Source organism: Artemia franciscana, chromosome 3 (genome assembly GCF_032884065.1).
Source record: "Artemia franciscana chromosome 3, ASM3288406v1, whole genome shotgun sequence".
Classification (NCBI taxonomy): domain Eukaryota; kingdom Metazoa; phylum Arthropoda; class Branchiopoda; order Anostraca; family Artemiidae; genus Artemia; species Artemia franciscana.
In genome coordinates, this window is record NC_088865.1 from 13,248,812 (window position 1) to 13,371,060 (window position 122,249).

The 122,249-nt window shown below is 34.5% G+C and overlaps 1 protein-coding gene and 1 long non-coding RNA gene across 21 annotated transcripts; one reads left to right on the forward strand and one right to left on the reverse strand.

The window, feature by feature from the left end:
- Positions 1-19,173: 19,173 nt before the first annotated feature.
- Positions 19,174-102,861, reverse strand: LOC136024897 (zinc finger protein 426-like). 20 transcript variants are annotated; one of them, XM_065700443.1, is made up of 11 exons: positions 102,550-102,861; positions 98,218-98,430; positions 90,488-90,643; positions 67,654-67,812; positions 60,974-61,150; positions 60,019-60,210; positions 52,343-52,528; positions 50,535-50,726; positions 48,121-48,309; positions 29,184-29,474; positions 19,174-25,164 (listed from the first exon to the last, which is right to left on the reverse strand). In XM_065700443.1, exons 4-11 carry the CDS (start codon positions 67,655-67,657, stop codon positions 23,624-23,626), a joined length of 2,772 nt encoding a protein of 923 aa, XP_065556515.1. In that variant the 5' UTR covers positions 67,658-67,812; positions 90,488-90,643; positions 98,218-98,430; positions 102,550-102,861; the 3' UTR covers positions 19,174-23,623. The 20 variants fall into 20 exon arrangements, with proteins under 20 accessions (XP_065556515.1, XP_065556522.1, XP_065556513.1 ...); XM_065700450.1 differs by lacking the exon at positions 98,218-98,430 and adding an exon at positions 65,298-65,415 and having other exon boundaries at positions 102,550-102,860; XM_065700441.1 differs by lacking the exon at positions 98,218-98,430.
- On the forward strand, positions 50,038-117,812 carry LOC136024900 (uncharacterized). The gene is made up of 2 exons (XR_010616954.1): positions 50,038-50,521; positions 116,839-117,812. It is a non-coding gene; the product is annotated as an uncharacterized LOC136024900 (long non-coding RNA).
- Positions 117,813-122,249: the final 4,437 nt, after the last annotated feature.

The following is a 122,249-nucleotide window of genomic DNA, read 5'->3' on the forward strand; positions in this document are numbered from 1 at the left end:
TTCCAGACATAAAAATTTAACTAGATAAAATAAGGATACTAAAAACAGCTGAAGTATAAAATAGGATAACTCTAAAATCAATTATTTTAGAGGCAAAACAAATATTACAGGGAATGAACCAAACCAGTAGTCTCGACAAATATACCTAAAAGGTCTGTGCTTAGTCGTCTAACCCAAAGAGGTGACGTGTGGTATCCCAAAGATGAACTCATTGTGAACGCTTTAAATACCTTCTCACAGCAATTCCTGGTCAATGTTGGTATTACCTGAGCAATTGTTATGGGTCATGAAACTACTGTTAAAAGATACATTTCCACTTTTTGAACATCTTTTCTCTCTTGCAAAACTACTAAAAACTCACCGCTATGGAGTAATCCCTGCCCAAATATTCTTCTATTTATACATATAGAATTGCAATCATTCCATTTTCGTTGATCGGATATATGAATTCGCAAATCTGTAGAAGTTTAGAAATAAAATTGGGCTATATATTTGCACATTAGGGGGATGGCTGTAAAGCAGTTTTTACCTACCATTCTCTATGAACTCTTTTCATACAAGGATGACAATGGAATCTCTGGAAAGAATGTATCTCAGTTGGTTTAAAGCGGATATCTAGGCTAATCATTGGCTAATCATTGTGTTGGCTAATCATTCCTTTGTAGATAATGTAGCTCTTGAGTCTTATCTTCTCTGCAAAATATCTTGCAAGGAGATATTTTCTTCTGGAATGAAGAGACTGAAACCCCAGTTCATAGTACGTAGCTGCAATAGGAGTAGATTTTAGGCTACCAAGGGCTCTTCATAAAATTACATAGAGGGTAGTGTCAAGTTTCTCAAGGAGTAATTTCTTTGCTTATCCATATATGAATTATCCATAGTCTATCTTAGATATTAGCACTGACTTGACAATAGTTGAAGCTGGGGGACTCTTCTTCTTCCAGGGCAGAGAACAAAAACGAAGTTTTTCGTTTGTTTGAGACGGCCAATCGGCTCATCAAAATGGGTTTCCATGTCATTTCAAGTCGAGACCATTCATCTCTTCTCTTTAAATGAATATTTCTTTTCTTTCTTTGCTGTTTTTTTAGTTTTGCCAACATCTCAAAAGAGTAAGCAGGAAGGCCAAGCTACTGCTACTACTGTTACTACTAATAACTCAACACAACACCAAGCCGCCTGAGGCCAACACAGCAATGCACGCTCCTCCCTCATCCCAATCTGTTCAAAGCCTCCCTCCTTACACTCTCCCAGGAAGCTCCCATTTCCTTTAAATCCTTTTTTATGACATCCTCCCACCCCAGACGAGGACTACCTGCGCAATATGTCTTCCTTCATCCGCAGAACGTGCCCGAGTCATCTCGAACTTTCTTTTCAAAGCCCTTGAAAATCATTTCAAAGTCCTAGAAAGTGGGATTAAACAACACTTTTAGTACAGGCCTACTCTTTGAAATACGGTCAATCAGCCAGGTACCCAGAACAATCCGTAGGCAATTTATCTAAAAAAAAACATCTAATAAATCTTCATCCGCTTTTCGAAGTGCTCATGCTTGAGAGCCATTTTTAATCACTGACATTACTGTACCTCCCAATATTCTAATCTTAGTTTACAGACATCACGGCCAACAACAAATGAGTTTTGGTAAGTAAAAGAGTGCAAGTCAAAAACTTTGAACAGCCCTTATCACTAAGATGATCAATTTTATGTCATTTGTAAATATAATTTATCCTGTTGTTATTAAATATATTACCCATTAATTTTCCAAGTGCATTTATAGTAAAGTCAGAAGGACTCCCTACTTAAAATGATCTCTAAATAAGGATTTAGATAATAATATTTATTCTTCTTATCGAAAAAAGGTAATACTCTACTAAAAACTTGCATGCGTTAATTTTGATCACATGAAACTTTAACTGAACTACAGTTGACTTCATAAAACATTTGGGTAAGGTTATGGCTCAAATTTGTCCAAATGTTTTAAAAGAAATATTTAAAGCCGAAATAACTAGATATGGACTAAAACTGACTTAACTATAGTGAATTTCAGTACATAGCAGGAAAAAAGCTGGTAAGCTCGTTCTTGTGAATTCATTTTTCTTGTGAATACTTCCCAATCAAACGGTGACAAACTATACCTGGTAACAAACTATGCATAAGGGCTCAATGGTAGCTGAATATCCAAAAATCGGAGTTTTGATATCAATGGATGCATAAGCAGAATCAGCCATTTGTTCAGCCTTCCGTTCTGATACAATAATCATTGAATATAGTGTAACCAATTAAAAGTTATGAGCCAAAGAGAACTTGCCTAATTTTTGAAAAAAGGGGGGGAGGAAAACCCAGCCACGTCACACGTTTCCTAATCCCTAAGTCGGCTGATGATAATTTTCGTACATCCATTTTGTTTAGTATAGTTGAAAGGTCCCAAAACCACCCCTTTTGGGATAACATGCCCCCCTCAACCCCTTAGGGAAAGGTTTGTCAGTTATGAAACTTACCCTATGTTTACGCATAGTATTTGTTATTGGAAAGAATACAGACATTGTTTTTAGGAAGGAGGACTGAATTTTCGGCCATTTTGTCCAAATATTTTGAAAAAAATATTTGAAGCCAAAGGAAGGTTTTTTAGCAGGAGAACTGTCCACGATAGGGGACGTTTCCGTAGGTGAACTTTTCAGGGGAAATCTTACGCTCGGAGGATTTTACAGAATATCTGTAAGAAAGTCTTTTTATTTGCCTTACCTTTTCCGCCGATTCTAATTTTTGTCGATAATAATGTTTAGGGTAATAGTCAGGGGGAAATTTTCTTCGCGTTTAAATTGTCTAGAAGAGTTTTTTGATTTTCAAGGGGAATAATTCTCCATGGACGGAAAAATTCACTCGTAAAAGGCTTTGGATTCCTGGTATCGTTTGTAAGCCATCATAAATGAAACTCTTTTCTAAATGAAGGTATCCTTAGAAGAATTTTTTAGGTAATACTGTCCACAATAAGTTTTTGGGGTAATTTTAAGCAAAAATAGAGCTGCCAGAAGGACATTTTCTTGACGTAGGGGTATTCTACATGAGAGGTGCTTTCTATGGGGTGAGGGGACTTTCCATGAAGGAGCAGAAGGATTTCTTGGTATTATTTAAAAAACTATTAGAAATTAGCAGGTTTTAAACCTTTACAGTTAGGGGAGGAGGCAGTATCGAAAATTTTGTTTGTAGTTATTTTTATTTGTTTTAAACTTGGTTTCCATTTCCAGTTTTAGTTTTATTCGTGGATTTTTCGATTCATTTAAACTAGTACTTGTTGCATATTTGCTCTCTATGATTTCTTATTTAATTTATACTTGTTTTGGGTTTCATTTATACTTAATAGCAAAATATTGTGTTTTTTTTAGCTTGATTTGCATATCAAATTTAAGCTTTGCTCGTCTGAACATTCATTTATTTATTTATACTAGTACATGTTATATATTTTTGGTGTGATTCCTTATTTAATTTCTCTTCATTTTGGTTTTCATTTATTCTTTAACAGTAATTTCTGGTCGTTTCGATTTTGAGTTATTGCAGGATTTTATGTCAACTGATCTCAAAGTTTATATAGCCTTTACTATTCTTTGACAAAATTCTTCTCGGGAAGTTCTTTTTCAATTATATTTTTTCGTTTTTGATTACCAAAATTTCAAGTTTTTCAAAATTCCTTATTCCAAAATAATTTTTTGGTTCAGAACAAATTCCAAATAAAACTATGTGGGTCTTTAACCGTCTTGGAAAATAAACAATAAAATGAAACTGAATATTTGACATATAATGATAATAATTGCTTAATGCTTATCAGCTCAAGAATTTGTTTCACTCATTACCGGAGTTAAAGTTTTGACACTTCTAGTCCCAAGTGTTTCTGCCGCTCCATTTTTGCAAAATTGTATCTACGTAAGAGTATCTCTACGAAGTGCACCACTCCACCCGGTCAACCTATTCTTGAGAGACATCGAATTCCATTTTAAATGGAAGTGAAATCAGTGCGCATTAATTTAATAGTTACATATGGATTGAATACTCATAAAACTTAAATTCTGTCTTCTGTTTCACCTTCAGCCATTTTTCTAGTGGGGCTCAAAGGCCTCGAGAAACAGCCATAAAAGGGCTGTTTCTCAAGTTATTGCAAACAGAATTAAAACATAAAAACATAAAATCTGTTTTTATCTAAACAGAATTTTGTAAGTGGAAAGACAATTTTGCTCTGCTGAAGCAATACAATGGTAGTAAAAGACATAAGAATTGTCTGTCAACATGGGCAGAATTTCAGATAGTTAGCACTGATACTTTGGTACAGCAAGTCAAAATAGTGCTCTTTAGGGGCTTTTCCAGGCCAGTCAGCGTGTCCCTAGGTGGTGATAGGAGAACGCTCCATAGGATACCTCCATAGGAGGCACGGACCAAGGGGAGCCTTGCCCCTTAGGGTCCATAATAGAAACTAGGGCACCCCCGCCGGGACTATAGAAACAGGTGGAGAAGGGCAAAAGCCCCTCAAATTTACACCAAACAGGTCCCAACGGTGTGTCCACACGTCCTATGACTTACAAAACTTATCCTGTTAACAAGATAAATTGCATGGTGAGGTAGAGCACCATTGTGGGAGGATCCTGCATAGGGGAACAACTGTGACAGGGCGAAAGATCCCGAGTTATGGATAACAGCCTCTGCGAAGGGCCACCTCGACCATTTTGGGGTACCTATGAGAATGAGGACCTTAAGGTCAAATCTATTCCCATTTGAAGAGTGGCACACATCAAAAAAGTATAGCCGAGTAAACGACAGAGCATACGCACGGGATTATGAGCAATGGATAGTCCTTCTAGGCAAGAGAGAGAGAGAGAGAGAGAGAGAGAGAGAGAGAGAGAGAGAGAGAGAGAGAGAGAGAGAGAGAGAGAGAGAGAGAGAGAGAGAGAGAGAGAGAGAGAGAGAGAGAGAGAGAGAGAGAGAGAGAGAGAGAGAGAGAGAGAGAGAGAGAGAGAGAGAGAGAGAGAGAGAGAGAGTCAAAAACACACACACAGAGAGACAGGCAAACAAATGGTCAGACACAGAGGCACAGGGAGAAAAACGGAAGCACAAACACATAAACACACAAAAACAGGCACAGAAACATGCCAACAGATGGTCAACCAGACAAACACACAGGCACTAGCACATGGGTACCTGCAAACAACCTACTACCACACCAATTTTCAAATATCTGCATTCAAAGCTAGGTTCGTTTGGGTTCAGAAACGTGCCCTGGCACCTACTGAACCCGAACAGTCCTAGCTTTGAATATAGTTGTTAGTGCTCGTTTTGGGTTAATTTTTTTCTCATTTTGACTTTGACTCAGCTATTTATTGAAATTTCTCTTCGTTTTGAGTTTCATTTATTTACTGACAGTGATAGTATGGGTTAATATTTGTATGCTGGAAAAACTTTTTCAACAGTTTCCAATCCTGACATAAACAGTATTTTTTAATTTAATTTATAGCTAGTGAAGTTTACCTGAGAAATTAAACTTAATGTCATTTTCAATTGATTTTATCTATGCTCTTTGACAACCTTGATACACTTACACTGTTTAAATTTATTTAAATTGTAAGAGCAGTAATTGTAATAGTAATATCCACTAAAGTCTCAACTTAATACCCCCCCTCCCTTCCCACCGTTCGTTCTCGACACATGCCTCAGGTGTCTTATTGGCAGCCACAAACACAATGGCTTTCGATTTACTTTAAAGCAACATTAAGTTTTAAAGCATAATGAGCCAATTGCATAATTGCAGGGGGTTGACATGGCTAATACCTCCAAGGACATAGTTGCTGGACCATTCCACTATGTTGAACACAATGGCTGTCTCAAAATTTTGACTGCCTGCATATGGAAAATAAATGGGCTTGAGAGACGTCTGCTTGCCCTTCAATCTCTTTTTACTCTCAAAAAGGGTAACAGAATATTTAATATTGAATCAAGTTAGTTCCATTAAAAGTTTCAATGATATTTCTAGCTATCATAGAGTGGTGCTGCATATGATATTGCTTATATGCCAATTTGAAAGACTGCATGCATAGTTTTTCCGTTTGATTGATAAAAGTCTCCCTAAATTTTTCATCTTAATGCCCTTTACATCATTAGTCACAGTAGTTATGGTGGTAATGTTAAAAATGTACATATAGTGCCTTCTGGCTAGTTAAAATTCCCCAACAACTTACCTTTAAAGATCTGAATCAACAATATAAGTGTTTCTTTAGATATTGCTTTGTCACCTTTTTGAAAGTCCACTGACTCGTACTTTTTTTTATTTATTTAGTTAAACATACGCCTAAATATTCCTTGAAAGCTTTACCTTAATACCTCTGCTTCCGCAGTAACAATAATAAAAGCATCATTAGTAGCAGTATTTTAATAGCACCTTCGTTTTCAGCTTAAGTTTCGTTAAAGTTTCAGCTTAATAAATACCTACAATCGTTCCTGAACCATTTCTGATATGTTCGTTTGACAACCTGTATGGGAATAGTTTGTTTCGAATTAGTTCCATACAATTTCTCTATATCATAAATTTTTACCTGAATATCCTTAGTTGTAGTAGTAATAGAAGTAGTAAAAATAGTAAGAGTAGCAGCAGTATGGGTAGACTCAGTAGCATTAAGATGCAAATATTTTCCTTTGGTTTGTTCAACATCCCTCGCAACAAACCATGTTAGTTTCAATTTCATACACCAAACTGTCCCTAAGATATTGCTGTTCCACCCTTTTGACAACCTGCACGCAGCAGGCATATTGTGATTCAGTTCATCTTCCCCCTTAAAATTTCACCTTCTCACCCTTAGGCATAATTGTAGTATTACAGTAGTAATATAGATATTGCTAGTAACAGTATTGAATAGCGGTAGTACTACTAACAGCAGTAGTATTAACCTATTGCCTTTTGGTTAGTAGAACATTCATCTCATAAAGTCCCAAAAGTTTCAACTTTATGCAATTAGACATTGCTAATATGTCCTTTTACTAGCCTCTATGTTCATATACTTCTTGACAGTTTCATGTCAACCCTCTTAGCCGTACCAATAGTTGCAGTATAAGTAGCAGTAGTAATAGAAGTAGTAGTAGTAGTAGTAGCAGTATATGCAGCAGTAACATTAGTATTAGAAGTAGTGTTCATATATTGCCTTTTGGGTATATGATCATCCCCTTTACATATTCTCTGACAGTTTAACTTAATAACCAACTCAATTCTTGAGATACGCTATTTTGGCAATGTGTAAGCACGTAGCATCTTTTAATTTAGTTGAAATTTCCCCTTAATACTGTAAATATAGTAGTGTGGTACTATTAGCAGTGGTAGTCGTAGTACTATTGGTGGCATGCCAATATTGCCTTTTTGATCATCTCCCTCATCATTTATTGAATAGTATTATACTCAGTTATTCCTATTCTGCACCCTTTTGACAATCCATATACACATAACGTATTGTGGTTTAGTTCAAAAAACTCAGGCTCACCTGAATACCCTTCATCTTCTTGGAAAGTAAAGTTCAAACATGCATACCTTTCTCAATAACAAATACTATACGTAATAAACGAACGATTTGGATACTTAAAACCCTTGTCCTGAGGACTGTGAGAAGGTTGACATACCCAAAGACATAATTACTTGACCTTTCAACAAGGCTGAACAAAATAGATGTCTCAAAGTTTCGATTAGAAATGTTGTGGGGAATGCTAGGCTTGGGGAGGGGGGCTGATTGCCCTCCACTCATGTTTGACCTAAAAGGGGACTAAAACTTCTTACCTCCAATCAAATGAGCTCCATCCGATCCAAAATCACTACCCCCGATCAATTTGATTTTTAAAAGTGAACTGGAACATCTGATTTCCAATCCAATAAGCCCCCTCCGGATTTTATACGACCATCCTTTCCATAAAAACCTTAGATGCCGTGGGGCCTAACTTATTACCCTTAGGCTGAGGGATGTAGGGGGGGGGGTGTCATCCTTAAAGAAATAATTTCCAGACGTTTCAACTACGCTGAACAAATGGCAATCTCAAAATTTAGATTTCATATGTTTTGAGAATTGATGGGCGTGAGGAGGGGCTCGGTGCCCTCCAACCAGTTTTGTTTACTAAAAAGGCCCTTTCAATTTCAAATCAAAAGAGCCTTTTTTGAAGTTTCAACGACAACAACCATCTCAAAATTTTTATCAGTTACATTTTTTTGAAATTACGAGGTGTGGGGGGAGGGTATCCACCCTCTGCTCACTTTGAATCTAAGCTACTAGAGCTTCTGATCACTAAACCAATGATCCCAAGCCGAAGATTATATGCCCACTCCTTCTATAAAAACCTTATATGCCTCCAGGACAAAACTTACATCCCTTAGGAGGGAGAGGGTTGTCATCCTCAAATACATAATTTCGGGAACTTTTAGCTACGTGGAACAAAATAGCTATATCAAATTTTGATGGGATGTGTTTGGGGAAGTGGTGGGCGCCAGAGGGGGTTTAGTTGCCATTCAGTCCCTTTCGACGTCTAGAAAAGGGCACTAGCGGCAAATTTTCAATCGAATGAGCCTTTTTTGAAGTTTCTACGACATCCATCTCAGAATTTCTAACAGATACATTTTTGGAAAATACGAGGTGTGTGTGGGGGGGGGCATCCTCTTATCACTCTGAATCTTAAAAAGGTCACACCCCATGCAAATTTCTTGCCCCCACACTTTTCGAAAGGCTTATTTTTATTGATTTCAAACAAATTTTTTCCATACTACGTTCCTATACCTATGTAATTTAGATTTGTTTACACCTCCACAGTAATTTTCCGCCCACTATACCTTTCAAAAGCCTTCCTTTTATTATTTTTAATTCACTTTTTTCGTATTACACTCCTAAGCCTAAATTATTCAAATTGGTGCCCCCATGCCAAAATCTTATCACCATACTTTTCGAAAGTCTTCCTTTTATTGAATTCATACCACTTTTATCCATACTGTGTTCCTACACCTACATAATTCAGATTTGTATACACCCCATACCAATTTTATATCGCCATACTATTATAGCACTATGTAATAAATTTAGCAATGATTTTATACATTTTATTCCCACATCTAGGTTTTTCAGATTTTCCTACAACCCCTATTAATTCACACTTTGTTTCCTGTTTGTTGAAATTTAGTTGCTTTTTCTGTGATTTCATGATTTATAATATTTTTTATTAATTAAACATTTATGTACAATAAAAGTGTGGATCTTTTAGATTTGTTGTTCCAGGATGAATCTTATATACGTAATCACTCACAGAATGAAAAATTTAAGGTCAATGCTGTGTCACACTTGCTATGTAACTTAACCTGTCTAGGTCACGTTAAACACTTAATAAAATTATAAGAAGCAGGTGTTCGTCAAATGTAACCATTTTCCAGTACTCGATCTTCTCTCTGTATCTGAATCATCACGGCGATACATAAACAAGCTCCTATTACGTAACATATAGGTATATGTATTTAACACCCCTCGTGTGTACTACCCCTAGTTACAACCAGGGGTTCCCCGCTTGACCGGTGGACCGTGACCTCTAACTTGTCATTTGAGAATGCGTCATCCTTAACATAAGCAAACATTACTCTATTACCTAAGAAACAAAGAAATCTTGAAGAAAAATATCTTGAAAAAAGGGCTTAAAAACATTATGTCTTGAAGAAGAATGTGTCAAAAATGTCTTTAAATGTCATGGAACATCTTGAACAAAAATGTAATAAAAAATATTTTGTGATATCTTGAAACGTCTTTAAAAATGTCTTGAAATATCCTGAAACACAAAAAAATTTCTTGAAGAAAAACGTCTGAAAAACGCCTTGAAATGTCTTGAATAAAAATGTCTTAAAAACGTCTTTAAGTGTCTTAAAAACGTCGCGAATAAAATTAATACACCTGCGTCTTGAAAGAATCGCCGTTAAGCTTCATCGTGATCTTAAATCATTAAGAAGAAAAGAGTAGCGGCTATGTGTGCTTTTAAAAGTAGAGAGGGTATACTACTGTTAAACATCAGTTTTTTGTAACTTATAATTTTATTATTGGTTCCATTTTTGTTAAGCTGTTTGTTTTAACTTTTAGTTGATTATTCATTACAATGTTAATTATCTTCTTTTTGCTCTGCTGAAGACATATTTTCTCTCTTTACTTTTGTTAAGAAAAACTTAATTTTTTTTGTTTAAATGTCTGTTCGTTCGTTTATAATTTTTTATAAGAATAAAAGGAAAAAAAATAGAAATAACAAGACAAAATTATATGAAATAAATTTAAACTTAAAGTATTTTAATTAGAGCTGATGTTTAATTTGGCCATGAATTTTTAATTAGTAAAACAAAACTAGTTTTTACAATCATAATGAAACTATCTATTTCTGAATTTTTATAATACGGCCACTTAGGCCATTTTTAATGCGGTCATATTTAAATTATCCATGAATTCTTATTTTGTAAAACAAAAGTAGTTTTTTACAATCATAATGAAGATATTAATTTCTGAAACAACAAAGCTGTGCACGCTGTTCCTTCACCCTTCTATCCAAGGCTTCACTCTTTCACCCTCCCATGGAATTCTAACTAACGCTAACTTTAACTGAATTTAACTAAAGTTAAATTTTAACTTCATTTGTATCTATTTATGTCTAACTTTTAAATAAATACCGAAAGAATTATCTTGAAATACCTAGCGAAATCTTTGTGTGATTTTCTTCTTTACTGAGTTTGGCGTGTTGCATTCATTTCCTTGATTTTTATCTAGGTCACAATTACATTAATAGAGAATGATTTGATATAGTGAAAAAATTTTAGTAATCGTTTAGTATTAGTATAGATTGTGAATTCGTAACATAAATATATGAGGGCCAGAACCAAGGTGTGACATGCTTGTTTTGGTGTTACTTGGTTGTTCTACATTTGTTTTTTCATAGGCATATATTTTGGGGATAATACCTAGCACGGGAATACCATAGGAAATTTATGGTAGGCACGCCACTTGCCTGGGTAGAGAATTTAAAGTGCCGAAACCCTATAGGCAAGGGTGTATTCTCCTGATGAGTCCTTGTGTTGGGTTGTTGCCTCTGAATTATTTGTCCTTTTTTTTACTGTATTTTTTATTTGGTAAATGACGACTTATACTTATTGACGAAACGACTACCTGTCAAACAGATTATTCTTTATGGTTGATTGTGTATGGTTATGCTGTTTGACCTATGTGATTGCATGGATGAGTAGGGTTAAGGCCTCATTCAAGTACTGATCTTTATTAATCACTAATGTAGGAAAACAGTCTTCCTTTTCTCCTTATGTCTTTTTTTTATGTGTTTGTGCTTGTGCATTGGTGATTTCTCTTTTCATTATAATACTTTATTTAACAATCTTTTTTATAAACCAATGCTTAACTAGTCTTTTCCAATGCTAATAAATTATTTTTTATTATTCGTTTAAATGATGCGAGGGAGTTCTTATCTAATATGGCCATTTAGGCCATATTTAATATGGCCGTATTTGAATTAGCCCTGAATTCATATTTAGTAAAACAAAAGTAGGTTTTACAATCATAATGAACAATTTTATTTCCAAATTTTTCTAATACGGTCATATCTAAGTTTTTTGGGGTAGAACGCATGATTCGTTTATGAGAGGGGGATCACTCCATCTAAATCTAAGCTTAAACAACAAAACTCAATCTTAAAACCAACAAAAATATTTTGCTATTGGTTTTATTAATTAAAATAGAATTATCAGCTAAATCCACATTAAACGCTTACTATAACTACTACTAACCAAACAATATGGCGTCAACAAAGCTATGCCCGCTCTTCTTCCAACCTTCTATCCAAGGCTTCACTCTTTCGCCCTCCCGTAAAATTCTAACTAACGTTAAATTTAAATAAATTTGACTAAAATTAACTTTTAAGTTCATTTTTATCTATTTACTAATTTAATACTTTATATAAAAATCTTTTTATTAACCATTATTTAACTAGTATTTTCAAATGCTAATAAATTATTTTTTACTATTCTTATAAACGACGCGACGGAGTGCCTACCTTTCAACTCTTCTGGAAACAGGTTCCATAAAGCAGAACAGGTTCAGTAAAATATAGTCAGTATGACACTACATTTAATCGTAGGAGATACGACCAAGATTTTTCACCAAGATGAATACGTTGTAGAGTTGAAGGGTCCTTTTAGTTTTTTTTATGGTAATCATCTACAGATAGAAGAAGAAGCCATGGCGACTTTAATGCCGTTATTTCCTGGCTGTCACTTAAACAAACACTTCTCTAGTCACTTCCACTTCGTTTATCTATGCTATCTAAATCTAAGCTTTTTTCATGAGTTCATAATTCTGGGTCAACCACAAAGCTTGATTTTGTCCTTTCTGATAATCCAGAGCTTTAATTAACCACTATTATCGTCTCAGATGACATCCTAAGAAGCGACCATCTACAACTCCAGTTCAGCATTGATAAAATATAGAAAAAAAAACTCAGTGGTTTACAAAGCATTATGGGAATACATAGATAAATCTTTCCGTATACACTTGAATCTTTGCCAGTTAAAATTAAAATCTCTTTCCACTTTCTGTCAACTTCACTGAAAGGAAACCCCCTAGAACTTGATTGCTTCCTAGTTGAGTTGACGCATAATCTAAAGGTTACTTCATCTGAATCTGTGCCTTCGACAAGGGTCAAAATAGGGACACAGAAACGTGATTGGAAAGAGGATGGTGAATTGCAAGACACAAAGCTCCGTCAGAAGTTTTCATTTTGTTTGTCTTTGCAATATTACCCGATCAATTTCGCTGCTTGAGAAAAACATTTTTCTAGTTTTTTTTCGATGATCTTCTCCAGTTGATGGTACCTATAAACATATTCTCCACCAACATATGTCGAAATTTGACCACCGTAAGAACTTAGTCTCTGCTACATATTCAGTTGTCAACACCCAAAGCCCACTGGGTCCCGGCACGCGCCAGGCTTACATATATGAATTCTCATTGTTGCTTGTCTTCTAAACGGAGACAATTTGAGCCTTTTCTTGATTAAATAAAGAAACTAGTTTTTTTGACTGAAAGTAAGGAGCGATATTAAAACTTCAAACGAACAGAAATTACTCCGTGTATGAAAGGGGCTGTTTCCATCTCAATGCCCCGCTCTTTACGCCTAAGTGTGACTCTTTCTCTCAATTCTACTTTATTAAACAGTAAAAAAATCGGGACACAGGGAATGTTCGAAGAGAAATTACAGACCGGGACACAAATGACGACCGGGACACGGAATATAAATGGCGACCGGGACACTCAAAGAGAAATTACAGACTGGGACACCGGGACACAAATGACGACCGGGACACACGGGATATAAATGACAATCGGGGCACAGGGACACAATTACAGCGGGTCCGCCGGGGGCCACAGGGGGATATATAAATGACAACGGGGACACAGGGAATGTTCGATTAGCAATCACCATCAACAAAGCTCAAGGGCAATCATTAGAATAATGAGGTATAGATCTGAATATGGATTGTTTTTCCCATGGACAATTATATGTTGCATGTTCAAGAGTCGGTAAACCTGACAATCTATTTATATGCACAGACAATGGGACAGCGAAGAATGTTGTATATTCACAAGTTTTACGTAGTTAGAACACACATATATATATATATATATATATATATATATATATATAATATATACTAGCTGTTGGGGTGGCGCTTCGCGCCACCCCAACACCTAGTTGGTGGGGGCGCTTCGCGCCCCCCCCAAGCCCCCCCGCGCGCGTAAGTCGTTACGCGCCATAATAGTTACGCGCCATTGTAGTTGTGTCCCTATGTCCCACCTGTGAATATAGATATATATATATATATATGGTTTTAACTACGTAAAACTTGCGAATATACAACATTCTTTGCTGTCCCATTGTCTTTGCATATAAATAGATTGTCAGGTTATCCCCCTGTTTCCCCCGGTGTCCCCGTTGTAGTTGTGTCCCTGTGTCCCGGTCGTCATTTATATTCCCTGTGTCCCGGGTCCCGGTCATCATTTGTATCCCGGTGTCCCGGTCTGTATATACATTCGTTTTTAGTTTTGTTTTTCTCCTTTATTTTTTTCCTTTTTTTTTCTTTTTTAGCTTATTTAGATTTTTAGATTTTTTAGTTTTTTTTATTAGTTTTTAGTTTTTATTTCTTTTTAGTTTTTTTGTCCCGGTCGTCATTTATATCCCCCTGTTTCCCCCGGTGTCCCCGTTGTAGTTGTGTCCCTGTGTCCCGGTCGTTATTTATATTCCCTGTGTCCCGGTCGTCATTTGTATCCCGGTGTACCGGTCTGTATATACATTCGTTTTTTAGTTTTGTTTTTCTCCTTTATTTTTTTCCTTTTTTTTTCTTTTTTAGTTTATTTAGATTTTTAGATTTTTTAGTTTTTTTATTAGTTTTTAGTTTTTTTTTCTTTTTAGTTTTTTTGTAGTTTTTACCTTCTTTTTAGTTTTGTTAATTTTTTTTTTTACTTGTGTCCTGGTCGTCATTTATACTCCCTGTGTCCCGGTGCTTTGTTGATTGCTAATCGAACATTCCTTTTGTCCTGGTCGCTTTCTCTTTGAGTGTCGTCATTTATTTTTTTCTTTTTTAGTTCTTTTAGTTTTTACCTTTTTTAGTTTTTTTTTAGTTTTTAGTTTTTTTAGTTTTTTACCTTTTTTTAGTTTTTTTAGTTTTTTAGCTTTTTTATTTTTTTTATTAGTTTTTAGTTTTTTTGTAGTTTTTGCCTTTTTTTTTAGTTTTTTGTCCTGGTCTCTTTCTCTTTGAGTGTCGTCATTTATTAGTTTTTTCCTTTTTTTTTTTAGTTTTTTATTGGTTTTTACCTTTATTTTAGCTTATTTTTCAGTTTTTTCCTTTTTTTTATTTTTTTTTTATTTTTTATTTTTTTTAGTTTTTTACCTTTTTTTAGTTTTTTTAGTTTTTTTAGTTTTTTAGCTTTTTTACTTTTTTTATTAGTTTTTAGTTTTTTTTTGTAGTTTTTGCCTTTTTTTAGTTTTTTCAGTTTTTTTTTTAGTTTTTTATTGGTTTTTACCTTTATAGTTTTTTTAGTTTTTTAGCTTTTTTATTTTTTTTATTAGTTTTTAGTTTTTTTTGTAGTTTTTGCCTTTTTTTAGTTTTTTCAGTTTTGACGTCACCTAATCCAGTTTTTTCAGGTGACGTCACCTGACACATCCATCCACACATCCACAGACAGACAACTTATTTTTATATATATAGATATTCAGAGGTGAGACACAGGGACACAACTACAATGGCGCGTAACTAATATGGCACGTAACGACTTACGCGCGCGGGGGGCTTGGGGGGTGGCATGAAGCACCCCCACCAACAAGGTGTTGGGTTGGCGCGAAGCGCCATCCCAACAGCTAGTGCTTTTATATTTTTATTATGTTTATGAGGGGGTTTTCCCCTCGTTAATACCTCGCTCTTTACACTAAAGTTTAAATTGTGTCCCAATTCTTTAAGAATGATCCGTGAATCAGAAAGGCCATAGAATAATAATTATTAAAAATGCTTTAGCGTAAAAGCGAGGTACTTAGGAAGAGAAGAACCCCCCATATACGTAATAATCTCTGTTCGTTTTAAGGTTTAATGCTGCTCTTTACTTTCAGTTGAAAAAAACTTTTCCATATTTATTTGAAATATTAAAGTTTTTTAATGTTTTAAAAAGTAGAGCTGAGAGAAATAGTCAAACTTTCGCGTAAAGAGCGAGGCGTTGAGGAGGAAACAGCCCCGTTCATATTCCGAGTAATTTCTGTTCGTTTTAAGTTGTAATATCGCTCCTTACTTTCAGTTGAAAAAACTTTTCCATATTTATTTGAAATATTAAAGTTTTTTAATGTTTTAAAAAGTAGAGCTGAGAGAAATAGTCAAACTTTTGCGTAAAAAGCGAGGCGTTGAGGAGGAAACAGCCCTGTTCATATTCCGAGTAATTTCTGTTCGTTTTAAGTTGTAATATCGCTGCTTACTTTCAGTTAAAAGACTATGTTTTGATTTTATCTCTCCGCACATGAATGCTTAGAAAGAAATTTGCATATTTTTTTTTTTTTTTTTTGGCTAATTGCCTTTTTCTTAGTTTTTGATCAGACGATGTTGAGAAAAAAGGAGTGGGGGATGAGACTTAGTTCAATCTTTTCGTTACTTAAAACGGCAACTAGAACTTTTAATTTCTTACGAACGTTTTTATTAATAAAAAATATTCGTAACTTCCGAATTAACTTTCGTAACGAACTTCTATATTCGTATATTTTTATTACGTATATGAGGGGGTTTGCCCTCTCTTTAATACCTTGCTCTTTACACTAAAGCTTAAATTTTGTCCCAATTCTTTAAGAATGACCCCTGAATTACAAAGGCCGTAGAAGAAATAGTTGAAATTACTAAATATACTTTAGCGTAAAGAGCAGGTATTTAGGAGGAGACGAACCCCTAATATGCGTAGTTTCCATTCGTTTTGTTTTAATGCTGCTCCTTACTTTCAGTTTAAAACACTTTTTCATATTTATCTTATATTGTTTCTGTTTTAAATAATATTGAAAAATCCTGGGCCCCCTTCATGGAAATTCTCTCCTATGGCAAATTCCTCCATGGAAAGATTCTCCCATGTAATCCTCTCTCCTCAATCCCCTGAAAACTTCTGTACACTTCCCAACAACCATTATTATATATAAACACTGATCAAAGTTTGTAACTTGTAGCCCCTCCTCCGGGGACTTTGAGGGAGTAAGTCGTCCCCAAAGACATAGTAATTAGATTTTTTGACTATGCTGAACAAAATGGCTATCTCAGAATTTTTACCCGTTGACTATGGGAAAAAATTAGCGCGGGAGGGGGGTCTAGGTACCCTCCAATGTTTCTGGTCACTTAAAAAGGGCACTAGAACTTTTAATTTCCGTTAGAAAGAGCCCTATCGCAGTATTCTAGGACCACTGGGCCGATACGATCACCCATAAGAAAAAAAAAAAAAAAAAAAAAAAAAAAAAAAAAAAAAAAAAAAAAAAAAAAAAAAACGCACCCGTGATCTGTCTTCTGGCAAAAAATACGAAATTCCAAATTTTTGTAGATAGGAGCTAGAAAATTCTATAGTAGGGTTCTCTGATACGCTGATGTGATTTTCGTTAAGATTCTATGACTTTTAGGGTGTGTTTCTTCCTATTTTCCAAAATAAGGCAAATTTTCTCAGGCTCGTAACTATTGATAAGTAAGACTAAATTTGATGAAACTTATATATTTTCAATCAACATAAAAATCAGATTCTTTTGATGTATCTATTAGTATTAAAATCCCATTTTTTAAGTTTCGTTTACTATTGAGCCGGATCGCTCCTTACTACAGTTCGTTACCACGAACTGTTTGATGTTATGACGTTCAAATGGACATTAAATTAGAAGTAGTGCCTTTGTAAAATTTGTTTTTTTTTCATTGTATATTTAACTTGTACCTTTAACCGAACAATTGTTTCTTTTAGTTGTTCAGGCTATGGGAAAAAAACTTCTTTTTCTTCCGAAGATTTATCTAGTCCAAGCTCTTGATTTTCAATGGTATGGTAGGCATTGATGACCGACCACCTTTTTTTCTTTTAATTATTCAGGTGGTGGTACAAAAACTTCTTAATGTTCCAACGATTTGTCTAGTCAATGTTTTTGATTTTCAGATGTATGGTAGGCATTAGTGACCTTATCAATATCAAAATCCAAAACCCAATCGTCATCGGTATGGTTTTCAATTTGTTTGATTTGTTTTACCTCGGCCTGTCTTTCGTATTGTGAAAGACATATCGCCAAATCTTTGTTTCTTTTAATTGTTGGTGGTGGGACAAACAATTCTTATTCTTCCAACGGTTTATCTAGTCCAAGAATTTGATATTCGAAGATATGGTAGGCATTAATGATCTTAACCGTGTCAAAATTCCAAATCCCATCATCATCCATATCATTTTTAATTCTGACAAATTTTGATTCTCTATGTCCAAGCCTATTTTCATTGACTCTCTCACGCGCTTGGTATGGCATGTCTTCTAACCGCGTTTGTCTTTGCTTTTCACCTTCATTTTTGATACACCAAAGCTTTTCTTCTAACCATGTGTATTTGCTCTTCATTTTCATTTTTGACTTGCTTACAAGCCCAGTGTCGCATGTCTTCTAACCGTGTGGGTCTACTCTTCATTTTCATTTTTGACACGCTCTAATTGTCATTTTTGTATATATTCTAGCCCCCCGTATCTTTGCTTTTCATTTTCATATTTGAAACGTTTTTGGATTTTGATTGCTTCAGACAATTTAGCAAACGTATTAGCTTTAGTTTTCCGTAAAGCTGTTGTTGCAATCGATGGTGCAAGTTTATGTTTTTTAGGCCTCCCAACAGACATTATATTATATAAATAACTAATGTGTTGGAAACTCGACAATCTTATTTATTCTATGCATGAAATCATATAAGAAAATACTTACATGATGTACAAACATAGTACATGATGTCATTAAAAAAAAAAAAAAATTAAGGCTCTTAACGGATTTTCTCAGACTTCTTACATATATAGATTGTTTTTAATGTGAGTATATCCCAAAATACCAATTTCCCCGAAAAAATGGAGCCTTTTTCGAGAAGAAATACATGAATATACAAATATTGCTCGTTTGTAAAGATAGTATATATATATATATATATATATATATATATATATATATATATATATATATATATATATATATATATATATATATATATATATATATATATATATATATATATATATATGTATGTATATAAATATACATATATACAAATCGAAAATATTTAAAATGCATATTGCTTTTAGAAAAGTGCAAATTTTATGCTGATCTTTAGAAAGCATAGGGGGTTTTAGCCCTACCCAGTTTACCTTCTATTCGTTTTGAGTTTGACTCGGTTATTTATTAGGCATTGAAGGAAAAAATAAACCTCAAAATAAAAGTTTATATTATATTTAGATTTACTGAATAATATTGCTCGGCCAATATGATCGAACAGAAAAAATGATTAACTTCTAGATATCTAAAAATAAGGGTGCGTACCCTGAATCAATCAAATAATTCTTATTAATAATACAGTAAAAATACGGTTGGATCTTGAACAAATTGTAATGCAAATTATTTTAACACGCTTCGATAGACAAAAATGAATTTAGTAAAATATACAAAATTGACGTCACTATCTCAATGGGAAACGGGCTAAACTTGCCCTTTAAGTACAGAGGAGAAAACTATAAGGTTTAGTTCATGATAATACACAGAAAGGGATGTCTTCTATGGAGTTATTGAGGTCGGAGAAAGCAAAATGAAGGTAAAAGGGGTCCCTCACCAGTGTCACAGAGATATTTTGCAAAGTTCCCCTTGAGTGTGAAGTGTTAGTCCTAAAATCAACAGAATATCAAATTTTAATTACCAGGGAGTCCTTTATATGGTCTTCTTCATTTTAGACAAACGAAAAAGGGATGAATAGACATAACTAAGGCGTAGAAAACAACAAAATAGGATACCCAGCTCTAGAGAAATCCAAGACATCAAGATATAAATTATAGCTCAATCAATAAATATAAAGACTAGGGAATGAAGTAGATAATTTTCCTGTCAATAATGTTCATATCATAAAACACAATAGAGGAAAACTCTCAAAAATCATCGGCATTAAAGGCAGTGTCATCGTCTTCAGGTTCATGGCATTCTGGAACCAGACCCCTCGCTATGATTTGCAAGCTTAAGAGAAATCCAGACTCAGCTTCTTGCATGAGCATCTTTTGATTCACAGCCATTTCGCTTACAAGAGTACTTCACAAATTTCAGAAGCGGCAATGGAGCCAAAAATAAGTCAATCAGAATAAATACTGTTTATTTGAACCTAAGTCCCCACTGAAGAGGGTCGAGACTGCTATTTTCACTCAGATTTTGGACCCGATGATAAACACACAGCGAGTGAAACTTCGCAGATGGACGTTTGGGTGGCAAGTCTCAAAAATGCACAAACTTTGAAAATGTTGAGACCTTCTTTTGGAAGATATGACAGTACGCTGAGTTTAGGTATTCTTCACTCTCGTGTCCGTAGATTGACAGTAAAGAACGTTCTCCAATACTAATTATATCCTCCTTTGTGCTCGACTTCATGAAAAGTTGAGAAATTCCAAAGAACGCCTCGTTTTCCTTAAATATGTCTTTAACCTTTCCTTTCCCAACACCATGTACATGGAAAGTGATATCGCATCCTAGTAATGCATGGCAGGAAAGTATGGAATTATAGGGTCCTATTCCCAAGCTAGTTTTCATTATGTCTATTATTGTACTAGATCGATATTGAAAAAAATATCTAAGTTTAAAAACCCTATATCCAGGAAAGCATTCCTACATCCCATTGATTTTATAACTGAAACAATCAAACTAACAAATGAACGAGTGAGTCAGTATCATTACCAAGTAGCACAGCAGAAAGAATAATAGACTTACCGACAACAGTTTTGGCAATCTTCACATCCAGGTTACCTTCTCCATGAATAGCTCTGATCCTCTTTCACATAAGCTTTCATCGAGCATGCGGATGAGCCTCGCCTTATTTTTTTTGTATATAGAAATTGGTCCTTGGGTATTTGAAAATCTGTAGTAAACAGCACCTGTCTTCCATTAAATTTAACACGCCTGTCCTTTTGTTCCAGGTCGTCCGTCATTTCCGTCAAAGCAAGTGGAGGGTGTGGGTATCGCACTTCGATAAATGCCAAGTACTGGTCAAATATCATTGGAAACCTGCTTCCAATGTTCGACTGAAGTATATGAAGAAGAGCTCCACCATCCAAAACATGAAGGTAGGGTCCTAGTAGTTCTTTCCTATTCAAGCATAACTTATCTTCGTATTTACAAGTTTCAGATAAATCTTCTGCAAGATCAGGCTTGTTTAGTCTCCTCATGAGTCCATTGTCGTCAAATAGTAACGAAGGAACAGCACATTTTTTGTGTTTGAAACCGCAAAATTTTAACACAATTTGTGTTTGAATCAAATAAATTTCACTTTTCAAACATTTTTATGACAAGCAATGTGTCTCCGTGTTACCTTTTTTGCATTGGGAGCCATATCTCCTTGCACTGTTCTCTAGTCCGATTTTTCTTGCCTGTAAGTTCCTGCATGAGATGGTTTACTTCAATGCGAGCAAAACACGACATAACCCAAAAACGTCGCTGGAATTCTATCATTCTGCCTTCGCCAGTAAGGCCTCCGAATGTCTTAAAACTCCTCAAAAATTGCTGCTCTATAAACAGGCCATTTGAAAACCCAACTCTCTGAACCCTTTGTCGGATGAAGATCATCGTCGCAAAAGGACCTTTAAATTTCCGGGTGTCAAACGAATAGCTGGTTATGGCCTGCTGCTGAAGGATAGGAAAGCATACTTTTTACTACGTGCAGGCTTTCTTCCCATACACAGAGTCACTTTGCCTTTAGGAACCACTGAATTATACCAACCATATCGGGGTAATGCGTCTAAAGCTGGGCGATTCTGTTTCCATCGAGTTTGACTTTTCTGTTTTCAGTAAATGGAAATCAGTAGTATTGGTTGGTGTAGTTTGACAGGTGAAGGACTAATAAACTGAGTACAATTGATAGTGATAGAAAATCAAAACACTGACACATGTTAAATTTATTCGTTATTATTTTCATGCTCTTCCCTTTTTTTACGACGCACATAGTTCCATAGAAGTCATTTCTTCCAACAAATTGTTATTATTTAGAATTTATCGCTCTCCCCCTCGCACTTTAAGGCACACCTAAATGTATGGAAAAAAATCTGTTACCTGTTATCAATTCCTGTACTCCCCGATGTTTCTATCCAATTATTACAATTTCTATTTTTTTTGCTTTACCACTAAATAGCATAGGTGCCAGTTTTTGTAAGTTCCAAGTCCTTTCTTTCCCTTTTTCGTTATCTACGACGAAGAAAACCCTAGAAAGGGCATCTTAATCGGAAAAATAGGATATGCGTTCAACCGTTTTTAAATTAATTTTCTTATTTTACAACCCTAATAGCCCCACAGAAGACATCTTTTTCTATATGTTTATTGTTTCAAAAAGTAAAACTGTGACAAAGAGTCAAACTTTAGCGTAAAGAGCAAGGCGTTGAGGAGAGGACAACACCTTTCATATACGGAATAATTTATGTTCATTTTAAGTTTTAATGTTGCTCCTTACTTGCAGTTAAAAAAAGATGTTTTTTTTATTTCCCTTCTGAAAGTTTTAAATTCACATTTAAAATCACGGATGCGTGTTTTAAATTAATTTTCTTATTTTACGACCCTTATAGCCCCATAGAAGACATCTTTTTCTATGTGTTTATTGTTTTAGAATATTTTTCGAAAGTTTCTAATTGTTTTAAAAAGTAGAACGGTGACAAAGGGTCAAACTTTTGCGTAGAGAGCGAGGCGTTGAGGAGTCTAAGTTAAATTAACTTTAAACTTAAGTTTCAAGTTTAAAATTCTAATAAAATTTCTATGATTTTAAAACAATAAACACATCGAAAATTCTAAGACGTGGTTAGAATTTAAATTCTAATCACGTTTTAAATTAACTTTCCCGTGACTAAATTAAATAATATTGGGAAAAACTGGTTCTATATTTAAACTTCCGAACGAAAATTCCACTACACATTCTTAAAGTGAAACAATAGTTTGTTATAAATCCAAATCCAAAAGAAAAACAGGAGAACAACAAAAGCTAAGCCAGCAAGGGCCTGCTTCGAAAACAATGGCGATAAGAAGCTCAAATGGAATTTATTTGAGACTATTTTATTTAACAATTTAAGAAATCAAAACAGGAGATGAAACCAAATACTAATCAAACAAAACGCACCAAGTTTATAAAAATCTTCACATTTACTGACCAGGAATAATATTACAAAGCAGATAAGAAATAAAACGAAAGTAATTGTACTAGATCGATATTGAAAAAAATATCTAAATTTAAAAACCCTATATCCAGGAAAGCATTCCTACATCCCATTGATTTTATAACTGAAACAATCAAACTAACAAATGAACATCATTGCATTCATGACTTGGAAAGACAGAGAGAAAAAAGACGAAAAAAAGCAAATGAAAAAAAAAGAAGAGCCTACTACATCCAGTTTGAAACAGTTGCTTAGTCTAGAAATAGCGATCTTAAGTGGTAATTATTCATAATTCTTTTGTTTATTAGATTCCACTTCTTGAGCACACACATAAAAAAAAAAAAAAAAAAAAAAAAAAAAAAAAAAAAAAAAAAAAAAAAAAAAAACTGACAGTTTTTTTTTTCTAACCAACACCACAAAGGCAGAAAAGCCTTGGTTAGACAAATAGGATAATTGATTTCGAAAAAAAATTAACAGTCGACGACAAGCTTGATTTTTTCGGGAGATGTTTTTCATTCTTTTTTATTAGCTTAGTCCCAGGTATTGAAGGTCAATTGATCTCTGCCAGATTAAATTCTGGCTGAATTGAGCAAAAAATATATATATATTTTTGTTCACTTTTTAAAGATAATAGGCCTACCGCAAATACTTTCTACTTAGAATGCTTATGAGAAGAGTTAAAATGGCCCAAAATGTCCTCAACTGACAGAAACTCGTCATCACAAATATTGCATACAAACATATTCACAATTTTCTCAACATTAATGTTCCCGTCCCCCTCGATAAACTTGCTTTGATTCTTAACCTTTTTAGGCGATTTTTCTTTTTTGTAACAAGCGCGAGAGCTAATGTGAACGCAAATTTTTCTAATGGAATCGTAAGTCTTACCGCATAGCTTACATTTAAATGGATTGCGATCAGGATGCAGACGCTGCACATGGGCCACCATGTTTTTCTTATAATTGAAGCTCTTACTACAGAACTCACAACTAAAAGGGTTGGGATTTGCATGTAAAGCAACATGTAGGTCACGATATGCAGACACTGCAAACACTTCACTGCATATGTTACAGCTGTACTTTTTTTCTCTGAAACTCTTTCCTTTGTGGATTTTCTTATGGGTTCTTAAACCCTTATCTGAGCCGAAACCCTTGTCGCATTGCTTGCACTTATAGGGTCTAGCACCAGTGTGAGTATTTAAATGATCACTCAAACTCTTTTTGGTTTTAAATTCTTTATCGCAAAACTTACATCGATGAGGCTTTTCGTTACTATGACTTTTCATGTGATTATATAAGCCAGCAAACTGTGCAAAGGTATTACCACAAGTCTGACACTCAAATGGTTTTTCTCCCGTATGGGTCCTCATATGCTCGGTCAATCTGATCCTCGTGAAAAAATTTCTTCGGCAGATTTCACATTCGTGTGTTCCCTTCTGAATGTGTTTTTTTACGTGAGTTGCATATCCACTTCTACTTTCAAGTTTTTTATTACAGATTTTACACTCAAACAATTTTTCTGGGATTTGCTTATTCTCTTTTCTAAGGTGCACTTTCATATGATAATTTAAACCATCTCTATGTCGAAACTGCATTCCACATCTATCACACAATAAACATTTTTCACCAGTATGGATTTGCATATGACGATTGAGAGTCTCTGTACTACACAAACTTAAGCCGCATATGTAGCATAAGTATTGATTAGCTTTATTGTGTCTTTGCTTATGTTTCGACAATGATCTGCGATGGGGGTACGTCTTTTTGCAGATATCACATTCAAAGCTATCTTTTGTCCCATTTTGAGTGTCAAAGCAACAATCAAGATGATACTTGTTTTTGAGTTGTGAACAATAAAACTGACATTGCTGAATTTCTATTCTGTCATGAGCTTTCATATGGTTTAGCAACAAAAGGCGAAGAGAAAAAGATTCATTGCAAATTCTACAAATGTAGCTGTTTTCTGGTGACTGCTTAGTAGGTATTTTTTTAAACAATGTGTTTACGGGTGACTGTTCCTTGGAATAATCAATAAATTTCCACTTTCGAAATTTTAGTCTTTTATCAATACTGTAATTTTTCCTACTGTCAGGACAAATCTGGTCCTTTGAAGGTCCTTTTCTTTGAAGGATTTCGGTGTCAAATTCCTCAGAGGACACAGCATCATAAGCTTCTGGTCTGTATGTATCTTGTTCTAGAAAAAAAAGCAACAAACTATTCATAAAACAAGAATACGATATTAAACTAAACAATAAAATAATTTTTCAAGCCTCTTCAGTAAAATATAACATTTTTATTTATTACTTCAATTCTTTTCCCTATTTTCTGAAGTAATAATAATTTCATGATCAGAATATTGTTTTACCTCCAACTGTAACACATAATCTTTAAGGCAATCTTTCACCGAAGATTTTGTGCTTCAAATCATTTTGCAACAGAGTAACAGAGTTCAACTTCTGATCATATGCCGCTCTTACTAGTCTATCTTCAATACTCTTAGTTAACTTCAACCAGAATCTAAGCATTAAAATATACCTGCATAACTTTAAAGAAAACAGGCCCATAATCACCTTCCAGAATCTGTGAATGAGTTGTCTGACGTAGACCAAACACTCTTTTATAGTCCTGGAGCTGAAGGGACTCCAGTTGCTGCACCATTTCTCCACCCCATATCTCTGCTCCATATTCTATCACGGGTAAAATTTTTGTGTTAATTATTCTTTTATGCATTTTTAGGTTTTTAATCCCCATTATCGTCGGGTTTCTAAAGATTGCTGACATGGCCACTCTACCTCTCTTAATTATTTCATCAACATGACTCTTTAGGCTTCCATTTTCTGATAGGATAAAGTCTAAATATTTTATTCTTTTACTTATAATTAGTTCCTTATTATTAAATTTAAATGTATATTTTTCATCGTTTCCAATACTCCTTTTTTTAAAAAAAATAACAACTTCGCTCTTTTCAGTATTCAGCCTTAATTTTTTTTTTTTATCTGCAAATATTCTTCTATGAGATTCAAAAGTTCTATGAGATTTAAAAAGTGAGATTCAATAGATCTTGCTGTTTATTAGCTACCAAAGCAATATCATCTGCAAATAATAAGAGAGATAGTTTTTTAGTCCCTAGGCTAACTTCTGGAGCCCATCTATTCTCTAGAAAGTTAACACCATCATCAATAGAAATATTGAACAACTTAGGTGAAAGGGTACTGCCCTGTTTCACTCCCCGCTTAATATCAAAAAGCTTCAAAAACCTATTACCAACTTATATGATTCCACTCACACAAGATAACAAGCTCACTATCAATCTAACAAATGAATGGGGAAGGCCAATATTTAGCATGGTATTATTCAATAGCTCTCTGTCGGCACTATCGAAAGCCTTATGGAGATCCAGAAATCCCACATAGACAAGTTTTTCCCTTTCCATATTTATCTATTAATGCCTTTAAAATAAACACACTATCTGTCCCACACCCTGTCCTGAAACCTCCTTGTTCCTCATGCATTAAATTATTTTTTTTAACCAATTGGAAAGCCTGGTATCTAATATTTTCTCCAAAACCTTACTTAAAGCAGGGACAAGCGCAATTAAACATGCCGGTATGCGTACGAATGAAATATTTCAATCTACACGAAAATACGAGTCGAAAGGGGGGGGGGGTCACTATTAACCACCAGTACCAGCGAGTACCCAAAATATCCACGGAAATAAAGGGAGAATAGACAGCCATCTCACCCCTGCAGCACCCTTATTCAGGCTTAGTCAAAATCAAGATGAGATATTACCTGGGAGGTTAAAAATCAAACTATAGCCCCCCCCCATACACACCCTTTTTATGTCTTTATGAAGGCTCATGAAGAGTTAGACGCTTTGGGCATTGAAATGCGCTCTTTTAGGCAGGTAAAATATCCCCCATACAAACATAATGATCCATGGTCTTTCCTTTATGATACATATTGCAAATTATACATAAATGAACATAACTTCATGAGAGATCAAATCAATTACCTTAGTTAAATGAAGCATTAAGAAAAATATCGATGTTTATCATTTTTCTTCTTTGAAAAGCGTGACTTTTTAGGAAAGAATGTGCCGCCATGCGGCATTACTTCATCTACAACTGGAAAGTTTAATATACATTTTTTATGTATTCAAAAATCGATTGGCGAACTCAGAATAGTCAATCGATGACAATTTGGCTCTTTTTAGGCAAAATTCGAGTTTGGTGTGAAAAAATACCGGTTTATCTCTGTTTGGTCACTGTAAAAGAACAATATAATTTTCGATTTCCATTCGATTTAACCCTCTCCTGATCTTCTAGGACCGTTAGCTTGACACGACCCCCAAGTGAAAAACAACAACAAGAAACACACATAATAGGAATCTACATCTTATGAAAAAAAAAATCGACATTCTACATTTTTGACAGAGGAGATTGAAACTTCTACAGTAAGTTTCTCTGATATGCTGAATCTCATGGTGTGATTTTCATTAAGACTTTATTCTCTTTTAGGGGGCATTACCAACTTTTCAAAAATCATTAAAAATTAGTAAGGCTCTTAGCTTTTGATGGGTTACATTAAAATTAATGAATTTTATTTATTTGGCATCAGTATGAAAAAACTTTTTTTCTATGTTACCAAAATGCCATTTTTCGGAGTTATGGTTAGAATTAGCCCAAGATGATCCTTCCTTACAGCTACGACCTAATTGATAATATATTAATAGGAACGGTCTTTTTTTCACCTGGAATACCTAAATAACGATCAAGAGGATGTTTGTTCTTGAGTTTTTTAAATAAAACGTAAAAAAAAGGATGAAGCAGTAGACCATTAAGGTCCGAACCGGCGGTGCAGATATCCATCTCAAGGCCCTTCAGCCAGGAAGTGCAATGGGGGGATGAGGGCCAGCCATCCTGTGCTTTCACACACCCTTCCCGTTTACCTTTCCCAGATTTCTCCCGGTACCCATTTAGAGCTGGGTCGACCCTGGTTGAGTTGTACAGAGTCACGCCCCTGTGATATTTCGAGTCACTTTTTGCAATAATTGAAAAAAGTTTTCGGCATGGTATTGTTCTACAGTTCTACTGTTTAATATCTCAATGTAAAACGATAATGTTACTAATATTCAGTAAACTAAGACCGGACTTTATCCATTTATCGAATTTTGTTTTTAAAATTGGTTTTGTACCTTCATAGGACAAAACATTGAAAACAATGGTAAAATATGCAAAAATGTGGACGTTTTCCATTTTTTGAGCAAATTTCGAACCCTGTCTAAGCAAAGATAAAAAACATTTCAATTCTGGCAAAAAAAAGATGGTCCAAATCTAAGAAATTCTAATCTAAGAAAACGGTGTAAATATCTTCTGCTTTAGAAGAATGTAACAGTTCTGTCACAAAGTCTTATCACAAAATGGTATGTTTCAGAGATTCCTAATACCTCAAAAAAGCCTTTTCTGTGCTTTCATTACCCACTAATTTATGTTAAAATAAAGCATTTGCTCGGCTTGGGCCGTTGTCTCGTCAAACAAATTTCGTCAAGTATGCCATGAACGTTCAATTTTTTGAAAGTTAGTAAGAATGAAGAGGTGAAGCATTTATATTTATCAAGATATTTGTCAACATAAAAAGTAATTCTGTCCAATAGCTGCCCTTAGCTGATAAGAAACACTAGTTTCCCAATAAGCGACCAATACGCTAAGTCATGATGTAGACGAGTTGCATAAGCATTATTTTGGAGATACACTGGTTCAAGATTTAATGCAACAAGTCTGTCAACTATTTCGTAGCATTGATTCTGAGTTTATAAACTTATTAATGAAGTTAAACTAGTCTTGTGATTGGTTATCACAGTCATACATGACTTTTAAATGCAGCAATCACATTTAGCTACTGAATTTCTCATTTTCCTAATCTCCTAGCGTCAGCAGCTTTTCTTTTTACTTAGCGTCACTTTTGAATACGTTTTTGATATGTAGGAAGTAAATTATGAAGATCTAAACAAAACAGGCATCCAAAGCCAAGTTTTATGAAGCAGGATCAAAAATCTTGGAGGGAAGACCAAGAAGAGAAGTGCCCCAAAGAAATTAAGCTTATTTTCAGCCCCCAGTTTCATACTATTTTGAGGGAAAGATTTCATGTAGCAAAAGAAAAGACATCCGCACCACTCCACTTTGCTCAAATATATAAAAATTAATTCCATACCTTCGTCACACATATCCTCTTCATCAGAATCAGAAGATTCATAGTAGACGGCATTATTCTTCCTTCGTCTGAGAACCAGTTTTTCCTGATCAGCGTGTGTTGAGTTGGTTATCAAAAGAGGTGTTTTTTCGTTCTGTAATTCAGACTGTTGAAAAATGTCTACTGGCTTTTGGTTGCTCAGGATTAGCTGATTGGAGTCAAGTGATTGTTCTGCAATGTCCATAGCTACAGATGCAGAGGGTACGTTGATATTCTGTATCTTTATAGATGTTAGTTTATCAGCTTCGATATCTGTAATCATAAAAGATATATAAGTAGTTTAAAATATTCAAATTTACTTATTTTTCAATGTTCCTTATTAGATTTCAATAAAATCATAAAACTTCATTAAAAATAACCCATTCACAAAACATATAGTCATACTTTCACTTCGTTAGAGTTTCTATAAAAGTAACACATGGTAAACTGATCGTTTTTTATTTACTACACCTAAATGACACTCTTAGATTACATAGATGTATTTTTTTTTAAACACAACAGATACTTACCGCGGGATATAGAAGTCAACACTGTGCTATCAGGCATAGAAGGATCTGAAGCCATTACTTTACTTTCAAAAGAAGAAGATGTACTGCCCACAAAATTGGTTTGTTTTTTTCCCCAGGGGTCATCGTATCGACCATGTGGTCCTAGAGTGTTGCAAGAGGGCTCATTCTAACGGAAATGAAAAGTTCTAGTGCCCTTTTTAAGTGACCAAAAAAATTGGAGGGCACCTAGATATACATTTTGTTCCGCATAGTCGAAAACCATAATAATTATATCTTTGGGGATGACTTACTCCCCACAGTCCCTGGGGGAGGGGCTACAAGTTACAAACTTTGACCAATGTTTACATACAATAATGGCTATTGGGAAGTGTACCGACGTTTTCAGGGGGATTTTTTTGGTTTTGGTGTAGGGTTGAGGGGAGGGAGCTAAGTGGGAGGATCTTTCCTCGGAGGAATATTTCATGGGGAAAGGGAAATTCAATGAAAAGGGTGCAGGATTTTCTAGCATTACTATTAAAAAAAACAATGAAAATATAAACATGAAAAAGTTTTTCCAATTGAAAGTAAGGAGTAGCATTAAAACTTAAAACGAACAGAGATTATTACGCATATGAGGGGTTCTAAAAATACTTTAGCATAAAGAGCGAAGTATTTAGGAGGAGATAAATACTTCGCTCTTTATGCTAAAGTATTTTTAGTAATTTCAACTATTTATTCTACGGCCTTTCTGATTCAGGGGTCATTCTTAAAGAATTGGGACAAAACTTAAGATTTAGTGCGAAGAGCGAGGTATTAACGAGGGGACAAACCCCTTCATATATATAATCAAAAATATAAGAATATAAAAGTTTTGTTACGTAAGTTAATTCTTAAGTTACGTATATTTTTTACTAATATAATCGTTCGTTAAAAATTAGAAGTTCTAGTTGCCTTTTTAAGTAACCGAAAAATTGGAGGGCAACTAGACCCCCTTCCCCACCCCTTATTTCTCAAAACCGTCTGATTAAAACTAAGAGAAAGCCATTTAGCCAAAAAAAGAATTAATATGCAAATTTCATTTTAATAATTTATGTACGGACAGCCAAAATCAAACATGCATTAATTCAAAAACGTTCAGAAATTAAATAAAAAAAACTAGTTTTTTTTAACTGAAAGTAAGGAGCGACATTAAAACTTAAAACGAACAGAAATTACTCCGTATATGAAATGGGTTGTCCCCTCCGCAATCCCTCGCTCTTTACGCTAAAGTTTGACTCTTTGCCACAATTCTACTTTTTAAAACAATTAAAAACTTTAGCGTAAAGAGCGAGGGATTGCGGAGGGGACAACCCATTTCATATACGGAGTAATTTCTGTTCGTTTCAAGTTTTAATATCGCTCCTTACTTTCAGTTTAAAAAAACTAGTTTTTTTTTTATTTAATATTTTCAAGGAATGGTGATGAAGATATGGGAAAAATGAAAATTTCGAATTCAATCTTGTTATACTTGCTTCCAACTGCACTCTCGACTTTATTTTAATAAAAATAAAATTTATGTACCCAGGACAAGTGCTCTGTCTCCCCCTAAAACCAACCCTGGTCATGACTACAATTATAGATATTCACGCAAAATTCTTCAGTCAATATTGATGGTAGTTATGCAAAATTTAAAGCCTAATAGGCATAATTTTAATAATAACTAACTAATTAGGGATATAATGAAAATATGTCAAAGTCAAATTTAATATTCTCTAAAAGTGTTATACTGATTTCCTTTTTTCTGCCAAGTACTGTACTTTTTTACATTAAAACGAGCAAAATATACTAGGAACTATAGAGGTCACCGTCATTCTTAGACCCTGTTTAGAGTACTATGATAAACTTCACCATTTACTTAAAAATACAAAAATTAAACATGGGAGGGATTCCAGTTCATCCTTATAAATGAGCACATCTATTGGGTTATATTTCCCAAAATTCAATAAATTTTTCACAGTGTACTTAATAAAGGAATACCCACTTCCTATTTAGCCCAAGTTAATGTCGGAGTCTATCGCCAGATTTGAGCCCTAAAATAATAGAATACTGACAGCCAATGAATACAAACCCACCTAAACCAAGGGGAGGCTCACATCAATAGGCGGGAAGTTATTTTGCGGAGACAGAAAGCTGGCCAATAAAACAGGAGGCTTAATGAAAACATGGGGACAACTGCAAAATTTAGACTTTAAAGAGAATCTCGAAGGACATCCTTCCCCCGTCCGTGCCTGACATAATACAGATATTTCCCACACATAACTTTCGGCCTGGTCACCGATATTTGACTAAATTCGATGTTAATTCTAAGGTATAAAAAACATATACATTCATATGAAAAAAAAGTTATGGTTGTTCACTTGCAAATACAAGACAGAGCAGCTTTAATGACCAAATTACTTTTTTTATCTCAGTGAAAATTATGGTTAAAGCTGGAGCAGCACCTACTCAGCGCTAAATTGAAGTTAAAAAAAAACCTTAAAAAATTAAAGTAATGAAAATCACAAAAAAAGTAATGAAAATTTACTTGATCCCAAAGATGCATTTGCGGTGCCAAAGTGGACTTCAAGTTCCTATTCAGGGTAGTCACGACGGTTCAATTTTTACTTAACTGAACGTCTAATGTTACTTTTGGGTTCAGATAAATTTGTAACAATTGGTTTCGATTTCAAAATCTTCTATTCTGGGTTATCTTTCAAAACAAAAACTGTTAAACAGGGCATTTTGTATATACATCTTTACACATAAAATGTTGGCATTGCACCTAACCAAATCACCTTTTTGGTCGTCGATTCAAATCGTAGTGTCATAGCACTTAAAGAATTTGGATTTGTGAATGTCGGTACCACTAACACAAAAATCTACCTTGTATTTATATTTCATCCGTTTCATCATGCACATGTTTGTAAACTATGGAGAAGAAGAATCCAAGAGATCAAAATTTCATAGAGAGCAGAAGAAACCCTTCAGATTTTCCTGTGGGCGTGCTGATATACAATAGCAAGCTTAGATGAAACCGAAATGGAAAATAAAATTCGTACATAAACGATACCCTACTAAAATAATTTTTTCAAGATCCAATCCAGCAAAAGAGGGTGTTTATTTTACCCAATATTTGGACAATGACAAATCATGTTGTTTAACCTCTGTTTTTATTATAAGGGTTTCCAGAAAATCCCTAAGAAAACTAATTAAAAAACAAAGCTTTTCTGATGTAAAAGGGAAGACAATACTTAAAATAAAATAAAAAATTTGCTTTAAAAGTTTTGCAACATATATCTATAACTTTAGCACGAATTGACTGACTCGTAATATTTCCTTAAATTTCTAGAATTCTAAAAAAATAGGCTTTACTGACAGCTGATCTTACTTGAAGTTTTGAGAGAAATTGTAATTGCATACTTAAATTTACTGATTTCGTGGCTGGTGAAAAGTATTGAGAGCCATATAGATAAGGCTTTTATTTTCTGCACGGTATCTATTTTCTGCTTCTAATCGTTTTTTTTTTTTTTTTGTTGTGTCGATTATGTGCATCTGTAAAGGCTAGTTTTTCAGAACTCTACAAATTTAGGGAAGTGTTACAAGTTTTTTTTTCAACAAATTTTTAAAATTTTTGTTACAATGGGCCGTGGGTTTCTCTTCACTACGTTGCAGCTATGCCTGAAACTGTAATAGATTCATTCATTTATCCTACGATCCCTTATACCTCCTGTTACTTATTGTACTGAAGAAAAAACTGTTGCTTTAAGGCAGGACGGACTCGCAAAGAATCTTCCTATACCTCCCATGTTAAACATTTGGAGTTTGCCTGACGTTCCTGAATTAGTGATTTTGGCGGTTTTTATGTCAATAGAAGTAAAAAAAATCTGGTGAATATTTTGGCATAATCAAATCTTAAAGCCGACAATTATTTTTTTTATAATTCCAAAATAATTATAAAACCTGTTTCGGGTTTGCATTCTAGATTGCTATGCTTGACATTGTTGTTGTGGGGTATCAAAAAATAGAGCAAAAAATTTTCTATTCATCAATAAGAAACTTTTTTCTATAATATATACCTCCTGGCTGCAGTCCCTTCAAATACTTTACATAATTGTGTTCCGAAATCAAAATTTCCCCTCAAAGGGTTAGATTGAGCTGTAATCGGAGCATCTAAGAATGCAAAAATTACACCAAGGGGCTAACCACTCGGATTGTTCAGGAGCGATTCAGTCAAGCATTATTTAGTTCTAACCTGTTTAAACAGAGTCTAGAGAAGAAGTAAAGTGCAGACACCAAACTGCCGGTTAATGAATATATAAGAAAATTGCATTGTATAAATAATTAAGGATAAGCTGCGTCTAATCCTAGAGATAAATTGAACACAGCACAAGGGCCGAATAAGAAGCAATGGTTTTATTTTAAAAAGATTGATCTATCGTTTTGGTTTAATTAAAATAAATTCAGGACAAATTTATGTATTGTAGTATAAGTACAATTTTGCATAATCTTCGTACTGAAATAAGAATTAAAAATATATAAAACAAGCTAATTAATAACTAATGAATGAAACAAAATAACTAATGAACGAAACAAAATGTCCCCAGAATATTTAAATTTGTTATAGCAAGACCCGAGTCTTGCTGTAGAACTACCAAAGCAAACTACAAAAGCAGTCAATGACCAGTCTCAAGTCCAAGGCCTTTCCAAGAAATAATCCAACCCCTTGGTAAATAAACCCCAATAAAAATTACCCATACTAAAGCAGTCAAATGACCAGTCTCAAGTCCAAGGCCTTTCCAAGAAACAATTCAACCCCTTAGTAAGTGAACCCCGATAAAAACGGTCAAAACCCTAATAAAGTTTCTTATATAGTTCTTGTTAATGACCACAGTAACATGGGAAAAAAAGAAATATGCGAGGGCTCCATTTGCCAAATGTGCAGGCCCATCGTGAAAAGTTGAACTTAAATTATCGGGCTAGAGGCAGACCGCGTTTACCAAAATATATGTTAGAAGTCTTAACGGATGCTTCGGTTCACGACGAATCAAGTTCCGAAGGAATTGGAACAAATTCCCCTTTTGTGTTGAAAGTTATCACTTCTGGAAGAAATTTGGGGTCAGACCTTCTAAAAGGCTCACGCTGGATTGTGGATCTGCCTTACCTTTTTGAGAATTATGAAAAGTTCGTGATTCGCCACATGTAAGTTTTTTCTTTGTCTTTCATTTTACGTCATTGATTTACTGCTATCAAAATTATTAGGATGGGGAATTATTCTGGGTTGCAATTAATACAACTTGTACCTTATTAATTCTTGATAATTGTCTTTTCTGCTATAGAGAAAGAATGTTCGATAACTTTTAAAGATATTTTCATCCCAAAGCAACAGAACGCTCCGACGGTATCTACTTAGGTTGGTTTAATTTCACTATTGTTGGTTTTACAAACAATTTAAAGCTTATATAGAATAATCGGCAGTTGTTTCGCTATTTCTTTAGCAATCTCATCTTCGTACTCAAGTTCTGTCTCTTCTCTTGTCATATTTCACGGGTTATCTATCACATTATTTTCAAATTACGGTTTAGACAAGACAAGATTTATTTTTACAAAACGGCTACCACAAGCCCAAAAGGGCCAAATTCACATTTTAGTGTCAATAAAAAAATTTTAAAAAATGGTGAATGCCAATCAGTAATAAATATCAAACCAGTTTAAACTCATAAAAATGCAATCAGTAAAAAAGTCAAACCATAAAAAGTCGTAAATTAAAACCGGGAAAACAAATTTAAACAAAATGACAATTTAGTTTACCTTGCAAGAATTGTAAAGTTTGCAGTTGCAAAATAAGCATTAAAACTACAAGTTAAAAGTGGAGCGATAAGAGCGAAGGGTTAGTAATTTAAAATTTCCAATATGTGAAGGATGAGCGTTCTTCTATATCTTTCAGTGGAAACTCTTATTTGGGCAAGAAGGGGGATTTTTGTTGAATTAGAACGTGGGGCAGTGGCGAATGCAGGGGGCACCCTCCCCCTGATATAGTAGTAGATTTGTGGTTGGGACCGCTTGCTCTGGTTCTTTTAGGGACGAATTTTTTTTTATTAGGTTTTTAATAGTCGAGTTTTTAGTAAGTTTTTAGTTATTAAGGCTGTTTCTTTTTGCAAACAAGTTTGAAACAAGGTTTCAGCTACTTTTTGCAGTCTCTATTAGATTTTTATTAATGACACATGTCCCCAAAAAGTATTTAATTAAATTTAAGTTTATCAAGGGGATCTGTCCGTATTACCACAAATGCCAACTGGGAGGCGAAAATCTTCATTCGTAAGAAGGGGAGATTTAAAATTCTGACTTAATCCGCTGCTAATAGCAACAATAAGAAAGCATTATATTTCTATTTCTTTGTTCTATTTTTCCTGCTACACCATCAAACGAACTATTACTTAATGTTTAATCAACAATTAGTTCCAAAGAATGTATGATACCAAAATATGGTACTAATTTTTTTTTTGACAATACAAAGTTTAAGTAACTCGCTATAGTCGCCAGAAGTGCAAATGCTAAAAATTATGCAGAAAAGATTAAATATATTATTTTTTTTGTAGAGGGTGAACAACCTTTTAATTGTGTTTTATGGCAAGGTGGTTCTTATAAACTTACTTTTTTTTGTATCAATATTTCTAATTGACTTTAATTTCAATGGAACTCATCAGATTTTATATTAAATTAATTCCATGTCCACTACCTACCCACGACTTACAAATTGTTGCAGTTCCCTTTAAATTGCTGGTATTTCTTTGTCCACAAGTTTATCGGAGTAACCTTTCATGTACACCCCCCCCCCCAAAAAAAAATCCTAGATCCGCCCCTGACGTGGCGGGTGGGTAAATATTCACTAGGGAAAAGAGAAGTAGTACAAGGGTTATGCACGATATTGTTGGCAAAATAATAAAGAAATTTGTACTCTCATTTCCTTAAGGGTGACTAGATTTGCTCTCCGAAGAAGGGAAATGTAAGGCCCTTTATCCTGTTTGAAAATAATTCTTAGACACGTTTTTTGAACTGCCTCTATTCTGTCCCACAATTCATTGGACATGCCAGAATGGCAAACAGAGAAACAGAAAAAAAAAAAAAAATGTATTAATCCAAAAACGTTCAGAAATAAAATGAAAAAAAAGCAGGTTTTTTAACTGAAAGTAAGGAGCGACATTAAAACTTAAAACAAGCAGAAATTACTCTGTATATTAAAAGGTTTTCTCCCTTCTCAACGCTCTGCTCCTTACGCTAAAGTTTTTTACTGTTTTAAAAAGTAAACTTGAGAAAAAGAGTCAAACTTTAGCGTAAAGAGCAAGGTGTTGAGGGAGGAAAAGCCCCTTTGATATACGGAGTAATTACTGTTCGTTAATTTTGCTCCTTACTTTCAGTTAAAAAACTTCTTTTTATCATTTTATTTCCAACACAAAGCGAACTTACCAGTAGAGGTAATTTCGAACAGTTCGTGGTAACGAACTGTAGTAAGGAGCGACCCGGCTCAATAGTAACCAACGCTCTAAAAACAGAATTTTGATATCAAGAGTTACATCTCAAGAATCGCACTTTTATGCCGATTTTAAATATGTGAGTTTCATCATCAAGTTTAGTCTTACCCATCAAAAGTTACGAGCCTGAGAAAATTTACCTTATTTTCGAAAATGGGGAAACCCCCTAAAAGTCATTTAATCTTAAAGAAAGTAACACCATCAGGTTCAGCGTATCACAGAACCTTATTGTACAAGTTTCAAGCTCCTATCTACAAGAATGTAGAATTTTGTATATTTTGCCAAAACACAAATCCCAGATGCGTGTTTATTTATTTAATTCTTTTTTTCCAAGGGTGATTGTACCGACCCAGTGGTCTTAAAATTTTACGAGAGGGCTCATTCAAATGGAAATGAAAAGTTCTAGCGCCCTTTCTAAGTGACCAAACAAATTGGAGGGCACCTAGGCCCCCTCCCACGCTCATTTTTTCCAAACGTCGTCCAATCAAAATCCTGATATAGCCATTTTATTCAGCATAGTCGAAAAACCTTATAACTATGTCTTTCAGGACGACTTACTCCCCCAAAGTCCCCATGGGAGGAGCTGCAAGTTAAAAACTTTGACCAGTGTTTGCACATAGTAATGATTATTGGGAAGTGTACAGACGTTTTCAGTGTGATTTTTTGGTTGGAAGGAGGGGTTGAGAAGAGGAGGTTATGTTGGGGAAACTTTCCATGGAGGAATTTGTCATGGGGAGGAAAATTTTCCATGAATGGCAGGGGGCAGGATTTTCTAGCATGGTTTGAAAAAACAATGAAAAAATAAATATGAAAAAGTGTTTTCAACTGAAAGTAAGGACCAGCGGTAAAACTTAAAACAAACAAAAAATATTACACATATAAGGGGTTCATTTCCTCCTAATCTCTCACTCTTTACGCTAAAGTATTTTTTAGTAATTTCAATTATTTATTCTACGGCTTTTGTGATTCAGGGGTCATTCTTAAGGATTTAGGACAAAATTTAAGCTTTAGTGTAATGAGCGAGGTATTGACAAGTAGGCGAGCCCCCCTTACATACGTAATAGATACCTGCGAATATAGAAGTTCGTTAGGTAAGCTAATTCGTAAGTTACCTATATTTTTACTAATGAAAACCATCGTAAAAAACTAAAAGCTCTAGTTGCCTTTTTAAGTAGCAAAAAATTGGAGAGCAGCTGGGCCTCCTTCCCCGCTCATTTTTCTCAAAATCGTTCGATCAAAATTATGAGAAAGCCGTTTAGCCAAAAAAATAAAAATTCAAATTCCGTTTTAATTATTCATCTGCGCAGAGCCGAAATCAAAACATGGATTAACTAAAAAACGTTCAGAAATTAAATAAAAACGAATTTTTTTAAATGAAAGGAAGGAGTAACATTAAAACTTAAAACGAACAGAAATTACCCAGTATATGAAAGGGGCTGTTCCCTCCTCAACGCCCTGCTCTTTACGCTAAAGTTTTTACAGTATTAAACAGTAGAGTTGAGAGAAAGAGTCAAACTTTAGGGTAAAGAGTGGGGCGTTGAGGAGGAAACAGCCTCTTTCATATACGGGATAATTTCTGTTCGTTCTAAGTTTTAATGTTGCTCCTTACTTTCATTTAAAATACTTGTTTTTTTATCTAATCATTAAAAAGTACGGATAAAGGTTCTGAAAGAATGTCCGCAAAGGCTTTAAATGATTTGAGAAATAAACTAGCTAATTTGATCCTCCTAACTCATAAAAGCATATTGGTATTTTTAATCGTAATAATAAGAACTTTGTGTTTCTTATTATTTACTCGAATAAATTTACTCGAATAAAAATTTAAATGATAGTTGAGATGCAACTGAATTTGGGGCACGGATTTTTACTTTGAATTTGATTTTAGGGAGTCAAGTGAGACTTAATTTTTCTTGGAATTTGGTTAGTAATTTCCGTTGGAATTTGGTAAATCGACACGGGTCTGTTTAGAGGGCATTTCCTGTCATGCCCCAAAGGATTTTGTAAAGTTTGAAATACTTGGCTTTCCTGATTGGTAGTTCCAGGACAGTTTTTGGCTTGGTTACATACATAAATAAAATTGGGTGGTTTAATCTGACAATGAAATACAACAAACTTTCGGTTAGATCGTATAATTTCCACTTCTCACCCATTTCTAGCTATATTTTATATTTTATTTCATATTTTAATTACCCTACATCGCTCACTACTCTACATACTACCTATCCTTTTTGAAGCTATAGCACTTTCCTTTCTACCAAAACAATAAAATCGCTACTTTACTATTTTACTCCCTCACAACCAATTAGCATTTTATTTACAGGTGTCAAGACATCAATTTGGTTTCAAAGAATGATGTTTTCTAAAGAACATAGAGCTGGATTGCGCTCAAGACTCATCTTCAAATGCGAATCATGTCATGAGGAAGCCACAATTCACACAGAAAAACCCCTTGCTCCTAGAAGGCTTAAAAAAAAAAAAGACTCAACGAAAACCGTAGTCAAAAAACGGAAAAGGACTAATTTTGATAGTGTGAATACTATCAGAAAGAAACACAAAACAGAAACAGGAACAGTAAGTGTCAACAAAGAGGTAGTGGTTGGTGCAATAAATGGTGGAATGACTCACGCCCAGGTTCAAGAACTTTTCTCTACCATTGGAATAAATACCCCATCTCAAAAAGTCTTTACGAAATTTGAGAAAGAGATTTGCGTAGAATTGGAAAAAGTTCTCTATGACTATCTTATCGGAAATGGGAAAATCGAGTGAAGGATGGCACTGGAAGCAGGTGAGAAAATTCACCCAAATGGAGCTGTAGAGACATGTGTTATAGTTGATGGAAGCTGGTGTACACCAAGTTAGGGGAATAGATATCGTGCACTCTCAGGCTGTGGAGTGGTGATAGGTTTCTATTCGAAGAAACTCTTAAATCTAGGAATTAGGAACAAATATTGTTGTATTTGCGTGAAATACAGGCATCAAGTAAATAGATCTGTTCCTGAACATACATGTTTTATGAACTGGCAGGGGCCCAGTACAGGTATGGAGTCAGATATATTAGTTGACGCATTCCGAATAGCAACATCCATGCACAATCTAAGATATACTCGATTTGTTGCCGACGGCGATTCGATTACCCATTCTGAAATTATAGCAAGGGTACCATATGGCAGAAATATAGAAGAAATTGAGTGTGCTAATCATGCGTGCAAATGCTTGGAAAACAGACTATATAAGAATCAGCATGAAAATGCCGAATGCAGAAGATTTCTTAGTGCTGCAATAATAAAGAAATTTTGTGATTTTGCCAGAAATGCAATTGCATGTGCCACCATAGAGAAGAAAAGCGTGAAGGATCTCATCATTGCGCTGAAGACAATTCCTCTCCTTTTTTCCCGTGGCGACCATAGATTTTGTCCTACACGCTGCTCGTTTTCCGGGAAAGTTCTACAGGTCAATCCTGAAGACACCCCTAGCATACGACGTAAAAACTGTCTGCTAGAAAGCGCCTTTTCACTAATGCTTCCACAAAACTCCCTTCAAAAGAAATCAGGGAGCCAACCAGAGCAGACAAAAACTACGGCTCGAACGCAACTGCTCCGGATCTTGATTGCAGTGCACTCGAAATTGCAAAAACAGATTTTTTGACTCGTCTCCAATGTACTGCAACAGATATCCTCAGTATCGAAAAAGCCACTAGGCTTCAGAGAAATCCTGTCGATAATAACTGGATAGAATACAGAAAAAACGGAATTACAGCTTCCGTAGCTGGTGCTGTTTGTAAAAGGCGGTTGAAGACTGTGGGTTCATTAGTTCGGCAGCTGCTGTATCCCAGAAACCACCAAACAAAGGCAATGGAGCATGGTCAGATGTATGAGCCTGTAGCTATTGCAGCTTTTGTAAAGAAAATGGGTTGCATTGTGAAGCAATTTTTCCTTCGGGTGAGAAGGCTCTTTTGGAGGTGAAGTGCCCTTTGACAGCAAAAGGGCTTACATTGGAAGAGTGGATAGCGCTTAAAAATATATGTCTTGAAAAGAAAGTTAGTAGTGAAATAAAGCTGAAAAGAACACATGACTACTATTACCAAGTTCAAATGCAATTGGAATGTTGTGACATTGATTTTGTATACTTTGTAATATTTTTAGGGGAAGAGGAATTATATTATGAAAAAATTGGTCGTGAACGTGAATTCTGGTCTAACAAAATGCTGCCAAATCTACAAAAAATTTATTTTGAGGCACTGTTACCAGAAATTGTCGACGGAAGGTTGTCAAGAAGTATGGAGATACGAGAACCGTTTATATAAATCCAACTGTGCTAGGTATGGGTAGTTATCATGTGTCATTACAGTCTTATCCGAATACAAATTCAGATATACAAATACTCAAGCAACAATAGAACTTTAGAATATTTTTTAATGAACCCGTATGGATAAGCTAAATAAAAAAAAACAAGTTTTTTTTAACTGAAAGTAAGGAGCGACATTAAAACTTAAACGATCAGAAATCACTTCGTATATGAAAGGGGCTGCTCCCTCCTCAACGCCCCGCTCTTTACGCTAAAGTTTTTTACTGTTTTATAAAGCAGAATTGAGAGAAAGAGTAAAACTTTAGCGTAAAGACGGGGCGTTGAGGAGGGAGCAGCCCCTTTCACATACAAAGTAATTTATATTCGTTTTAAGTTTTAATGTTGCTCCTTGCTTTCAGTTAAAAACATGTCTTTTTTTTATTTAATATCTGAACGTTTTTGAACTAATGCATGTTTTGATTTTGGCTCTCCACAGATGAATAATTAAAACGAAATTTCATATTTATATGGCTTTCTCATAATTTTGATAGAATCACTTTGAGAAAAAAGGAGCAGGGGAGGAGGCTTAGTTGCCCTCCAATGTTTTGGTTACTTAAAAAGGCAACTAGAACTTTTAATATTTTACGAACGTTTTTGCTAGTAAAAGATCTACGTAACTTACGAGTTAGCTTACGTAACGAACTTCTGTATTCTGTTAGTGTTAAATTTTAATGCTGCTCCTTACTTTCAGTTGAAAAAACTGTTTCATATTTATTTTTGTATTGTTCTATTTTGAAATAAGGCTAGAAAATCCTGCGCTCCCTTCATGGAAATTTTCTTCCCCATGACAAATTCCTCCATGGAAAGTTCCCCCAACATAACCCCCTGTTCTCAACCCCCCCCCCCCCAACCAAAAATCCTCCTGAAAACGTCTGTACATTTCCCAATAACCATTACTATATAAACACTGATCAAAGTTTGTAACTTGTAGCCCCTTCCACGGGGATTCTGGTGGAATAAGTCGTCCCCAAAGGCACAGTTATAAGGTTTTTCGACTATACTGAATAAAATGGCTATCTCACGATTTTAATCGGGTGACTGTGGGAAAATAATTAGCGTGGGAGGAGGCCTAGGTGCCCTCCAATTTTTTAGATCACTTAAAAAGGGTACTATATACTTCGTTTTTTATAGATAATTCACTTGTATATAACTTCATTTCCGTTGGAATGAGCCCGCTCGCAACATTCTATGACAACTGGTTCGATAATCACCCCTGGAAAAGAAATCCATATTTTTGCTGATAGAAGCTTAACACTTCCACGGTAGGGTTCCCTGATAGGCTGATTCGGATTGGTGTAATTTTGGTTTTATTACTTTTATCGGGTGTAAAATAAGGCAATTTTTCTTAGACTCGTAATTTTAGATAGGTATCTCATATATTTAAAGTCAGCATTAAAATGCGATTTTGTTCATGTAGCTATTGGTATCAAAAATCCGTTTTTTAGAGTTTTGGTTACTATTGAGCCGGGTTGCTCCTTGTACAGTTCGTTACCACGAACTTTTTGATAAAATGAAATAAATTTGTCACTTCGCTGCGAGCAATTATTTAAATTATATTTTTCTAAATAGGTCTGCATGAAGTAAAAACCCGAAAATATGTACTTTTTATTTGTAATTTCCACAATTTTATACCGCGTCTCCTGGCAAATAATGATGACCAGACCACAGGCACACACGCAGGCGAGGGATTCACCCACCTTAAATTTGTATAATGCTTAATTTTCTCAGCGAAATGTTTAATTTTCCTGTGTTTTCCTGGTATTTCTTTCGTAAGAGTTGAACCCCCCTCCTCCAAAAAAAATCTCGAATAATAATTTCCTTAATTTTCTCCTCGAATAATAGTTCTTTTCCAAATAAATATTCCAATTTACTTGTCGAATTACGAAGAATGAATATACATTAATCGTAATTTTCAGTGAGAAACCCCTTGAGTTTAATGACGGCAGTAAAATCTGATAACCTTGAGTATTTGTGTGATTTGCCGCGATTGAAAAAGAACTGAACAGGCAGTATAATTTCTGGAGGAGCGTCCGGCCTTAAGTTTCCATCTTTTCTAATTAAAAAAAAATCATACATCGAATGTACATTCTGATTTGTCGCTCATGAATATCGTACTGAAAAGCTGGACATAGCTCAACTCACCAAACTGGCACTAAAGTCGTGTGAAATTTCAGGCTCCATGATTTTGCGCATAGGCCTCGAACCCTATCCACAAATGATAAAAAAACGAAAAAACAGACTTTTTACTAACGTAATTGCGTAAAAAAATTTTTTAACAGTTAGTTCTCTCTAACTGTACTCGAGTTATCAAATAGAGAAATTGAACAGTGAAGGCTAGTTCACTTTAAAGGCTCTCTTCGAGGTTTATATTATTTAGCAACACCAAAATAAGTCATTACTTTTGTCAGGATTTTCCAAATATTCTCTTAGACTTATTTACCGACGTCATGAATGAGTCCAATATATCCACTTTCGTTAGCAAAATTAAATGTCATTTCATCCAAAAACACCCAATAACAATACCTTTTCTTTACGGCGGATGTAGATTAAGGCCGTGATTAAGTGAACTGATGGAACTCGAAAATCCCATGTTGAATTGAAAATTTATATTTAAAAAGTACTCAAGTATTCATTGGCGGAAGATGCTGCTTTTAATATCAGGCCATAGCTTCTTGAAGATGCTACAAAATGTTTGAAAGGATTTTGCTCTATTTCCTCTAATTGCTTAGAAATCTTAGAAAATGTCTAGGTCTTTTTCACAAGTGTACTCTATGAAGGATATTGTTTTTGGAACAAAATCGGTACTATCATGAGCAGAAGACAATAACCTATAAGATGATTGGAACCCTTTTTCGATGTATTTTCCTGTTTTCTAACAGTCCCATAGAATATTTTCAGCTACCTGAAATTTTTACAAGTCGGTTGCCAGAAAGAATCGTTTCAGATCGCCGATAATACCCCCTAGAGACCAAAATGACAAGCTGTTATAATCAGCTGCTTGTTAATAGAGTGTGAAATTTTCATAAATTATTTCAATGCAATGAAGAAACCTGGAAATGAGAAATAGTCAGGAGCCTTCCGTAAAGTTGTGCACACAAAGCAGAAATCATGGGGAAAATTAAATCAAAGCGAGGTATGCAACTGCGAAACTGCGAAAAATTTGGGGATAGGCGAGTGGATAAAGAACCGAAAAGAGGCTAAGGCGGACTGTTGCATGGAAGTTGGAAAGAATGGACTGGTCAACCTCAAACGAGGCCACGACTACTTTTACCAAGTACAATGTCAGCTTGAATGTGCTCAGCTAGATACTTCCTTTTTCATGATTTTTACCCAGAAAGACTTCTACATTGAAAAGATAGACCGCGATCCAGGCTTTTGGACCGATAAGATTTTTCCCAAGCTAAAAGGATTCTTCATGGATGCTTTGATCCCAGGGTTCCACGGGGGCTTCCAATACGAGAGCCGTACTTATAAGATTAATCGTCTAGTACCTGTAACAGGAAAATTCATTTTCCTTACATTCTATCCTTCTTTGTATTTACATACTTAATTGTATTGTCATTTGAAATAAAATACCTTTGTTTATATTGCTTGTCCTCCAACTTTATCAAACAGTTCGTGGTAACGAACTGTAGTAAAGAGCGATCCAGCTCAATAGTAACCAAAACTCTAAAAAATGGAATTTTTGATACCAATAGCAACATCAAAAGAATCGCATTTTAATGCTGGTTTTAAAAATATAAGCTTCATCAAGTTTAATCTTACCCGTCAAACGTTACGAGCCTGAGAAAATTTGCTTTATTTTAGAAAATAGGGGCAAACAGCCCCCAAAAGTCATAGAACCCTACTGTAGAAGTTTCAAGCTCCTATCTACCAAAATATGAAATTTTGTATTTTTTGTCAGAAGGCAGATCACAGATGCGTGTATATTTGTTTTTTTTTCAGGGGTGATCGAATCGACCCAGGGGTCCTAGAATGTTGCAAAAGGGCTCATTCTAACGGAAATGAAAAGTTCCAGTGCCCTTTTTAAGTGACCAAAAAATCGGAGGGCAAATAGGCCCCCGTCCCACGCTAATTATTTTTCCAAAGTAACCGGAACAAAATTCTGAGATAGCCATTTTATTGAGCGTAGTCGAAAATCCTTATAACTATGTCTTTTGGGACGACTTACTCCCCCACAGTCACCGTGGGAGGGGCTACAAGTTACAAACACTGACCAATGCTTACATATAGTAATGATTATTGGGAAGTGTACAGACGTTTTCAGGGGCGTTTTCATTTGGTTGGGGGCAGGGGTTGAAAAGAGAGGGATATGCTGGGGGAACTTTTCATGGGGGAAGAAAATTTCCATGAAGGGAGCGCAGGATTTTCTAGCATTATTTAAAAAAAATATAAAAAAATAAATATGACAAAGTTTCTTCAACTGAAAGTAAGGAGCGGCCTCCTAATACCTCACTCTTTACGCTAAAGTATTTTTAGAAATTTCAACTATTTATTCTACGGCTTTTGTGATTCAGGGGTCATTCTTAAGAAATCGGGACAAAATTTAAGCTTTAGCGTGAAGAGCGAGGTACTGACGAGGGGGTGATCCCCCTCATATATGTAATAAAAATATGAGAATACAGAAATTCCTTACGTAAGCTAATTTGTAAGTTACGTAAATCTTTAACTAATAAAATTTATTTTTACTAATAAAAAAATTGGTAAAAAATTAGAAGTTCTAGTTGCCTTTTTAGGTAACCAAATAATCGGAGGGTAACTAGACCACCTTCCCCGCTCCTTTTTTTTTCAAAATCATTCGATCAAAAATATTAGAAAGCCATTTAGCCCCAAAAAAAAAAAAAATGCAAATTTCGTTTTAATTATTCATCTGCGGAGAGCATAAATCAAAACATGCATTGATTAAAAAAACGTTCAGAAATTAAATCAAATAAAAACAAGTGTTTTTTTAGCTTTAAGCAAGGGGTGACATTAAAACATGAAACGAACAGAAATTACTTCATATATGAAAGGGGCTGCTTCCTCATCAACGCCCCGGTCTTCACGCTAAAGTCTGACTCTTTCTCTTAACTCTATTTTTTAAAACAGTAAAAACTTCAGCGTAAAGAGCGGCGCGTTCACGAGGAAGCAGTCCCTTTCATATACGAAGTAATTTCTGTTCGTTTTAATGTCACTCCTTACTTTCAGTCATTTTTTTTTATTTAATTTGTAAGAAACTTTTGGTTTTCTAAGAATCCTCGAAGAAAGCTTTCAACTAATTTTCCCTAATTCTAATTTTAATTTGTAAGAAACTTTTGGTTTTCTAAGAATCCTCGAAGAAAGCTTTCAACTAATTTTGGTATTTAGTTTCGAATTAATCAACTGAGGTATTTTAAATGGCCTATCCCTAGGAAAAAAAAGTGGAAAAGACAATAAATTTTGAAATGCACTCAATGCATGCCGTCACAGTTGCATATACATGGGCATTTTGTACTTGAGAATGATAGTGCTCTTTTGCTCATTTTCTCTTCTCCCTTGGTCGGTAACCACGCTTTGCAAGACACAGCCAAATATATTACTATTTCTCGGCTGAAGCATCTCACCAAAGGAAGCTGTCAATCAAAACTTTTGACGAGACTTGATAATTGGCGCTATTTTAAGTTTTGACAACCGACGGTCTCTAGAGAATTCTAGAGACCGTCTAGCTCGATGTTTTCAAGTTCACTTAATCATGGCCTCAAGGTCTATTTAGAATGAGATTTAGCCAATACAAGCTGTAAAAATCAACCAAATATAAACCCATTCATATTTGAATTTATGCAATATTCAGAGCTAACTAAGAGGGAATGCAAACTCAATTCATTCTAAATTGATAAGGGTTCAGACAACTAGAATTTCATTATCAAAGCTAGGTTATACAGAGATATAACCTGAAAAGTTAATGAGAATTTGAACTCCAAAATTTTGGCAATTTAAATTTCAATTTGCCGACAATATTGGTATTGAGTTTAAGTGTTAGCTGGATCTCAATGCTACATGTCCCTGTGAATAAATTTTAGCTAAAAAACGACAGTCACAGGTAAGGCTTGAAGGAACTAATGTTCTATAAGTCGTTACAATGACTAATGGTGACTAAACAAAATCAAGTGCTTCATTATGCATTTCGAGACTCGAAAATTGGCTCAGAAGAAGCTGTATCAGATGTAATAAGTAAGTTTTTGAAGTTAGTATTATCAGTGATACATTTGTTCATGATTTCTTCCTAATCAATTATAAGAATAATGTTCGACCATTTTCTTACCATTATAAAACCTAAGAAATGAAAATTTCATCGTCTTCCCCTATACGAACGTTGAAGAAGATAAATTTCATTTAATTCATCATTTTTAAATGCTAACAAAAAATGTACCTTATTAGCAAAGACCATTTATGCAAACCAGGCATATATCCTTAATAAATATTTCAGAAAATCAGTATTTGGTTATATAAAATACCTGGTTCTATTCGAAAAGAGAAAATGGAAGACAACGTCAACAATACCGTCAACAATTGGTGTAGTCACTGCAGATGGTTCAAATGAAGTTTTGGTGGGACGAACTGCGACATCAATTAAAGATTTGAAATTCGACTTGCAATCAGTAAAAGACGAAGGACATCCATAAGACGACAAGTTTTTAGCATATTGATCTACAGCAGCTTCATTTGAAAATATATCTTTGTTTTCCAAGCCTTAAGAGTAGACGCTAAATGTATACAGTTTAACCATACTTGCAAAAAAAGGAGGAAAAACACTATAACGAGTTAAAATTAGCTATTAAAATGTTCAGACTCGGAGAAAAAGAAGCAATATCAGCTTAAATTAACAATTATACAAACTCATTATAGGAAGAACTTCTGTGCAGCGATTACACAAAAAAAGAAAAAAAAGAAGAAATTTGAGCACTCGGTAGGTTAGGTTCAATCTACCAGTTACTGCAGTGAGGTAACCACATTCTTCGGGGTTTCACTCAAAGCAAAATTTACCCTGGACACAAATAGCTAAGGAGATAAGCTCGTTAAGTTAGAATGAGTTAGAAGGGCACAAAAAGTTAGGGCACAGGTTAGAAGGGCGCAAAAGAAAAAACTATTAAAAAGCGTAAAAAGGGAAGTAAATGAGATAGAAAAAGGATAAGGTAGGAATTAGCGTCATTGCACCTAGGACTGCGTGGGTTATAACATCCTCAAACAAATGTCCATTGAGCCTTTTGATTAAATCGACTATCCAGAAAAAATTACCATTTAAAGCGAATGACATAGGTCCCCTTTTTGGTTTCATTAAAATAAAGAACATAAGGTTTATAAAAAAGGTAAAAAAAAGAATCTTTCTTAATTTTTTCCTTAGATTATCGTATGTCTATCCTATAAAACGAGCAATAACTATTTGTGTACATTTTTTTCTAAAAAAAAACAATGCTATTTTTTTTCAGAAAATTGGCATACTATCATTTCCGGTGTAAAAAGAAGATTTACAAGATCAAGACTTCGGAAAAATGTGTTTAGAGCCTTAAAATTCAGGATTTTTTTTTATACAAATAAGGTCAGATTCATACACATTTCTTATGATTATTTTTCCTTTATTTCACTTTATAAGCCTGGTTATCAGAATATCTGATAACCATATATCCCATAGTCTGGTTAAAGGTCGCAGGGTTGAATGGTGCAGATGTCGAATCTTTTATTGTAATATTTGTTATTGTTTCATTGATATAACATGACAAATGCTTGCACTATTCCTAGAAGACACTCTATTCCTTACTCTGATTCTGAGGTTTATGTTCTTTGTTTCTGATCAATTCTGATCATTGTTTGATCAATTCCTTCCTTAGCTTTTTATTAAGCTTATCCGTTTTTATACACTCTTTTTTAATAGCCAATACATCTTTTTGGCTAATACTAATTATTTCTTCTTTTTCTCCATGCTTTTAGGCGCCAACGAAACCTATACCAGTTCAGCCCTAATACAAGGACCAATACTAATTATTTCTTGTTTTTCTCCGTGCTCTTTACTTTTCTCAAGAATTATCAAAATATTTTCAGGGACCTATTTATCAACATCACCATGAATGCATCCAATATTCCAACAGTGATTAACAAAATTAAAACGTCACTCATTCACAAACGCCCGATAACAGTAGCTTTTATGCACTACGCATGCGGAAGAAACTATAGTCCCATTCATAATTAAATTTAGAAAATACCCAGAGCTATCTGAGGCGGAACCCAAGTTCAATTCATTTGAAAATGATAAAGATTAAGCCAAGTAGAACTTCATTATCAATGCTAGGTCGCATAGAAACAAAACCTGAAAAGTTAATAAGAATTTGAACTTCAAAATTTAGGTAATTTAAATTTACCGACAGTATCAGCATCGATTTTTAGAATTAAATGAATCACATTGAAAGTAAACGCAACGTAAATAGATCTTTAGCAACACTGAGACGTAAGATTTGACAGAAGTAATATTCTATATATCATTACGAAAACTAATTGTCAATCAATAAATGTCAAGTATTTTATTAAGCATTTTGAGATTCCAAAATTTGCTTAGAAGAAACTGAATCAACTGTAATGATCGTGTTCCTGGAGTTATTATCATCGGTGATATACTTATTCATAATTTCCCCCTAAACACTTAATAGAACAATTTTTAAAATGGTCTTCCCATTATAAAGCCTAAGAAACCAAAATTTACTCTTCTTACACTATACAAAGGCTAAAGAAGTTACGTTTCAACTAATTCATTATTTCAAATAAAAACAATAAACAAGGCTTAAATTCTTTATTGTAACCAGTATTTGTTACTGTTAAATATCTGGTTTTACTCGGCAAAAAAAAAAAAAAAAAAAAAAAAAAAAAAAAAAAAAAAAAAAAAAAAAAAAAAAAAAAAAAAAAAACTAAAAAGGTTATATCCTTACCGTCAACTATTGGTGCAGATGTTACAAATGACTTAGATAAAGCACCGGGGTGATGCAATACGACGTCAAATTCAGTTTTGATATTCGACACGTGATCAGTTAAAGACGATGGACATCTGTACGAAAACAACGAATCTTTAGTATCTTCACCTACAGCATCTTCATTTGACAATTTTTTTTTGTTTTCCAAGCCTTAAGAATACATTAATTATATAAAATAAAATTTATTTGTGATTACAGCCCATAGGCCATAGCAAAAAACATAAACAATGAACAATTGCACAGAAATTACAAAATCCTGTAGTAACCTAGCTCTATGATCCATCACAGGACACAGGAGTCATGTCAAACTTCTGACACCCATAAAACATGCATCCACAGACACTCTCACCAACCAATCAAAATTAACCCTACCCAACACTTCAATTCTCCAATCATGAAGTTCTTTACATACACACTTTCAGTGACATACACTTTCATTCAAGCCTCCACACACAGGATAAAAATACGAACCAGCCTTTGGGCTTTAAATACCGATTCACTTTCTTCTCTGGCCCGGTGGAAAACTATTCCCCCTCATTTCAACAAATAACTTTTATTTCCTTTTTGTTCAAACCCACCTTAAAAAATAAAACTTCACCCCAAACATCCTTCCACAGACGATTAAAACTTCACCCGGTGAATTCGAAAGCAAGCGCTGGGCCTTGCATGCCTTTATTTCCTAACCCTGTATACCCTTTCAACTAATCCACTTACTTAGTCCCTAATATCCTCAAGCCCTAAATCATCCCCCCAGATATGACATAATCGAAACTGATTTAATATACTCATAACTTGAATACGATCTAACATACAGTTTAACCATTCGTACAAAAACAAAATGAAAAAAGAAATAACTGTATATGTGTAACTTTTTCCTCTAAAACAGTACAATTTTTTTTCTGAAAATTGGCGCACAGACATTTTCTGTGTGAACAGAGAGATTTAGATAGGCATAGACTTGGGGAAAACGCTTCTAAAGTACTATTTTTCCTACAAAGAACGTCACATTGATATGCGTTTCTTACGATTCTGTTTCTTTACTTTTATTTATTAGCCCGCTTAGCGGAATGGAAAGCGCGTCGGATTTTAAAACTATTTTTCGTTGTTTCATTGTAATAACTTGAAAAATATTTGCTTCAGATATTTTGAGGTTAATAGGAGTTTTATTTTTATTTATTGATGAAAACTGCACTTTTTTTTATATAAAAAAACGCATATATAATAATACAATATATATATATATATATATATATATATAGTAGGCAGTGGCGTAATTTTGTCAAAATCCTGGGGGGAGGGGCAAAGTTAAAGCCAATTTTCCCATATCAAGCGAAAATGACAATGAAAACTGAAACTGATCATACAGTATCATAAAGGTAAAGATGTACTAAAGAAAACTGACCCGTTTCAGTAGATGCTTCAATTATCCAGACTTATCTTAGTCTTGAAAAGATTTTTGAAGAAATTTAATTTCAGCTGGGAGGGGGGCAAACATGGGTCTGGGGGGCAAACCGAGGTCTGGGAGGGGCAATTGCCTCCCCCTGCCCCATAGCAAATTATGGCCCTGATATTAAGTGATTGAAGCATTGAGCCCAGCCAAAAACAATCTGTATAGATTTTCATGTGGCAGGTTTGTTCGATATAATTTTTGTGAATATTGGTCTGTCATTAAAACCTTTAAAATAATAACATATAAACCTTATGTAATAACAATAAACCTTTAAAAACAAAACAAATAGAAACTCGAAAAGAGAGGCAAATGTTACCGTAAATTTTTGGCATATCTGTAGCGAAAAGATCGGAAGGAGCCTCACGTTGCTCAACACCAGAAGTGCCAATAGAGTCAATGTTGGATCCTACAGAGTTACTTTGAAGTCGACGAGAAAAAGGCAAAGTATTGTTATCTTGAGACTCCAATTTCTTATTTGACAATGGCTTTAATTCTTCTACACCTTAAAAAAGATAATTAGACAGAGAAAGAAAAATTATCAAATATAATATGGTAATTTAATGTCAAGTATCAACATTTTTTATGTTATTTAAAATAACCTCACTTCCAGGTAGAATCATGGCCACGACCAACTGCTTTCGATTCAGGTTGTCTGTAATAGTATAAATCAAAGGGATTCAATATTCTCGTGCGAGCTCTTTATTTAGCTTAAAGGATAATTAATTTCTTAAAAACAGTAGCGTGGACAAAACTTTTCCTTAACTTTATTTTCTTCACTTTTTCTTCCAGTTCTTTTTTATAATCTACTGGAAATTAGCTATTTGTTATTTAAGTAGTAAGCAGAACACATAATTCGCAATTCTAATCTATCCTCTAACCCTTGGCCCAAAGACTTAATCCTACCGCAACTGGCAACTAACTGCTGTAAAAAGCCACTTGAGGCCAACACAGCTACGGTCGCTTCTCTTACATCACGACCTATTCGAAGCTTTCCTCTTTGTACTTACCCAAGTAGCTCCAATTCCCCTTAAATATTTCTTTACGATCTCCTCCAATCCCATTCGGAGGCCACCTGCTCCTCGTTTGGCCCTAGATGGTTGGCCAAAAATAACGATCTTTGGCAACTTGTCATCCTTCCTCCACAGATTGTGCCCAACCTTCTTAACCTTTCCCAAATTATAGCACCAGAAAGCAGGATACAACCACATTTTTTGTAAAGCTCACTGTATGAAATATGGTCAGTTAGACGGGTACCCAAGAAAATTTGAACTGGAAATCTCTGGAAAATAGGTATAAAATCCTCCAACGTCTTTTGGAGCGTCTACGTTTCAAAGCCATAATTGACCATTGTCATTACTGTAGCATCCAATATTCTAATTTTGGTTCGCGGACTTAACTTCCTAGTCTTCCATTATTTTTTTAATAGTGAAAAAAAAAACACACTAGGCCTTGGCTGTTCTACTTTTAATACCTTCTCTGAGTCTACGTCTTTACTAACAGTACAACCTAGGTAAGTGAAACTGTGCACTTGATCTTCTTGTTAGCCAACATCACCTCTTCAACAATACTTATTTCCAGTCTTAACGACTTATTTTTCTTATCATTAAACTTCACATCTATTCTTGCATCCTTAACTCTCAAAACTTCAAAATCCATTCATTTCGCTAACATTTTCGGTTAGGAACCTTAAATCTTCCGCGCAATCTACGTCTAGGAGGGTTTTAATTCCCCATTTGATTCTGTGCTCTCCCATAGTCTTTTCTGTGTTCTTAGGACGAAATTCATCAAAAGATCCATGTAAGTATGGATAGAACCGCAACCCTGCCTAACTCCTGATTCAATATGAAACCAACTACTAACCTCATGTCCTACCTTAACCACAGCAATAGTATTTTCGTACACAGCACAAATCACTTGTAAAAAAGTAAAACAGTTCAAAATAGGGATGAAACCTTTTTATTGACAGTGAATAAATATAAAATTATTTAACTGGATATTTGGGACACATATACAGTGTTCATCATCAGCAGTAAAAGTTATCTATCATCTGTACAAATGTACTTCACTTGTAAACCATACAGGGATAGGACTTTCACTAAAGCTCTTCTATCGGCTAGATCAAACGATTGCTCATAGTCTATAAAATAGAGCACTAAAAGGGTTTGATGACTCAGGCAATTCTCAGTTATTAATCTCACAGTGAAAATTAAGTCGATGTATCCTCTCCTCTTCATAAAACCACATTGGTCTTATGTTGAAACTTTTAGTCTTATTGGTCCTATCATGTTCTCATCTTAAAACTTTAGCTACGACATCTTTAAGTCCAACAAACATCATCATATTAAGCAATTTGCTTCCTATAAAACAAAGTTAATGTCTCTATAATTACCACTCTCACTTGTATCACATTTCTTGTAGGGAGGTTTAATTAAAGTTTTACTAAAATTACTAGGTACTTCCCCCTTTTTTAAATCATATTCATAATCCTCAGTAATTTGATCTCTAACCTCACACTCACCAAAGTAAAAAGTCTCACTTAACACACTATCAACACCTGGGGCCATTATTAGTTTTGATCCTTTTAGTACTGCTAGTTCTTCCTTAGAAAAAACAGCTTCCTTGACTTCTGAAGAGTCAAAACTTTTTCATTCTTTTCTATATTATTTCCTGTGACTTTGTGATGGTTTAGCAAATTTTCAAAATTTTCTGCCTACCTCTCTTTAACCCTTTACTTGCACTAATTATGTTCTCGTTTCTATCTTCAACTGGGACAGTCGAGATTGACCATCCCCTATCAATTTTAAACATTCTTTCGCAGAAAATTCCACTTTCATGCAATCAAAACAAATTTACAAGTACTTAGATAATTTATAAGTACTAGATAAATTTAGATAAATTTATAAGTACTTAGATAATTTATAAGTACTAGATAAATTTAGATAAATTTATAAGTACTTAGATAATTTATAAGTACTAGATAAATTTAGATAAATTTATAAGTACTTAGATAATTTATAAGTACTAGATAAATTTAGATAAATTTATAAGTACTTAGATATGTGTAATAGCCTGTCATACAGGCAGTGTCAGATTTAAAGCTTTTATGCTTCTCCAAGCGTGTTTGTTGCTCCGTTTTGGCGAGATTTTCAGGTCGAACACAATCTTAAGCTTTTTCAGACTCCAGAGAAACTCTTAGCTCTTCCGACCTCGTCACAAGTTCCATATGAGCTCTTGGCTCTTGTTTAATTAGTCATCCATTACTTCAAAACAAAATCAATAATTATAAACTTTTTCAAGAAGAAACAGTTGATTGATAGCAGAATTTGGTTGGTTGATAAAAACCTTAATTGAAATGGGAAGCAATTTAAAATACCTAAAGAGGCAAGGTTATGATAAAGCTTCATCTATGAGTGGCCAGTTTCAAGGTTGTGCGGCTATAGTCTGTGAAATATTTCCCCATGCAGTTATATGTTCATTGTGCAAGTCACACCTTAAATTTATCCCTGCGTCATTTGTAAAACATACCCGTTATAAAAAATTGTCATTGAAAGTAGTAATGAATTTCTTTAGAATTTCACCTAAACGATCTGCAATTTTCAAACAAATTTATTCAAAAAAGTAATCCTGTAAAAGGGACAAAAAGAATGTTATTGAAATTTTTTTTGTGATACTAGATGGGTGGAGCATATATTTTTTCTAATTTTTCATCTGTTTTCAGCCCCTCAGATGTTCGAACTGGAAGAACGACTTTATCAAGTCAATTTGTGTAAGTCTGTGACACACACACAAACCTACCAATTTTTATCGCCCTAGCACGTCCAAAAGCACTAAACTCGCAAAAGCACTGAACCCATCCCCTAACTACCCCAAAGAGAGCAGGTACAGTCCGGTTACATCTATCACGTATCTGTGACATTTGCTTATTCTATCCACCAAGTTTCATCCTGATCTCTCCACTCTAAGCGTTTTCCAAGATCTCTGGTTTCCCCCTCCATCTCCGCCCAATGTAACCAAATCTGGTCGAGATTTAAAATAAGAGCTCTTGGACACAAATTCCTTCTAAAAATCAAATTTCCTTAAGATCCGGTCACCCGTTGGGAATCTAAAAATACCTCATTTTTTCTGAATTATCGAATTAGGCCCCCCAACTTCCCCAAAGAGAGTGGATCCAGTCTGGTTGTGTCAGTCACGTATCTAGGACATGTGCTTCTTCTTCCCACGAAGTTTCATCTCCATCTCTCCACTCTAAGTGTTTTTTTTTCAAGATTTCTGGTCTCCCCCCCCCCGGCGAAACTGGATCCGGTCGGAATTTAAAATAAGAGATCTGAGTTACAAGATCTTTCTACACTCTTTCGTAAGTTAAAAATACCTCATTTTTTCAAATTTTTCAGAATTAACCCCCCTCCCAACTCCCCAAAAGAGAGCGGATTCGTTCCAGTTATGTCAATCACGTATCTAGGACTTCTGTTTATTTTTCCCACCAGATTTCATCCCGATCCCTCCACTCTAATCGTTTTCCAAGATTTCAGGTTTCCCCCTCAAACTCCCCCCAATGTTACCAGATCCAGTCGGAATTTAAAATAAAAGCTTTGCGACATGACGTCCTTCTAAATGCCAAATTTCATTAAAATCCGATCACCCATTCGCAAGTTAGAAATTCTTCATTTTTTTTCAAATTTTCCTCTCCCTTCAGCCCCCAGATGGTCGAATCGGGGAAACGACTGTTACAAAGTCAATTTGTACAGGTCCCTGACACGCCTAAAAATTTTCATTGTCTAAGCACTTCCAAAAGCACCCAGCTCACCAAAGCACCGGAAATACCCCCCCCCCCGAAACTCCCCAAAGAGAACGGATCCGGTCCAGTTATGTCAATAGCGTATCTAGAACTTATCTAGAATTAGCGTATCTTTATTCTTCCCATCAAGTTTCATCCTGATCTCTCCACTCCAAGTGTTTTCCAAGATTTCTGTTTCTTCCCTCCACCCAGTCCCCGGATCCAATTTGAATTGAAAATGCAGAATCTAAGACATAATATCTTTCTAACCATTCTTAAGAATAAGATACTTCAATTTTCGCATTTTCCAAAATTTCTGGTTTCGGCCTCCAACTCCCCCCAATGTCACCGAATCTGGTCGGGATTTAAAATAAGAGCTGTAATGCACAAGACCCTTCAAGATATTAAATTTCATTAAGATCTGATCACCCGTTTGTATGATAAAAATATCTCATTTTTTTCTAATTTTTCCTATTTAACCCCCCCCCCCCAAGTCCCCCAAACAGAGCCAATCCGGTCTGGTTATTTCAATCACGTATCTAGGACTTGTGCTTATTCTTCCCACCAAGTATCATCACGATTTCTCCACTCTAAGCGTTTTCCAAGATTTCTGGTTTCTTCCTCCAACCCCCCCCCCATGGCCACCAAGTCCTGTCAGGATTTAAAACAAGAGCTAGGAGACACGAGGTCCTTCCAAAAATATAATTTCATTAGGATCCAATCAGCCATTCGTAATTTAAAAATACCCCATTTTTCTAATTTTTCTGAATTACCGAATTTGGTTCCCCCCAACTCCCCGAAAGAGAGCGGATCCGGTCGGTTATGTCAAACACGTATCTAGGACTTGTGCTTATTCTTCCCACCAAGTTTCTTCCCCGTCTCTCCACTCTAAGCGTTTTCCAAGATCCCCCCTAACTTCCCCCAATGACACTGGATCCGGTCAGAATTTAAAATAAGAGATCTGAGTTACAAGGTCCTTCTAAATATAAAATTTCATTAAGACCCGATCACTCCATCATAAGTTAAAAATACCTATTTTTTTATTTTTCAGAATTAAAAAACTCCCTCCCCCAACTCCCCAAAAAGAGAACAGATCCGTTCCGATTATGTCAATCTCGTAACTAGGACTTGTGCTTATTTTTCCCACCAAGTTTCCTCCCGATCTCTCCACTCTAAGCGTTTGACAAGATTTCAGGTTTCCACCTCCAACCCCCCCCAGTGTCACCAGATCTGGTCGAGATTTAAAACGAGAGCTCTGAGACACGATATCCTTCTAAATATCAAATTTCATTAAGATCTGATCACCCGTTCGTAAGTTAAAAATTCCAATTTTTCCGAATTAACCGTCCCCCCCCCCCAGATGGTCGAATCGGGGAAATGACTATTTCTAATTTAATCTGGTTTGATCCCTGATACGTTTGCCAAATTTCATCATCCTAGCTTATCTGGAAGCGCCCAAACTTGCAAAACCGGGACAGATAGATAGACTGACAGAAATTGTGATCGCTATATGTCACTTGGTAAATACTAAGTGCCATAAAAACTGAAAGATCGTTTGGACTGGGCTTTTTGTAGCAATGTTGCATCAGATACACAAGGGAGTTCATACTCTATGTCTAATTATTCTTTCCATGACTGAGGTGCTGATGGAGGAAATTATTTTTTCTGATCGTTGTTTTTGCCACCAGAATTAATAGAACTTTAAAGAACTAGAATCAATAGATAATTTCATTAATATGAATTAAACTATGTTTAGTGACATGATTTTTTAAGACGTTACTGGGGATGGGAATGCCCATTAATAATGTGAATGCTTGACTGTTGATTTATAAACAAGACGGAAAACGTGAGGTCACAATGCGGCTCACCTCAGACCTACCTCACATCCCAATAATGGCAATTCAACTCTGCTGCCACCCAAGAGACTCAGCGAGAGTCAATCCAGCTCTAAATTGGTACCTGAAGAAATCTCTGGAAGGTAAGCAGGAAGGGTGTGCGGAAGCACAGGATGGCTGCCCCCCCTATTGTACTTTCTGGCTGAAAGGCTTTGAAACGAAAATCATCACCGCCGGTTTGTTTTGAAGGATCTAGTGCCATGTCCTTCACCTTTACCTCTTTTCTGGTGCAAGTGCTGGATCAGCGGTGAATTTCACAATATACCTATTGTATACAACACTGTAACATTCATCCATCGAGGGCTGACTTATAATGTGACGCGCACAACTGATCAATTTACAGTGACAAACACCCTCAATTACTTGCAAATAATGTAATAAAAGAAATATCAACGAAAAGAGTAGAAGAAGCACGTGCAAAGATCCATCGAGCGAGTTTAACCCTCTCAAAGGAGGACACTCATCATTATCATCAATGACTGAGGGAGATGACAGGTAAATGACTTGAACACAGCAAGTCCGGTTCTTTTGAGAATACACAGCTCTAAACAATACCATTAAACTATTCTAAATTACAATGCGGATTTGTCGATGAGAAGCTTCATTGGAAGTCTTTGCACATAAACATTGACCAACAGTTGACTCCGATTGCAGGATACAGTACAAATAGTAGACACAACCCTCAAAACAGTAGAATAATCCACTTAAAATATGTCTCACTAGCTCTCCCGCAGCCCTTAGTCTGCCAGCATGTGACCGCCTCGCTAAAATTATGGGGAGTTAGATGGCCAATGTTGGCACCACAGCCCATTTAAAGCTGGAGACCGCCGCATTGTTTATCCAAACAGACTACTGGAGATGCCCAGGTCTATGCTAACTAAAGCAAACAAATATTTAGGGAGCAGAACTTGCCACGCTGCCAACCTGCTATTAAAATAATAGTTAATTTCCATGGTTTTCCCATTAAGGCAAGGAAACTAAGGAATGAATACCTCAAACAGAATGTAGATTACACCCAGCCATAGACGAGCTCTTTAAAATAATTTATCGATAGTGAAAATTATAATTCGAATTATAGTTCTAGAAATGGTATTTTTTGAAGCGAAGGGTGCTAATATTTTATAAGAGGAGGGGCGTACCGGGACTATGCCCGGTGTACCACTGGGCCTGATTGTAAGATTATTAGCAAATATAATCCAGCCTATAGTCCTGAAACCAAGGCTTACGAACACAATCTTTTATACTGAGTGTATTTAGAATTTATTTATGTTAAAAATCTAGCACTATTTGTCCTAAAAATCGAAACAAAAGGTATATAATTACCGTCAACGATGTGTCTAATAGCTATAGGTTGTTTAAATAAAGCCTCAGGATGACAGAGTGCAGCATCCAATTCAATTCTGAAGTCTGGCATGAGAGCTGTCCCAGAGGACTGAGGTTCTTGTGATAAAGTCTCATTTTCAACATCTTGGTTAAAATGATCTTCAGTTGATAATGGATCTTTTTCTTCCAAATCTTTAAGAATGCATATATAAGTCATTCAAATATATACGAATACTACATGTTCTAGCTTATTCATTGGATAATATTTCATAGTCAATACTGACTCCAATGAATAGATAATTTGGAAATGCAGTACCACGTGCATCAACTGCTACAAACGTGAGGAAAGTAAGAAACAGAAGAATAGCCAAAAAACAAGAGGGCAATTGCTAAGCAGAGCAGTCGGGAAAAGTTGATAAATAATAAAACAATTCACATTTAATTAAAACGGTTTTTTTTTTTTAATAAAAGTTTAAAGAAATAAGGAAACCAATTTTTACAATTGTTTTCATGAAAAGTTTCACAGAAAAGTAAAGGATTCCGGTAAAGCCGGAAACAAAAGGAATTTGTTCTAAAACGAGAAGCAAGAAATAACAATAATTATAGGAATAACGAGTAGAGCAAAGAATAAAAATTCAAAATTAACAATCTGAAATTACTATGATAAATAAAAGGAACCTAAAATAAATGGCAATTAAAATGAAGGGCAACACAGAGAAATAAAACAATAGACTGCTATAGATGGATAGACAAAACCTAAAAGACCAGATATTTAAATATCTGTTTTTTTTTCAGTTTCTCTAAATTTTCTATTATTCAGCGTTGCAAGTTAAAAATATATCACATATTATATTCAGTTTTTTTTTTTAAATGTTACAAAACCCATCAAATGTTATCAAAATTGCCTTGAAGCAAATTTCAAATTCGATACATATCTGAAAATGTACATCCTTACCATCAAAAGCTGGTCTCTTCTTTACAGAGTGATCGGGAACAGCCCCAAGCTGTAGACCAGTGGCATTAAATTCCATTTTGAAGTAAGGCGTATGATCTGTCATAGCTGGCCAAGGTGTATATAACATAATCAAGTCTTCAACATCCTCATTTAACAATGGATCTTTGTCTTCCAAGTCTAAAAAATGGCAGCAAACGTGGTATATACAATCTAGCCAGATACTCGTAACTGAATATAGCTATTAGATTGAGAATTTGTTAAATACTAGCATTGAGACACAAATCTGTTGTTGAAACATGCCATCAAGACATTATAAGCAGAAGAAGTAACAAGATTTCAGAAGAAAAAATTTTCATCTAAGCAAAGGTCTGAAATTCACGGATTCTAAAAAAAATGTTGTTTAATAATTACAATTTTACTTATTGTTATAGTTAATCTGACCCTTAATCAAGCAAGAAACAATAACCAATTAAGTAAAAAAACAAACAATGACAAATTTGGTCACGTACCAATGAATGAAAATAGCCCACACTATAAGCTATTATAGCCAGGGGCCAGAAGCCATTTTACACTTTAATGAAAACTATTTTTATTTCTAGTTGTGTTCTTATTTGTCATTTAAAAAAAAAAGAAAAAAAAAAAAAAAATCACCAAGATTACTAAAACTAACACATTAATGCAGACTGAAGTTTAAAATATATTTATATTCATTCCGCAGAATCTTAGCAATGTGTGATTTATTAAAATTAGGCCTATAAAAAGAAAACGTTTAAAATGTATTTTGTTTTCAGCTACTGAAAAATTATGGTGTGGTCTTCAAAAGGCACAGGGGTGTGTCAGCCCAACTTCTTTTTGTAACAGTTTCTGCTTGCTTTAAACTTGGCTTTGTTATGTATTACAATTTCTGTTTGTATTGGGTTTCATTTATCTTTTGTTAGTGATTTACTGTTTTGAGTAAACCATAAATTATTTTCTGGTCATTAGAAGCCACATTTACTTGAACTGTTGTTTAAATTTATTTCTGCCCATCTTTGGTTTAATGTAGCTCTTGATCTTTCTCTAGAAAACTTTTTTTTTGTGGAAAAAATGTTATAAAATTAATTTCTGTAGGTTTTTAATTGACGAAATTGACAGTCTTTTTCATCAACTAATAAAAGTATATTTTAAATCTTTCAGTTTAAAATTTGGCTTACTATTTGTATGCTGGACAATAAATTTTGTCCAAAATCTTGAAATATGTATTTTTTGTGTCATCATTAAAACGAGAACCAACAATAGAAGAAAATATTTCCCTTCATTCTTTTTTTGTAGATTGGTGCCTCCTGGGAATTCTTATAATTATGAACAGACCTACCTAGGCCTCCAGCATAGCCAGGCAGCAGAGAACGTTCAAAGCCTCAACCATGCTCATTAAATTTCTTTATCAATTCAATTCAATTCAATTTATTTATAACCCATCTACAAAAAGAGGGCGGAACGCCCTTAAGATGGAGTAATAAGAGAAAAAAAAAGGTACAAATAAATACAAATCAACACAATCAAACAATTAAATAAGTAATGCTGACCATGGGTGAGACACTATCGACATAGAAGAACGAAAATCATGAAGCCTTTTATTAATAATAGATGTAGGAGAAACTAGGCGGAATTTGTTCACTAAGTAACTATTTCTAGTCCAAGGAGGGTAACTGAGAAGGAATTTAGCATAACGAAAATATACTCTACGAACAGATAGTTTCTGAGGTTCACTAAAAAACTGCCAAACCGGACAAAGAGAAAGGAGATGAGGTAGAACTAGGCTATTATAAATTTTCGCAAGATTTAATTTATCAATATGTTTAATATTAGATGCAATTGAAGCATAAGCAATTCTCAGTTTTTTCTTCAAAAGTTCAAGGGATAAATTCACAGTTTCTTTCATATTTTTTCCAATAGGCATTCCAAGGTAAACTAATTTTTGAGAAAGGGGGACATGAACATTAGCTAAAGATAAAAAAATAGGGCCATTTGTCTCTTTAAAATTGAAAGCTACAACAGCAGTTTTATCAACATTGAAAGAAAGCCCAATATTTTTATATTCATTATAAAGCTGATTAAACGCGTTTTCACATCCACTAAAAGTACGGCTTAGATTCAAAACGTCATCTGCAAAAGTTATTAAAGACAAGTTAAATCCACGGTGAATACAACTAAAATTAACAGAATTTTGGGCATTTAAAACAGAGTTATTAAATAAAGAAGGTGAGGTAAGGCCACCTTGACGGACTCCTTTCAAAATATTAAAAAGGGAAGATCCCCCCTTTAGCTTCGCCTTAAGGTGATGGTACATATACAGAAGGCACTTCACTATACAAAAATTTACCCCTCTTTTATACGCTTCAAATAAAACTTGGGAAAAAATACAAGAGTCGAAAGCACGAGCAACATATAAAGCACAAAGGATAATATGGGATCTACTTCTTTCTGCATCAGCAAGAACATTCATTAAAGCAAAAAGGGCATGCTCCCGGCTAATACCTTTTTGGTAACCAAACTGGTGGGGTGGGACATAACATTTAGAAACAATTTCATCCAAAATAACTGACTCAAACAATTTAAAAATAGTACAAGAAACTGTTATAGGTCGGAACGAATCACATGAAGTAAAATCCTTTTTGCCTTTTTTCGGGATAGGGGTTATTTGACCAACTGTAAATTGATAAGGAACAACTCCGTTTTCAATAGACATTTGAAAAAGTAGAGATAAATGATTAAAAAGAAGAGCACTTGCATAATCAAAATGTCTGGCAGTAATTCCATCAACTCCCGCAGAATTTCTTTTCTTTAGTTTTTGACAATAAAACGATACATCACTTGGCTTAATAATAAATGTCGAGGGTTCGTGTTTCTTCAGACAAGCACCTAATTCTTTTTCAAATTTTGACTCAAGAGCAGGATCGGGAGAAGAAAACTCGTGCTTATAATAATTTATCCACTCAGGCTCAGGAATATTATTTGCACTAATGTGTTCACAAGGGCGTTCAAATTTTTTCCAGAGCTTCGAAGGGTTCTCTGCAATTTTATGAACGTTTTTCTCAATAAGATCAACCTTATGTTTTCTTAACACTTTAGCAAAAAAACGTTTAGAACGTAGCCGCAGACCATTTATAGTCCCAAACTTAGGCCTGCCGCAATCCCTCCAAATATTCAGCCAAATTTTAGAAGACTCGCACGCAGAAATAAGGGAAGGGTTTTTTGACCAACCCTGAACTTGAGAGCCTTTCCTAATACGCTTGCACGGGACAGCTGAAGCTTCAGCACACTTTAATGCATGGTTAATTTCAGCTAGATAGGTGGTAAGTCCGATGGCTATTTCTTTTTCACTAAGGCCAGAGCGCGTGCACAACAAATGAAAGGGCACCTTTATTTTATTTAATATTCTGTCACATTCAAAACGAAACATCTCGCGGTTAACTTCTTTCCAGTCTTTTATATAAAACCACTTTTTATCTGGCTGTTTAGGGGCATGAAATGAAGCATTTATTTTCAACTTTATTGGAAGGTGATCCGAATAAAAGCCATCACAAATTACCTCGACAGTTTCACAGGGGAAAGATGCAATAAAATGATCAAGGTTAGAAGTCGCTGACAGGACACCAATAAACGTGAAAGTTTATGTTTTGTCAGCAACTGAGTAGGAAGGGGGGAGGGAATTCAGAAGGAGTTGGATTCTTGGCGATGAACTGTCTGTTAAGTCACAATTAAAGTCTCCTGCAATCAAAACTCGAGCATTTGGATGCTTTGAAACTCCCTTCACAAAACTCGCTAGCTTTTTGCAAGCATTTATGAATTTATTCTCTGATTGCGAAGAGCAGTAATTAGTTGGCAGGTAAACGTTTATACAGATTAGGTCCGAAAATTCGGCAGCAATGAAATGGTCATTCGACTCAAGGAGATTGACGGGAAATTGTGAAATAATAGCTAATCCGCCTGAAGGTCGGCCACGGCTCTTATTCATTTTCGCTGGGTGAAATAAGAGATAAGAATTCTGTGAAATGCTGAGTAAATTTTTCCTTTCACGAGACAAAAAATGTTCATCCCAATGGACAAATAAACTCGTAAAGAAAACACAAAGGATATGTCAGGAGCAACTAAAATGTATTATTATGCTGGACAAAACACTAAGACATTACAATTTAGATAATTTTAAACGTTGAATTAATTTTTTTTTTACAGTTTTAGTTTTATGTTCTTGTTGTTTCATGATAGAGTTTTATTCATAATCCAGGTAATCCTAGGTAAAACCATTTACGTGAGAAGTGAAATAAGATAATAATAAAGTTACTTGCTCAGTCAGTCAGTTGTTTTCTGAGAGTCTAACAGTGGATATTCGAATACCAAAATCTAGTGGTCCTTTGCAAAATGTTCATATTTATTGCAGTCCATTCTGTGATACCAATTCCCTGGAAAACGATTCTTTGTTGCTGCCGTATTTGTCAGAGCTTTCAGTTTCTAGATGTTATTAATTTATTGTTAGAGAGTTTAGTATGCCAAATATTGATTAGTCAGTTCATAAAACCACAACGGATCCCATGTCTTTTCAATCTCAGTTTATAGATGTTACATAAAAAATGTTCGAACAAACACATAAGAGTGCAAGCCAGTAACATTCCTTCCGTTCTGGATTTATTAATAACTTAGTATGAGTGTGACGTATGGTATACCACTCTAGTTCACCTCTAAGCACAAGTGACCATGTTTTTTTTTTTTTTTTTTTTGTTAACCATAATTGCACTGGTTAATGAAAGCAGTACAGTGAGATGTGATTATTCTAAAGGTGATAAACAGGGGATTCAAGCAGTATATTTTGGAATGCCACTAAGTAAGTGAAATGATTTTATATTAAATTTAAATAACCAACTTGAGTTTTATTAAAGGTACTTTATTAAATAGCCTGATATTTTTGTACCATGGTTACTCCAATGAATGTTTAAAAATGTCCAACTAGGCTTATTTTGGAGACCATTCACAATAAAATTCAAAGCAGAGTAGACATACCAGAATTGAAAGTGTAGGAGATTGGAATATATATTTAAAAGTGATAACAAAGCGAATTAATTACATAGAAAAAATCATGAAAATATTGACGCATAGGTCTCTGAAAAGTTATTGAAAGTATGTTAATAGGCTCCATCAGATAATTACAGCTTCCTCATGAACGTTTAATGATATGACTTATAGTCCAATAGCAACCTTGAAACCAATGTTTTAGCCCTTTTTAAACCAAAACATAGAAAGAAACTATCATTTTCAAGGGTCCAAAAATGGCTTCTGAAAACTGAATTTGCAAGAAAAGCAATCATTATATTCAGAAAAAGTATAAAAATAGTATTTAGTGGTATGTTCACTTTATTTGTAGGTCAATAATATACACTATTTAATACTCACTACCAACTAAACCCTATGTACATCATGTCCGAGTTTAGAAGCCTATTGTCCATTTTTCGAAAGAGAGGTTAGAACTTACAAAAGATAGCCGATGTGTCTAAGATTAAGCATTGTCCAAGTACAGTAAGTTACTATCTGATGTCTATTTTCTAGCAATCTCAATTATCAGTTAATTAGAAAATTTTACCAAAGTTAATGCTATGCTGATGATAAATCAGGCTAAAAGGCACAGCTGAGAGAACATAAAACAGTAAACTTGCAGTTTACAATATAATTTTGGGTATAAATGTATGTAAATTCTATTACATAAGGAGACATGTTAAGAAAACAATTCTTTCTTCATAATATGCGAAATAATCCTAGCTAACATATTATTCCAGCAGGAGAACCTTTATCATCACTTCTTTCACTGTTGTATAGTTATTTTTAACAAAATTGTGAAAAATAAACATAGATCTGACTTTATTTATTTGTTTTCAAATAGTTTATATATGAAAGTTAAACATCATCACTGCCATCTACCAAAAAGACATTAATAGGCAAATACTGATAAATTAGGTTAATTTAGGTTAGACTAGCTAAGTGGCTCTTTGTGTTTGTTTTACATACAATTTTCAAGACTTTGAGAATAAACATAAATATTAAAAAATATGATTGAAAAACTGGAAAAAAACATGAAAGAAGGGAAGATAAAAGTTCTCCTACTGGAAAATAATTAACTAGGATTATTTTGCATATTATGAAGTAAGAATTGTTTTCTTAACATGTCTCATTGTATAATGAAATAGTCACACATTTGCCCCTAATTTTGCAAGGATGCAAGTAGATATAGAACTTGTAACGTAGATAACTTCGAAGACCACACTGCCTTTCCATGACGAAAGTATAACAGTTTAGAATAGGGATGAAACCTTTTTATTCACAGTTAACAGACATAAAAATTTTTAACTGGATATTGCGAACAAACATACAGTGTTCATCATCAGCAGTTTTACTGCTGATGATGAACGCTGTATATGTGTTCGAAATACCCAGTTAAAATTTTTTATATCTGTTCACTGTCAAAAAAAGGTTTCATCCCTATTTTGAACTGTTATACTTTAGAACTTGTAGCCTATTCTGGGATCTCCAGTAATTCAATAGAGTACTGTTTTGGGGATAAATTAAATTGCGAGACCTTAAAGGTTAAAAAGATAATAAACAAAAATTTGAAAAGATAATTCCAAAAAAAGCAAGGTAAATGTTTAATTTACCCATAAAACAGAGTAGCCGATGGTACAAAGTCTTCTTTCATTCATAAATTTCCATCCGCAAAGCAGGAAGCTATTCTATTCATAACTTCTTTTTCTTCTGTTTCAGCAAACGGTTGTTTTCCAGTCAAGACTATTCAGCCATTTTCCTTTTGATTCGCTCTGTGAGATGATCATAGCTACTAAATTGGTTGTTTCTTATTTATCTTGAATCTGCCCAGGTTTCTTCCAGTAAATCTTTTGATTCTTGGAGTTGAAATGTACGAGGGTAAACATTGAGTTTTGAGCTCTGTGTGCAGATCTAGTCAGATAGAATCTTAGCTCATAGTGAGATTTTGTGGTGTTTGAAGCACTTTAACAATTTACATTGAAGGGTATACTGTGCAGACGTCAGCATATTACATTCGAATACGCAATGGTCATTTGTTTCATTTTTTTTTTAAGTACAGTATCTGTACTTTAAAAAAAATGTACAAAAATGTAAAATTTAAAAATTTTAATCTCCACCAGTATGTCTCTGATGGGGATTAGTTTCCCATTTGGCTGGTCAATATTTAAAGTATTTTTTGTAATTTCATCCACCTGATAGTTACCAATTATACCTGAGTGGCTTGGAACATACTGAAAATAAGTTCTTATGCGTCTTGAAGCAAGACTATGAAAAGTGTCTATATCCGTCTTATACTAAGAAGATAAAGATGGCAGCTCTAGGCTTGACAAAGCCAGAATTGATTATAATATTTTGTAAGTTAGCAGTCAAAGGTTGATTATTCATTAGGTGCTCTAATGCCATGATTATGGCAATTAACTCTGCAGACATTATAGACACATTATCATACATTCTCACACCCATTGCAAAATTAAGGGGTGAGATAATAGCTCCACTTGCCACCTTTTCATTCATTTTGGACCCATCAACAAAATCCATAAATGGTTTTATATGTAATTGTATTAAGTGCAAAAAAAAATTCTGGACGAAAGCAATGGGGCAAGTTTATTAGTCTACTTTGAGAAATTAGTGTTTATCATGGGGACTGACCAACACCGCGGGGGGGGGGATGTACGTGCAATAGACTTTGCTGGCACTGGGAATTTCTTCTCGATATTTGTATATTCATTTGCAATGCCTCTATACATTGATGGACCTCTTAACCAGATATGCAGGGTATGTGAGCTATTAGCTACAATTTTTGTCAGATAATTTATCAAAAGAAATCTTCGTCTTTAATTTATTGTTAATAATCCAATGTCACTAAGCAGACTATCACCCCACTCTCACCAAATATGAGACGAATTACACCATTTTGTGTTGTTTCAATTTTTTGCATCAGGGTCTTTACAGAAGCACTATAAACAATGAGCCCAAAATCAATATTGGGTCTTATATGTGATTTATAATATTGGAGTAAAGTTTTCTCGTTGCAACTCCTGGGCATGGATAGTAGTCTTTTTATTTTTTTTATTTTTCTATAGCATTTTTCCCAAAACACATCGTGTATGCAGGATGGGGGGTGGTCTATGCCTACGTTGATTTTGGGGAAACTCTAATTCTGTTAAAGTAACCTGGCGGTGCTTCAAGAGCAAGGGTAACTTCCACGCGCCATGGATTTCTGCGTGTCCTGTCTCTGGCGGTTGGCACAAAAATAAAAACGTCAGAGTTAAGACAAGTGTACTTTCCCCGTGGTGTAAAAGTTTCACACTACTTTGCCCCAGGCACCATAAGCATTAACTCTCGAAGCTTAACTAATCACAGCACAGCCTATATAGACACCAGTTGCGCGGAGTCGTATCTTGCCCATAGAAGGATTTCAACAAACATCTTTAGACTAGGTGTTAACCTCCAGCACTCCCAAAGCCAATTAGCGCGGAAAGGTCTTGGCTCTATTCCGAGAGTGAAAACAGAAATTTCTGTCAATATGACTATAAGAAATTTCAATAACCTGTATGAGTCTGTATTTTCAGGCCATCACGTGGCAACAGATCGATCCAGAGTTTAAACATTGAAGGTAAAATAAGCTAAATTTACAAAAAAAGCATTTTTCTGATAAACAGGGCCTAAGGTCCCAACACACCGAGCAAAAATTTTTAGACAGTAATTTTATTCAAAATTCTCCAAAGACTTTATAACAAGGCTTTTGGGGTTGATATAAATCACCAGAGCTTGGGGGCAAGGGTTGTGAGTTATGCTGCGGGGCATTTAAGGTTTTTATGGACGGGACAGTTTTTCAACTTTTGGTTGAAAATTGGAAGTTCTCTGCGCCAAAGGTTGAGGCCCCCTTCCCTGACAATTTCTCATTTCACCAAACGCATCTGATTGAAATTATGAGATAGTGATTTTGTTAAAATAGTCCAAAAAATATAATAATTCCGAAAAATATAGGATTGACACGACCCCCCAGCGTCCTGGGGATTGGGTTGTAAGTTATAACATGAGGGCACGTAAAGTTTTTATGGAATGGCCGGTCGTATAAAATTAGGACGGGGCTTCGTTGATTTGAAATCGGAAGTTAAAGGGCCCTTTTTAAAAGTCAAAAGTGATTTGAGAGCAACCAGTGCCCCCCTCCTCCTACACGCCCACCATTTCCATCAACATCTCCAATCAAAATTTCGAGATAAACATTTTGTTTGTCTTAGTACAAGTTTCCGGATATTATGACTGAGAGGAAGACCAACGCCCTCCTCCTCTTCAGCTCTCAGGGCATGGGTTATAAGTTTTGCCGTGGTGGTATATAATGTTCTTATAGAAAGGGTGGTCGTATATGCTTTCGAGTTGACTCATTGGATTGGTAATCAGAAGTTCTAGTGCTTTTTTAAAGAGTCAAAGTGATCAGAGCGCAGCAGCCCCCCCCCTAAAAAAACACACACATAAACACGTCGGGTTTTCTCGAGATGCATCCAAAAGATACTTTGACACAGTTCTTCTATTCAAAATAGTCCAAAGATAATATACCAAGGTTTTTGAGGTTGATAGAAACCACAGGAGCCTGAGGACGAGGGTTGTAAGTTATGCTCCTGGGGCATTTAAGGTTCTTATGGAAGGGATGGCTTTATAAACTTTAGAGGTGGCTCCTTTAGTTGAAATTGGAAGTTCTAGTTCCCTTTTAAGTCAATAGTGATGGAGGTAAACTAGGCCCAACTACCCCTCTTTTCACCAAATGTATCTGTTTGAAATAGTCCAAAGAACATATAACAATGCTTCCAGGGTTGGAACAGCCTCCCCCCCACGAGCCCTGGGGAAAGGGCTTTAAGGTTCTTATGGAATGGGTGGTCGTAGTAAATTTAGGTATGTCTCATTTGATTTTAAATTGAAAGTTATAGTTCCCTTTTGAAGAATTAAAGTGATTTGAGAAAGCCCTTCCCTCCCCATGCCCATTATTTTCCATAACAAACATCTAAACAAAGTTTTGAGACGTCAATTTTTTCCGGATTGTTGAAAAGCTCAGTAATTATTTAAGTAATTACAAGCTCAGTAAATATTTGGGGATGTCAATCCCTCCACCCCTCTCCCCGAGGTTTCAGGGCAAGGGCTGCAAGTTATACAAGTTCTTCATTGTTTACATATAATTCATGTTATTGAGCAAAGGTTTGTATCTTTGACTAGGACTTTCCCAAAATACGAAGGGCATTAAGACGAGTCTTTCAGGGAATGTTTAGGGGAGTGTATGGGTTGTCAAAAGGGTGTAATTGAGGAATGACTGAACATATCAATTTGGAACTTTCAGGAAATGGTGAGGGCACTGATCTATTGACCAAAAAGGCAATATTTGCCCGATACTACTACAACTACTGCTGCTTCTACTGCTACGACAAGTACTATTGCTACTACCACTACAACCACTAAAACGCATACTTCTGTAGCAAAAAAAAAATGTTCTTATTGAAAACAAAAACATTTGAAGAAACGTTGAGGGGAAATTTGAACTTAATCAAACAATATTATGTGTATACGGATTGCTGAAACGGGTATGTCAGCAATATTTTTGGAACAGCTTATCATACCAAGAGGAAACTTCAGGGGCATCATGAATAGGATATTCAGCTGACCAAAAGTTGACCTTTTACTCCTACCATTAATACTGCTGTTACTACCGCTACTACTAATAATTATACACTATTACTGGTACTTATGTTCCTACTACTACCACTATTACTATGATACCAGTTGAATTAAAGCTACACGTATGAAGGTGAAAATTTGACAGAATACTAAGTGAGACTTAGAACTAAATCAAAACACACTATGCGCATGTAGATTGTCAAAAGGGGCATCTCAAGAATTGATTTGGGTATTAATTTGAAACTTTTGGAGAATACTAAAAGGGGATGAACAGTAGACAAAAAGGTAATATATGCATGTCACTACTAACATAACAGCTAATTTTCCTTAGGCTACTAAACTACTCCAACTACAACTTCAATTGCAACAACTTGTAAAGCTTAGAGTATCAAGGTGAAAAGGGTGTCAAAAGCGCATATCAGCAATATTTTTAGAACAGCTTAACGTGCCAAGATGAAACTTCCGGGGCATCGAGAGGGTGATGTTCAACTGACCAAAAGGCAATATACACGTGCTTTTATCACTAATAATACTGCTTCTAAAACCGCAACTACTACTACTTCTAATACAACACTAATGCTGCAACTACTTTTACTACCACCGAAACCAATGTGATAATAGTAATAGATAGATAGATAAGTATATTTTAAAGCCAAACATATTGCCATGAACACAGTACAATAACATAAACGAAAGGCACAAATAACATGAACTTTGACCAGGAATCATCATAAAACACTTAAATGAAACACTGCATTAACCTAATACTAGTACTTAATACTTGAAAAAAGAAAAAAAAAGGTCATTGAAAAGAACACTTTACACTCGGAAAAATACATAAATAAAACTTTACATTTACTTTATACTGAGATTTTTTTTTTATTTAACAAAATTTCCAGATACCTTGCTAGTCTACAAATAAACTGAGGCGACGTACTATTTAAGACACCAGGAAGTACCAACTCATTATTTCCAAATGTCCCTTCCCTTATTATATAACCCCTGGCACTGGCTTAAGCAATGCACTAAATAATCCTTTTTAATCCTGCAAAGCGAGCAAGTATATCTGTCTACATTGGAACATCTTTCTTTAGAATATCTTTTAAATTTTTCACTAACTGGCAGGCAGTTAGCCTTGAGCTGCATCCACAACGTCAAAAATATATAACTGTTAAATTCAGCTTAAAGTAAAACTCCTGCCCATAAACCATTTTCAATCCCGCTTTCTAGGGCTATAATGAAAGAAAGGTTGAGATGGCTAGGCCACGTTCTACAAAAGAAGGATGACAGATTACCGATGATTGTCCTTTTTGGCCAACCGTCTGGGGCTACACGGAAAGCAGGTCGTCCTTGTCTAGGTTGGGAGGATGTCATAAATAAAGATTTAAAGGAAATGGGAACTTCCTGGAAGGGTGCAAAGAGGGAGGCTTTAAATAGATTAGATTGGAGGAGGAGCGTGCGTAGCTGTGTTGGCCTCAGGCTGCTTGGTGCTGCAGTGAGTTATTAGTAGTAGTCACTCAATTTTTGAATCATTTGATTCTCTAGTACTATCTTAATCTCATTCTCCCAATTTGCATTTATATCCATTGGTCCTCTACTTTCATTCCAAACAAAGAAAAACCCTTTTTTGTCTAAAATGTCTTCATTTTTAGTGGGCATGATCTTTTTTTTCCCCTGTGAGAGCAAATCTTCATAAATATTTCTATTATAGAAAAGCAATGGTGAAAATGGAGCTCCAGACAGATGGAGCTAGGGGAAACTCAGTAAAGCAGACAAGTCGTTGTTTATTGAGTAGAATCACGAGAAAAAAGAAAATAATGTACTACACGGAAACAGACAATTTGTCGTATAGGTCTGAACATTTGACCAGAATGTACCCTGGGGAAAATGATCGAGGACGATGAAAGACTATTTAGCCTACATATCTAGTTTTAACATATTTTTTTAAGTCAAATTTAATGTGTCTATTTTATAAAGATGTCATATGATGAGTACGAATCATATTTTGACAAAAAAATTTGTAGGGATATAATTATAGTCTATAAAAGTTAAGAGAATAATTATATAAAAAAAGTTATAGTATATAAAAGTTAGGGACTCGAAATGTCGTAGTCCCAGGAATATGTTTTATTGCGCAATTTCAATATATTTAATTCCGCTGTAGATCATTTGTAAACACATGGGGTAATTTCTAATCCCTCGGAGAAGAAGTTAGTCGACGGGGCTATTATTTAAACTGGCCCCGTTGATGTTCTTCACACCTACGCTGGCAGAATTCGAGCCATATTGAGACTCAGATTCAGAACTGGTTCTATGGCCTTCCTAAGCCGTTGGTTTGAACTACTCTACATGGAAAACGGATATATAATATGACGTAACCTCTTCGACGTAATAGTTTCAACTAATGTCTTTTCCTAAATAATATTCACACTCCAATATATCTCTAGTACGTTCCCGTAAACAATTCATATTTGTAAATTTCGGCTAAAACTCAGAACCTAACTTGCAGACCTTTTAGCTGAAAAAAAATAGGGTCTGTATCATTAAATCACATTTTCGCTCCGTTCAAACTGATTAGTAGAAGAATTTCCTTTGTCTTCCCCGGCATTATTTTTATGTTGCTGTTGTGAGTCCAAATTAGCCAGGTAATGGATTGGGCTATGGTAAGGGCATACTACAGTGTCTGGCAATGATCTTGGTAGTTGTTTTGCTATGGTTTTTCGTTATGTATCACCCCTTGCCAAGAAACATTTTATACCATTTGCAATTAGCTTTGCTGCTTCAAAACTCCAGGACTCAAACTCAGGGCTCAGGGGAAAATTTCAAGGGGATTCTAAGAAAAATCTCAGGAAAATCAAATTCACTTCTCAGTCTCAACCCAGATGAAAAGTAAAAGACGTCATCTTCAACATCGACGAATCTGAATAAAACAAAGGAAGAAAAAAAAAGAAGTGCAATAGATTGTTAAAAAAAAAACTTTAAAAAAGAATTTTTTTTAATCTTTAAAAAAGATTGTTAGATCAAAAAAAAATTCTATAAGATTACTCATCTCCCACACATAGAATAACATCCATCGATTACTTAATCATTAAATCTATTCAATGCTGGAAATGTTGATGTCAGTGTCAAGCACGTGCCGAAGGTGTATTCAATGGAAATTGTATTCTACACAATAGCTCAAACAAAATAATGTGTACATCGAAGGAACATTGGTGAGCACTAGCAACAATTTATTGAACTATGCAAGCTAAATACAATTTATATTGATGGCACCTAAGTCAAGTAGGGAATTAAGAGGCCTGGCGATGAGATATGAATATAGATTGGATATAAATGCTAATGGTGAGGTAAATGAGGCAGTGACCACAGAGAATCATTTCCTTGGTAAATTAAATCATGAAATATTCAATATATCCCAATGGTTGCCTCCCAACGTTATGATTGACATAAAGTTAACACTTGCCTCAAGTAATTTCATTTTGAAACCAACAAATGCAACAGCACCCGAAGTAACTGACAATCTTACTTCAGCAATACTTCATGTCAAAACAACGGGTTTTTTGTCAATGTCAAAACAATGAACTCTGTTACTTTGGCAATGGAAACACTGAGAGCCAACAGCAAAAATATAAAATCTCCTCGTTCCCTATACGATCACTAGTCAACGTCATATCGCCGCGAGTTTTTGTAATTATACTGATTCATCAATTACCAATGGAGGAATACCCTCAAAACTCGCCTTGGTCTTTGTGAAGAGTACTAGTGCTATGAGATCCTGGATCACCTGCCCCCACGATTTTCAGTTTTCAGCTTTTCCTGTCTTGTGTGTAAGGTGAAGACAATATCTATACAATTTATCATTAAAAAAGAATCCTACAGAACTCAGTATGAACTGAAAATACGATAATAGGATCACGATTCACAATAATTTGGAAATGAAACAACAAATTCAGTGTTCTCGAATACTCCGAGAGAACAAAATAGGATTTGTAGTTGGATATAAATGGATTCGAGTTAGATGTGTCGATTATTTGATTCGTGTTCATGGTGCCAAATCAAACAGAACACTACCGTTGTGGGTGATCTGCCAGTAGGTTTCAAATTCAATTTGTGATAGTAACGTAATGCTTTCGGTCAAGGTGTTGGTGAATTTGCACTCTAAGCGTATTATCCCAGTTCTAACATCACTCCTGACTTGAGTACCCGACAAGTCAAAAATGAAAAAAAAACTCAAAAGAAAGAGACAAAAAAGAAAACCGGAAATGATCAACGGGATCATTCCTCGTCGTAAGCCGAAGTAAACCCTTTTTGACTTTATCCCTTGAAAAGTAACTTCTCGAGAAACATCTCGCCATCATTGGTAGGAAACAAATATAATAGAAACCAACCCTGTGAGGAACGATACTCTATCAAGAGTAGAACCATTTGACAAATCCAGAAGTTATTACAAAGGCCCCCATACCTGTGGCCAAGTGTCAAGGTCTGACGTTAACTAAATGAGAGGTTTGATTTAATTGTTGCATCATTCTCTAGCCTAGAGCCATTTATACAAGCAAGTTATACAAACAAAAGACTGAATAATAGCCAAAAAAATTCTTTCACTAAAACAACAGATTGTGAAACGATTACAGCTGCAGTAATATAAATATTTTCTAGGGTACCTTGACCCCCCCCTAAAAGAGTAAAAAGAGGGTGACCAGCAATTATATTAGCTGCAAGTCACAAAGAGAGCGTCATAGGTCAAATTATATTTCTAATGATTTTAACTATCACTATAAAAGGTACGAAAGATGCCGTTGTCCCTAATGGTACAAGATCAGCTAAAGAATTTAGAGTTTCCTGAATCCAAGCATAGATGATAAAAGAGTCACAAAGGAACTGCAAGTCTTGAAGTGACCGTCAATTGTCTTGTGGCAGTAAAAATATAGGAAAATAAGCCAAGAAAATTGTTAAACAAAATTATTTATGCCTTATGAGCAAAGAGATGAGGAGGGACAATCACCATTATATAAAATAACTTCAGTCCGATTTCTGTTTTAATATTGCTCCATTTAATGATGAGATGAACTGAAATGAAATAAAACATTTCTTACATATATCTCGTTCGAAAGGTTTTTCTCGACTATGAGCTGTATAATGATGAGATTGGGTGTCACCTGAAGTGAAACGTTTCTTACACAAATAACTTACGAAAGGATTTTCTTTAGTTTGAGTTCTTTGACGATAAGACAAGCAAAATTTTCGTAAAATGTTTCCCCAATCATTTCGCATTTAAATGTTTTTTTCAAACAGTTTGAACTGTAAAACTTCGCGTCTTACAGTAAAAAAAACTATATTTATTCTCCAGTATGAGTTCTTAGATGATATGATAGGTCGGATCTTTTTCAATATAATTTCTGATGTATACGACCTTTGAACAGTTATTATCCAGTACAAGTTCTTTGCACTTACATGATGAGTTAATTCGATATTTGATTTTTAAGTTTCTTACATATGTCATATTCGAAAAAAAATCTAGTGTTAGTTACCTACTGATTTCGAAAGGTGAAATTTTCGGCGCAACATGCACCGAAATTTTTTTCACATGAATCAAATTTCAGAAACTTTCTCCCGTGAGAGTAATTTGATGGTCAGAACACTGAGATTTATTAAAGAGTTTTTTCTAAAACGTATCAGGTTTGATAGGTTTTTCACCAGTTTGATCTCTGACGATGCAAAGAACTGTCACTTGGAATAAAACACTTCGAAAAGTTTTCTCCAATAAATTCTTTACTGATCAGATAGGTGGGATTTTTTTCAGAATGCTTTCTCGTACAAATTACATATAAAAGGTATTTCCCCAGTAAGACATTTTTGATAATGCAATGAGCTGTCACTTCAAGCAAAGAACATATTTCACCTGTCAATTCGAGACGGATCCTTTGCATGTTATTTCTTTATATCATAGTTCCAAAGTTATCATCAGGGTTGAGTTCTTCGATGGATACAAATCGGAACTTGAAGTAAAATATTTCTTACATATATCGAATTCAAAAGGTTTCTCTGGAACATATCTTTGATGATCTGATAAATAAGATTTTAGTTTTCAAAGGTTTTCACAAATATGTAACATTCGAAAGGTTTTTCTTCGGCATGTGTTAATTTGCTAGCTAACGTCTTTTTGGCAGGATATCTATTCTGGTATTTCATATTATAAGGTTTTACTCTAAAATGACTTCTTTAATAGCAAGACAGATGGGATATTTTCTCTATGTTTAATTGCATATATTACATATTGAAAGTTTGCCCTAAAGAGTTCTTTGAAGACACGAATCATTATAAATTGAAGTAAAACGATTCTCAATATATCAGTTTAATGGCTTTTATCCAGTATGGTGTCTTTGATGACCAGACGAAAAAATTTTAGAATTTTTTCTTGTTTGTCGTACTTCGAATGATCTCCCAAAGTAATAGTTGCTTAGATAGTTATAGTTGCTACAGCTAAGATGCTTAGACAAGTTGGATCTTGAAGTGCTACACTTCTAACAATATCACATTCGAGAAGTTTTCTCCAATACTAGTTATTTAATTATTTAAGATTTTTTTTTTACATTTCAAGTGTGATATATGTGAGAAAACATATGAAAAAGTAATATAATGTTTTCTCGCATATATCACACTTGAAATGCTTTCTCCAGTAAGTTCTTGGCAGACGAAATCAACAAGAATTTGAAGTAAATACATTTCACGTTCAAAAGATTTTTTTCCGATACGAGCTCCTTGATGACATATAATAGGGGAAACTAAAATTACCGTCTTATGTTTTGGCGGAATGATTCCTCATATATTGAGTTCTTTATCAACTTCTTCACTAGATATGGCAATCAGGATTTTGGAGAAATGTTATATCAATTATTTCCAATTTGAAAGCTCTTACTGAGTTCAAACTGAAAAAGTTCGGCCTTATGAGCAAAGAGATGACAGTGGACAATCACCATTATATAAAGTAACTTCAATCCGTTTTCAGTTTTAATATTGCTCCATTTGATAATGAGTTGAATTGAAGCGAAATAAAATAATTCTTATATCTCGTTTGAAAGGTTTTTCTCGACTAGGAGCTGTATAATGATGAGATTAGGTGCCACCTGACGTGAAACGTTTCATATGTAAACAAGAGGATTTTCCTTAGGTTGAGTTCTTTGAGGATAAAACAAGCGAAATTTTCGTAAAATGTTTCACCAATCATTTCGCATTTAAGTGGTTTTTAAAACATTTTGAACTGTAAAACTTTCGCGTTTTACAGTAAAAAAAAACCTATGTTCATTCTCCAGTATGAGTTCTTAGATGCTATGATAGGTCGGATTTTTTCACATGTATACGACCTTTAAATAGTTTTTCTCCAGTACAAGTTCTTTGATGATGAGATAATCTGTCATTTGATTTTAAAGTTTCTTACATATGTAATATATCCAGTGTGAGCTACCTACTGCTCAGAAAGGTGGAACTTTCAGTGCAATTTTTTTTCACGTGAATCAAATTTCAGAAGCTTTCTCCCGTGAGAGTACTTTGATGGTGAGAACACTGGGATTTCTTGAAGTGTTTTCTGACGAATATCAGATTTGACAGGTTTTTCACCACTTTGATCTCGCAAAAACTTGACGACGCAAAAACTGTCACTTGAAATAAAATGCTTCGAAGCGTTTTTCTGCAATAAGTTCTTTGATCATCAAAGAGGTGGAATTTTTTTTCAGAATGGTTTCTCGTACAAATTACATACGAGAGGTATTTCTCCAGTAAGACATTTTTGATAATTCAATGAACTGTCACTTCAAGCAAAGAGCATATTTCACCCGTCAATTCGAGAGGTTTTTTTGCAGATTTTTTTTCTTTATATCATAGTTCCAAAGTTATTATCTGGTTTTAGTTCTTTGATAAAGATACAAATTGGAACTTGAAGTCAAATATTTCTTACATATATCGAATTCAAAAGATTTCTCTGGAACATATCTTTGATGATCGGATAAATAGGATTTTAGTTTTAACAAAGGTTTTCACAAGTGTGTAACATTCGAAAGGTTTTTCTTCGGCATGTGTAATTTCCTAGGTCACATGCTTTTGGTAGGATATTTTCTTTGGTATGTCATATTTTGAAGTTTAACTCTAAAATGAGTTCTTTAATAGCCAGACAGATGGGATATTGTGTAGAACATTTCGTCGCATGTATTACATATTGAAATTTTTTCTCGAAAAATTCTTTGAAGACACGAATCACTATCAATTACAATAAAACAATTCTCAATATATCAGTTTAATGGTTTTTCCCCAGTGTGATTTCTTTGATGACCAGACAGGAAAAAAATGTGTGGAATTTTTTATTGCATATGTCGTTCTTCAAAGGATTTCCTACAGTAATAGTTGCTTAGATAGAATGATTGTTACAGCTACGATGGTTAGAGAAGTTGAAACTTGAAGTGCTACACTTCTAACAATACCACATTCGAAAGGTTTTCTATAATACTAGTTATGTAATCATTATAGATTACATTTCAAGTGTGATACATGCATGAAAACGTTTGACAAAGAAATATAATATTTTCTCGCATATATCACACTTGAAAGGTTTTTTCCAGTAAGTTCTTGGCTGACGAAATCGACAAGAATTTAAAGTAAATATATTTCAAATTTAAAGGATTTTTTTCCGATACGAGCTCCTTGATGACATTCATTATGGGGAAACTAAAATTGCCGTCTTATGTTTTGGCGGAATGATTCCTCACATATTGAGTCCTTTACCTAGTTCTTTACTAGATATAAGACAAGCGAGATTTTGGTGAAATGTTATATCAATTATTTTCAATTTGAAAGCTTTTACTGAGAGTTCGAAATGTAAAAGTTTGGCCTTATGAGCAAAGCGACGTGGAGGGACAATCACCATTATATAAAATAACTTCACTCCGTTTTCAGTTTTAATATTGCTGCATTTGATGATGAGATGAAATGAAACGAAATAAAATAATTCTTACATATATCTCGTTCGAAAGGTTTTTCAGGACTATGAGCTTTATAATCATGAGATTATGGGGTCACCTGAAGTGAAACGTTTCTTACATAAATAACTTACGAAAGGATCTCCTTTAGCTTGAGTTCTTTGACGATAACCCAAGCGGAATTTTCGTAAAATGTTTCACCAATCATTTCGCATTTGAATGGTTTTTTAAATGGTTTCAACTATATAACTTTCGCGTTTTACAGTAAAAAAAAAACTATGTTTATTCTCCAGTATGAGTTCTTAGATGCTATGATAGGTCAAATTTTTTTCACAATATTTGTTCATGTATACGACCTTTGAATAGTTTTTCTCCAATACATATTCTTTGATGATGGGATAATTTGTCATTTGATTTGAAAGTTCCTTACATATGTGATATTCAAAACAAAATTTCTCCAGTGTGAGCTACGTAGTGATCAGAAAGGTGGAATTTTTCGCGCAATTTTTATCACGTGAATCAAATTTCAGAAGCTTTCTCCCGTGAAATTACTTCGATGGTCAGAACACTGGGATTTCTTGAAGTGTTTTCTGACACGTATCAGATTTGATATGTTTTTCACCAGTTTGACCTCAGACGCTGCGACAAACTGTCACTTGAAATAAAATACTTTGAAACGTTTTTCTCGAATAAGTTCTTTGATGGTCAAATAGGTGAGATTTTTTTCAGAATGCTTTCTCGTACAAATTAGATATGAAAGGTATTTCTCCATTAAGACATTTTTGATAATGCAATGAACTGTCACTTCAAGCAAAAAGCTTATTACATCCGTCAGTTCGAGAGGGGTTTTCTATATACTATAGTTCCAAAGTTATATTCTGGTTTGAGTTCTTCAATGAAGATACACATTGGAACTTGAAGTAAAATAGTTCTTACATATATCGAATTCAAAAGGTTTCTCTGGAACATATATTTGATGATCAGATAAATAGGATTTCAGTTTTCACAGGTTTTCACAAAGGGTTTCACAAGTATATAACATTCAAAAGTTGTTTTTTTTTTGGGGGGGGGGCATTTGCTAACTGGTGATCAGATTGGTCAAAATTTTGGGGCAATGTTTTATCACCTCTATCACATTTGAAGGTTTTTTTCTCCTTTCTTTGATCATAAGATTGGCCAGGATTTTTGGAGAATTTTTTTTTCTTATTAAATTCAAGAGGCTTTTCTCCAGTATGAGTTCTTTGATGATCAGAGGGATAGGATTTTTTACACTCCGAATCTGATATATACGAGAAAATATGTAACAATTTAATAAAATATTTTCTCACACGTATATCACTTGAAAGGCTTTTCTCCAGTAGTTCTTTGATGAGAAAATAAACGGATACTTGAAGTAAATACATTTCACATTTGAAAGGCTTTTCTTCAGTGTGAGTTCTTTGATGATCAGGGATAAGATTTTTTACACTTCGAATGCGACATATGCGAGAAAAAATCTAACAATTTAATAGAATATTTTCTTGCATATATCACACTTGAAAGATTTTTCTCCAGTATGAGATTTTTTATTGACGAAATGAACAGAAACATAAAGTAAACACATTTCACATTTAGAAGGTTTTCCTCCTATATGAGTTCCTTGATAACCGACAACTGGGACAACTAAAATGATGTAAAATTCACTCAAATAAATTGCTAAATCTTTTATTTTTAGCTGAATGTTTTCTCACATATTTCACTTCAACGGTTTTACTCCAGTACGAGTTCTTGTATGATCAGATAGGTGGGATTTTTTGGAGAATGAATTCACATGTATGTCACATCTGAAAGGTTTTTTTTCCTATGATGAGTTATTCGATAATGACAGAAATTCAACGGAGAAGTAAAATATTTCTTAAACATCTTTTTTTTTAATTTTTCTTTTTGATGATCAAATGTTAAGTATATTTTCTCGCACATTTTACAATTGAAGTGTTCTGCTCCAGTACTTTGAATTTTGATAGTTAAATAAACTGGAATTTGAAATAATATACTTTTTACATATATCACACTCGAAAAGGTTTTTCCCCAGAATGAGTTCCTTGATGAATTGTAAAAGTTACAAATAAAATGAAGTAACTCTTTCGAAGTGAACTCACAAAGGATATATATTTGGCAGACTGTATTCTCACATATGAAAGGTTTTATTCCAGTTTGAATTATTTCTTGATCAAATACGTAGAATTTAGAGCCATTTCGAATGTGACACATGTGAGAAAACATGTAATAATGCAACAGAATGTTTTCTCGCATGTATCACATTTGAAAGGTTTACTCCTGTGCAAGTTGTCCAATGATGATAAAAATTCTTAAGTTGTCCAATGATGATATAATTTCTTAAACATATTACGCTCAAAGGCTGGTTCTGCGACATGAGTTCTTTGATGATCAGATAGCTGGGATTTTTGGTAGAATGTTTTCAGTCATATATGACATTTGAAAGATTTTTCTACAATATGAATACTTTGATGATGAACTTAATTATTATTTGAAGTAAAATGTTTCTTAAATACATATCCAGGCATCAGCCGCGATAAGTCTCCCGCAAAAATTCACTTCACTTATTTTTTAATTAAAACATTCACAAAGCGACTACAAAGAGGCACTCAGAGCAATGACAAAAGAGTTACACAAGTCACAACTACTCCTTTAGGATCATTATTATCCTCTAAAACTCATGAGGTAACAGAAAAGAAGACTAAAAAATTAATTCATGATTAATTCATGAATTAATGATTAATTCATTTCTTTATAAAAATAGAACTTTGATGACAGCACAATGGCTCTAGGAACAAAAAGCCTGGATAAAGCAGACTCTATAACTGTTTACGAACAAGAACAATTGCTACGATTGGCTTAGTTACTTCATAGGCTTTTTAAAATGGCAATCAATCAGTTCAGTTTTCTACTTAAAAACATGTAGTTCCACAGATTTAGAATCATTTGCCTTCACCTTTCTTTGAAACGAGCTTTTAATGCTCCTTTGAGCATGCTTTGAGCCACAACAATGTTCAGAAAATATTTCTTCTCTATTACTTTTTTAAGACGTTCTCTTACCCTTCCCAGTCGAGTCTAGAAAACCATCCAAGCCAAATGGTTATCGCAACCTTGCAACCCTTTGTCATTGAGGATACGGGTTCGAAACTTGGGGTTGCTGGTTATTAACAGCAACAGGAGTAAGTAGCTTGAATTTGTAAGCTCAGCCAGAGTTGAACCAGTTTTACATGGGTACCTCGAGAAATCTGGTGAGGGCAAATAGGAAGGGTGTGCGAAAGCAAAGGACGGCTAGCAACCACGATCACATTTCCTGGCTTAAAGACCCTGAAACAGAGATCAGCATCACCGGTAGGGATTATAAAGTCCAATGCCGTATTCTTTATCAAGCCTTACCTTTGTTCTTTTTCTTATAACTTTCTTTTCGTGATATGTATGACTTTAACTCGGCTATTTGCTGCTTCCTCTCAGTTATGTTGTAGACTTCAAGCTTAGCCTCTTTCTTTTAAAATTTAAGTTTTTCTATCCAAAGGATTTTTTTTCATTCAATACGGTATAGTTAATGGCTAGCTCTAACTGATCTGACAAATCACAGCACCTACTTTGTTATCTGCCTAATCTTTGGCTTGTTTTCAAAAATGCGCCGTGCATCAGCAACTAAAGCCTAAGCATTTAGAGCCTGTTCGTCTGCAGAGACTTGCGCGCTAGCCATTAATTGAGCTCAGCGAAACAGTCCTCTTTGTTCGTCTATACTTTCTTAGAAGAGACAGAGCTGCTCTAGCTACTGGCCTGATATTCTAAATTACCATTTGGTGTCTCCGGTTCTAGGATTTTATCGCATACTCTCCGTGGTGGTGACATAGGATTCGATTTTTAATAATAACCATTCTTCCTGGACTTTCTTAATGTTCGTCTCAAATGGTAGTTTTCTTGCGACGTAGGAAATATCGTTGTACTCCATTGACTAGAAATATGGCTTGGGATGGTGGAAGCAGTTAAGGGCTGCCACAATTCAATTATTACGCAAAGATTGATGTATATATAATACGCCAGAACAGTCTAGACCTTAAAACCCGACGAAAAGGCGAGGGTTGACATCATCAGCGATACAATCTGACCAAGAAAAACTCTGACCCAGAAAATTAGCACAAAATTAACGGCAATGGCTGTTAAAGCACTCCAAGGAATGTAGGAAAGGTGCAGAACACACATCAAAATTAATTGCAGCCATCATGGTTGGCTTTCTTAGTCAATAATCAATTTTCAGGTACTTTGGATTTGACACAAGGTACTTAGAACTCTTTTCTTTTGCATGAAATCTAAGAATCAAAACGGAGCAGGTCGTTGCTCCATCGAGAAGCTTGAAGCTTCTTCTATGGCAAGCCATGTGGATGCGTATTACGAATTTATGTCGTGAAATTTTAAAATTTAGTTGACACTGCTAAATTAGTCACAGCAAGCAGGCCATCTGCTGAAAAAATTGTAAACAGAGATCGTCACAACAAAATATTCCTCCTCGTGTTCCTGTGGTCTTTCAAATGGGAGAAAACATTCCACTAAAGATTTTGCCTCTCTTGTTTTTGACAAAATACTTTCTCACATGTATCTCATTTTGAAATGTTCTTCGCCAGTATGAGCTCTTTGATGATGAAAAAGGTCAGATTTCTTAAGAGTATTTTCTTGAATAGCCAATATGACATTCGAAATGTTTCTCTCCATTAAAAGTACTTTGATGACAAAATAAAAATAAACTACATAACTAAAATCCAAAAGCTTTTCTTCTATATGAGTTCTTTGATGACCTGTAACAGAGAAAACTAAAATGAAGCAAAATTTACTAAAAGTAAATTTTTTAAGTCTCCTGTTATTAGCAGAATGTTTTCTCATACATTACGCATTTGAAAGGTTTTAATCCATTATGAGTTCTTCCATGATCAGATAGGTTGAATTTTTTGAAGGATATTCCCACATTTATATCATATTTGAAGGTTCCCAGTATGAGGTCTTCGATGACGAGAGATATTGAAGTACAACATTCCTCACATACATCGCTACCGAAAGGTTTTTCTCCGACATGAATTCTTTAATGATAGGCCAGGTATGATTTTTGGTGGAATGTTTCCTACCATCTTTGATTGGTTTTTCTTCAGTGTCAGCTGTTGTATCATAAGATAAAAAGAAATATTTGAAGAATGTTTACTCGCACAGATCTCATTCGAAACATCTTTCTCCAGTATAAGTTTTTTTACAACGAAATAAATGGAAACTTTAAGCAAAATATTTCTTACATATATCACATTCAAAAAACTTTTTACTAAAATGTGATTTCTTTGGCAATGGGGAAAGCTAAAATGAAGTAAAAATCACTCAAAATGAATGGTTAGTCTCATATTTTTGGCAGAAAGTTTTTTCACCTATCTAGCATTGAAAGAATTTACTCCAAAATGAATTCTTTGATAATGAGATGGGTGGGATATTTCTTGAATATTAAATCGCATATAAGATGTTTTAATGGCTTTTGTTCAATGAGTTCTTTGATGATGATATATATTAAATTTCAATTAACAAATTCAACATTATAAATTACAAATCACTGAAATTTTTGGAGGAGCCTTTAATTATATATATATACTAGCTGTTGGGGTGGCGCTTCGCGCCACCCCAACACCTAGTTGGTGGGGGCGCTTCGCGCCCCCCCCCCCAAGCCCCCCCGCGCGCGTAAGTCGTTACGCGCCATATTAGTTACGCGCCATTGTAGTTGTGTCCCTATGTCCCACCTGTGAATATAGATATATATATATATATATATATATATATATATATATATATATATATATATATATATATATATATGTTTTTAACTACGTAAAACTTGCGAATATACAACATTCTTTGCTGTCCCATTGTCTGTGCATATAAATAGATTGTCAGGTTTACCGACTCTTGAACATGCAACATATAATGGTCCATGGGAAAACAATCCGTATTCAGATCTATACCTCATGATTCTAATGATTGCCCTTGAGCTTTGTTGATGGTGATTGCTAATCGACCATTCCCTGAGTCGCCATCGTCATTTATATATCCCCCTGTGCACCCCGGCGTCCCCTTTGTAGTTATGTCCCTGTGTCCCGGTCGTCATTTATATTCCCTGTGTCCCGGTCGTCATTTGTGTCCCGGTGTTCCAGTCTGTGATTTCTCTTTGAGTGTCCCGGGCGTCATTTATATTCCTTGTGTCCCGGTGTCCCGGTCGTCATTTATATCCCCCTGTGCCCCCCGGCGTCCCCATTGTAGTTGTGTCCCTGTGTCCCGGTCGTCATTTATATTCCCTGTGTCCCGGTCGTCATTTGTATCCCGGTGTCCCGGTCTGTATATACATTCGTTTTTTAGTTTTGTTTTTCTCCTTTATTTTTTTCCTTTTTTCTTTTTTTTCTTTTTTAGTTTATTTAGATTTTTAGATTTTTTAGTTTTTTTATTAGTTTTTAGTTTTTTTGTAGTTTTTACCATTTTTTTAGTTTTTTTAGTTTTTTTTTTTTACTTATGTCCTGGTCGTCATTTATACTCCCTGTGTCCCGGTCGTCATTTGTGTCTCGGTGCTTTGTTGATTGCTAATTTATATTATATTTATATTTATATTTTTTATATTTATTAATATTTTTTTAGTTTTCTTTTTCTCTTATTTTTCAGTTTTTTCCTTTTTTTAGTTTTTTCTTTTTTAGTTTTTTTTTGTTTTTTACCTTTTTTTAGTTTTTTAGTTTTTTAGCTTTTTTAGTTTTTTTATTAGTTTTTAGTTTTTTTTAGTTTTTGCCTTTTTTTAGTTTTTTCAGTTTTTTTTAGTTTTTAGTTTTTTACTTTTTTTTAGTTTTTTTTAGTTTTTTAGCTTTTTTAGTTTTTTTTCTTTTTAGTTTTTTTTGTAGTTTTTACCTTTTTTAGTTTTTTTTCTTCTTTTGTATTAGTGTGAAATAATTCAGACGTCATATGCGGACAAAAACGACGTCACTCGACAGACAGACAGACAGGCATAACCCACAAACAACTTATTTTTATATATATTTATTCATATTTTTTTAGTTTTCTTTTTCTCTTTTATTTTTCAGTTTTTTCCTTTTTTTTAGTTTTTTTCTTTTTTAGTTTTTAGTTTTTTTTAGTTTTTTACCTTTTTTTAGTTTTTTTAGTTTTTTTAGTTTTTTAGCTTTTTTAGTTTTTTTATTAGTTTTTATTTTTTTTGTAGTTTTTGCCTTTTTTTATTTTTTTCAGTTTTTTTAGTTATTAGATTTTTACCTTTTTTTAGTTTTTTTTTAGTTTTTTTAGCTTTTTTAGTTTTTTTTTCTTTTTAGTTTTTTTGTAGTTTTTACCTTTTTTAGTTTTTTTCTTCTTTTGTATTAGTGTGAAATAATTCAGACGTCATATGCGGACAAACATGACGTCACCTGATCCACAGATCCACACACAGACAACTTATTTTTATATATATAGATGACATTAGAAAGAATTTTCTGCGATATGAATTCTTTGATGATCAGATAGGTGATATTTCTGTCAATTTTGTTTTTCCCATAAATCACGTTTGAAAGGTTTTTCTCTAGTACGAGTCCTTTGATGATCAGATAGGGGAGGGGGGGGGGGGGGCTTTTGGCACAATGGCTTATCACATATGTCACTTTTGAAAGGTTTTTAACTAGCAAGAGTTCTTTCATGATGAGATATATTATCAGCTGAAGTAAAACGTTTCTTACATATATCACACTCAAAAGGTTTTTCCACAATGAATTCTTTGATAATAACATATGATAGACTAGTTGGCGGAATATTTTCTCACATGTCACATTTCTTTGAGTTCTTTGAACTCAAATTCTTTTGAGCTCATCAATTCTTTGACGATCAAATAGGTATTTGTTTTACAGTGTTTAATTGCTGTGTTACACTCAAAATGTCTGTTGCCAGTAAGAGCTCTTTGAGGACAGAATCAATAGAAACTTGAAATTTAGCATTTATATATATAACACATAAGAGTGGAATCCTTGATTCCCTTGAGTTCCTGGATGATCGACAACAGCGACAAAAAAATGAAGCATAAATCTTTCAAAGTAAATTTGTAAGTTTTATATATTTGAGCCTTTTTTTATTTGGAATAGAATTAATCCTAAGACATTTTACCTCAGTGATTTTTGTTGCTCCTTCCTTTAGGATGAAACTTTTAATACCAGTTTTAGGCATTACTCTAAGAATTCACCATCTCTTTATTAATAAATACAGTGGTAACATTTTTTTTTTCGTAGAAGTCGATAATTTTAAATTCATAAGGTTTAGGCTTTGCATCTTTTTACTGAAAAGCGCGTTTGTCTATAAAATATCCCTACACTATAATATCCACGTGCTGTATTAGTCTTCTACTTCTATTAATTAGCGCAAGTTCTCCACTTACTATAGTTATATTTGTTTTTCAAGTATCTGACATTTTTGTTAAACTATATCATATTTTAAATAACACTTTTAAATAATCAAGGAGTTTGCTACGGTAGTTAGAGAATTTAATGATTTACCTTAAAAGAAAATAAATATTTTCTGATTAATTTCTTTTTGGTCAGATCTTTCAAAGAGACGTTTTACAATTTCAAAATATCCAAGTTCTATATGGTAGACGCTCTGGTCTGCTTCCAGGCTTATTATTTTAAAATTCCTAACAATTTATATACCTATAGCTAAATCCTTGAACCAAAAACAGGATGTATCATCTGGTTGAACAAAAATTACGATAAAATCACACCAAAAAGGTTGCACAAAAAGGGTTCCTTAAAAAACATCTAGAATGCCACACAATTTCTATATGGTGCTTTTAAGAAGATAAAATTTTAAAAATGAAGTAACTCTGTAAAGTAAATGTCCAATTATTATAAGCTTTGCCAAAAAGGGCCTTCATCATGGTTGCAGCAATAGCTGCTACCGTGTCAAGAGCAAGTTTAAGTAAACAGAAAGTTTAGGATTTATTTTGGAAAAAAAAACTGTCGAATTACAAAATTATTCAATTTTATGCTGATTGGTAACTAAGAACCCAGAAAATCCTGAGTTCACACAAAAACTTGACGGCCTTCAAATTAGCACCGAATGGGAATGGAAAGAGCGACATTAAAATCACCATAGTCAAAATTATTCACCAAAGGTTTTAAGCCACCCATTTTAAAAAACACAAGAAAATTCTGTTTTAGATTGAGTACCGCTGAAGTGCCTTTTTTCATAAAAAGCGTTCCACTGATTTCTGAATAAAACTCCATAGCCAGAGGTTTAAGATCTTTTAAGCCACCCATTTTGAAAAACCCATGAAAATTATGTTTTAGACTAAGTACCAAGGAAGTGTCTTTTCGCATAACAAGCGTCCCAATGATATCTGAACAAAATTCCATAGCCAGAGGTTTAACATCTTCTCTGTTTAATACTTCCCCCTCAATCCCCTTAGATAGTGAAGACTAAATAGGTGTTTTGAGCAGAACCCAAACCCAATTCAAACCAAAGAACGTATTTAAGGTATATATTCCCTTTGAAATAATGGTACAAAAAAGCCTCTTAACAGAGTTCTAACGAGTTCTTAAATCTAGAAAATATTTCCAAATAAAATGAGCTTGTAGTTTTGTTCAAGGATTTGATTGGAGTGCGAAATTTTATTTTTATAATTAAAATATCCGTTAAATTATTGCACGCACTTAGTATTTCTTTTCAGATACAAACAGTGTGCTCACATGCAACACAAAAATGAGAAAAAAAACTCAAAATGTTTGAAGCATACCTCTGTCCCAACAATTTCCGATGCCAGTTTAGGATGGTCAGAATCAGGTTTCTAATCTTCCGATTTGTCAGCAAAAAAAAAAAGATTGCCGTTCTTCTGTTCCTACTACAGGATGTGTACTTTCAAAATCGTCTTTGCCATCTGTAACTTCCGGTTCTACGAAAATTACAATAGAAATCACATTTCGAATATGAAATTATTATTTTTTTTTTTGCAATTTTACCAATAAAACTTTTTTCGGTAATTGCAAAAAACAACTTGAAACGCCGATTTCTTTTGTTCTTTCCTCCTTATCTCCCTTCAACTAGCAGGGAATTAGAGCTATCATGGAGAGCTGTTTAAAAGCTCGTTTGGAAATAAAATTAAATCAAAATGGTTTTTAAAATCGGTATTGACGACATCATCATAAAATTAAATAAGACACCAAAACAGGACATTTTCTGTCCATTAGCGCCCAATGTCCCCATCTGAGAACGCTTCATTTTTTTTTGACCCTAAAGGTAGCAGATGGGATAATTTCTTAGCTTGCCATAGAAATCTAAGACTAACCAGCAGCATGGGGGAGTTTGTATCTGGAACATTTTTTTTGTGTGTAGTTCCTCTATAAGTTCTGAAATTGCCTTCACCAGAAATGTGGTATTTTCATTCGTTATTTCTTTTTCAAAAACCAAAACAAAGTTTCCAACATTTATAGCAGAAAAAGGAGGTCTCTTTTGAACTGAAGGTCCTTTCCTTGGATCTGTTTGAATGAATTCTGAAACACTTTCCAAGCCTGAAACCCCTTGGAGTTGCGTTTACTTTTAATAAAGTTATTTTAAATACTGAACAGTAATCTGCTTCTCAATCTTTTGTTCCCTGCAGTACCCGTCAGTATTCTGCACACTAATTCCGGTATACCTTTTGATGTGGCCTTTCTCAGACTAGCTTATGGATATGGATTTATTTTGATAGATAAAACTATCTAGATTGAAGTGCATCTAGATTTAACGTTCAGATAACCTTTGCCTCTCCCTTCTGCTGGATCTAAAGAACACTTTTAGCTCAGATGCAGGTTTACCCAATGGCAGCCAGTTAGAGCTGATGGCAAATATCGTCATTGACAAAAATGTGGTCATTAATGGGCAAATAACTGTTGCTTGAAAATTTCTAGTGATCATCGATGAGGAGAGTGAAAGGGTCAAAGGAAAGCAAAGAGACTAGGGGATTTCAAACAAAACTAGAATGCCTCGATTATTCACCATCCAGCTTGAAATAGCTTTGTTATAATGGAGTTTCAGAGGGTGGAAGACCCAAGATCAAGTCGTTGCATTTTCTACCTGGATGGTTCCAACAGATAACTGAGATTCGTGATTATCTATAATAGGTATCTGGAACTTCGCTGCGCTTGGCTGTACAATGAAGATGTAGTGATGTAGAACCTCGGTGAACACGGAAGCCGTAGTCCATCTAGTATGACTAACGCAGGCAACAGTACCAGATAGAGCCCCTAAAGTCATCCTTGATGTTGTCTTGTTGGTTGAATAAAGTTTCCAGATGCTGAAACACAGACAAAAATGGTATGCTTTTGTACAGTGGTCAAGGCCCTCCGTCCATATTCCATATTCTCTGAGCAGAGAAAGCATACCTGGTCATAATACAATGTAGCTTGGAGATGCTAAAATTGTAGCGTTTGAAACTGGTTGCCCTAGATAGGCTATTTACTTCAGGTGTTTTGAGTGAAAAGCCTTTATTTTGTGAAATAAATCCATAATCCCATTTCTTGCCAGCTCTTTTCTTGTCATTCCAACTTTTCTTGTCAGGCCACCTTCAATCAGGCAACATATAGTTCTACGCTAAATGTAAAAGTTTTTTTTGTTTTTTTTAGATTTGCATTGGCTATCTTAACATGTCAAAACAAAATAACCCTGGCTATTTTACTTCTCTTTATAGTTGCCAATCATAGAGCATGTGCCAAGTACCAATACTTGCATCAGTCCCATGTATGGAACCAAACATCGTCACTTATATAATTCAACTTAGATCTAAAATGGTAAAAAAAAAACTTCAGACCCACCAATTCAAGTTTACAAGGAACAACAGTTCACAGAACTTCACAAAATATTTTTGAGAGCGTACCTGAAATTTAGTGTCCTTCCCCTTCAAGAAAAAATGGAGATTTTGGATTTAAAACTTCTGCAGATGTCAGTGCCTAGTGTAAAGAAGTTGATATGCAATTTTCTTACATACTTTCCTAGATGGCATGGATGTCTGTTTAGGCCTGTCCCAAGTATTTTGCATCCCAAGTATGCATACTCTCTAATCGAACCAAACAATGACAAATTCTGACTGTACATTTTAAAGTAGCTGGAAGACACTTTTGCATATTTAGTCATCAAAAAGAAAAGGCAGTGAGTTAAATGATGAGGCTTAGCTAATTAATTTAACACAAAACTAATCACCCTAACCAAAGAGAAAAAACAAAGGTAAGAGAATCTGTATTTGGCCTTCCAATTCTTAGCTTGTTTTGCTTTTAAGTGTAAGGTCAATTTATTTTCTTATTAAATAAAAAAAAATAGTTTTTTAACTGAAAGTAAAGAGCAACATTAAAACTTAAAACGAACAGAAATTACTATGTGCATGAAAGGGACTGTTCCCTTCAAAACGCTCCTCCCTCCTCTTTTCGCTAAAGTTTGACTCTTTCTCTCAATTCTACTTTATTAAACAGTATTATACAGGACTGATCTGCCACTTTGGCTAACTTGGTCAAGGGTGATTTACCCGCAACAATTTTGATATGTTTAAATGTACCATTGTTATTTGAATGAATTGTTTTGTTTCTTTTTTGTTGCTGATTGTTTTTTGTGTGTTATTGATTTATCTACTTTTTTTCGTAAGTGGCCCTAGTTGGTCTTAAATTTAATAAATATATAATGATAAATAGTATTTGTAAACAGTGAACGAATTTTATAGCTTAAAGAAATATCTGTAGGGATGGGGGGAGGTCATGTTATCTCCCAAAGCATAATTTTATGGATTTTCAACTATACTGAACGAAATGTTTTTTCAGAATTTTAATCAGGCAATTTTTGCAAAAAAAGGACATAGAATAGAGATTAGTGGCCATCCCATCTTTTTGGTGTCTTAAAAAGGCTACTGGAACTTTCAATCTTTGTTTAAATCAGCACTCTTCTGATATTCTAGGACCATTGGTTTGATTGGATCACCCCTGGGGATAATAATAAAAAGATAAAATAATAAACATGCATCTGTGTCTTTCTTCTGACAAGAAATGCAAAATTTTACATTTTTGCAGATAGGAGCTTGAAACTTCAGTGTAGGAATATCCAAAACTTTGAATCTGATGGTGGGATTTTATTTAATATTCTCTGATGTTTAATGGGTGTTTCCCATTTTGAAAATCAGGCAAATTTTCTCAGGCTTATTAGCAATCCTAAACTTAATGAACCTGATGCATTTTGAATCAGCATGGAAAGCCAATTCTTTTGATATATCTATTGATATCAGAATTCAGTCTTTTAGAGATTTGATTACTATTGAGTTTCATTGCTGCTTACTTACAGTTTGTTACCAAGGACTGTTTGTTTGATAAAAGACCATTTATCACATATAATAAAATCGAAATGAGTAAAAAAAAATGTTTAAAAAGATATTTCTTATGTGGATGGTGTAGATAGCACCAGCAGATTTTTTCAACAACTACAATAGCAGGGATTGCTTTGTTTATTTTCTAGATATGTCTTGGATATGTGCATTGGTTTAATTTTATCAAAATAGTGGCAGGAGGTGGAGGAGTTGGAGTCAATTTTATCAAATCAACTAAAAATGACAGTGGAAACTGAAAAATAAGCTGTATATTATAAAAAGAAGTCTGACACAGCCCTCATGGCAAGAACTGTAAGTTAGGCATCTTGTTCATTGTTTACATATAATATATGTTGCTGAGGAAGGTATGCATGTTTGATTTCTACTTACCCAAAATACAAACAGCAATTAGGTAAGTCTTCCAGGGAATCTTGAGGGTTGTGTTGAACTAAATCAAGACCCATTATATGTATGTGGGTTGTCAAAATGGGCATAGCTCAGGAGTGACTGAGTACATTAGTTTGAAACTTTAAGAAAACAATATAGGAGATGATCAATTGACCAAAAAGCAATATCTAAAGGCTACTACTGCATATCTTAAGAATTGGTTTGTGGATTAAGTTGGAATTGTCAGAAAATGAATAAATGGGAAAATCATTGAACAAAAAGCAATACCAAAGGTACTCCTTCCTTTCAGTCGAAAAAAACAAACTTGTTATTTAATTCAATATTCATAAAGTTAAGGCTGTAAACAAAAAATATGTTTCTCTTTATAGAGATGATATATAAGGTCTTTAAGCAAACATTTGGGTAATAGCATTCATTGAGGCAATTGAGAAGCAAACATGATAAGAGAATTTCTTCGTAACATGCATAACAATTGTGGCACACATTTATGTGCGCCAATTGTGGCCCTCTCCCCTAATATGCAAATATATAGCCCAAATAATATACTTTCCATGCATTCTGCCAATGCATCTTTCTTGCTTCAACCCTTATACCCATAAATTCAATCAACTGGGGTGAAACACAGAAAAACATAAGTAAAGATTTGAAGTTTATTTTTACAAAATAGTTGTCCAAAATTTCGAACTGTCAAAGAGCTGAAACATTACCCTAGGCACTAAATTACCAAAGGGATAAACTAGACTGTCAATTAAACTGATAAAATTCAAGAAAAGGGACATTAACCTTTTAAGCCTAGGAAAATCCACAATATTGAAAGTTTATATTAAAAACAAAAGAAATGATAGACAAAAGATAAAAGCTAAACTGGTTTTCTAGCAACAAAACAACTCTAAAACAAGAATGTTACCCTATATTTCCTAGGGAATACCTTCCTTTACCCAATTTTAACTTATACAATAATCACTTCTGGGGTAAATTTTACTGTTAGCCCTTAAAGGGGCTCAAACCAGCTAATATGCTGGTAACCAAAAGTTTAAAAACGTGTTTCTTCACAAAAATTGCCTACTGAAAAAAAATGCCATTTTTGCATTTTTGTTCCTTTTTTTGTAATTCTAGACAAGGTACTTTTTGCTATCTTGGAAAGTGGTAAGGTTAGGAAATAAAACTTTCAGTAATAAATTCAGGGCCAAAAACAAACTCTGAGAAGGCATAGCCCAGCTACTATATTAGCCCTCTTCTGATTTGGAAATTTCTTTTAAAAAGTTTTTTAAATTTTCCTACTTGACAGGTTGACAACAACCCTGTTCTTTAGCACTAAGGTCCCACATCTTTCTGCATAGCTTACCATTAGGGCTGTGCTTTTGCTCATCATAGTGCTAAGATCTTGCATCTTTCAACAAAGATTGCCTAAAGGGAAATCTTAGGACTAAGATCTTACTTCTTATGCTATAATTCTGCAAACATCTTTCATCAATCTGGTCTGATCAGCAGTCTACGAACCATTATGAATATATCATAATTCTCCCATCATTGTTCTATGTGGCAGAAAAGTGGCAGTCTTGGTATTTATTGCTGACATCAGTGAGCTGCACAATCTTAGAACAAAGATGAACAAAAAAACAGAAATCTTTACAGAAAGATATAAGGTCTTAGAGCAAAAGAATGGGCCTATTCTTTAGTTCATTATTACTTGAGGATCTTACAGCTCACTGATGCTAGCAGCTAGCACAAAGAATGTCATTTTTTAGCCACATAGAACAATGACAAGAGAACTTCAATGACATACTCATCATTGTCACAACTAGATCACTTATCAGAGCACAATGATGAAAGAAATTTTGCAAATAAATTGCATAAGAAGTAAGATCTTAGCACAATGATGAGCAGAAGAATGGCCTTATTGTTCTTAGACTGCTGATCAGATCAGAATGATGAAAGATATTTACAAAAGAATAGTATAAGAAGTAAAATGTTAGACAAAAGATTTCCCTTTAAAGAGGTCCTTGTCAAAAGATGTGAGATCTTAACATAATGATGAGCAAAAGAACAGCCCTTAGTTGACCTATTGGAATTTTGACAATAAAATATTTTGCCATAACTTTCTATTTCTTTTTCTCTGGTTTTAGTGTTGAAAATACAATTTCTATTATTTGAGTAGAACTTTAAGCAACATCATAAGTTTGGATTAAATTCAATAAAAAAAAACTGTTCTCTTCACATTTTGTTAGGTATCTTGAAAACTTTTGTCAGACCTAAAAGTCGAAAAATATCAAAGCACAGGAGAAACATGGGAGATAAAATAATGTAGAAATTATTTTGAATATTTTTATCCAACTTAATTGTGACACATCAATGCTTGTGGATTATATAATTTCAACAAAATGGATTTTACAATAAAATAGAAAGATTGAAACTAATGTTTTGACCAATTTTGTACCCAAAAGCATATAACACAGTCATCATCTTCAATGGTCCAAAAAAGGCTCAAAATTGAATTTGCAAGAAAAGCAATTATGGCAAAATTCTAGATTAACTACTTTTTGCTATCTTGGAAAGGGGTTAGGTTAAAAAAATGAAACTTTCAGATATGGGTCTACAGACTTAAGTATGTCTTGGGAAGAAATTTGAGTACCTAAATCCACTCCTTCTCCCTCTAGAGGGCAGTACATACTTGTACTTGAAGTAGTACTCAAGCATATCAGCCCTCCCTGGCATCCAGTAGCTTTGTCATTGTAGTAAGCCAAGAGTCTTGGTCATTTGTGAGTGGTTTGTTCAATCAATTTGAGCCAGGACTTTTCCCATCTTTGTCCAGGCTTCTTGAAGCCACCAACTGGATCTAGGTCAGCCTTGATGTAGGCATACCATGTTTTCTTTTGTCCTCCATGTTGCTTTTTCTATCCCAGAAGAGGTGTACATCTGAGGTCTTTATTGACAAAGGTGTGATGAGGGGGGTAAAGTGTATGGCTGAGCCATTGGAGTCTTCTTTGTTTAATTATAGTGGCCAAATCAAACCACTGATGGCAGATTTCGTCATTGCTGACTTGATCACAGAGTTTAATACCAATGATTCTCTTCAGACGTGAATAACAAATATTTGAGGGCTTAAATGTTGGATGCTTTCAGAGCCCACATCTCACTGCCATATAGTAAGACAAACTGAACAAGGGCCTGAAATATCCTTATTCTTGTCTTCAAATGAACGTTTCTCTGGTTCCATAGAGATTGACTAAGCTGGTTGAAGACTCTGGTTGCTGAAGTAATTCTTGACTGAAATTCTGATGTACATCCTCCAATTGGGTCTACACAGAGCCTAGACATTTGAATTCGGGAATCTTGCCTATGGGCAACTATTCTAGCAAAATTCTGGGGTCTTGAGCTGATATACTACACACCATGACTTTTGTCTTCAAGGATCTTATCTTCAGGGTAACCACAGAGGATTCTTAAGCTACTTTTGATAGCATGGATTGGGCTTCTGAACAAAATTCAGTTAATGAGCAAAAATCATCAGTGTAGTCCAGATAGGTGATCACAAAGTTGGGACTTACTTAAATGCCTTAAAAAGGTTGCCATTGCTCTGGTCATAATCCAGTTGATTACAAAATTAAATAAGACAGGAGACAATAAACATCCCTTTCAGACACCAAACTCAATTTGGAAAATCAAGGACAGCTCCCCATCAATCTGAATTTGGGCTTGCATATGCTGGTAGTATGCTTGGATAAGTATGACTATCTTACCTGGTAGGCTACTCTATCCTCTGTCATGACCTTCCCGATTCTTAAAACAGAATCAAATGCTCCAATAACATCTATGAATAGAGACAATGCTGATTTCTGGTGTTTTGCTCTGTATTCAAGGGTTTGTCTTCAGACAAATAGTTGACTGATTGTTCCCATGCCTGGGTGGAATCCCACTTGATTGAGCTTGAGAGGGCAGCAACCTTTGATGGCCTTTAAAAATCTTTGTTATGAATGTGAAACCTAGCAAAGCAGATCTTCTGCATAAATGAAGTATAAGAAAACTGTTTTCAATTCCAAAACATGTTCAATCCTAATATATGAAGTTACACAGATCAGCAAGTACATTTCCTAAATTAAAAAAAAAAACATTGATTCTACTCAAATAACAGGAATTGCGTTTTCAGAACTAAAAACAGAGAAAAAGAAACTGAAAATTAAGGTAAAATGTTGTTTTGTCAACATTTCAATAGTTCTGTCAGACTTGTCAAGTAGGCTAATCTATAAGACTTAGAAATCAGAAGAGGGTTAACATGGAAGCTTGAAAATGCCTTCCCAGAGTATGTGTTTGGGGTAAAATCCTAGGGTACTTGTCTATTTTGTAAAACACACTTCTTCAGAAGTGAAGTTTGGTTAATTCTAATGAAAAAAAAATATGATGAAAACACAATACTTTACTAGCAAAATTGTAAAACTACAACTTGGAAATATGCTCCCAGAATGCAGCATTATACTTCAAAAAATATTGCTCCTAGCAAAAGTACAAAGTCCTGATGTGTCCATTGATGCAGTGTTGCGTTTTGGGAACAGTCCCTTATCCTGGAAAAATATAATTGCCTGTTCTTTGGTCCATGGTAAATCCTAAATCTTAATTTGAACATCCATGGTGAAACACTGTATTTTATCACTAGTCAAAGTAAACTAACTGGTGTCCTCAAGAATTGTGTTAAAAATGAACTAAAATGAACAAGGTCAAAAATAGCATTAAATAAACTTTTCAAACAGTTTATGGTAACAAATTGTAGTAACAAGTAACCCAGCTCAATAGTAACCAAAACTCTAAAAAATGGAATTTTGATACCAATAGCTACATCAAAAGAATTGCATTTTAATGCTGATTTTAAACACATAAGTTTCATCACGTTTAATCTAACCCACCAAAAGTTACAAGCCTGAGAAAATTTGCCTTATTTTGGAAAATAGGGGGAAACCAAAGGGTTCATTCTAACGGAAATGAAAAGTTCTAGTGCCCTTTTTAAGTGACCAAAAAATTGGAGGGCACCTAGGCCCCCTCCCATGGTAATTATTTTCCCAAATTCACTGGATGAAACTCTGAGATAGCCATTTTATTCAGTGTAGTCAAAAAACCTTATAACTATCTTTTTGGGGACAACTTACTCCCCCACAGTCGCTATGGGAGGGGCCACAAGTTACAAACTTTGAAAAGTGCTTACATATAGCAATGATTATTTGGAAGAGTATAGATGTTTTCTGGGGGACTTTTAAGTTGAGGGGGGGGGGTTAAAGAGGGAGATATGTTGGGGGAACTTTTCTTGGAGGAATTTGTCATGGGGGAAGAAAAGTTTCATGAAGGGAGAGCAGGATTTTCCAGCATTATTTAAAAAAAAACAATGAAAAAATAAATATGAAAAAGTTTTTTTCAACTGAAAGTAAGGAGAAACATTAAAACTTAAATCAAACAGAAATTATTACATGTATGATGGGGTCACCTACTCCTAATACCTTGCTCTTTATGCTAAAGCATTTTTAGTAGTTTCAACTATTTGTTCTATGGCTTTTGTGATTCAGGGGTCATTCTTAAGAAATTGGGACAAGATTTAAGCTATAGTGTAAAGAGTGAAGTACTGACAAGGGGGGTGAATCCCTTCATATACATAATAAAAACATTAGAATACAGAAGTGTGTTATGTAAGCTAATTTGTAAGTTATGTATATCTTTTACTAATAAACATCTGTAAAAAATTAGAAAGTTCTAGTTGCCTTTTTAAGTAACCAAAAAATCAGAAGGCAACTAGGCCTCCTCCCCTGCTCCTTTTTTTCTCAAAATCACTTGATCAAAACTACAAGAAAGCCAATTAGCCAAAAAATAAATATGCAAATTTTGTTTTAATTATTCATCTGTGGAGAGCCAAAATCAAAACATGCATTGATTCAAAAACGTTCAGAAATTAAATAAAAAAAAAAGTTTTTTTTTTAACAGGAAGTAAGGAGCAACATTAAAACTTAAAACAAACAGATATTACTTTGTATATGAAAGGGCAGCTTCCTCATCAATGCCCCACTCTATATGCTGAAGTTTTTTACTGTTTTAAAAAGTAGAATTCAGAGAAAGAGTCAAACTTTAGCGTAAGGAGCAGGTTGTTGATGAGGAAGCAGCCCTTTCATATACAAAGTAATTTCTGTTTGTTTTAAGTTCTAATATTGCTCCTTACTTCCCATTAAAAAAACTTGTTTTTTTATTTAATCTTTGTCTTTAAAACAGTCAGCTGACACCAAAGCTTCTAATTTAATAAATAACAAATGACCTCCAAAATTTTGCTAATAAAGTATTCTATTTTCATCATATTTAATGTCACTAAACTTCACTTCTTGAGTGTGTTTTATATAATAGACAAGTACCAATTCTAGTTTAGTTACTTTTTGCTATCTTGAAAAGGGGTTTGGCTAGGAAAATGAAACTTTCAGTAATGAATCCAGGGCCAAAAACATACTAAGGGAAGGTATTGCCAAGCTTCCAAGTTAAACCTAGCCTATTCTGATTTCTGTATCTTAGAAATTTGCTTACTTTATGGGTCTAAGCTATATCTATTGAAATTTTGACAAAACAACATTTTACCTTAATTTTCAGTTATCAGTTTCTTTTTCTCTGGTTTTAGTTCTGAGAATGCAAATTCCCATAAATTGAATAGAATTCTAAGCCATATCAATGATTTTTTTCCTTAATTTAGAAAATGTATTTACAGATCTTAGAAACATCATAAATTGGCATAAATTGGGATTAACAAAGTTGTGAAGCTGAAAACAGTGTTCATGTACTTCACTAAAGCAAAACATCTATTTTGTAGGGTTTCACCTTTATAACACAAAGACTTTTAAAGGTCATCAAAGGTCAATGCTATAGGGAGAAATAGTGGAGGTAGTTTCTTTAAAATACCTTCCCAGGCCATATTTTAGTCTGTAGACTCATCTCTAAAAATATCATTTTCCTAGCCTAGCCCCTTTCCAAGATGGCAGAAAGTAGCTAAATTAGAATTTTATCATTTATAGCCTTGGATTCAATGGTAAAAGTTTTGGTAACATTCTAGTTAATTGACTTCTTGTTATCTCCAAAAGGATTTAGGTTAGGAAAATGAAACTTTCAGGGATGAATCTACAGACTAAAGTATGTCCCAGGAAGGTATTTTAAAGCAACTACCTTTACTCCTTCTCCCTCTAGAGGGCCCTGACCTTTAAAATATGTGTGTTATAAAATTGAAACCTTGCAAAATAGATCTTCTGCTTAATTGAAGTACAACAAAATTGTTTTCAGCTTCAAAACTTTCCTCAATTCTATTTTATAAGGTTTTGAAGATGTGCAAATACATTTCCTAAATTTTGAAAAAAAACTTTGATATGGCTCAAAATTCTACTCAAATAACAGGAATTGCATTTTTCAGAACTAAAGGCAGAGAAAAAGCAACTAGTAACAGAAAATTAAGGTAAAATGTTGTTTTGTCTAAATTTCAATAGGTATAGACATGTCATGTAGGCAAATTTCAGGGCCCTCAAGAGGGAGAAGGAGTGGAGGTGGGTACTTTAGAATACCTTCCCAGGACATACTTTAGTCTGTAGACCCATTCCTGAAAGTTTTATTTTCCAAACCTAAACCCTTTCCAAGATAGCATGAAGTCAGTTAACTAGAATTTTACCAAAGTTTCATTAACCTAATCTAACCTCTTTGGCAGATGTCAAAAAGTAACAAAACTAGAATTTTACCAGCAATTAGCCTATTAGGCCTATATCCAGAAAGAGCAAAAAAATGGCATCAAGTTGTGTGTTCACTTTATTTGTAAGTCAATTATATGAACTATTCAACATTTACCCATACTTTAGTCAGTAGATCCATCCCTTCCAAGATAGCAGAAAGCGCCTTTTCTAAAGATATTGTTGTAGAGAAAATGCGCTGAGCTTTTGCCCTCTGGGACCTTGTCTAAACTTTTACCTTTTTTTCTTTGTGATGGCACTGAAACATCATAGTTTACAGGCCTAATTTAAAAGCTAATTTTTCAATTTTACATCAGAGTAAAAGAAAACAACAGACAATGAATTTACCTTACAATCCGGAGATGTGCTAATTTTAGTAGCTTCAATCGTTATTTTCTTCTTCGGCAACTTTATTGTCAGGTTGAGCCATAAATTTGATAAAAGATAGCGCAAATGTATGAAACACATTAAAGAACAGACATTATACTTAAGTTATTTAGCTATGTTATATACAAGATTTTAGTTTTATAAGACAATTCATGTGCCTAGTGAAACACAACACACAATTCGTATTTATTTTGAGAAAAAGTGCGAAAGTTTAGGCGAATGTACCATAGTAATTTCATAGAACTACCAGCTTTTTGAAATTACTCTAGATTAGTTTATGTAGTAGGTTGTTTAAAAACCCTTTCTTTCTCGATTCCAGGAACATATATTGTACCAATATTATGAGTCTTTGGTTTATTTTTATTCCGTAATGCAGCTCATGCTTGCAAATCAAAATCAGTGATTTTATAACTCAAAACAAGCGGGCGTCAGCTCTTTTCTGCCTGATTATGCTAAATATAAATTTAGATTTAATAGAAATTATTTCACATTTAAAGCATCGTCAAAGTTAGTTGTTGACACTTTGGAACAACTTTGTTTGCATTTTCTATTTAAGAGTTCCAGTATTTTTTATTCCCTCTACTTGAAATTTTAAACACTAAAGTCACAAAATAATCACAGGATCCAAATTAAGTAAAAAGGTTATTGCTGACTTCACATGGACAACAAATCTAAAATGAACCTTTACTTGGTTCATTTTGGGACGCGTAAAAATTGCTACTGATGAAAGGAGAATCTTAGGCTCTAGACAAACTTTTTGAACTTGTTCAGATCAACTTGTGCAGTAGCTTGGTTGAAAACCCTTTTCTTTCCTATTCCAAAAATGTGTCTCTTGCAAATATTAGAATCCACTGATTTTATTTCATTTTCTGATACATCTTGTTCTTAAAAACTGTACTGCTTAAGAAAGCTTAAGAACAGTATTTCTGCTGATTTTGAAGACCGACTGGTTCTTCGAGATATTTAGAACTATTTAATTTGTTTTTCACTGTCTAATAAAGGACTTGTCCTTATTGAAACTCTTTTCGTTTTGTCAAGGAAAGGCAGTGTGATCTGTGAAAAAATAGAAATCGAGTAATATCGAACATAAAGTACGCCATTACAATCACCTTGTTTAAGAACTTTAGACAGTCCCTTGGTTCGAACAACAAGGAAAATCCATTTGCTCAAAAAATAAGGAAAGTAGCTGCAACTTTTGCATCGATATTATCGATCTTAACGGAAATTTCCACATATAGTTGCTTACGTAATCATTATGATACAGAACGAAATCAGGCCTATTGTGAATCTAATATTAAAATAAATAGCGGTTGTAGCAGTAGGTGCAATCTAGTAAAAGACGAATTCGGCCCAAATTAACAACAAAATTTGTGAAAAACCTCCAAAAATAGTGTCAGATCACAAAGTACCATAGGATCAATCGTGGTAAGGAACTGTATGTAAGAAGCAACATGGCTCAATAGTAACAAGAACTTTAAAAACAGAATTCTGGAATCAACAGTCACATCACAAGAATAAGCTTTGTAATCTGATTTTAAATATATAAAATTCATCACGTTTACTGTTATCCATCGAAAGCTACAACCCTAATGAAATTTTCCCGATTTTTAAAAAGGGGAGAAACATCCCGTTAAAAGAATCAAGGAATCTTAATAAGAATCACACCATCAGATTCAGCATGTGAGACAATCCTGCCGTAAAAGTTTGAAAGCCCTATACACAATTTTGCAATTTTTTTTTTGCCAGAAGAAATATTACATATATGTTTCGTTTTCCTAGGGCGATCGTACAAAAATAATAGTCCTAGAAAATGGAAAGAGGGTGCATTCAAACAAAAATTAAAAGTTGCCTTTTTTAAGTCATGGAAAGCTGTTTAAAGATTCATCTTAAATCAAACAGTTCGTGGTAACGAACTGTAGTAAGGAGCGACCCGGCTCAAAAGTAAATGAAACTCCAAAAAACGGAATTTTGATTCTAAAAGATACATCAAAAGAATCGGCTTTTAATTATGATTTTAAATATATAAGTTTCATCAAAAGTTACGAAACTGAGAAAATTTGCCTTATTTCGGAAAATAGGGCGAAACACCCCCCAAAAGTCATAGAATCTTAACAAAAATCACACCATCGCATTCAGCGTATCACAAAACTCTGAAGAAAAATTCCAAGCTCCTATCTACAAAAATGCGGAATTTCATATTTTTTGCCAGAAGACAGATCACGGGTGTGTGTTTATTTGTTTTTTTTTCTTTTCCCCAGGGTTCATCGTATCGACCAAGTGGTCACAGAATGTCGAAAGATGGCTCATTCTAACGGAATTAAAAATTTCTAGTGCCCTTTTTAAGTGACCAAAAAATTGCAGGGCACCTAGGCCCCCTCCCACGCTCATTTCTTCCCTTAGTCAACGGATCAAAATTTTGAGATAGTCTTTTGTTCTGCATAGTCAAAAACCGTAATAACTATGTCTTTGGAGATGACTTACTCCCCCACAGTCCCTGGGAGAGGGGCTGCAAGTTACAAACTTTGACCAGTGTTTACATACAGTAATGGTTATTGGAAAGTATAGAGACGTTTTCAGGGGGATTTTTTTTTGGTTTGGGGGGGGGGTGTTGATGGGAGGGGGCTATGTGGGAGGATCTTTCCTTGGAGAAAAATATCATGGGGGAAGAGAAATTCAATGAAAAGGGCGCAGGATTTTCTAGCATTACTATAAAAAACAATGAAAAAACAAACATGGAAAATTTTTTTCAATTAAAAGTAAGGAGTAGCATTAAAACTTAAAAGGAACAGAGATTATTACGCATATGATGGGTTTTTCTCCCCCTAAATACCCCGGTCTTTATGCTAAAGTATTTTTAGTAATTCCAACTATTTATTCTACGGCCTTTATGATTGAGGGGTAATTCTTAAAGAATTGGGACAAAAGTTAACCTTTAGTGTAAAGAGCGAAGTATTAACAAGGGGACAAACCCCCTCATATACATAAAAAAAATATAAGAATATAGAAGTTTGTTACGTAAGTTAATTCTTAAGTTACGTATATTTTTTACTAATAAAAACGTTCGTTAAAAATTAAAAGTTCTAGTTGGCTTTTTAAGTAACCGAAAAATTGGAGAGCAATTAGGCCTCCTTCTCCACCCCTTGTTTCTCAAAATCGTCATATCGAAACAAAGAAATACCTATTTAGCCAAAAAAGAATTAATATATAAATTTTATTTTAATAATTTATGTGCGGAGAGCCAAAATCAAACATGCATTAATTCAAAAATGTTCAGAAATTAAATAAAAAAAAACTAGTTTTTTTTAACTGAAAGTAAGAAGTGACATTAAAACTTATAAAGAACAGAAATTACTCCATGTATGAGAGGGGATGTTCCCTTCTCAACGCCCCGCTCTTTACGCTAAAGTTTTTTACTGTTTAATAAAGTAAAATTGAGAGAAAGAGTCAAACTTTAGCGCAGAGAGTTGGACTTTGAGAATGGGACAGCCCCCTTCATACATGGAGTAATTTCTGTTCGTTTTAAGTTTTAATGGCACTCCTTATTTTCAGTTAAAAAAACTAGTTTTTTCTTATTTAATTATAGTAAAGAACTAACTCAAGCCAATATTAACTGAAACACTAAAATGAATCATCAAATGCACGATGAAGCAACACTTTTATTCTTTGACTAGATAATACGTTATAGTAAAGAACAAACTCTAGCCCATAGTAGGTGGAGTCAAAAATGTATTCATGGGGGGCAGGGTAGGGGGTTGGAATCTCCTCCCCTGAAATGTTTGTCCGACTTGTAAAAAACATAACAGAAATAAATATTAACAGATTTTTGATACATTAAAAAAATTACCTCCCACAGAAAAAAAAACTTGTAACAGCAATCCCCCCCACCCCTTAAAAAAACAGTCTTGGATATGGCCCTAAATGGAATATTAAGATATAATACAATTTTGAGACAAAAATTCACATTTTTTGTTAAAGAAAGAACTAAAGCTCATAGTAACTTAACTATTAAAGCGTGGTTACAGCGGTAGCTGAAGCCTAGTAATAAAGCAATGAAAAGCTTTTTAGAAAATCACATAAATTTGTTTAAGGATTCATTTCAAATAGTAGCATCAGCGGTAGCTGGAACCTAGAAAGAAACGAACATGACACATGGTAAAAAATATGCCCGAAACCTCTACAAATAGTGGAAGATGGAAAAAATAAAGTACACCATTAGAAACTCCTTGGCCGAAACCTCCGTAAAAGAAACCTACAGTTCCTTGGCTTGAATAACAAGGACAATCAATTGGCTTGAAAAGGAAAATGGCTGCAGCCAGGATCTTCTGAATCAAAAACATCTTTTTCCCTGTTCTGGAATATTATTGAGAGCTGTCTATTGACTCATTTTAATGGATATTGCTAAATTTAAGCACTTTTGTTTCAACAAAAATAGAATTAAAATAAAACTTTTTTTGCCAAAAACTGCATTTACTGACACAAAAAAAAAATGATTATATTCAGCTATTTGAGCAAAAAACAATAATTTTGGCCGAAGCGGTCAATATTCTTTCGCCGTGTTTCTTGATGAAGCACCCAGTGTTCTCAGTCATGCAGCAGTGAAAGGTAAAATTTCGTAATTAATCTTATAAGTAGTATGTTATTCAAAGTTTTCTATAAGAAAACCTCTATTGTTCTGTTCTAATGAAGATTTCTACTACGTACTACTTGAAGCTAAAAAAAAATAGTTGAAGACTTTGGCGTTAAAAAGGGCTATTAAAAAATTGAAGAGTCTTAGTTTTCCTGTTATTTGGCCATCCAGAAGGTACTACCAAGGGTGTAACTAGCATGAGTGCCATCCTTAGCGAGCTCTGAAAGTGAGAAAATTATGGAGATAACATTAGCACTACTCAACTCTATAGATTTCTTTTTTCATATTGGGAATATGATTGAAAATGGAACAATTACTTACGCAAATAATAAAACATAATAAATGACTTGATTAGGTCCACGATACTCTGGTATAAACATAAATTATTACTTTTAACTTATAGCATGGATTAGGAGGGATCTGTACTTGAGTAATGTGTGGGAATAGGGGTATTTTTATTTGAGTTGGTTTTGCGAAAATCGGAGTAAACTAGTGCGACGAATATTGTGGGATGTGAAGTGTAGTTGATCGTTAGATCAGTGGTAAGTGTTTGTAAATGTCAAATTCTGACATTTAAAACACCTCAAATTCAAATTCTGACACAAACAAACACTGTTAGCATGCGAAAAGTATTTAGCGTACTAACGCAAAAGCCTCGACCGCTCAGTAGTAGCAGATGGAGAATACGGCCCCAAAATCATAGTCATATACACAGTGAGTCACAAACTTTTAAGCATTAGCTTAAAAAATTTGATTTTTCATTTTACCATTTACTTCTGAACCTGATTGCAAAGGAGATAATGAATTCATTCTGAAGCTTTGACGAATGTAGGAGATTGTATGTTTTTCTTTTGGAAGTCGGGTGAACTATCCAGGAGAGAAGCACGCCTCGCCATTCGGCAGCTTCTGGAAAAAATCAGTCTCGATTCAGTTTCCGATTAGATCCTTTTGCCAAGTCACTGGCCCTAGCGACATTAGCAAAACGTGAATCAAAGTGCTGAAATGTGGGAAACCTTTGACGTACGAAAATAATTTGGAATGCATTTTGGTACTCAAGGTTTCCACTTTTGAATCTAGACAATGTTCTACATTAACGTTACTTACGATTGTTGCGAATTTTTCACAAATAAAATCTTAAACTTCTGTAAAAGTAATATACTTTAGAAGTGGCCGTCCCCTCTTTTTTTCTCATCTTTTCTTCTCTTCGCAAGGTCCCCTGAAGAGTGCCATTCGGGGTGTATTCCGTTCCCTGCCCCCCTAGTTACTCCACTAGGCTCTATAAATCGAAACTGATTAGCACTGATTGTAACTGCCATAACGAAAAAATTTCTGCGTCGTCAGAATTTTCAATGAAAATAGGTCAAAAGCTGAAAAATTACTAAAGTTTAATAAATAACGGTTTTTAGGTAAATGGAATCATCAATCCCGTTGGAATTTTTTTGAATTGTTAAGTCAAATTAAAACTCTATCTTTGACAGAAATTAAATAAAAAAAAAACAGGTTTTTTAGCTGCAAGTAAGGAGCGACCTTAAAAATTAAAACGAACAGAAATAATTTTTATATGAAAGGGGTTGCCCCCTCCGCAACTCCCCGCTCTTTACTCTAGAGTTTGGCTCTGTCACAACTCTACTGTTTAAAACAATACAAAACTTTAGCGTAAAGAACGAGGCGTTGCGGAGGGACAGCCCCTTTCATGTACGGAACAATTTCTGTTCGTTTGAAGTTTTAATGTCGCTCCTTACTTGCAGTTAAAGAACCTTTTTTTAAAATTCAATTTCCGAACGTTTTTGATTTAATACATGTTTAGAATTTGGCTCAGTGCACATGAATAAACTAAAAAGAAAAAAAAGCTAAAAAAAACTAAAAAAGCTACAAAACTAAAAAATAGAAAAAACTAAAAAAGAAAAAAAAAATAAAGCATGTTTTTTTTGTATGTTGAGGGTTTGCATATGACGTCTGAAAAATAAAGAAGAAAATGAGAACTAAAAAAAAAAAAAAAACTAAAAAAAAGAAAAAACCTTAAAAGAAAATAAAACTAAAAAAAAAATAAAAAAGATAAAAAACTAAAAAGAAAAAAAGCTAAAAAAACTAAAAGAGCTACAAAACTAAAAAAAGAAAAACTAAAAAAGAATAAAAAATTTAAAAATGAAAAAACTAAAAAACAGAAAAAAAACTAAAAAAGAAAATAACAAAAAAAGAAAAACTAAAAAAATGAAAAAAAGAAAAACCTAAAAAAGAAAAACTAAAAAAGAAAAAACTAAAAAAGAAAACAAATTAATAAAAAGAAGAAACTAAAAAACAACTAAAAAGAAAAAAAAACAGAAACGACAAACTAAAAAAGAAACTATATATATATATATATATATATATATATATATATATATATATATATATATATATATATATATATATATATATATATATATATATATATATATAAAAAAGTTGTCTGTCTGTGTGTCTGTCTGTCTGTCAGGTGACGTCATGTTTCTGTGTTGACTGACGTCATGAAATTAGTTGTCGTCATTTTTGCTTTGACGGTGGTTGTCGTCATTTTTGCTTTGACGGTGACGTCATTCAAGATATTTAAGACATATGTTCACGTAGAAATCTATTAATGTTTAAGTTTAAAATGACTGATGAACTTACTATGACAAAAGCCGATGAAGATGCTCAAAGAGTCTATGCCAAAAAACTTGCTGCTGATAGAGAAAGTCAGAAAAGAAAGCGTGCCGAGGAATCAAAAGAACAGCAAGGAAACAGGCTTGAGGCTGATAGAGAAAGAAAGAACAGAAAGCGTGCCGAGGAATCAAAAGAACAGCAAGGAAACAGGCTTGAGGCTGATAGAGAAAGAAAGAACAGAAAGCGTGCCAAGGAATCAAAAGAACAGCAAGGAAACAGGCTTGAGGCTGATAGAGAAAGAAAGAACAGAAAGCGTGCCGAGGAACTACCAGAGCAACGCGGAAGCAGACTTGCTGCTAAAAGAGAAAGTGAAAAAAGAAGGCGTGCCGAGGAATTACAAGAACAGCAAGAAATCAGGCTTGCTGCTGATAGAGAAAGTAAGAAAAGAAAGCGTGCCGAGGAATCACAAGAACAGCAAGAAATCAGGCTTGCTGCTGATAAAGAAAGTAAGAAAAGAAAGCGTGCCGAGGAATCAGAGCAACCTGAAAGTTATCGCCTGGCATTCAGGTACAACCCAGTCGATGATTATAGCTTGAGTAGATGTGTTCAAATCGGGACAATGTCTAAAATTTGTCCCTATTGCAAGGCCTTGAAATTCAATGGTGAAACAATGGGAATGTGTTGCGCCTCAGGAAAAGTTAAACTTCCTCTATTGGCTGCACCACCAGAGCCATTGAAGACTTTCCTTACTGGAACTACGTCAGAATCTAAGCGTTTTTTGTCACAATTCAGAAAATACAACTCATGTTTCCAAATGACGTCGTTTGGAGCCCAAATCAAAAATCCAGATCAATTTATGTCTACTTTCAAAGTAAAAGGGCAAATTTATCATAGAGCAGGGTCCCTTCTACCATTCTCAGGCGAGAATCATAAATTTTTACAATTGTACTTCATCAGTGATAGAAATTCTGAATTGAATGCACGTTGCGAAATTTCTCCCAACGTTGAAAGGACAATCGTTTCCCAATTGCAACATCTTTTCAACGAAAATAATAATTTAGTGCGTCTGTTCAAAACAGCCATCAATTTGATGCCTACTGATACGCATAAAATTGTTATTTCCTCTGACAAAACGCCTCCTGGCCAACATGTGCGTAGATACAATGCTCCAACTATCGACGAAGTGGCAATCGTTATGGTCGGTGATCAGTTTTTACCTCGAGATATTATTCTTCATAAGCGAAACGCTCAGTTGTTAAGAATTGCTGAAACTCATCGATGCTACGATGCCCTACAATATCCTATCATTTTTTGGGATGGAGCCGACGGCTATCACTTTAATATTAAATTGATGAATCCAGCCACTAACAAAGAAATGAATAAGAAATGCAGTGCAATGCATTATTATTCCTATAGACTAATGATTCGGCAGGATGAAGAAAATTATATTTTAAAATGCCGTGAATTGTTTCACCAATTTGTCGTTGATATGTATGCTAAAATTGAATCAGAACGTTTGCTTTATATCCGCCTGAATCAGACCAAGCTCCGCTCTGAACAATACATTCATTTGTGAGATGCAGTTATAAATGACGGTAATACCACAAACGTTGGAAGATTAACAATTTTACCTTCGTCATATGCTGGCAGTCCCCGTCATATGCATGAATATGCTCAAGATGCTATTGCGTATGTTCGTCTCTATGGTCGTCCAGATTTATTTATTACATTTACATGTAATCAATCTTGGGACAAGATACTGCAGCTTTTACTTCAAGGACAATCGGCGGTTCATAGGCATGACATTACGGCCCGTGTCTTCCGGCAAAAGTTGAAATCACTGATAAACTACATAGTAAAACTTGAAGTGTTTGGGTCAGTGCGATGCTGGATGTACTCAGTGGAATGGCAAAAACGAGGTTTGCCACACGCACATATACTAATCTGGCTACATAAAAAAATTACTTCGAACGAAATTGATGATGTGATTTTCGCTGAAATACCTGATAAAAATGTCGATAAGGGGTTACATGATATTATTGTAAAAAATATGACACATGGACCTTGCGGTGCACTGAACGAAAATTCACCATGCATGGCCAAAGGAAGGTGCACAAAGCAATATCCTCGACTTTTAGTATCAAACACAATTACTGGCAATGATGGTTACCCACAATATAGAAGAAGATCTACTGAAGATGGCGGTAAAACAGCAATAATAAAGAAGCGTAACGGTACCACCATCGAAGTAGATAACCAGTGGGTTGTTCCATATTCCCCATTATTATCAAAAACATTTAATGCACACATAAACGTTGAATACTGTAACTCCGTAAAGGCAATCAAATACATATGTAAATACGTCAACAAAGGCAGTGACATGGCAGTTTTTGGCTTGCAGCCCGAAATCAAAGATTTCGACGAAATCGTACGATATCAGGCTGGAAGATACATAAGCAGTAATGAAGCTGTTTGGCGAATTCTTTCATTTCCGATACATGAACGTAGTCCAGCTGTTGTTCACTTAGCGGTACATTTACAGAATGGTCAACGTGTTTATTTCACGGAAACCAACGTGCAACAAAGAGTCCTGAATCCACCGGATACAACATTAACTGCTTTTTTTTCGCTTTGCAAAAATGATTCTTTTGCAAAAAAACTGCTGTATACTGAAGTGCCTTCGTATTACACGTGGAATACTAAAAATAAAGTATTTGAACGTCGAAAACAGGGTAAGTCAGTCGACGGCCAACCTACCATCTTCAAAGATACCACGATAGGAAGACTCTACACCGTTCACCCCAATCAACATGAATGCTTCTTTCTACGCCTGCTTTTGGTGAATGTACCCGGTCCGACATCCTTTGAGTATTTGAGAACTGTAAACGGTACTATACATGACACTTACCGTAGTGCATGCCAAGCTCTGAATTTATTGGAGAATGACCAACACTGGGATAACTGCATCAATGACGCGTGCGAAACGTCAACCCCAAGTCAAATTCGTGCATTGTTTGGCATCATTTTAACAACTTGCTCTCCATCAGCTCCTATAGAGTTATGGGAAAAATATAAGTCAAAAATGTCCGAAGATATACTCCATCGAAAACAGTTAGAGACGTCAGATATGACTTTTGATTTTACATCAGAAATTTATAACTACACTTTAGTTATTATATAAGATTTGTGCGTACGTATGGCAAACAAACCTCTTCAGGATTTGGGAATGCCTTCACCTAACCGTATCGCTGCTGTTTCGACATGTGTAGAATTGGATCGTGAACAAAGTTACAGTACGAGTGATCTATTGTCGTATGTACAAAATAACATTTCCAAGTTAACGTCGGAACAAAAAGACATTTATGATACGATAATGCATTGTGTCGATAACAACGTTGGAGAAATTTTCTTTTTGGATGCGCCAGGAGGTACTGGTAAAACATTTGTGATAAAACTGATTCTGGCATCAATTCGATCAAAAAATGATATAGCGTTGGCAATTGCGTCGTCCGGAATAGCCGCAACATTGCTGCCTGGTGGAAGAACTGCTCATTCCGCTTTGAAATTGCCTCTGAATTTGCATTCTACAGAAACTCCCACGTGCAATATTTCCAAATCATCTGGGATGGGTAAAGTATTGCAGCAATGCAAACTTATTATTTGGGATGAGTGCAAAATGGCACACAAAAAAATCGCTCGAGGCTCTGGATCAATGCTTGAAAGATTTGAGAGGGAAGTCGAAACCCTTTGGCAGCACATTAATATTGCTTGCGGGAGATTTCAGGCAAACATTACCTATAATACCTAGATCAACTCCTGCAGACGAAATGAATGCTTGCCAGAAAAATTCTAATTTATGGGCACACGTAAAAATATTAAAATTAACTACAAATATGCGTGTCCGATTGCAAAACGATGACTCTGGTCAAACATTTTCAGATCAATTGCTGACAATTGGAAACGGAAAGCTCCCAGTAGACTCAATTTCAGGACGTATACAACTACCTGCTGATTTCTGTAATTTAGTGACGTCCAAAAATGAATTGATTGAAAAAGTATTTCCGAATAGTCTAAAAAATTATAAAAATAATAAATGGCTAAGTGAAAGAGCGATTTTCGCACCCAAAAATATAGACGTCCACGAAATAAACAATATTGTTTTGACCAAGATTCGAGACCAGGCAGTCCTTTACAAGTCAGTCGACACAGTTTTGGAACCAAATGAAGCGGTTAATTATCCATCTGAATTTTTAAATTCCATAGATCTTTCAGGGTTTCCACCATACGTGCTACAACTAAAAATAGGCGTACCAATAATACTTTTAAGATATATAAACCCACCAAAGCTTTGCAATGGCACTCGACTTGCCGTAAAAAAAACAATGGAAAACCTAATAGAGGCCACAATCTTGACAGGGCCTGGGATCTTGACTTGGATAAGGTCATCAATGCCTACCAGATTTTAGTTAAAAAAACAAAGGTTCGGCGATATGTATTTCATAGTGAAGCTGAAAAATAAAGAAGAAAAAGAAAACTGAAAAAAGAAAAAATGCAAACAACTAAAAAATACTAAAAAGAATATATATATATATACTAGCTGTTGGGGTGGCGCTTCGCGCCACCCCAACACCTAGTTGGTGGGGGCGCTTCGCGCCCCCCCCAAGCCCCCCCGCGCGCGTAAGTCGTTACGCGCCATAATAGTTACGCGCCATTGTAGTTGTGTCCCTATGTCCCACCTGTGAATATAGATATATATATATATATGGTTTTAACTACGTAAAACTTGCGAATATACAACATTCTTTGCTGTCCCATTGTCTTTGCATATAAATAGATTGTCAGGTTATCCCCCTGTTTCCCCCGGTGTCCCCGTTGTAGTTGTGTCCCTGTGTCCCGGTCGTCATTTATATTCCCTGTGTCCCGGGTCCCGGTCATCATTTGTATCCCGGTGTCCCGGTCTGTATATACATTCGTTTTTTAGTTTTGTTTTTCTCCTTTATTTTTTTCCTTTTTTTTCTTTTTTAGCTTATTTAGATTTTTAGATTTTTTAGTTTTTTTTATTAGTTTTTAGTTTTTATTTCTTTTTAGTTTTTTTGTCCCGGTCGTCATTTATATCCCCCTGTTTCCCCCGGTGTCCTCGTTGTAGTTGTGTCCCTGTGTCCCGGTCGTTATTTATATTCCCTGTGTCCCGGTCGTCATTTGTATCCCGGTGTACCGGTCTGTATATACATTCGTTTTTTAGTTTTGTTTTTCTCCTTTATTTTTTTCCTTTTTTTTTCTTTTTTAGTTTATTTAGATTTTTAGATTTTTTAGTTTTTTTATTAGTTTTTAGTTTTTTTTTCTTTTTAGTTTTTTTGTAGTTTTTACCTTCTTTTTAGTTTTGTTAATTTTTTTTTTTACTTGTGTCCTGGTCGTCATTTATACTCCCTGTGTCCCGGTGCTTTGTTGATTGCTAATCGAACATTCCTTTTGTCCTGGTCGTCATTTATATCCCCCTGTTTCCCCCGGTGTCCTCGTTGTAGTTGTGTCCCTGTGTCCCGGTCGTTATTTATATTCCCTGTGTCCCGGTCGTCATTTGTATCCCGGTGTACCGGTCTGTATATACATTCGTTTTTTAGTTTTGTTTTTCTCCTTTATTTTTTTCCTTTTTTTTTCTTTTTTAGTTTATTTAGATTTTTAGATTTTTTAGTTTTTTTATTAGTTTTTAGTTTTTTTTTCTTTTTAGTTTTTTTGTAGTTTTTACCTTCTTTTTAGTTTTGTTAATTTTTTTTTTTACTTGTGTCCTGGTCGTCATTTATACTCCCTGTGTCCCGGTGCTTTGTTGATTGCTAATCGAACATTCCTTTTGTCCTGGTCGCTTTCTCTTTGAGTGTCGTCATTTATTTTTTTCTTTTTTAGTTCTTTTAGTTTTTACCTTTTTTAGTTTTTTTTTAGTTTTTAGTTTTTTTAGTTTTTTACCTTTTTTTAGTTTTTTTAGTTTTTTAGCTTTTTTATTTTTTTTATTAGTTTTTAGTTTTTTTGTAGTTTTTGCCTTTTTTTTAGTTTTTTTAGTTTTTTAGCTTTTTTATTAGTTTTTAGTTTTTTTTGTAGTTTTTGCCTTTTTTTAGTTTTTTCAGTTTTGACGTCACCTGATCCAGTTTTTTCAGGTGACGTCACCTGATCCACGATCCACAGATCCACAGACAACTTATTTTTATATATATAGATAGTTTTTTTTTTTTTACTTATGTCCTGGTCGTCATTTATACTCCCTGTGTCCCGGTGCTTTGTTGATTGCTAATCGAACATTCCTTTTGTCCTGGTCGCTTTCTCTTTGAGTGTCGTCATTTATTAGTTTTTTCCTTTTTTTTTAGTTTTTTATTGGTTTTTACCTTTATTTTAGCTTATTTTTCAGTTTTTTCCTTTTTTTTAGTTTTTTTTTATTTTTTATTTTTTTTAGTTTTTTACCTTTTTTTAGTTTTTTTAGTTTTTTTAGTTTTTTAGCTTTTTTACTTTTTTTATTAGTTTTTAGTTTTTTTTTGTAGTTTTTTGCCTTTTTTTAGTTTTTTCAGTTTTTTTTTTAGTTTTTTATTGGTTTTTACCTTTATAGTTTTTTTAGTTTTTTAGCTTTTTTATTTTTTTTATTAGTTTTTAGTTTTTTTTGTAGTTTTTGCCTTTTTTTAGTTTTTTCAGTTTTGACGTCACCTAATCCAGTTTTTTCAGGTGACGTCACCTGACACATCCATCCACACATCCACAGACAGACAGACAACTTATTTTTATATATATATATATATATATATATATATATATATATATATATATATATATATATATATATCTATATATATAAAAATAAGTTGTCTGTGGATGGATGGATGGATGTGTCAGGTGACGTCACCTGAAAAAACTGGATCAGGTGACGTCAAAACTGAAAAAACTAAAAAAAGGCAAAAACTACAAAAAAAACTAAAAACTAATAAAAAAAATAAAAAAGCTAAAAAACTAAAAAAACTATAAAGGTAAAAACCAATAAAAAAATAAAAAAAAAACTGAAAAAACTAAAAAAAGGCAAAAACTACAAAAAAAACTAAAAACTAATAAAAAAAGTAAAAAAGCTAAAAAACTAAAAAAACTAAAAAAAGGTAAAAAACTAAAAAAAATAAAAAATAAAAAAAACTAAAAAAAAGGAAAAAACTGAAAAATAAGCTAAAATAAAGGTAAAAACCAATAAAAAACTAAAAAAAAAAAGGAAAAAACTAATAAATGACGACACTCAAAGAGAAAAAAAAGGCAAAAACTACAAAAAAAACTAAAAACTAATAAAAAAAATAAACAAGCTAAAAAACTAAAAAAACTAAAAAAAGGCAAAAACTACAAAAAAAACTAAAAACTAATAAAAAAGCTAAAAAACTAAAAAAACTAAAAAAAAGGCAAAAACTACAAAAAAACTAAAAACTAATAAAAAAAATAAAAAAGCTAAAAAACTAAAAAAAACTAAAAAAACTAAAAAAAGGTAAAAAACTAAAAAAACTAAAAACTAAAAAAAACTAAAAAAGGTAAAAACTAAAAGAACTAAAAAAGAAAAAAATAAATGACGACACTCAAAGAGAAAGCGACCAGGACAAAAGGAATGTTCGATTAGCAATCAACAAAGCACCGGGACACAGGGAGTATAAATGACGACCCGGGGGAAACAGGGGGATATAAATGACGACCGGGACAAAAAAACTAAAAAGAAAAAAAAACTAAAAACTAATAAAAAAACTAAAAAATCTAAAAATCTAAATAAGCTAAAAAAGAAAAAAAAAGGAAAAAAATAAAGGAGAAAAACAAAACTAAAAAACGAATGTATATACAGACCGGGACACCGGGATACAAATGACGACCGGGACCCGGGACACAGGGAATATAAATGACGACCGGGACACAGGGACACAACTCCGGTACACCGGGATACAAATGACGACCGGGACACAGGGAATATAAATGACGACCGGGACACAGGGACACAACTACAACGGGGACACCGGGGGAAACAGGGGGATATAAATGACGACCGGGACAAAAAAACTAAAAAGAAAAAAAAACTAAAAACTAATAAAAAAACTAAAAAATCTAAAAATCTAAATAAGCTAAAAAAGAAAAAAAAAGGAAAAAAATAAAGGAGAAAAACAAAACTAAAAAACGAATGTATATACAGACCGGGACACCGGGATACAAATGACGACCGGGACCCGGGACACAGGGAATATAAATGACGACCGGGACACAGGGACACAACTACAACGGGGACACCGGGGGAAACAGGGGGATGTAAATGACGACCGGGACACCGGGACAGGGAATGGTCGATTAGCAATCACCATCAACAAAGCTCAAGGGCAATCATTAGAATCATGAGGTATAGATCTGAATACAGATTGTTTTCCCATGGACCATTATATGTTGCATGTTCAAGAGTCGGTAAACCTGACAATCTATTTATATGCAAAGACAATGGGACAGCAAAGAATGTTGTATATTCGCAAGTTTTACGTAGTTAAAACCATATATATATATCTATCTATATTCACAGGTGGGACATAGGGACACAACTACAATGGCGCGTAACTATTATGGCGCGTAACGACTTACGCGCGCGGGGGGGCTTGGGGGGGGCGCGAAGCGCCCCCACCAACTAGGTGTTGGGGTGGCGCGAAGCGCCACCCCAACAGCTAGTATATATATATATATATATATATATATATATATATATATATATATATACAAATAAGTTGTATGTATGCGTGTTTGTTTGTTTGTGGGTTTGCATATGACGTCATTATAAGTATATAAGGCTTTGTATATGACGTTATTATGAGATGACACTGCAGACCCAGACACCGGGACACAAATGACGACCGGGACATCTATCTATCTATCTATATATATAAAAATAAGTTGTCTTCATTTTTGTGTGTCGACTGACGTCATTTTTTCGACTGACGAAATTACAGACCGGGACATCGGAACACAAATGACGACCGGGACACCGGGACATAGGGAATATAAATGACGACCGGGACACTCAAAGAGAAAGCGACCGGGACACAAGGAATGTTCGATTAGAAATCACCATCAACAAAGCACCGGGACACAAAAGACGACCGGGACACAGGGAGTATAAATGACGACCAGGATATAAGTAAGAAAAAAACTAAAAAAACTAAAAAAAAGGTAAAAACTACAAAAAATACTAAAAAGAAAAAAAAAACTAAAAAATAATAAAAAAATTAAAAAAGCTAAAAAACTAAAAAAAACTAAAAAAGAAAAAAAAGGAAAAAAACTGAAAAATAAAAGAAGAAAAACAAAACTAAAAAACTAAAAATAAAGAAACTAAAAAGGTAAAAACTACAAAAAAAACTAAAAAGAATAAAGAGAAAAAACTTAAAAAAAACTAAAAAAAAGTAAAAACCAAAAAAACTAAAAAGAAAAAAAGGGGAAAAACACAAAATTTATTTCATCATATACAAATTCAAAAACGAATGTATATACAGACCGGGACACCGGGACACAAATGACGACCGGGACACAGGGAATATAAATGACGACCGGGACACAGGGTCAAAACTACAACGGAGACGCCGGGGGCACAGGGGGATATATAAATGACGACGGGGACACAGGGAATGTTCGATTAGCAATCACCATCAACAAAGCTCTAGGGCAATCATTAGAATCATGAGGTATAACTAAAAAACTAAAAAAGGTAAAAAACTAAAAACTAAAAAAAAAACAATTCAAAAACGAATGTATATACAGACCGGGACACCGGAACACAAATGACGACCGGGACACCGGGACACAAGGAATATAAATGACGACCGGGACACTCAAAGAGAAATTACAGACTGGGACAAAGGGGACAAAAATGACGACCGGGACACAGGGACACAACTAAAACAGGGACGCAGGGGGCACAGGGGGATATATAAATGACGACGGGGACACAGGGAATGGTCGATTAGCAATCACCATCAACAAAGCTCAAGGGCAATCATTAGAATCATGAGGTATAGATCTGAATACGGATTGTTTTCCCATGTACAATTATATGTTGCATGTTCAAGAGTCGGTAAACCTGACAATCTATTTATATGCAAAGATAATGGGAGAGCGAAGAATGTTGTATATTCGCAAGTTTTATGTAGTTAAAAAAATATATATGTATATCTATCTATATTCACAGGTGGGACACAGGGACACAACTACAATGGCGCGTAACTAATATGGCGCGTAGCGACTTACGCGCGCGGGGGGGCTTGGGGGGGCGCGAAGCGCCCCCACCAGCTAGGTGTTGGGGTCGGCGCGAAGCGCCACCCCCAACAGCTAGTAGGGAATATAAATGACGACCGGAACACTCAAAGAGAAATTACAGACTGGGACACCGGGACACAAATGACGGCCGGGACACAGGGAATATAAATAACGACCGGGACACTCAAAGATAAATTACAGACTGGGACCCCAGGACACAAATGACGACCGGACACAGGGAATATAAATGACGACCGGGACAAAGTGATACGACCGGGACACAGGGAATATAAATGACGACCGGGACACAGGGAATGTTCGATTAACAAATCACCATCAACAAAGCTCAAGGGCAATCATTAGAAAAATGCGGTATAGATCTGAATACGGATTGTTTTTCCCATGGACAATTATATGTTTGCATGTTCAAGAGTCGGTAAACATGACAATCTATTTATATGCACAGACAATGGGACAGCGAAGAATGTTGTACATTCACAAGTTTTACGTAGTTAAAAACACACACACACACACACACATATATATATATATATATATATATATATATATATATATATATATATATATATATATATATATATATATATATACATATATATATATATATATATATATATATATATATATATATATATATATATATATATATATATATATATCTTCTATATATATAAAAATAAGTTGTCTGTCTGTGGATCAAGTGACGTCATGTTTCTGTGTCGGCTGACGTCATGAAATTAGTTGTCGTCATTTTTGCTATGACGGTGACGTCATTAATGGTATTTAAGACATGCGTTCACGGAAAAGTGTTTAATTGTAAAATGACTGAAGAACCTACAATGGCAACAGCCGAGGAAGCTGCTCAAAGAGTCTATGCCAAAAAACTTGCTGCTGATAGAGAAAGTAAGAAAAGAAAGCGTTCCGAGGAATCACAACAACAGCAAGAAAACAGGCTTGCGGCTAAAGAACGCAAAACCGCGCAGTTAGATGAAAATCCACCTGGACAGCGAGAGTCAAAACATATCAAAACTGAAAATGATAGGGATGATGATTGGGTTTGGGATTTTGACTTGGATAAGGTCATCAATGCCTACCAGATTTAAGTTAAAAAAACAAAGGTTCGTCGATATGTACTTCATAGTGACGCTGAAAAATAAAGAAGAAAAAGAAAAATGAAAAAAGAAAAAAGGTAAAAAACTAAAAAAAAACTAAAAAGAAAAAACACTCAAAGAGAAATTACAGACCGGGACACAAATGACGACCGAGACAGAGGGAATATAAGTGACGACCGGGAACCTCAAAGAGAAATTACAGACTGGGACACCTGGACACAAATCACGACCGGGACACAGGGAATATAAATGACGACCGGAAAGAGGGACACAACTACAACTGGGACGCCAGGGGCACAGGCGGGATATATAAATGACGACCGGGACACAGGGATTGTTCGAATAGAAATTACAGACCGGGACACCGGGACACAAATGACGACCGGGACACCGGGACACAGGGAATATAAATGACGACCGGGACACTCAAAGAGAAATTACAAACTGGGACACCGGGACACAAATGACGACCGGGACACAGGGAATATAAATGACGACCGGGACACAGGGACACATCATTAGAATAATGAGGTATAGATCTGAATACGGATTGTTTTTCCCATGGACAATTATATGTTGCATGTTCAAGAGTCAGTAAACCTGACAATCTATTTATATGCACAGACAATGGGACAGCGAAGAATGTTGTATATTCACATGTTTTACGTAGTTAAAAACATATATTTATATCTATCTCTATTCAAAGGTGGGACACAGGGACACAACTACAATGGCGCGTAACTAATATGGCGCGTAACGACTTACGCGCGCGGGGGGGGCTTGGGGGGGGCGCGAAGCGCCCCACCAACTAGGTGTTGGGGTGGCGCGAAGCGCCACCCCAACAGCTAGTATATATATAAATAAGTTGTCTGTGTGTGTTTGGGTCTGTCTGTCGGGTGACGTCATGTTTGTGTGTTGACTGACGTCCTGAAGTTAGTTGTCGTCATTTTTGTTATGACGGCGACGTCATTAAAGATATTTAAGACATGCGTTCACGTAGA

What these genes read in the sequence shown, in the direction of transcription:
- LOC136024897 (XM_065700439.1), bottom strand. Translation starts at nt 77,634, where the DNA reads ATGCAAAGGATCCGTCTCGAATTGACAG. An exon ending in ATCTGCACCAATAGTTGACG is followed by an intron (nt 48,310 to 50,534) that starts GTAAGGATATAA and finishes TCTACTCTTAAG; the next exon opens with GCTTGGAAAACAAAGATATA. An exon ending in AGAGGATATGTGTGACGAAG is followed by an intron (nt 25,165 to 29,183) that starts GTATGGAATTAA and finishes TTTTTTTTCTAG; the next exon opens with AACAAGATACATACAGACCA.